At 38.2% G+C, this 144,179-nt stretch overlaps 1 protein-coding gene across 5 annotated transcripts; it reads left to right on the forward strand.

Moving 5' to 3' along the window:
* Positions 1–40,770: 40,770 nt before the first annotated feature.
* On the forward strand, positions 40,771–107,839 carry drm (odd-skipped family member drumstick). 5 transcript variants are annotated; one of them, XM_083115116.1, is made up of 4 exons: positions 40,771–40,847; positions 90,126–90,702; positions 101,684–101,740; positions 103,218–107,839. In XM_083115116.1, exons 2-3 carry the CDS (start codon positions 90,479–90,481, stop codon positions 101,706–101,708), a joined length of 249 nt encoding a protein of 82 aa, XP_082971242.1. In that variant the 5' UTR covers positions 40,771–40,847; positions 90,126–90,478; the 3' UTR covers positions 101,709–101,740; positions 103,218–107,839. The 5 variants fall into 5 exon arrangements, with proteins under 5 accessions (XP_082971242.1, XP_082971243.1, XP_082971239.1 ...); XM_083115117.1 differs by lacking the exon at positions 101,684–101,740 and adding an exon at positions 102,345–102,408; XM_083115113.1 differs by lacking the exon at positions 101,684–101,740.
* The last annotated feature ends 36,340 nt before the right edge of the window (positions 107,840–144,179 follow it).

The raw sequence follows: 144,179 nt of genomic DNA on the forward strand, positions 1-144,179 counted from the left end.
CACGAAGACGCGAGAAAAGATTTTCAATTACATCCTGATTCAACCTTGCAGTCAGTAAAAAATTCATATTGTGTTTCTGTTTCATATCCTGATAGAGCCCAAATAATGCGTTGATAGATTGTATCATTCCTTGCTGAAAAGGCAACAATTTTCCATGTCCTTTCACGCGAACACTTTCGATGACCTGCTTCATTTCATTTAACACCTTGGTTTGATGTCCAAGGTGCACTCCAAAAGCACTTTTTAATTTAACATCAAAATTCTCTTTAACATATGAATTCATTATGTCAAACCAGTTGTTAATTAATGCGAAAAATTCTGCACTTTGAACTTCATTTGGGAATAAATAACATATAGCACTGCTTGTCCTTCTAGAAAATAACTGAGCGGCATAGAATACTCTTTGTCTCTCGCGACCTGATACGCAAATGTGTGCATCCGTTATCGATAAAGGCAAATGAAGTTCACTTTCATTTTTATCTAACACTGACTGTATGACTTTTTTTGTTACGACATTCTGCGATGGCAAGACTAAACCTTTATCAATAAAATGGTTTCTTAGCAATTTAAGCATGTGTGGAGTATCTGCAAATACCCAAATGTTCCGTCCCTTATCATTCGGATTCACAAACGAAGGATGACTCGAAGCGACACCTAATTCTCGCCAAACCCTTATATTTCCACCTCCCAAGTCGGAAACACACGCAACAACTTCGTAGCCCGCATTTTGCACTGCTGATATTACTAAATATAAGATCTCCTTAGTCATTTGTGTGTCGAAGTTGCAGTATGCAGTTTGTTTCCATGGGGCGTACAACCCGTGAACCAGAATGACCTGTAAAAAAAAAAAAAAAAAAAAAAAAACTTTCTAAAATCTTGTCATTAAAATGTTGAGTTTCGAGCAATAATTACGGTATTAATACTTGATAATAATCTCATTATGAACTACTAATAAATTTAGTACTTCATCCTGATAACACAGTCTATCGAGATGTGTCTTTCCAAATTTTAATATGTATTTTTCATTCTTAATTATGCTATGTAACACTTTTTTAAGGACTTTAAAGTAGTTTACTTCTATTAGAAAAACTTCAGTCAAAAAATTAACGCTGAGTTTTGGTGAACACACCCTAGCAATTTTATTCATATTTTACCTTATATCTTTTCACATTTCCAACACAGTAAGAATACACACGCGCGCACACGCTAACGCAAGATAGAAAAAGATGAAGGTTGCAGCGGAAAAACTCCGCAGTCAATGGTGAATGATTTGGATTGATTTGGTGTTTTAAGTCCACTTTATGCACAGTAAGGCTAATCGGGACTGGACCTACAGTTTAAAGTGGGATCCTAACCACTATGTGCCTCCACCGGGAATCAAACCAGGGACCACTTGATTGAAAGGTGACGACTCCAGAACTGCGCCATCGGAAAGGCTCTCAATGATGAATGAATGAAAATGATTACTTGCTCATTCGTTATGCTAGAATTTGACTTCTCTTACGTTCTAACATTATATAAATAACTTGTTAATTCTACTTGTAAGTAAAGTAATAAATTATTTACCTGTGCATTCTTGAACGGTCCCATGACAGTGTCACTCTCAGCATCGTACGCAACTTTGGAGTATATATTCATTTCGTCGAAGCATAATACGCAGCACTTTTGGTGTGGTTGAAGTGATTCTCCATAACTCTTCATAACATCAATAACACTTTTCAGAAGGCCTGGTCTACACTTGAAACTTTTTGTCCAGTGACGCAAAGTGGAAATGCTTGGAAGAGGGATTTTCATATTTTTCCTCATGTAGGTGTAAGCTTTTCTTGACACATGCCTAAGTGCTAATGCACTTACAATATCACTTCTCGACCACAGTTTCGGTCTGCTTTTGTGGCTAAGAAGACATTCGATTTGGTTGGAGGAAAACACTGGTCGAAGAATTTCCCTTACTTTCTTAGACACATTGAAAGCAGATTGCTTTGATTTGTGAAGTTTTACTAACTGTTGCCTCAAACTTTTATTGCTAATTTGTAAATTCTTCACTTTATGTAATAAACGATTGCATTGTTTCTTTACTTTGTTTACTTTCTTAGCACTTTCATCATGTAGTGTCTGCAGTTTCTTTATTTGTTCTTCAGCACATTTTAATTTCTTTGTCAGCGTTTCGAACTCACTATCTTGTTGCAGATTGGATATATTTCCAGTACTCAAGTCTCTGAATTATGTGCCATGCAAATTCTTTTGCGAGGAGACAACTCTTCAAGTTTTTCCAATGCTCGCTTTCTAATCTGACGTTTATTGCACGTCCACTTCGATCAATTATGTCATTTGGCTGTTGCACACTACTACAATTCACCACACAACCAGGCAAATTTAAACTTGGTACAGCGTTTTTATTAAGTTGCGGTCTACAGGCAATGCTCAGCAGTTCTGCTTTTAAGTTCCGTTCGTAATCAGCATCGAGAAAATGCGATGAGCACACTGTCGCTGTTTTGGCGTTAACAGGATCTAACCTCTTACACTTTGAAACCCATATCTTGCACGTAATCGGATCCTTTGGGAACGAAAAGTAGCTTACACCTACAGTATTTCTTGCGTTGTTCGGGCACAAAGAAACAGCACAATTGCATGGCATCTTCCTTAAATGTTATTGTTGTTGCAAAAAAACAATAACACAAGCTACAGAAAAAGGAAAAACAAGGCACGTTCACACTCTCTCGCACAAATGCAGATCCTATAACAAGCGGAAAGGTCAGTGACAGTCACCCCTGTCCTGTGAGTGACGTCAGGGTTGGGACCGCCCACGACCCTCTTTTTTCAGCTTCGGGAGGGAAGACTGCGCTACTTTCTCAACTATATATATACTTACTTTGCTACCATGCGTCAAACCAGAATACGTCGTGACGTTCCTCCATAATTACTTCGGTTTTTACGAAACTCCTGCGAAGGCGTCGAAATGACAGAACGGTTCCTTTTCCTTCCGCGACGGAGCCTCTGGAAAAGGGGTCCCTGCCTCCTCCCACATCCGCCGACGTCGCCCGGCCCTAACTATTAGGTGGGGGATGACATCTGCGAGTTCAGGGCGCGGCCGCCAGATGTCTCCAGGGGCACGCCCTGCTATCAACGGGAGAAGGGGCATCACACCCTTTCCACGTACCAATATGTTTCCGAGAGCCATTGTTTCCCTCTCGTCACGAAGCTGCTGATGCGGGCGATTATAATGCCCGTGTGAACTTCGCTGCACTCGTGAACCATCAGTGGCGAAGCTGAAGAGGGGCAAGATGGGCCACACCCCCTCCAGAAAACCCGCTGCTTCCTGTATCCTTGTAGTTTCCAGAAACAAAATAATTTTAACCATTAATATAGGCCTACAGGGTGGAATACAGTGTCCGAAAGGTACAAGACCTTACTTGAAGCGAGCATCCTCCAGTGTTGCCACACGAAGGGAAATGTTCCTTTTGCAGGGAAAGGGAATTTCGATTAAAATACCACAGTTGCAGGGAAATTTTAAGGTCATCTGACTACATTATTACCGTTTATGTTAATTTCTAATTTCATATCCACATTTATTTGTTATTCATTTATTTTGCTATTCCTACTTGTTTCTGCTCCTTTAAGTTTATTGTACGTTGCTTTTATGCATCTTTGGGTAAATAGTAACGATGAGGATTAACGGTTAAATGGATTCCTGACCAGGATTCAAACCTGGGACATCTGGTCAGAAGTGATGAAACTGAAATGTGAATTTTTTAAAAAATATTTTTTATTCAAACTAACTAATAACGAATTCAACGGAATACTTAACTACGTACTACTACTGCTTCCACCACCACTAATAATGCTGCTACTATTACTATTACTACTAATAATAATAATTATTATTTATTTATTATATAATTTGCTTAGGTGAAGGGAAAAATTGATCCAAAAAGGGAAATTTTGCACCTTGGAAAGGCAAATTGTGCCCTCATATTGTGGCAACACTGGCATCCTCCGAGTACGGTCTTGGAGTGCGGTCTTCAAGTCGTGGACTGGAAGCGAAAGTCTTTCGAATTGCACTTCGACTGCAGCGCCAAATACGATCAGTAGATAAAAGTGAGTACTCGTTGTTTTTCCCACGGTTTAAACACTTATTTTTCACCATAGAAATCACATAGCATTTTCAAATGTCATTATTTCCACACATTAGAAAAACTTTAACCAACAATTTGTTGGCCCATAACGTATAGCCTATTTATAACCTGTGTTGCTGGCTTTCTATCTCCATGATTTTAAACAAATGAACAACGAGTGCGGAAATCACGTGACATAGTCAGCATCCATCTGTACTGCGAGATGTGCACTTGCGTACTTCTGTTCTTGGCGCTTTCGAACTGTACTGCGTGACGTCACTTCCGGCAAGTCCATACTTCAAGCCTGTAGGGAACCAGTATATTTGGGATGGGATAATGGTAATAAATAAGGATTTTTAAAGTAATAAATAATTAAACATTAATCGGACCTTGCCCCAATGGACTTCTTTTTTTTTTTTTTTGGGAGGTAGTGGAAAATAATAATATGAGAAAATGTCCAAAACAGTGGACGAGATGAAAGAATTCATAACAGATGCATTTTATTGAAATTGATTCAAACCGCAAAGTGTTCCGGATAGGCTGGATGCTTGTTGTAGCGTTCATGGAGGACATTATACAGAGATGAACTAATTAATTTCAATATCTGGGAAGAACCAGCAATGAAATGTACATAAAATCAATTTAAATGTTATGAATAATAATGAAACAAACATTATAAAATACTGGTCCCGGGTTCGATTCCCGGTGGAGGCACATAGTGGTTCGGATTCCACTTTAAACTGTAGGTCCAGTCCCGATTCCTTACTGTGCATAAAGTGGAATTAAAACACCAACTCAGTGAATCAATCATTATAGTATCATTATTTATTTCACTTCTTCCTAGCTATAGTTCGTTATAGGGTTCCCTCTCTACGCAATTTTTCATCTCCGCATCTCTTGTCTTTTCGAAACTACAGACTGCATCTCAGCGCCGTTTGCAGAATGTCAATGGCAAAATTCGCTGCAACACACTCCTTGAGGAATTCCACTTTCGTGTACCCATGCGCACAACACGCAACCCAAGCTTATTTTACACAAAAAAACCAGACTACACATTCAAAAAATATCTCTCTTTTACAGACTTTCCACACAATACAATGATCTCTCCTCAAGTAGATATATTTACCTCCGAGCTTGCCTTTCGGTCTTCTATTAGAAGAAATGTTTCTAAATAATATCAAGTACTGCAATCTTTTACTTATTTTTTGTTAATTTGCTATTAATTTTTGTGTTATATTGTTACTTTTAATTATTATTATTATTATTATTATTATTATTTGCTTTTTCACTGTTGACCATTTCAGTGTAAAATGGCCTCCTGTTCTGTATCTGGAATATTCTCAATAAATAAATAACGAATATACTATACTCTGTACTTATTTTTGGGCTACCCTGTATATTAAGCCCCTATCACACGGAACTGGATTTCTAGTAGGAATGCCCTAGTTGGCGCTGAACTAAATTTCTAGATAGCAATCATGGCCGCCTGGCTGACAGCTTGGCTGGTTTGGAGGAATAGGACATGTTCTAATGGCTACTTGCTTTCCTCGACTGGATTCTGTGGAACAGCCAATCAGAGCAAAGTTTCGCCATGTGAATATAATCTGTGAGTTTTCAAAGTAGCGTTTTTTGTCTGTGGTTTCCGAGTGCATACAGCACGAAAGGCATGTAGAGTGCTGTCTATGGTGACTGAGTGCACGGTGTTTACAATTTGGATCTGAAGTGACGCATGCGTCAATTGTGGGAAAATAATTATTACTTTGTTTCACTTCAGATCCAAGAAATGTAATATAAGCTTAGTTGAGCGCTCTCGTGTAAAATAAATACTTGTCCTATATGAAGAAATTAGAATGTAGAAATGCTCATTAATGTCGTCGCAGAGCAAGCTGTCCTTTTCCCCACAATTGACGCACGTGTTCAGGAGACGAGTCTGGATAACAAGTGTTCCCCTGTGCATAGCACCACGCCATGAAGGCGTATAGGGGGTGTGGGGGTAACGCCCCACACTTTCTTGATCCGGTCGTGTGTGAGGGTGATGTGATCAGCATCACGCCCCTGACCGCCTTTACCCCCCAGGGTTTCCCCCAGGTACCCATGTTATTCGACGCTGGGTGGGCGCCGGGGCCGCTTCCATCGTTAGAAAAGTTCCCGGATTTGAACCGGCCGAGGATCGAACCCGGGACCTTTAGCATGGTAGTCAGACACGTTACCGACTGAGCCACCGCGGCCATCCTGGATACTATTATTATTCTAAGACTGGCAACCCTGAACTGTCCCTTTCGTACCCGAGAGTCGTGTGGCAGTCATCCATCAGTCTGCTCATTCTCCGCCCACCCACATGTGAGGTGACATCAGCAAGTACCCAGGACAATTTTTGCTTTCGGTGTTTCCTTGGCACCCCTTTCAAGGCACCGCCATGTAGTGTTGCCACGTGCGGAGAAATTACATCTACATTTGTAGAAAATTAGCATCGATTCTATCTGTGAAATATGCCATGGAATATGCATTGACATCAAAATGCTTAAAATTTCTTCACTTTGCACGGTATACTGAGATCGTAGAAGAAATGTTACGAAAACTGCCCGGGGGGGGGGGGATGCTTTCGCCTTAGAATGCTACCAGCCTGCGTAAAATCTTGAAAGAAATCAGATTGCCAACTCCTCAGAAATTAAGTTGCTAATTTCTGAAGCACCATCTTATTGATATGAACAATTTTATGCATGTTTTTAAGAGAAGTTTCTGCTTTTCTGGGCTTCGGAAATAGGCTAGTTGGCTAGCATACAATACACGCTTCTGGCGTGCGTGTATAGAGTGGGATACACAAATGTTGCTTGGCAAATTCACAATGGCTATTTTCAGTGCACAGGTTGTCATCGGCTTTTTTTTTAGATTTGTTTCAATTCTTCAAGCTCTCGTTACGTATAACAAAAAAGAGAATAATCACGGTGATAGACAATTTTCCTGTAATACTTATGCATTCTATTCTACCTTCAATTCTCCTCCAGGACATATAATGTATAGGCTTATGTATAGTGGCGTATTAAAGGTATTGTTATCGAGTTTGATGTATGAGCATCAACCTTGCAATTCCACTCAGAAAACATGTGACTAAACTGTGAAGTTTGCTTCGATATACATATATATTTTCATGGACTCGTCTTGTGTTGAGTGGCCCACACCGGCTATGTTCAACTTTCTAGCCATCAGTGGCGGCTGGCCAAGTGCAACAAGTGCAGATGTTTTCACCTAATTTTCAAATTAATATTGACATTTTTCATTTGCTTGTTAAATTAAACTATTTCCCAGCAGAACGCACACGATAATACTCAAATAACACGCCGCTCGGCGCTACGCACGTATTGAGTTCGTCCCAACCCAAGAGCAAACACCGCTAGGTTGCGGAAAACTTAGCCGGTTGTCATGGCAACGGTGACGTCACCTAGCGTTGGCCTTGAACGGGTGTCGCCTTCTAGATGAAGCAGTTCTCTCGTCGGAGAAAACATCGCATCCAGTGCTTGTGGCAAAATCTTCGCGTTCTCGCGAGATCTTGTTCCGCGTGTGTGTTTCGCGTTTCCTATCGTGTGGTGTGTTCATGTGTTGAGCTGTGGTTTCTACAATGAACCCAGTAAATGACTTAGTGTGTAATTTGTTGCAGACACCATTTTCCAGATGGACGGATGAAGACAAAAAAGACGTTTTAAATTGGGGGGGGGGGGGCACTGGCACTTACTATTTGTTTTCATTGCCTATAAATATACTTCTTCACCTGTTATTTTAGGCACGAGCCACTACTGTTGACGTCACTTCCGGCAAGTCCATACTTCAAGCCTGTAGGGAACCAGTATATTTGGGATGGGATAATGGTAATAAATAAGGATTTTTAAAGTAATAAATAATTAAACATTAATCGGACCTTGCCCCAATGGACTTCTTTTTTTTTTTTTTTGGGAGGTAGTGGAAAATAATAATATGAGAAAATGTCCAAAACAGTGGACGAGATGAAAGAATTCATAACAGATGCATTTTATTGAAATTGATTCAAACCGCAAAGTGTTCCGGATAGGCTGGATGCTTGTTGTAGCGTTCATGGAGGACATTATACAGAGATGAACTAATTAATTTCAATATCTGGGAAGAACCAGCAATGAAATGTACATAAAATCAATTTAAATGTTATGAATAATAATGAAACAAACATTATAAAATACTGGTCCCGGGTTCGATTCCCGGTGGAGGCACATAGTGGTTCGGATTCCACTTTAAACTGTAGGTCCAGTCCCGATTCCTTACTGTGCATAAAGTGGAATTAAAACACCAACTCAGTGAATCAATCATTATAGTATCATTATTTATTTCACTTCTTCCTAGCTATAGTTCGTTATAGGGTTCCCTCTCTACGCAATTTTTCATCTCCGCATCTCTTGTCTTTTCGAAACTACAGACTGCATCTCAGCGCCGTTTGCAGAATGTCAATGGCAAAATTCGCTGCAACACACTCCTTGAGGAATTCCACTTTCGTGTACCCATGCGCACAACACGCAACCCAAGCTTATTTTACACAAAAAAACCAGACTACACATTCAAAAAATATCTCTCTTTTACAGACTTTCCACACAATACAATGATCTCTCCTCAAGTAGATATATTTACCTCCGAGCTTGCCTTTCGGTCTTCTATTAGAAGAAATGTTTCTAAATAATATCAAGTACTGCAATCTTTTACTTATTTTTTGTTAATTTGCTATTAATTTTTGTGTTATATTGTTACTTTTAATTATTATTATTATTATTATTATTATTATTTGCTTTTTCACTGTTGACCATTTCAGTGTAAAATGGCCTCCTGTTCTGTATCTGGAATATTCTCAATAAATAAATAACGAATATACTATACTCTGTACTTATTTTTGGGCTACCCTGTATATTAAGCCCCTATCACACGGAACTGGATTTCTAGTAGGAATGCCCTAGTTGGCGCTGAACTAAATTTCTAGATAGCAATCATGGCCGCCTGGCTGACAGCTTGGCTGGTTTGGAGGAATAGGACATGTTCTAATGGCTACTTGCTTTCCTCGACTGGATTCTGTGGAACAGCCAATCAGAGCAAAGTTTCGCCATGTGAATATAATCTGTGAGTTTTCAAAGTAGCGTTTTTTGTCTGTGGTTTCCGAGTGCATACAGCACGAAAGGCATGTAGAGTGCTGTCTATGGTGACTGAGTGCACGGTGTTTACAATTTGGATCTGAAGTGACGCATGCGTCAATTGTGGGAAAATAATTATTACTTTGTTTCACTTCAGATCCAAGAAATGTAATATAAGCTTAGTTGAGCGCTCTCGTGTAAAATAAATACTTGTCCTATATGAAGAAATTAGAATGTAGAAATGCTCATTAATGTCGTCGCAGAGCAAGCTGTCCTTTTCCCCACAATTGACGCACGTGTTCAGGAGACGAGTCTGGATAACAAGTGTTCCCCTGTGCATAGCACCACGCCATGAAGGCGTATAGGGGGTGTGGGGGTAACGCCCCACACTTTCTTGATCCGGTCGTGTGTGAGGGTGATGTGATCAGCATCACGCCCCTGACCGCCTTTACCCCCCAGGGTTTCCCCCAGGTACCCATGTTATTCGACGCTGGGTGGGCGCCGGGGCCGCTTCCATCGTTAGAAAAGTTCCCGGATTTGAACCGGCCGAGGATCGAACCCGGGACCTTTAGCATGGTAGTCAGACACGTTACCGACTGAGCCACCGCGGCCATCCTGGATACTATTATTATTCTAAGACTGGCAACCCTGAACTGTCCCTTTCGTACCCGAGAGTCGTGTGGCAGTCATCCATCAGTCTGCTCATTCTCCGCCCACCCACATGTGAGGTGACATCAGCAAGTACCCAGGACAATTTTTGCTTTCGGTGTTTCCTTGGCACCCCTTTCAAGGCACCGCCATGTAGTGTTGCCACGTGCGGAGAAATTACATCTACATTTGTAGAAAATTAGCATCGATTCTATCTGTGAAATATGCCATGGAATATGCATTGACATCAAAATGCTTAAAATTTCTTCACTTTGCACGGTATACTGAGATCGTAGAAGAAATGTTACGAAAACTGCCCGGGGGGGGGGGGATGCTTTCGCCTTAGAATGCTACCAGCCTGCGTAAAATCTTGAAAGAAATCAGATTGCCAACTCCTCAGAAATTAAGTTGCTAATTTCTGAAGCACCATCTTATTGATATGAACAATTTTATGCATGTTTTTAAGAGAAGTTTCTGCTTTTCTGGGCTTCGGAAATAGGCTAGTTGGCTAGCATACAATACACGCTTCTGGCGTGCGTGTATAGAGTGGGATACACAAATGTTGCTTGGCAAATTCACAATGGCTATTTTCAGTGCACAGGTTGTCATCGGCTTTTTTTTTAGATTTGTTTCAATTCTTCAAGCTCTCGTTACGTATAACAAAAAAGAGAATAATCACGGTGATAGACAATTTTCCTGTAATACTTATGCATTCTATTCTACCTTCAATTCTCCTCCAGGACATATAATGTATAGGCTTATGTATAGTGGCGTATTAAAGGTATTGTTATCGAGTTTGATGTATGAGCATCAACCTTGCAATTCCACTCAGAAAACATGTGACTAAACTGTGAAGTTTGCTTCGATATACATATATATTTTCATGGACTCGTCTTGTGTTGAGTGGCCCACACCGGCTATGTTCAACTTTCTAGCCATCAGTGGCGGCTGGCCAAGTGCAACAAGTGCAGATGTTTTCACCTAATTTTCAAATTAATATTGACATTTTTCATTTGCTTGTTAAATTAAACTATTTCCCAGCAGAACGCACACGATAATACTCAAATAACACGCCGCTCGGCGCTACGCACGTATTGAGTTCGTCCCAACCCAAGAGCAAACACCGCTAGGTTGCGGAAAACTTAGCCGGTTGTCATGGCAACGGTGACGTCACCTAGCGTTGGCCTTGAACGGGTGTCGCCTTCTAGATGAAGCAGTTCTCTCGTCGGAGAAAACATCGCATCCAGTGCTTGTGGCAAAATCTTCGCGTTCTCGCGAGATCTTGTTCCGCGTGTGTGTTTCGCGTTTCCTATCGTGTGGTGTGTTCATGTGTTGAGCTGTGGTTTCTACAATGAACCCAGTAAATGACTTAGTGTGTAATTTGTTGCAGACACCATTTTCCAGATGGACGGATGAAGACAAAAAAGACGTTTTAAATTGGGGGGGGGGGGCACTGGCACTTACTATTTGTTTTCATTGCCTATAAATATACTTCTTCACCTGTTATTTTAGGCACGAGCCACTACTGTTGACGTCACTTCCGGCAAGTCCATACTTCAAGCCTGTAGGGAACCAGTATATTTGGGATGGGATAATGGTAATAAATAAGGATTTTTAAAGTAATAAATAATTAAACATTAATCGGACCTTGCCCCAATGGACTTCTTTTTTTTTTTTTTTGGGAGGTAGTGGAAAATAATAATATGAGAAAATGTCCAAAACAGTGGACGAGATGAAAGAATTCATAACAGATGCATTTTATTGAAATTGATTCAAACCGCAAAGTGTTCCGGATAGGCTGGATGCTTGTTGTAGCGTTCATGGAGGACATTATACAGAGATGAACTAATTAATTTCAATATCTGGGAAGAACCAGCAATGAAATGTACATAAAATCAATTTAAATGTTATGAATAATAATGAAACAAACATTATAAAATACTGGTCCCGGGTTCGATTCCCGGTGGAGGCACATAGTGGTTCGGATTCCACTTTAAACTGTAGGTCCAGTCCCGATTCCTTACTGTGCATAAAGTGGAATTAAAACACCAACTCAGTGAATCAATCATTATAGTATCATTATTTATTTCACTTCTTCCTAGCTATAGTTCGTTATAGGGTTCCCTCTCTACGCAATTTTTCATCTCCGCATCTCTTGTCTTTTCGAAACTACAGACTGCATCTCAGCGCCGTTTGCAGAATGTCAATGGCAAAATTCGCTGCAACACACTCCTTGAGGAATTCCACTTTCGTGTACCCATGCGCACAACACGCAACCCAAGCTTATTTTACACAAAAAAACCAGACTACACATTCAAAAAATATCTCTCTTTTACAGACTTTCCACACAATACAATGATCTCTCCTCAAGTAGATATATTTACCTCCGAGCTTGCCTTTCGGTCTTCTATTAGAAGAAATGTTTCTAAATAATATCAAGTACTGCAATCTTTTACTTATTTTTTGTTAATTTGCTATTAATTTTTGTGTTATATTGTTACTTTTAATTATTATTATTATTATTATTATTATTATTTGCTTTTTCACTGTTGACCATTTCAGTGTAAAATGGCCTCCTGTTCTGTATCTGGAATATTCTCAATAAATAAATAACGAATATACTATACTCTGTACTTATTTTTGGGCTACCCTGTATATTAAGCCCCTATCACACGGAACTGGATTTCTAGTAGGAATGCCCTAGTTGGCGCTGAACTAAATTTCTAGATAGCAATCATGGCCGCCTGGCTGACAGCTTGGCTGGTTTGGAGGAATAGGACATGTTCTAATGGCTACTTGCTTTCCTCGACTGGATTCTGTGGAACAGCCAATCAGAGCAAAGTTTCGCCATGTGAATATAATCTGTGAGTTTTCAAAGTAGCGTTTTTTGTCTGTGGTTTCCGAGTGCATACAGCACGAAAGGCATGTAGAGTGCTGTCTATGGTGACTGAGTGCACGGTGTTTACAATTTGGATCTGAAGTGACGCATGCGTCAATTGTGGGAAAATAATTATTACTTTGTTTCACTTCAGATCCAAGAAATGTAATATAAGCTTAGTTGAGCGCTCTCGTGTAAAATAAATACTTGTCCTATATGAAGAAATTAGAATGTAGAAATGCTCATTAATGTCGTCGCAGAGCAAGCTGTCCTTTTCCCCACAATTGACGCACGTGTTCAGGAGACGAGTCTGGATAACAAGTGTTCCCCTGTGCATAGCACCACGCCATGAAGGCGTATAGGGGGTGTGGGGGTAACGCCCCACACTTTCTTGATCCGGTCGTGTGTGAGGGTGATGTGATCAGCATCACGCCCCTGACCGCCTTTACCCCCCAGGGTTTCCCCCAGGTACCCATGTTATTCGACGCTGGGTGGGCGCCGGGGCCGCTTCCATCGTTAGAAAAGTTCCCGGATTTGAACCGGCCGAGGATCGAACCCGGGACCTTTAGCATGGTAGTCAGACACGTTACCGACTGAGCCACCGCGGCCATCCTGGATACTATTATTATTCTAAGACTGGCAACCCTGAACTGTCCCTTTCGTACCCGAGAGTCGTGTGGCAGTCATCCATCAGTCTGCTCATTCTCCGCCCACCCACATGTGAGGTGACATCAGCAAGTACCCAGGACAATTTTTGCTTTCGGTGTTTCCTTGGCACCCCTTTCAAGGCACCGCCATGTAGTGTTGCCACGTGCGGAGAAATTACATCTACATTTGTAGAAAATTAGCATCGATTCTATCTGTGAAATATGCCATGGAATATGCATTGACATCAAAATGCTTAAAATTTCTTCACTTTGCACGGTATACTGAGATCGTAGAAGAAATGTTACGAAAACTGCCCGGGGGGGGGGGATGCTTTCGCCTTAGAATGCTACCAGCCTGCGTAAAATCTTGAAAGAAATCAGATTGCCAACTCCTCAGAAATTAAGTTGCTAATTTCTGAAGCACCATCTTATTGATATGAACAATTTTATGCATGTTTTTAAGAGAAGTTTCTGCTTTTCTGGGCTTCGGAAATAGGCTAGTTGGCTAGCATACAATACACGCTTCTGGCGTGCGTGTATAGAGTGGGATACACAAATGTTGCTTGGCAAATTCACAATGGCTATTTTCAGTGCACAGGTTGTCATCGGCTTTTTTTTTAGATTTGTTTCAATTCTTCAAGCTCTCGTTACGTAAAACAAAAAAGAGAATAATCACGGTGATAGACAATTTTCCTGTAATACTTATGCATTCTATTCTACCTTCAATTCTCCTCCAGGACATATAATGTATAGGCTTATGTATAGTGGCGTATTAAAGGTATTGTTATCGAGTTTGATGTATGAGCATCAACCTTGCAATTCCACTCAGAAAACATGTGACTAAACTGTGAAGTTTGCTTCGATATACATATATATTTTCATGGACTCGTCTTGTGTTGAGTGGCCCACACCGGCTATGTTCAACTTTCTAGCCATCAGTGGCGGCTGGCCAAGTGCAACAAGTGCAGATGTTTTCACCTAATTTTCAAATTAATATTGACATTTTTCATTTGCTTGTTAAATTAAACTATTTCCCAGCAGAACGCACACGATAATACTCAAATAACACGCCGCTCGGCGCTACGCACGTATTGAGTTCGTCCCAACCCAAGAGCAAACACCGCTAGGTTGCGGAAAACTTAGCCGGTTGTCATGGCAACGGTGACGTCACCTAGCGTTGGCCTTGAACGGGTGTCGCCTTCTAGATGAAGCAGTTCTCTCGTCGGAGAAAACATCGCATCCAGTGCTTGTGGCAAAATCTTCGCGTTCTCGCGAGATCTTGTTCCGCGTGTGTGTTTCGCGTTTCCTATCGTGTGGTGTGTTCATGTGTTGAGCTGTGGTTTCTACAATGAACCCAGTAAATGACTTAGTGTGTAATTTGTTGCAGACACCATTTTCCAGATGGACGGATGAAGACAAAAAAGACGTTTTAAATTGGGGGGGGGGGGGGGCACTGGCACTTACTATTTGTTTTCATTGCCTATAAATATACTTCTTCACCTGTTATTTTAGGCACGAGCCGCTACTGCGTTAGCCATTGGCACTGTTATATTTGCTTGCGCTGTCTTTCCTTCACTTCAGGTGGGGGATGTGTTTTGGAGATGAACTGAGGCTAATTCTCAAGTTTCCTTCTTCAATAGTTTCGCATTTAGCACTTTCACCATCGCTGTATACATCGGGCCGTGTCCGACAGGTGCAAGATCGTACTCGCAGTTCAGTCTCAAAGTCTTGGACTGGAAGCGGAAATCTTTCGAATTGCACTTCGACTGCAGCGCCGAACACGATAGGTAGATAAAACTTGTTTTTCACCTTAGAAATCACATAGCATTTTAAAAAGTTATTATACTTACATTTCCACATAGATCTTCAACCATAGTGTTGCTCACGAGACGAGACTTTGGCCTGTCTCGTCTCGTGGATATGCTGTGAAATGCTGTCTCGTCTCGAAAATATTCGTTTGTCTCGGGACACATGATCAATCTCGTCTCGTCTCGAATTTTTAAAAGCCTGTCTCGTCTCGTCCCGTGGGCAACACTATTCAACCAACATCTGGTTGACTTTCGACTTCCACGATTTAAAACAAATGAACATCGAGTGCAGAAGTGGTAGACTACAATCTATAGCGCCCGCTATGGACTCGATTTCGCGTTTACTTGGCGGTTTCGAACTACACTAGGTGACGTCACTTATGACAAGACCATACTTCATACTTTTTGGACGTTTCGGACAGAGCCATAGCTACTTATTGTTTGACTTGGCAGCACTGTTGACCGACATTTGTATAGCAATTTATGTTTCTGCGCGTTCCCAAACATAATCCACATTATTTTGAAAGCATTTTGTTATTGTTTATTGTTGCGGATCATGTGCAGGTCGACAATTATCTTGTAAGATTATTGCAATTCAGTTTTGTTCTGTTCAATTAACTTCATTATTGACTTTTTTTTTTAAATTGGCGGGAATTTCTAATACACCTTTTCAATGGCTGAATCAGAACTTTTATATGGCAATTCAGTGCTGACGAATCGTTCATTTCGATTTATGCAAAACTCTCTCCGGCCTTAGCACAGATCTCCAGATACCAGACAGGAAACCTGAGCCTTTTAACATGGGTAAACTTGAAGCAAAAAATTTCGAAGCCGGGGGATACTATCATGCCGGTGAACATATCTTCATATTTCTACTTGTAACAACTATGAGTCATTGTACCACACTACACTACAATTTTTAAGTTTACTAAGAAGGATTACTCCACAAGTGAGTACAGTGGGATCCATGAGTATTACCGTGCAAATTGTCCATCACAATTATTTATTTGACCCGATGAGAGCTTCATGAATTAAAAGAAAACTCAAAACAAGCTGTTGACAACTTCTGCACCTGCATACATAAAAAATCACATAGGATAGGATGTAAGGGAAAAATTAATGAAAATAGTCATGGACAATTTGCACTGTAATACTCATGGATCACACTGTACAAATAATTTATTCATAAAAATTATTATTATTTATTATTTGAAGTAGGGTGACAGTATTTTTACAGAGAATATCTTACTATTGAAACAGTTTCTTGCCCTACATGAATTAATTTGTTAAGCTATACAGTTCTGCTAAATGTTTATAAATGTATAAAACATAGAAAATTTTAAGTCTACCTATATAATTTGAACACACAAGGAATAAAAACACACAAAAAATAGAAATTAAGAAAGTGTATGTGAAAGAAGCAATGAGTTAAATGAGGCAGGGTGTCAGTATTCATAGATGAATGTCCTAATTTGTTGTTTAAATTTGGCCAAATTTCTCTTAATAAAACTTAATAAGCTCTAATGCGCATCTGCGCCATATTTCTATCCACAGTGCTATGCGCGGCAAGTAATAAATCGAACATATTTATTTATCTATTTATTATTTATTTGTCTCTTATTTATTTGTGGCGGAGATTAAGGCTCATGCCTTTTCTTACACTCAACCACATACAAAATTTCATAATATAAAACATATTCATAAATTGATTCATATATAAACATTGCAAATAACGATCACACATATACCTTTCATGTCAAACCAACAGCGGTAAAAATATGTAATTCAAAGAAATACATAAAACATATATATACATGTACACATACTCATACATAGGTTTATTTATATACATAACAGGTCACTACAAATATTTATTAAACATGTACTACTTTGACAAAAAAAAAATCACTCCATGAAACTTTCTCTTAATCTTCTTATGAAGATACCTATGGAACTTGATTTTCTCATTTCATGTGAAAGTGCATTCTAGTCCCTAACCACTGATACAGTAAAAGAGTTACTAAAAAATTCAGTTTTGTGAGTTTTAATTGTCAGAAGATTGGAACTTTGGGATCTTGTGTATGATAACTCTGGGTTTCCTAACGGAAACAATCTGTCGGTGAGATATAAAGGACTTCCTGTGTAAAGTATCTTATATAGCAACACTAGTTTTCTGTACCTCCGTCTTTCTTTCATTGTAATCCAGCCTAATTTATTATAATATTCAGTTAAGTGGTCATACTTCTTAAGGTTAAATATATATCTTATGCATGAGTTCTGAAGATTTTTTAATTCTCATTGCCAGCATTTCATTACAATTAGCATATATACTAACGCAATAGTCAAGATGTGAGAGGACCAAAGCTTGTACAAGTCGTTCTTTAATAACAGGCAGAATATTTTTTTTGATTTGTATAATAGATGTAAGGAGGCATAATGTGAAAATAACAAATAAATTCCAGTCTGTATCTATAGAAGTCTGTGGACCAGAGGACTGGACGTATAGAGCATGGCAACACTGACAGTAGGGAATTCGCATGCTTGGCAACGCTGCCGCCATGTCGCGAGGCGACGGACGGAGGTAGGAAACGAGCGTAGCATCGGAGGGTCCCAGTTTGTCACCCGATAATCGCGGGCGCAGGGCGCGGCCCCTTATCTCCCCTTGTAGGGCTCTTCATTATGTTGCCTGCCCGCCGCCACGGAAGGGACACAAATCACTGCGAGTGGACCACCCTCCGATGGAGACAGGGTGGGCAAGGAGTTGCTACAAGGATCAACTTCCAGTTTTCAAAAACATGATTTATCTACAATTATATTTCTCGGTACGTAGCCGAGTTTCTGACGCGCAATAATAATAACAATAATACTTGGACTTGAGTCGGCACCACCTTGAGCCGACCGGTAAGGACGTCGAATCGACCTTTCCTAATACAAATATGTATGACACATCGTTGGAAAGGGGATGAATCAAGGATTCCAGAAATGTAGGATTTAGGGTGAGGAAACAACAATTGGAAGTGGAAAAAAACATAGTTTTTAATTTGAGGAACCTCCATTAAGAAATAAATATAATGAGCCTAAGTTGCGTGAAGATGTAAGTTAAATGCCTAATTTGTCATATAAAGGTTGTTGGGTTTAGTTATCCCAGCATAAATAATACATTTACAGTGTATTTATGCTAAGAACCTAACAACGTCTCGAGAAACGCCACAACCCAAGGTTGTCCTCACGTTGTGCGATAAAGAAGACAAGTGAAGTCAGGGTCTCCCTTATCGCACAACGATCAGACAACCTTAGAACAATAAAATAACAAAAAAACATATATTTCCCAAACAAATTGAAGAAAAACAATTTAAAATAACGAAAATAATTTACAACTATTAAAAAATAGAAACTTCAATATCCAAAAATAAATGAAAAATCATAATTACGGATGAAAACATGAAATAAAGAAAGTTTTATCCTAGTGGAAATTAGCTTAAATATCCATTAAGAACAAAAATTCGACCTGGCAATACTGTGTGTTTACAACATGAATGTGGATACAGGAAAGAATCTATGATAAGTAATGTGAAATAAAGAAAGTTTTATCCTAGTGGAAATTAGCTTAAATATCCATTAAGAACAAAAATTCGACCTGGCAATACTGTGTGTTTACAACATGAATGTGGATACAGGAAAGAATCTATGATAAGTAATGTGAAATAAAGAAAGTTTTATCCTAGTGGAAATTAGCTTCTATATCCACGTTAAAAAACAAAATTCGACCTGGCAATACTGTGTGTTTACAACATGAATGTGGATAGAGTGCATCACACATAAATTTGCCGTTGCGTAGATACCAATTTTCGTTTCCTCTCTCTTAGTATCACGTGTTCTACCCTGCTCGAAAACCTTCGCTATTGTTGCCATATTGTCATTCCATTCCTGGACACACTCACGCAAACATCATTGAAAACAATTGAATAGCGCTCCAGCTCGCGGTTCACACCGTTCGGCAGGGACGGTAATGTGGCAATATAGCACGGCGTAGTGGTTGCTTCTTTTATGCAGTGCATGTTCATTGGCTAGCTAGTGACTATAGTGCGCGTCAAATCTCCTGCATATGGCGATAGCCAATAGCAGCGCACTGCAGCGGTGCCATGTCGAAATCTCACACGGAAAAGAGACAGCGTGGTTGAGCGAAACGCCTTGTCACGGAGAGCACGGAACATTAGATAATATAACATATAATAAACTTAATGGAAGAATAGAACATACCTGATTGTGCCAGAGGGACTGCATAATTGTTTCAATATTCTCAAAGTGGAAGTTGTACAGCCTTTGTAAGATATTTTGCCCCGTAAAGAGTACGTTATCCTTTTGGCAGTAGAAAATTCGCCACGATCGTAAATTTCAAAGACGGTTCTACGAACTACGTCTTTTTCAAAGTTATCTAAGTTTGTCGTTCTTTTTTGGTACGTTAATGTGCTTTCTAGGTGATTGAAACATTGGAGCAGGCCCCGATCCACATTGTTTTGCCCCCGAACATATCCGAGAAACGCTAGCTTGATTCACACCACACGCTTGAGCTGTTAGAGCCTGGCACTTCTTAAAGTCAATTTTACTGCTCTCTTCTTCACTCGAACATTTTTTTTTTAAAAAATTGTACACCTGAAAAATCACCCGTCGTGCCTGGCTTCGTACAACACTGTATTGTTCTCTCTTCTCTCGCTATCACTACCACTTGGTTTACTCAACGACATGCTGCACACACACACACACACACACACACACACACACACACTAAAAACGTGGGAAAAACGAACAGTGACGGTATCCTCTTCGTCAATTTCTCCTTCTACCATCACTGGGAACGAACCTGCCCTGTTCCCTTCGCTAATCGGAAAGTTTCGGAATGCAACAGGAACGAAGGGAGAACAAAAAACGATACAATGCAAATACGTTTATAATGACATTGCTTCTACAGAGGGAACGGTATAAGCTACAATCACGCTTGTTTTTCGTACATACTCGCAAATTCATTATCTTTCCATCTGTTGAACTACTGACACTTGAAATAATATATTTATATCCGAGCGCCAGGTACACGATTTAGTAGCGAGGTGAAACAGGTTCTGAACTAGGCAACGCCGCACGTCTGCGATTCGCTGGTGCTGTTCAGCAGTTCAAGGCCATATGCAGGAGATTTGACGCGCACTCTAGTGTTGCAAAATGTAATAATGAAGCACTATTTCTGTCACGGAAGGGAAAAGGCAGGTAAAATGACGGTGAGTTTTGTTGGATTGGAAGCACCATATTTTTATTTCATACTAAGTATTTTACCGGTTTGACGTTGTGTGCGTGTATTGTGTGTGTGCATGTGAAAGTGTGTGTTTGTTAACGAACGTTAAATTGCATAATGCCTCCAGTTCTGTCAAAGTTGAAATCAAAAACCTTGCATAGCCAAGCTCGGGAAATTCTAAGCTACGTGCACGAGTTCATGAAGGAGGAAGCCAGTGAAGGTGTTAGCATCCCAATACAACATTTTGGCAAGAGAGCAGCGGCTGCGACTGGAGTTCCTGAACGAACAATCAGGGCTATCATGAACGAAAGACAATCTCTTGAGATGTCAGAAGGCCCCTCCACATCATTCCACACTCCCGGGAAAGAACGACAAAGACCAGCGACCAAATCGTCAGTGGACGCTTTCGATGAAAACGTTATCCGTACGCGCATATACGACTACGCTGTGCGTGAAAATGAAGTGCCGACATTGAAAAAATTGCATATCAAATTACAGGCGGACATACATTTTGCGGGAAGTCAAGAGAGTTTGCGACGTTTGCTGCGAAAAATGGGATTTAGGTGGAGGAAGAGGAGGCTGTCATTTTTGCTGCTTAATGCGATGTATATTGTTTTCTATGTTAAAATTACCATGCTTGGATGGGTGACCAAGTTCATAGCAGGGCCGGCGGAAGGGGAGGGCGTACCGTGCCACCGGCCAGGGCGGCAAAATTTGAAGAGAAGAAAAAAATAAGCCTATTAAAAACTGTGGTCGAGCGAGATATTCTTTTGTGCTTAATAGTATTGAAATAGCATAAGAAGTCTCATTATTTATTTTATATTTTGATGTTTTACTTAGGAATATATTGATTTTCAATTTCCCGTTGCTGCGTAATGGAGGGGGGGGGGGTCGAAATGGAGCGGCATCTACCGCCACCGCCCAGGGAGGTAAAATGACTAGCGCCAGCCCTGGTTCATAGCAAAAGAAAAAGCCGCGCAGCTTATCGTCTAGTGGCAGTATATGTACTTGTTATTGTTGTGGAAGCCGGCATCCTTTGTAAATGTACAACAAAGGCAACCGACTGTCGCCGATCTCAGAGAGGAAATAATAATACTGCTTGAGGAGGAGTGTTGTGGTGGAATTGTAGCGGTTTAACACGTTGGCATGTTGTTATCTGCTTGTGCAGTTCCGTACCAGCGTAGACGGGTTTTGGGAGTGAACAGTTAGAACGCCACCAGTGCATTAATGCAATGAAAAATAATATTTTTTAATTTTGTTTGAAATTACTCAAATAAGGAATCGTATGAAGAAGTCTTCTTTGCAGCATTTTTGGTAATTTTACGTATGTGTTAGTTCATATTTTGCGAATTTTTAGTCCATATGTATGTAGCTACATACAAAGCCACTTGTTAGTACATATTAATCCTAGTCCTGGTATAATGCATGACGTTTAAAACTCAACGTTAGATAGACCTGAATTCTCTAATTTCCTTGTTGTACGTAACAGCTGTGCATCGGCGCACTACAGCGATTTTTCTATCTGCTCCATTAGCAACACTACTTCTTTAGTTCTGTCGCGCATCGCACGGCAGAAATATCTGTGCTGGACTCTACAGGAAAGAATCTATGATAAGTAATGTGAAATAAAGAAAGTTTTATCCTAGTGGAAATTAGCCTCTATATCCACGTTAAAGAACAAAATTCGACCTGGCAATACTGTGTGTTTACAACATGAATGTGGATACAGGAAATAATCTATGGTAAGTAATGTAAGAAAGTTTGTATTACGTAGAGAAGAGGAACATTCAATTGAAAAATGCACAGTGCCAAATCGAAGCTCGAATTAATACTATACGAGTGAACATATTTTATTTTTACGCCAAAGTTGTAAAACACAAGGGTCGATTGTGCAGTATAGCCAGCCGACCTCCGTGAGCATGGCTTTTCATTCTGAGTGTCCTTTCGCCAATTTAATCTAATCGTCACTTATTCTCATGATCGTGATACCTGAAAGTGGCAAAAAGCGACGCCAAGTGACAAAACTACAACGCGGTATCGGTAGGGTGTCGGAATGCCACACGGAAAACCCGGGTTCGATACCCGGGGTGTTTGATCGAAGATCGGAATTTTCCGTTCTTGTCCCTGCGGCTCTGGGGCTCACCCAGAATCAAAACAAACTAAGAACCATTTGAGTATTTTACGTTATTAAAATTTACCGTAAAGTTTGCAATATTGTACCGTTAAAATTAAACAGTCTGCTTGTTAATTTACTTGACGCAATCGTTTTTTTTTTTCAAAATTTTAATTTCAATATTTTATCATGCACAAATGATTACAAATTCCAGTTGCTTGCACCACAAATATCTATTTAAAAACTGAATAATTGAAATTACAGTAATTTGAATAACTATGTAATAGTGGTTAATAGCATACTGAAAACGGTCACGGTTGATTTTTACGGTGGTTTGATGTTAGCAGAAACTAACGGTCTTATGTAGACCAACATTTCACCAGTAAAGTTTTTAAGGTGAGGAATTCTGAGCACACGTGATTTTTCAGCATGATACTGGTTTTCCGAAAAGAGAGGAATAATAAAAAAACAACTTTGCTGGCAAGGATGTATTTAGAGGAGAGATGGGGGTCCGGACCCCCTCCCCCGAAAGTCTTACAAAGTCCTAAATTACATAAGCGAAATTCTTGTTTACTTTGGTGTAATATGAGGTTGATTTATTTCCGCAGATATTACGTGAAGGTATATAGGGTGTTACGAACCTTTCAGTCAGCTCAGGAATTTACCCTTCACTCATGTCGTTGTCAAAAGACTCTTGGGCGTGGAAAAAACTTACTATTTCACTTTTATAAATGGTTTGTATTTAGATAAATCCTCGTAAAAGCAATTTATAAACTTTAAACCACACATTACCATTATTCTCGACATTTTTTACCACTATTCTCCCGTTGGTATGGTATTTTATGCTTATTGATAAATCTATCAGTTTGTTAAATGTTGCCAGGTCCTGGCACATCAAGGTTAGTTTATTTTCTATCTGACACTAGTTGTCTATGACATCATAAATATTTGCAAACTTAAAAACACAATATTTTAACTACATAACAAAGAATTACAATGTAATGTCCAAGTCATTACATGGGATTACATTGTGAGTATATACATTTGCCTGCGAAAGTTTGTGCATACCACTACGCATAAAAACAATGATCAAAAACTTTAGTTTTCATCAGCTCAGCTGGACCTAACAACCTTTTTGGTATTCAATAAATAAATCCATTAGCCTACATCTTTCTTGACATTAATTTATTTGGTAGTACAGCTGCTTTTACATAAATATTAGTGTTCTTATCTGGATATGAGCTACATAATGAATACATGCAGTTTCATCTATTTATCATGTAATAGTAATAATTATGGCCCGGATAGTTATGCACTTAAAGTAAAATATGATGCAGATAAGAACTTTTGAAAAACACCTTACTTTTTTTTAATGTTTTCTTTGAGTTACCGCAAAAACTCTACATGTAAACAAATATATGTTGTTTTTTCAGCTTATATTATTTCCCATGTAATAAATGTAAAAATTGCAGTTCTCAATTCTTCCACACACTCTTGTTTACACGCTGTTTTATGCATAAAAGAAAATTTGAATTCTTTACACATAACGATTGCGCTTAATTGTAACAAAATATCTTAAAATTTCAAACTTGAAACTCCTGTTTTGGGCGAGAATACTTTTAAACTCAGAAAAAAACCTCAATCTACTTCACAATATACAATTGGACAATAAGGCAACAGTGTATGACATGTCAAACTCAAGATCATATGTAGACTGTCCATTGCATTGTTGTCCTTTCTCAAAAAGAGTAGTTGTTGATTGTTTAAGTGAGGACAACAAAGGAAGTCTTATCTCCTTGTTTTGTAAGACAAAGTTGAGAATAAACAGCAGTGACGGAAGGAAATAGGAAAGAGACGTAAAAATACATTTTATTAGTGGTTGCTGGCTTTATATATGATTCAGTGGTGTGAGGTGACCTTTTCCTTTGAGGAAGCAGATCCCGAAAATTTAAGAAAACCAAGAATTCCGTGCTTCTACATGGTACATTATACTAAAAAAATGAGCACTCTACTTAATACTGTTTCCTTAACGTCTGGGAAAGATGAATGTCCTGACGCAGTTGTTCATTTCTTCGAATTTCAGTTGGTCTGTTGTCAAACTTTTTTAATGCAACAGACGATCACGGATGATTGAAACAATTTTCAACATTTTCACACATTACAATATTCACAAATCCACTTTGGCACCACGTAGTTCTTCCCGTAGTAGATAGTAAACAATGCCAACACTAAAGTCTTTCAAGCAAACAAATAGAAATTCACCCGCCCGAAAAACAGAAACTTTTCACCTCGCAAAGCGCTTGAAAAAAGTGCGACCGCGGCCAGCGAGTTTTACCAACTCTATTTGGCGGATGTGGCCATGGATTTGTTAGCTGTCTTGATAGACCGAACGCCCTGAAACGTTTATCTTCACATAGAATATGTTCTCCATATTTCAGCAATCATATTGTTGTGTTTCTCCTGTGTTATGAAACTATATAGTTTATTTATTAATATAAATTTTAAACTAGATTGGTGGATATGCTACATCGCTGATACTATACACTACACTTGGACACTTAATCGTGCAGTTCGCAACACTGAGGACATCAATAGACCGAACCGATGGCACTCTGGCTTTCTTTCAGCCCTTACCGATTAGGAAAGAAAATTCCCCTCCACATAACGTACCCTCCCATTGGATCCTTCAAGGTCGCCTGTTGAGTTTTCGGGGCCTTGCTGGCGTTGCTGAAGCCAGGGTAATGCTACGCAGATGTTTTGTCAACACGCCACGAGAGGGCGTTGATGACCCTATATCGGAAAAAGACGAACGTAGGAGGCTTGAGGTTGATTCTGTTGAGGGAACACGGAAGAAATAATGAAAAACCAAAAGTTAAAGAAGTAATTTTGTAACAGTTATTCTGTGTGGCAGCCAGCACTGCTGGCGCATGATATGATTAATATATGCATGTTTATATTCAATACTAGTTTATCAATAAACGTTTAAAATATGCATTTTCACAATTTCACATGCAACATGCAAAATGCATAACTGTCCGGGCCATAGTAATAATAATAATAATAATAATAATAATAATAATAATAATAATAATAATTTGACCTATATTTAATAATAATATTATTACTAATACACACATTAATCTTATCAGCTTTAGTTCTAGATACGTACCTGCTACCTGGTTTCTGGCTCAGGTCAAAGGTCAATTCATTTTGCGCGGGAAACGCTCAGGCCGAGTGGCGGAAGGAGACAAGGGGGTTCCCGCTGCGAAAAGTCCTCCGCAACTTCCTCCGCGACGTCAAGCAGCCCTCCATAAATCGCAGGCAGAGTCACCTCCATCATAACTCCCGCGGACCAAGGGACATGTCGGTTCCTTCCACTCAAAGCGGCACGCCCTTCTGTGCGGAAGAACATATAAGGCTTCCTATTTCCTCAAGGAGACGTCAAGGGCTAGTAGGAATGCCCTAGTTGGCACTGGACTAGCTTCCTTGCTGAAATGATGGCTGCCAGGTTGGCTGCTAGACGACTACACCGTGTTCTAATTGCAACTGGCTCTCTCTGCTCGATTCTGTGGAACAGCCAATCAGAGCGAAAGTTTTCTCATGTGAAGATAATCTGAGAGTTCGGCAAGGAAAGGTTTTTGTCTGTGGTTTCCGAGTAATGGTTGGGTTTGTTCGCTGCTCGATGAAAGAAAAAGAACAGAAATGATGTTCATTTGTGTTTATTACTCCCTCTGTCCCATAATTATTGTCCGGTACACTTTTGTTTGTTGTCACAAAATACTTGTCCGATATTCAAACTGTGACACTTGTGTATACAGAAGAAGAAAATGAAACACGGGAATGAGTCATACAACGTTATTACTCAAGGATCAGTACAAATTGGCCGATCAAGTATCCAAAAGAACATAAATAAAAATTTACCATTTTGGCATACCGGACTATAATTATGGGACAGAGGGAGTAATATTTAGGAATTTATCCAAAGCGATGAAATTTGTACACGTTAATGAAAATCCTTATTACCAGTGTTTTAAATGTTTGCCATATATAGTTGAACAAAGTATTTCTTTATGAATGAATCCTGCGAATCTCATGTATGAATATACATACCCGAGTTCATTAAAAAGCTTTTTCAGTAGGCATTGGTTACAATGTTTTGCTTGGAGCCAATTTCTAGCCCATATCCTCTTAATTTTTAATGACAGCTATTCTCGTACAACGTTCTTCAAATCGTTCGTCCATCTTTTTAGCTGTCTGATCTGCCTACTGACTTGTTGGAACAAAGGTATAGAGGCCAACACATATATTTCTGCCGCGGTTCAGATCCCAATTTTCGTTTCGTCTCCCTCTCTCTTAGCATCATGTGTTCTACCCTGCTCGCCATTGTTGTCAATTGCCATTCCATTACTGGACACACTCGCGCAAACATAATTGAAAACAATTGAATAGCGCTCCAGCTCACGGCTCACACCGTTCGACAGGAACGTTAATGTGGCATATAGCATGACGTAATGGTTGCTTCTTTTATGCAGTGCATTTTCATTGGCTAGTTAGTAACTAGTGTGGCCAAATGTATTAATAAAACACTATTTCTATCACGGAAGGACAAAGACAAAGTGACTGTGAGTTTTGTTGGATTGGAAGCAGTATAATGTTATTTTAAGTACTTGACCGGTTTGACGTTGTGTGCGTGTATCACGTGTGTGTGTGTGTGAAAGTGCATGTGTTTGGTTAGTGAACGTTAAATTCCATAATGCCTCCAGTACTATTGGCCATATTTCATCACTTTAGAATTGCTCAAAAGAAATAAATTATGTGGATGCATGGTTCTCGTGTTGTGCTGGCAGAGATATGTGTTTTGGTCTATACCAACAAGTACGGTCAAGCATCGTGTGACGCGAAAACTAGCAGATGAGCAAGTACCACTCAACTAGTACCAAGCCCAACTGGAAAATCAAGAAGAAAATCTAGCCTCGTATGATTCAGGCAATATAGACTTTCTAAATAAGTTCGCGAGAAACGTACAACAATTAGAAAATTGGTGTATTTACACTGGAAATTTAGAAACTTGATGCTAGAATACCTGAAATTCCACATGATTTTATTTGGCGCTAAATGTAAATTAGTTATGCATTGATTGGCCATTGCTGTTGGGAACAAGCAATTTTACAGAAGACAGCTTTTCATGCTTATTCTCTTTACGGACATCATATACACGTTGGAAACTCACTCTTGGATCTTCTTTACACATGGCCAATACAATAGTATACTACAGTATTGGCCCAATTATTGGACTCATTGCAAAAATTAAGGCCATTTCCTTGTTTTGAAAGTGTTCTAACTAAATATATATTTGACAATTGTTATAACTTTTTATGGGATTAAACTGTTTCTCTGCTTCGATATAATCTTGTTTCCCGCAATCCTTTCTTTTGCTGTGGTCCGAGAATATGTGGCAACACGATTCTCTGCCTGGAACAATACGTACATTGTTTACCGTGTTATTTATGTTATTTGTTTGGTTATAACAAAGGAAATAATACTAATTTGGATTGTTGTAAGGGTGTTCTTTATTTGTATCTCCGGAACAACATAAATTTCATAAACCACGTGGTTTGAAGTTTAGTTATGACAGTGACTCACTTTTACAAGAAGAATTTAGGGTCATTCCATGTCAAATCATCCAGAATTTTGTGAAAATGTCACCCACCATCCCCGATTTTGATGAAATTCGGTATACTTATAGAACTTTTGATGCTGATTACAAAAATGACAACTTTTTTTAAATTGGTCAAAGGGTTCAGAAGTTACGCGCTTTTTAAGATCTCCATGTACGTCACTTGCGGCTCCACTTTGAATGACACGCATTAGGTTATAAACGATTGTATCTTCCCTCGGGTTTGTCGTAGAAACTTCAAGTTTGTTTTCTTTTGTTCAGAATAGTATAAGCTTTCATTTAAATAACGTTTCAGATGAATGCATCAATAAACATGTATTTTTATATATAGTTTTATGTACTTCTTTAGAAAAATAAATGACTAACTTCAAGAGCGAATTTCATGCAATGCCCCCCTTCAATTTCCCCCCAATTTTATATGTAGGTAGCTTAGAGTGTGTACTTATGCCTGGTGAAAAAATTGGGATGGGCGGTTCAGAGACAGTGTGATTAAAAAATCATTTGCATAAAATGACATTAAAAGTAAATCTTCTTAAAAATTAGCACAAAACCTGAAGTACAATATGTTTCAAGCTACAGTATTAAAAATTTATGTTCAGGAAATGCATGTTACTTTTCTCTTCATAAACTTTTGTCTTCTCGTTTAATATCTAAGAATCTAATAGTTAAAATATACAAAACAGTATTTTTTTCCTGTAGTATTATATGGGTGTGAAACTTGGTCCATTACGTTGAAAGAGGAACATAAATTGAGAGTATTTGAAAATAAGATCCTTAGTAAAATCTTTGGACCTAAAAGGGATGAGGAGACAGATGAGTGGAGAAGGTTACATAATTTAGAACTACATAATTTGTATTCATGTCCAGATATTATTAGAATAATTAAATCAAGAAGACTTAGGTGGGCAGGCCATGTGGCACGAATGGGAGAGGAAAGAAGAGTTTACAGGATTCTTGTTGGGAAACCTGATGGTAAGAGACCTATAGGAAGGCCAAGACGAAGATGGAGGGAAAACGTTGAGATGGACCTAAAGGAAATTGGTAGGGATGGAAAAGAGTATATAGATCTTGCTCAAGAAGGGACAGATGGAAGGCCTGTGTTGCTGCAACCATGAACCTTCGGGTTTAAGAAGGCTAGAGAGTTAGTTAGTTAGTTCCTGTAGTGGCGGCGATCTACACAAATATCAGCGGCTGTTGTTAAGAATTGTTTGTACTTTTGTTTATTCCGATGGCGTTTTGGATAATTGCCTACAGTTCAGTGTGAGTTGTTTCATGTTTTTAATTTTTTGTAGCATTATTGATAAAAAATAGTTTTATTTTCCGTCTAGTTGTTCTTCCTCTATTCTCAAAATCGCACTGGAACATTAATTTTAGTTGCTTTCAGTAGATCGTTGGATTGTGGCCGGGAAATTATTTACCGCGAGTTGTATCGAGCTGGTTGTCTTTTCGTTGCTATGATTTTGTATTTTTTGTAGTGTGATTTTATTTGCAAATAGTGGATCTTCAGGTTGCATAGCGATTGTCTTTTACCCAACGCAAACAAATTGAACACTCCTCTGATATCTGTGCATAGAGAAGCGAGAGCGAGAGAGAGAGAAAATGAATAAAGAAGAGTCTGGCAAAAAAATGGGAGGGAAAACAGAAAAAGATGATCAAGAAAAGTGGAATTAGACACGAATGAAGAAGCACTTAAGACTGAGAAAAGGTAGGTAGAAGCTATAGAAAGAAGATACAAAGAAAAAATAGGCAAAGAGTTACAAAAATGGAGGAAGAAGGAGAAGTAGACAAATTTTCCTTATTCCAAGGGCGGATTGGGGAGTTGTCAAGTCTCAAGTGAACCCTCTTTTACCCTTCCTGTGTCCACTCATGGAGGCGAAATTGCATAAGCTTCACGATTCGTTATGAAGTTCACTTTAGTCTAGTTTGTAGTTTAGGCATTTTATAGGATTGAATCTATAGAAGTAATTGTAAAGTAATATCTTTGAAAAGTATCTTATGGCCAAATATATAGAGCAAACAATGGCGAAAAGTCTACCACTCTATAAGTTGGCGCACTTCCAGTATACGGCGGATTTTCCAATATGGCCGTCACGTATTCCTTTAAACATGAGCTAACAATTTGACTTATATCTTCCTTGGTATCGTAAACGAAAATCTTTTCGTCTTCGATAAATTTTTATCAACAAAGTTGTATTCTTGTGAGATAGGAATCATTAGTAATGACAATCACTGATAAATAATCAACAAACAGCAATATAGTATTGCATTAGCATTCTTCACCAACTTGAGCACTTATACTGTAGTGTAAATGAAATATCATTAATGGGAAAAAATATGTAGTACTAATTTTCCGAGTTTCCGTGTACCATTGCAACGCAATTTTGCAAATGACTTGTTCAAACCATCCGCTTGGCGGCGCTAGTAAGTTCAGTATTATTATTTCACAGGCAAAGGACGTATCATACAAATCTGTATGAAACGATGCATTTTTAGCCGATAATTCTCAGGAATTTGAAATTATCATATTTAACTTAATCCCGTCTTAAACGCGTTAGTTTCATTTTTCATGTATATATTTGCATTTCCAACAAATGTTTAGTTTCTCAACATTGATAACACTGTTCTACACACATTTTGTTCCAGAAATGAAAGCTTCCATTCTTTACGTATCTGAGGATGCTGAACGCGGAAATGACATTAAAAAAGTTAGATTAGCTCTCGTTTTGGCATAACAGAAGGGGGGGAAGGGGCATATTCAAGCCACCCCTCGAGTATAGCCTATATGGCTACACTGCTAATCATTACTTGTTATATAACATGAATTATGCTTATCTTGAAAATAAGACACAATGTATTGCTTATGGGTAGCATGAATTATGCCCCTTCAAATTCAGAGCCCATCTTAGAAAATGAAATGCATGTTCGTGTTCAGGAGGTCAATTTCAGTAAGAAAGAGCTACTTTCCTTTCTGCGACAGAAAAGAAAGTGAAAATTTGTAGAACGGTGTAATAATAATCGCATTCATATTCTTAGGAAAAATATCAACCACGAGCTGGCAATACTGATTTCTTCCCCTCCCTCCGCCATGTCCCAGTCCTCGGGTTTCTTCAGAATGGACCAGAATTGAACACAAAAGGAGAAAGAAACACGCAGACAGGGAGCTGTGACATGGGCGCAGACAACAAAACGATTAAAATAACAGCGGGGGGTGGCGATCGCGTCGTCCAACAAATCCAAATTCCAGAAAGGAGAAGGGTTTATTAAAAACACTTCATGGCGAGGTGCGGAGGTCAGGAACCAGTTTTGACAGACATTCTTCCCTGAATTATCTCTGCAAAGAAACACTGACATGTTATAACCTCTAATCCTAATGGAAGGAAAAAGCCACCAGGATCTGAAAACCGCAGACGGAGGGAAGCCGCTAAACCACCTATAACTTAACCCCATTGTCCACGGAGCTGGATTTCGTGCTAGAACAACATTTTTGCTGCTCAATTGGTACTGATTTCTTAGTGGACTAAGCACACCCTTGCACAGTTTTGCATAAGGTACAGTGGGATCCATGAGTATTACCGTGCAAATTGTCCATGACTATTTTCATTAATTTTTCTCTGCATGCTGTGTGTTTTTAAGCGATGGATTTTTATGTATGTTGGTGCAGAAATTGTCAACAGCCTTTTTTTAGTTTTCTTTTAATTCAGGAAGCTCTTATTGGGTCAAACTTCCCTCTTAAAACATGGCAAATACATAAAATATATTATATATTACTGTCTTTATAAACTGAGATTGATTGTAATTTGATAAAAATCAATGTTATTTATTAAATTCCATTGAAATTATAATATTCCTATTGCAATTCATGCATGAAACATGATGAAGGTTTAAGTGCTGCTAAGTTACTTTCCCAAAAATAACTCTAACGTAGTTAATTTCAAAATTTAACTTTCCAAACACTGCTGTGCACTGTAGTTGTAATGAAGCAGAACTATTTCCGTTGACGTAAATGCGTTCTTCTTGTACAAATGGAAACTGTGTTGTGCCATGCTCGTGACTCCAAATAGAACAACAATGAACTGGGGAAGAAACCAGAAAAGATGGTTAATAAGGGACGACTGACAGAAACTCTTATCTTTTATACGTTTGTATTATCGTATAAATCCTGGGATTTCTTCCTTTGTTGGATTCTGAGAACTATAAAGCCACCTTTGGGGTTGGAAGAATGCACGTTTAGCTGTACCTCATAAAATCCTTCTGCACACATAATCGAAATTACCACTAACAGCTTTTGGAGCTCAAAAAGTAATTAAGCTAAAGCAACTCCATTTTGAAACGTAGCTCCGTTACAGTAAGTTACTTTTACGGGTTGCTGTAAATTCTATATTAAACCGAGAGAAGTGTTTGTTTGAAATATCCAAAGATTTGTTTATTTTAACCAGATATTTGTTTCAATAGGTGAAAAAATGTCTGTACAACATGCACATGTTCCATTTCCGATATCCTTATCTACATTAATATCTGAACCTCGTACTGCAGTTATTTGGATAAATTATAGTTTCGCTCGAAAATATAGGTTTACAGTCTAAACAGCCACGACCATCACGACAATTTAGATCCAAAAGACCTCGCAAAGTCGTCATATGAATGGACAACAGCACTCATTAAGTTAATAGTGAAATCTATTCTTCAACAGCTTGCAACATATAAAAGTAGTACCTGAACTCAGCAACTTGGCTAGAAATCGCAAAAATACGCGGTGTGAGCCAAAAAAGAAGAAGAAGAAGCTTTATAATTGAAAAAGAGAAAGAAAAAAAGAACGTGAAGTAATATATTTGCTCGTAACAAACTGTACATGTGGCAATAAGGAAGATATACACCATATCATATTTGAGTGTAATAGATACACACAAGAAAGAGAGACATTCTACAAAATTCTTATAAACTGTGCAATTCCTCTTCTTCAGCGTTTGGAAACTTTGATTTGTGAACCTAACCTTACAGTTGGATATATATTGTTATCCTTTTTTGGAAATGTGGCTTAACAATTTAGTAGAAAAAACTTTTATTGATAGTGTTTTTTTAATGATAATGTACTAAAAAATGTAAGTTTATGTACAGTACATACAGTAGATAGATATGGGAAAAACTGCTAAGTGGTAATCCCAAATAAAATTAAATAAATAAACAAATGAAGCATTCCACCAAATAACGCTGTATGGCACATTTCAGTGAATGCGAGAACAACGGATAAAACCTGTTGTATGTTACTGGACTAAAGTAGAAACATCATAAAACCTTATGCAAACACAGTAGCATACATGGGCAACATCCGACCTTATGACTGGTCAGCTTGTAGCCTGTAGAAGCAGGGCTGCAGCATGATTTCACTGGCAACTCAGAACATTCCCAAAAGTGCCGTACAGCGTTATTAGGTGGAATGCTTCAAATGTATGCATGAAGATTAAAATTTTCTTTAATAATTCTCTGAATGTTAGTGACAATGGTTCTGCAACAATGTTAATTGAACATTATCCAATGTCTATTTCTTTTTTGAAGCTACGTTTCCAAGAGAGCAATTCTCCTCTTGTCTTCAAGAGAACAAATTTAAAAACAGTTTAAGAAAGCAGTACAATAGACAATGTATAATGTCTAATTGACATTGAATGCTAATTTTTTCATTTTTTTAGCAAATGTTAATCGTGTTCATTTCTGTTGAACTGTGCAGATGAGTAACTAAAAGTAACTATTAATTCCGTTATTCCTTACTTAGTTCCTTGTCTTAAAAAGCATCCAGTTGCAATTACTGCTATTTTAAGGAATAACTCGTTACTTCTAAAAACTGCTGATTAGCACATATCGAATTACTATCGAACTGGAAGAGATTTTTGCTGCTTCTTGTTGTCGTCTTGGACCAAAGCAGCAAAATAGAAATATGCAAATTTCAAAAACATAAAAAATGACAATAATATCAAACCACGGAAACAAGAAATAGTGTAAAAAATTAAAATACTGACGCAAGGAATACAGCACATTTGCACAAGCATTGCTCGGCAAATTGTACAACAAATCCACTCCTCACCACAATACCAACGTTTGCCACAAGATCGTGAAACATATTTAATTTTAAAGTTAATACCTTAGACTGGAAGATTTTTACCAAAGTTGGAAAGTAATAGAAAGCAATGACATGATTGAAATATTCGCAAGTTATGGGAAGGAAATTACTCTATCGAGGTGTAACATAACCTTACAATAATCCATTTTTACTCATGCTGCTATAGACGTTGTCAACAGCTTGTTTGGTGTTTGAATGAAGTTCTTGGTTCCATGGGCAGAGTTTGAGCTTTAGCTTTGGGGGGCCAGACTCTGGGAGAAGCATATGATGTACCTGAGGGTTATTGAATATCCCCTAGTTTATAAGGGGTCCGGAGGCCTTCCCCTGAAATAAAAAAACAAACAAACTTAAAAACACTGAGTTTTACGCCTTTTAGATTTGAAAATATTAAATATCCTCGCTTAAGTAAACAAATATTAATTAGTATATTGGTTGTCAGTTTTAAAAGAAGCAAAACAGTACGATTATTGTATTTTCCATTTCTTTGATACAATACTCGTATTACTTTTAAAAAGTTACGGTACAATAGTAAGCTTTAGAAATTTTAGAAAAATTAAATTTAAAAGTTCTTTTGATGCCTCAGCAGTAACTGTTGACTCAACACAAGTAATTTTACGTTTTTCTTCCTTCAAACTGTACACATCAATCAAATCGTCTAAGACCCGCTATTGCGGCGCAATTACCGCACATGCCATATCATGCCAAACGTCAAGATTTGCGGTATGGCTTCATGACAAGAATGTAGTAACTGAACTTAATCATGTGTTATTTGTTAGTCTTTTTTTAAATTGGGTTCTCAATCCGTAAAAGAAAGAATAAAGATGAAAAATGGCAATGGCCAATTTGCGTAATTTATTTCACCAAAATTAAATAAAGTAAAAATGTAAAATTAAGCTTGGGAACACGATTAATACCTTCCAATTACAATCTATCTTTTAAAATCATTGTAATAAGTCAGTAAATATAATTTAAATAAAACTTAATTTATGTGAGTTTTCATAGTTATATTAGACCTGCCGAGAAGCCCAAAAAATAGGGAATGGGGAAAGGAAGAGAACGCCAGGGAGAGAGGAAAAGGAAAATGAAGAGAATATATTAGTGAGAGTTAAGAGAAATAACGACGCTATAGAAAGACAGACAGAGGAAGAAAAGTGAAATACAGAAGCGAAGGGAAGAGACGCGGCAGAGAGGCAGTGAAAGAAATAGGCAGTAGGAAAGAGTGCGAGAGAAACGAGAAAAAGAGAAAGAAGAAAATAAACAGTAGAGACGCGGAAAGAAAGAAACAGGGAAACTGGATGGAGAAGGAAAGAAAGAAGATGGAAGCAAGAGAGAGAGAGAGAGAGAGAGAGAGATTAGCTAGAAAGGGAAGAGACAGAGAAAGTAAAGAAACAAAAACGAAAGAGAAAGAATAAAGAAGAAACGAACGAAAATGGGAGGGAAAACTTAGACAAAGAAATGATCATGAAGAGTGGAAGTAAACACGACATATTAAGACTGAGAAAAGGTTGAAAGCTAGAAGTAGTTAACGTTAGGAAGTAATTGTACATCAATTTCTTTGAACGGTATCCAGGGGTGCCGACTTGTCACAATTATTGAAGGGGCTCTGATCACTGAAATAAATTAATGAATGATTCACTCTCTCCCTTTTTTAAGTTTTGGCCTCAGTGTTCGGAATCTCATAAAAGCTATGGGTGAGCGGGATCCCGAAAAGTCGGGAAATACCGAATGCTCATTTTAATATGTCGTTATTTCTCGCCGTTCTCTGCATTGTCAATTTCTCGAACTTATCGTAAATTGTTAGTTTTTATCCAGAAATACTTAAAGTGAAAATGACGTGTATAATTCGAGATTTTCAGAGCTTCGGGAAATTTCGAACATTTCCCGTCTCGATCCCGTCCCGTACACCCCTAATGAAAGCCCATGAATTCCTCAAAAATATCAAATTTTTTATTCACAGTTATTAATTGTCCACAGATGGATATGTCACAAGTTTCGTCAACCATAATAGAAATATATTCCCGACTTTTAATATCTGCTACCACGGAGCGCAAAACAGATCTCCCTAATATATCAATGATCTCGTTCTGAATGTCATGTTAGAGCCATTTGTAGCCCGAACGTCCCATTTAGTACCCTAGTTCATGCACATCGTCTTTTGAAACTCTTTTTAGTAAAAATTTTAACAATACTCATAATTACATACTTAGTATATAGTAATAAGTTGTGTGTTTTGCTGTCTCTGGTCATAGCCCCCCCCCCCCCCAAAGTTGATGGTTTAGCGGTCTCAGCCCCCAAATTGATGGTCTAGAACATTTCAAATGTGTATTTAAAGTTAAGTTCATGTGGCACAATTCAGAGTAAACTTTACAAGAGAAGCAAAATAATACATTAGATCCTCTTAAGGAAAATTATTTGGAGGGCTCTGCCCCCACATCGTTAATATTGGGGGCGCTATTGCCCGCCCAAGCCCCATGGAGTCGGCGCCTATGACGGTATCTTATAGCCAGTCTTGAGCAAACAGTGACGAAAAGTCTACGAGTTGGTGTACGTCCAGTATGGCGGATTTTCCAATATGGCCGCCATGTATTCTTAAATGGAAGATGAGCCAACATTGTGGCTCACATCTTCTTGGTATTGCATACGAAAATTACCTTTGTGGTGAGATAAGAATCACATTATTAATCAAAAGAAAGGTATGGAAGAAACAAACGATTTGGTGCTATTTTTAGGTCAGAATAGTGATCTCAGAAGTAGGCCAAAGTCCCCAAACATGAGTGCCCGTTATTAACATTGTATGCAGGTAAAAGTCACAATTTTGGTCTTTGGCTGGTTGTCGCAAACTGGACAATTTTCGTATTACTAATCTTCATTGTTACTCTATTTTCATCCATTCAATAAATCTTAATATTTCTGAGAAATGATGTCTGTGAAAGTGTTGACATATACTATTATCTGTGGTAATAATTACACCTGTACTGCTTTTAATTAAATTCTAATTCCAATTTTTCTGAGATGAAGCGAAAATTGGATTAAAAAGGGAAATTTTGCAACTTCAAGAGTGAATTGGTGCCTTCTGGTTGTGGCAACACTGCTGTGTAGTACGGGGCTAATTGTAAGAAATATATACAGTCATGGAATAGAAGTGCGACGTCTAGATCCTGAATACTCGCTTCGTTGCATGGTGTTATGTGTGTTGCCTAACACTACGGCGATAAACTAACTTCAACAGCATGTCTCTGATAGCAAGTTCTTTCCAGGTGTCGCACTCCTATTGCGAAAAACAAAAACGGGTTAAGAGATGTGACGTGTGATATTTCAGAAGACATATGAACAATACTTGAATTGCTGAGTTTTCATTCTACATTATGCACTGAGAATATATTGTTATTGTTGTTATGTAGCAAGTGTCTAGTTTCTAGAAATATCCTGAGGCAAAACATTTGGTACACAGCTATTTACTGCATCAAGTAGATTACTTTTATCTGCAGATCGTCTGACGTCTTGGTAAATTAAAAACTATATATTGCGCACTGGAAAATGTAGTTTATATCACAACTTCAAAATATAACCAATTTTATTATCGAATAGGGCTGCTGCATTGTGTATAGGAGCAAGAACATGTCAAGTCTCGTAATTGTGTGTATACCGGGTGGTCCATTTATAATGATAGTATGGAATATCGCATGCAGAATGCATCCAATCGAAAAATTGCACAGAATAAAAGTTTGATACTATTGAGGGGGTAAGTCAATGCCGCAAAAATTTCGTCGCCGCCACCCACCCCTTAGGGGGGTGGGGGGTAAATGTGAAATTTCAAATGGAACACCCCCATTCGTTTTACATATTTGGATTCCGTGTTGAAAAAGAAGTATTTTTTGTTCGAAAAATTTTCTAAAAAAATTGCAAACTTCGAACATTTATAAACATTTGGTAGCTTCAGATTCATTTTGTTCCTTTTATGTAATAACAGTTTTGGTTTCCGTTGAGAACATTGCATAAACGAATTTTATTCAAAAAATGTGTGCAAAGAATTCGGCAAAAAAAAAATTGTTTGCAATTTATGTTTTTGTGTAACAATAAATAATATTATTTTGTTCCAACTCTTTGGTTTCAAGGAACAATTTCATATGAACAACAAAATTAAGTATGTTACTACAAATTAGTTATCATTTGAGGTACACAAATAAATGTTTAAAGGAGCAAATGTTCAAAATGATGACCGTTCTCTTCAATGCATTTCAAAACACGGTGTCTGAAGCTCCACACTGTTCGTCCCAAAATTGCCACTGCACCAGCGAGTATCAACATGCTGGTTGTCCAGCTCACTACTCCATTCATGCTCGAGCCATGTTGGACACAAAGTTTCCTGGTCGATGGATATTACGTGGAGGACCCGTTTCTTGGCCAGCTCGTTCACCCGATCTCACGTCGCCTGATTTCTGCCTTTGGGGACTACTTAAAGAAAAGTGTTACCACGAAATTCCAACAACGCCAGAAAACATGCGGCAACGAATTATTGTTGCTTGTGCCTCTATCACTCCTGACGTTTTGGGAATAATGATGATAATCATAGCTATGTGATGTTCATCAAGTTAGGAAAGAACATTACAGTACGAACGTTTACAGGACGTCATAATAGATTGTGGAATATATAACAATGGCAACCATAGTAATGTACTCGAATTTCTATGACATAAAAACTTAAAAAGGAATATGAACGAACTTTTACCTTAAAAAGTGCAATGTATTAAGCATTTTACAAAATCATATTTTTTTTTGCAATAAGGTGTTCTTTACAAAATCTATTTAATCCATAAAAATATAAAATGTAAACTGAATTGATATATTTTGGGTGAGAAAGGATGAAATGGACAAAAAAGGACAAGATACCTTTAATTTTGGCCCAAATGTGAGCTATAGATAAAATATCGTAAAAAAAAAAGGCATTTATGAAACCAGCATCATCGCGTTCACGAAAGCTAGAAATACGTTGAAATTAACTTTGGCATGGTAAAATAGGTCAGGATGAAAGAAATATGACAAAAGTGTTAGACTGTGACTAGATTGCGTTTTGTTATTGAAACTGTTGATTAACAGAGTTGTAAGAGGATATAAAGGTGGAAGAAAATAAACAATATATAAAGAAAAAATGAAACAATTGGTCCATGTTTATTTTAACTTTCAGATTCTTTTCAAACGACGAAAATATTATCAGGAAGTCGAATGTCAAGTCGAGTTCTCGCTAGTGTCTGTATCGATACATTCAAATGTACCAGGTCTTGCGGGACCTTTTCTTTCTTTTTACGACATCTTGCTAAAAAGAAGTGAAATCAGCAACACTGACGCGATAACTTAACTTGGCGGACAACCTAAGTGTCCACTTTCCCTACTGCAATTTCGTCCATTCGAAATGGGTAGACCCTCTATCATTGACGTCCCACAAGCGATTCCGAAAGGAGCATCGATAAATATCCATCCTTGTCGTGTGTGTATAATATGGTAAGAGAGGAGCGGCTTTTAAAAGAACATTTTTAAAGGTTTTAAAGCGGTGGCTCGTTTGCGGTAACATTTATGCTCTCGTATTTCCCAGAACGCTGTTCAAGGGTTATTTTCGTCCGCCGAGCGATAGGTGGCGGTGGGGTCTAATTATTTGGGGACTGATGCGTGTAAAGCCAGATTGTGGCTGTCAGGGTTTTGAAGGCTGGGCGAGTGTAAGGTCAATGGAGGGTCGGGTGTGGGAAACTTATTCCGAGAGGAAGAAACAAAGAACGAAGCGCGCGGCCAGAATAGATAAGTTCTTTCACGAGCGGCGGGGTAGAAAGGGGGAAGAGGGGTTGTCGTGACTTCATTTCAGAGCTTGTGTGTGTGGTTTTCCGAGTCGTTGTGGGCGGTGGAAAATGTGACACACACAACACAAAGGCTTTAGATAGAGAGGTTGGAGGACATATTTCCTTTTTTCGCAAAGGCACAGACGATGTTGAGAACCTTTCCCCTCCTCCCCCCCGCGGGTTACCTCGCCAAAGGCAAACTTGTACAATATGGCCCACACCGGCATTTTCCCCGCGCAGGAATATAGACTTTGCGGGGGAGGAGTGGTCTCGTAGGTGTCCTTACGGTCGTTCCCACCCATCGTGGACGTGGGAAAATGAACCTTGTGAGCACAAGAGGACCACAAAGCCTACGGGGGAAGTTCTTACCATCTTTGGGAAGCCATACTGTTACACAACTACCAATTATAATTGACTTTGGCGGTCACGATTATTCAATCGCCAATCATTAGGCGGGTCGTAGGCGGGGCATATGCCCCCCGCTCGGTAGTGTAGTGGCTACTGTGTATTTCCCACGGTTCACGGGGGCCCCGCGGCTAAGAAGGCAGGGCTGCTTCCAACTTCGAACCTCCTCTCAGACTTCTACGACAAGCACTCAGGTAAGCACAACTGCTGCTAACACTCTCTATCGGTAGCTACTTTGTTTTCACGAACGATTTTTCATGCCAAATCGCTTCCATTACCATCTGTTTCTTGCTCGTAGTGGAAACACATTTATTTCTCTGTTGTCGCATGTAAGTTTCATTCTTTATGTGTATGTGTGTGTTGAATTAGAGCAACAAATGTGCTAGGCCCGATGTGCATTTTGTTTTCGTAACGGTAGCAGTAGTATTTTAGTTCCCGAAAGCTCCTGTTTGGCGCTACTGTACGTTGGGCAATATCGCACCAACCGTAGGGGTTCCCTATGAATGAAGAAGCGAGCAACCGCAGACCTAGGCATAATGTAGATGTTCTCCGTAACGGTAGCAGTCGTATTTTAGTTCCCACAGCTTCTGTTGGCGCTACTGTACGCCGGGCCATATCGCACCCACAGTGGGGTTCCCAGTGAACGATGAAGCGAACTTCCGTGTTGTGTTTCACTCTTCCCGTTCGAGTTATGTTGATTTTTGTGCTTTATTGCTCGCGTTAGTGCCGGGACGAGTAAATTACTTAATAAATGCCCAGTGACGTCATCAAAATCTTTATACCGGAGGGTCAATCTCTTTTTCGTTTTAGCAGCCGTGCAAATTGAATTGATCTGTGAGGGAGTACTAAAACAGTGTCATTACAGTTAAGGACAGATAATTTCCTCCTCGTAAAACAGATTTTAGTGACTAAAGAAGAGTTTTTTGTTCTATGGAATTGGTGTCTTGTACACGGAGGAGTCCAATTCTCGGATGTACAACTTGTTCATTAAGATATCAACTTGCGCGTGGTATGACAAAAGAAACATCACGTAAGTTAATTCTTGAACAGTTGATATTCTTATTTATCAATTTAATACAATACAACTAAGGAAAATTAATATAAAATATCGCAAGTTTATTTACATTCAAAGATAGAGTGTTCAATTTTTTTTGATACTTATACAAATATGTAAATATCAGTCAGTTGTTTTATCAAAACGTTGTGCCTATTTATAACGGTTAGATATTCGTAAGCTCATAGTGTGAGAATATTATGACAAAATTATGTGCAAGTGTGTGTTTGTCACATGTTCAGATGTACGCAAGCCCGACCCTGTGGCCGAGTGGTTAGCACATCGCGCTGCGACGCCAAGGGTCCCGGGTTCGAATCCCGGTCGGGCTTGGTTGTTTGTGAATGTCCATTCATCAATTTCATCATTTCATCACTCATCCCCATCTTCGCAAATTAGCCAAGAGGCACAAAACGCGAAGTAAAATAAACTAAATCAAATCAAATCAGATGTACGCAAAAAGTGTCCTTGTCCCTTTTGTATAATTTAAGAAACCTTTATGTGACCTTAATGCACAGTGGAACTATATTGAAACACTTACGCAATTTTAAATATATTTCATTATCATGAAGTGTTGTAAAGATAAGTTTCGGAAATTTGTTTCGACCGTGTTCCGGTAACGTCGCTTTTATTACAAATATAGTGAACAAAATATAACCAAATTAATTCTGTAAATGTGCAATGAAATATTGTTGCGAACTATAAACAGTTTCTCTGATGATTAGTTCTTGATTTTGATTTAGGGATCTGTACAATTTATTATTACATTTGGAAAGATACCGACGATTAGTTGTAAAGTTAATGGAGATTTTGTAATTATTATTTGGAATTCCGGTAAGCTTTATTGTGTATTGTAAAATGTTTATTTTCTACCGAGGAATGTACCGTGATAATTTTAAGACGGTTTCTAAACAAATGACGAAAGTATTACTGAGGTTCATATTTCAGTAGTTCGGAAGGATTTAAAGTTATCGAAAAAAATTGGATCCGTTGCGTAGATGCCCTCATAAGTACAATATTCAGGGCCTTTAGAGATAAAATTATCGATAATGCTATAAGGTAGACCTCAAGTAGCGGTGTCTCCATAAGCGTGTCGACTCTCTCACTAAAGACAAAGGGAAAAAAATTAAGCAATTAAACTTTTAACGTTTACTCCACGTATGCTGGCATTTGCAATGTTACCGCCCCCTTTGTCTACGCATGGTTAAGTTTTATTCGGAAATACACGGCCAAATTGGAGAAATTAACTTTCACTTCGAGGGAAAATTCACTACTCTTTGTTCACTAATATTAAAAATCTTCATATGAAGGCAGGGTATAAACAAAAATATGTTGTTGGTATTATTTGGTATAATAATTGCAGCTGTGCAGTAAGCAAGTCGCTTTTTGGGAAACGATATTTTTAAACGGAGGAGGGTTCAAATTTTGATTATGTTAGGCATGGATGGTTTAGTAATTAAAGGAAAATTTGAAAATTAAATGTGTACAGTGGGATCCATGAGTATTACCGTGTAAATTGTGCATGACTATTTTCATTAATTTTTCTCTTACGTCCTATGTGTTTTTAAGTAGAATGGATTTTTAAGTGTCCTGTGCAGAACTTGTCAACAGCTTGTTTTGAGTTTTCTTTTAATTCTTGAAGCTCTTATTGGGTCAAATAAAGTGCACGAACATGGTGATGGACAATTTGGAAGGTAATACTCATGGATCCCACTGAACAAGAACTAAAAATGGGGAGGTTGTATCCAGCTGTTAACGGTTTAGAAATTCGGCCAACGGATAGGAAATTTCTAATTTTTGTATTTGTTGGTTTTCAATTATAAGCTAAGAGATTAAATTATGTTTTACAAATTAAGAAATTAGAGCATGGATTATAAGTGATATTAGAAGTTTAATTTATGTTGCGAATATATTTACAAGATTTTGTTTTATTATATGCTTATTTTTTTCGCTGTTATTTCTTGAGAAGCGAGTTTATTATTTATTTGACTCCGATTGTGTAGATACAGTATCAAAATTCAGCGATATTGAACTTCAACTGTTTCTGTCGCTTATTCAGTGAATGGTTCAAAACAATGGAGCGGGCTATAGTTCTTTTAGAACAGTGGTTCTCAACCGCCGGGGCGCGGCGTCAATTATACCGGGTCGCGTGAGGTTCTATCGAAGCTTGCGACTTGCAGCCTGAGCTGGCAACGACCTGGAAAAATAGCCATTCGTTCGGGGTTCACCAGCGATAGAAGGAAAGCCTTTCTCGACAGTGCTGCTGAGAAATCAAAGGCGCCGAGAAGGAACGGCCACCCGTGAAGACTACAATCTTCAATTACAACCGTGAGCTTGTTCTCGAGTTAGGGCCGGAAGTGTGAAGCGACTTGCAGCCTGAGCTGGCAACCGCCTGGAAAGACGGCGTTGCTTCCCACCTCCAATTTAGTTTGCCCAGCAATTTTCATTAACAAATATATTGAAGTGAAAATATTCTGATTAATCGGAATTTTACGGTGTCCGAAATGGAACATTCCAATGAAAGTAAGCACTTACCAAGTTAATCATACTGGCCAGAGGAAGAGATTCCATTACATCCAGTGTTGCCAACTAATTTAAACCAAATTTTATATTTGTAAACAAGCCGAGACGTAATCGAACAAACACTCTCTATGATTATGCCTTAATTTATTTATTAATATTACATTTCAAGGGTACATATTAATGAACGCATAAAGTTTTAAAAACATAGAAAGATATTTACGAGTTAAATTATTGGGACCGGGGCATCGACTTTTGAAAAACGAATTTTCGGGGCCGCAGGGTCACGAAGGTTGAGAACCACAGCTGCAGAAATAATGTCTGAAATTTTCTTACGCTTTGACCCATTTAAAATAAGCATAAAATGGACCTAGTGAAAAAATCTGACGTTGTTACTCTATCACGTTACGTACGTGACGATGCAGTCCTATTTAATGTATCTCTTATCATACAAGAATGCGTATTGAGGCTAGAAGAGAATATATTTATCTGTAGCAGTGCCTCTCTAGGCCTAATCCCGTTCAGGCTGTGCAGTATTAATTTATGGAGGATATCGGTGATGGGATTGGTCCTCTGAGGGCGTGTTTCCCACACGTCACAGCAGGTGGACGGAAGAGCCAATTAGAGGAGCATACCCTTGAAATTTTCCCGCGCTCTTCTCCTATTGGAGGCATCAAATGACGCCGGCCTTTCGCATAATTTTAAACGGAGTGGTCGACAGACATATTGTTACGTGGTTCTGGGTTCGAGAGTCCAGATTAATTTTTCTCCATCAATTCTTAATTAACATTTTGTTTTCAAATCAAATAAAAATTGCTGTTATCTGATGTAAATCGAATGCACTAACCATGAAGAAAGAGTCCATTTTTGTTTTTTTACGTCTCGTTTTCTAACTCTTGGGTTAGTCGTAGCGACGAGGATGACGGACAAAATACATGATAACTTACCATGGACCAGGATTCCAACCAGGGACCTGTGGCTTCAAACAAAACCCAAAATATATCAAATGTGTCAATTGACACAGACATGTTACACATTACAGTGTATAAACTGCCAATGTGGTACTTCGGTTGCATCAAAATATACATCAAAGGCTACATTCATCAGCTGTTGTTCAGTACGATGCACTATAATGCATCAATGGATAAGACCAGGCCTGGTTTGATTTGATGCATTTAAAGTTTTATGTGTTCGCAGCAGAGGCGTCTCCTGAACGCATTTCTTGGATCTGAAGTGACGCATGCGTCAATTGTGGGAAAAGAATTATTACACACAGAACCCAAAACGTGTCAATTGACACATATTTTGATTTCAATAACACATTAACGTGCAGAAACTGCAAATGATGCACCTTTTAGTGCGATGCACTGAAATGCATCAATTTGGAAGATCAGACAAGATCATTTCGAAGATAACAAACTTTCACTTTTAATGCATCAATTGACACAGCTAAATGTGTAATTTTGTTATCTTCGAAATGATCTTGTCTGATCTTCCAAATTGATGCATTTCAGTGGATCACACTGAACTTCATCTCATAAAAATACCCTTTAATACATTCCTATGTGTATTTTGACACACTAAAAAGTGCATCATTTACAGTTTATGAACATTAACGTGTTATTGAAATCAAAATATATCTGTAAATTGACACGTTTTGGGTTCTGTGTGTACTTTCTTTCACTTCAGATCCAAGAAATGTAATATAAGCTTAGTTGAGTGCTCTCGTGTAAAATAAATACTTCTCCTATATGAAGAAATTAGGATGTAGAAATGCTCATTAATGTCGTCGCAGAGCAAGCTGTCCTTTTCTCCACAATTGACGCATGCGCAACCTGCGTTCAGGAGACGCCTCTAGTTCGCAGCTTGTTAGGCTATAACCACAATTAAGATTCAATATCAACAAGTGCTTAGGTTTTTTTGTAATATCTATTCTCAACATTTCGAACTCAAAAACGGTGCCAAAAGTGGGGGCTGGAGTGGGCAGTTGCCCGCCAGAGAGAGTGCTGGTCCACCTTCCTGAACGTTAAATCCCTTAATTAAAATTTATTTACATACAGTGTGAGCAGTTATCGTAAAATTTACACTATTCCACAGTTAAAATTAATTTAGAAAAAACAGGATGCAACCGTTTTCTTTAAATTTTACCTTGCATAAAGATACAGTAGATAATTATTATACATTACAGTACGTGAACCATAAATATATATCTACAACTGAATCAATAAAATGACATTAATTAGGGTAAGCTTGTAGTGAACGTAAATACTTTAAAAACGGTCATAATTATTTTTTTTACTAGTTTGGAAGCGAAAATTGACGACGTTACACTACCATTTATTCGGTTATCTTTATTATTGGCGCTTCTTATAACTTATTAAGTCACACAGTAAATTAATTTGAATTTAGGTAATTTTTTCGAATATTATACCAAAATCTCAAATCTTTATTTTATAAAAGTCTGATCACGATAAGTCTCGTTATTGGCTAGGTCTCGTGCGGAAGAGAGATTTATTTGGGGGGTGTCCGGTTCGCCTCCCCCCGAAATTGTTACTAAGTACTAAAATTAAATAATGAAAATATACTTGTTTAATCTAGGGATGTTTATTTCCTCCGAACTTATTGGAAGGCAAGGAATATATTGGGATCATACGGTTTTGAATGACAGTGCCAAAGAAGATTTATTCAAGATTTATTATTAATTATAACAATATGCATAAAATATTACCAGGAACTTTACTTTCCGTCAACTGGATCTAACATTCTTTTTTGATATTCAATAAATATTCAATTCTTTATCTATTTGATATTAATTTCCTTGCCAGGGCAGTTTTTTTTTTTTTTTACAAATTTTGCCCAACTTAGCGATACGTAGGGTATGTAATGAATACGTGCTGTTATATCCTTATACCGTCATTTTACCTAATCGTGTAATAAAAATATATTAATTAATTGGAATATTTTAATTAATACTAATATCAATTATAATTATTTTAATTTAAACATTATTATTATTTTGAGACACTTGGGCACGGACCCTTACCCCCGAAATATACTTTTAGATACGAGCCTTCCGCTTATTTATGTTATTTGCAGACTAACGAAGCTCTGGCGCCTGAACCCATGGCCTATATCATCATGGGACTGTGACGTGTGCTGTCCAAATGTGTTTGTGATTGTCCCTTCATCTACTTTGCCTTGTCATCATTCATCCTCACCTTCGCAATTAGCCAAAAGCGGCAGAAATAAAATAAATCACGTCAATCAATGAATCAATATTGTTCACTAAAACACAAAGATAGATAAATCATTATAGATAACACTGGTCGACATGAGATTCTATATCTCGGAAATGTCTGTTGTCTAATTTCAGCATGCTGATTCCAAAAATGAAATCAATTTTTACCCATCATGTCTAGTTCTTTCACAAGACAGCAATATTTTAACTGCCTTAATTTCACAATAAAATGTGTAGTTCCATTATTTCTCCAATAGGTGGCTCTGTTTATATCGTAGTAAAATATTGATTTTCCACAATATAAATCCTCGAATTTTGAACAATAAATTCATGTAGAATTGAATCCATTTAATCAACCTTCACATGAGATATTGGCATGAAAATTGCATGAACTTTGATTACGTAGTTTTATTTTCGAATTCCATTACAAAAATTTCCTTCAAAATGGTCCAATACCCAATGTTATGGAGGCTTGTTTGAACTTAGTGACGTGGAGAACAATCCTGACGTGATGGGAAGAAATTGATGTCATTTTCCCTATTAGAATTCAAAATATTTCCAGAATCACCTATTGGTTTGTAAACAACCGAAATATCCCTTATATAACTTTATTTTGTTGCGTTATGCAATAGGTGTAATGAAATGGCGAATATGAGAATTTTGATTTATGAAACTGAAAAATCCTGAGGTGATGGGAAAAAAATGGATGCTATTCGCGCGATCAGCATTCAAAATACTTTCAGAATCATGTATTGATTTGAAAATATTCTAACTTTTTTCTCAAAATGTCGACCAGTGTAATTATAGATAATGAAATAATCTGGAAATGAAATTTGTGGACAATATTTTGACTAGCAAAGTATCATATCCCAAGATTCTTATGAAATTAGAACTAAAAATGCCTGTTGGTGTTCGAAATTATAACAATATCTGTATTGCATTATACGCATAATCTAATTACTGAATATAATTCCACTAAGAATAACTGAATTATTTTGTTAGGATATTCTGTCCCTTAACATATGACTTTAATATCGGATTATTTCGTAGTACAGTTCATATTTTTATCTTTCTTGTGCATGCTAAACATCTTGTATTTTAACATTAAGTTCATGTCTTCCTTTACATTTGATTAATTTTCAACATTGGAAATACTGTTTTAAATTTAAATTACAGCTGCGTGCCCAATAAATATATTTTTAAAAACTCACAATTACATTAATTGGGGTAATTGACTAGGGAGCGGAAGTTGATGAAATGCCATCTTCTTTCTGACATCTCGGACACGATGCCCATTAAATATACACAATATTACACTTCGTCTAGAACCCAAAAAAGGTAATTTTAAAGTGCATTTATTTGCATTTTTTGCCAATTTTCAGGTTTTAGGTAATTTTCCCCGATTTTCGGCATTTTCCCGTCATTTTTCGCAATATTCAGTGTATTGTTTTGTCATATTTTGTCACTTCTTTCATTTTGGCAATATTCTTGGGTCTATTCACCAAGGTGAAATATATATATATCTCGCAGGATTGCAAGTTACGAGCAAAAGAAATGCTGAACTGGTGACAAGTCTTTGTTATGTCGGGGGAAACCACCAGGTGTCCGTCTGGGGCAAACTCAAATTTAAGATACATACAAATTGGCCGTTGTTTTACCTTACGTAATGAATCCTGTAACAACGCTGGATTTCGGTGTGGATTATTTTACTTCTATGAGTTTGCAATGCTTTCTGCATGCACGTGGTTTTGTTTACAGAAGGTCTCAGGGTTGGTGATTTGAACTTTAGGACAAAAATCAGTTCGTAGCGTCGGAACGAAGCGTCACGCAGGGAAAAAAAACTAAGAAAAGTTGTTTACCTTAATATTTCGAGACGATGATTACAAATCGAGACGAACTTGAGATTCTTCCCTGCAGCTATAGTGTCCAACCTCCTTGCACTCGTCAACCAAATTCGCTCAAAAGTAACAACAGTCGTCCGATGCTACCGCTCCCTGATTGGAAGCCCTGGGCATTTGTGAGACTCCCTTCATCAATTTCATCATAACATCGCTCATCCTCATCTTCGCAATTAGGCTAAAGTGGCACAAAGGTGAAGTAAAATAAACAAAATCAATCAATGAATAAAGCAAGCGTAGCCACCATGGGGAAAATGTGGGCCATAGCCAACCAGAATAATAGGAACTCTCTCAAAATTAACACTGGAGTGGTCGCGCGGATCACATTAGTAATCCACTCGTTTATATAGAGTTTTCTAATAAGAACGATATGATTTTACAATGAAATAAAATAAACACTATTTCAGATACAACCAAACTTTTCATATTATTTTGAAGCATTATCTTTTGATCATTTAAGTGTCCACCTCGACTTCGTGCACACGAGTGAATTCGATGAACCCAATTTTCGATGACTTTGTGCAATAACTCGGACCTAATGTCACGAATGCAGCGTTCGATGTTCAATCTTAATGCATCGTGGTCTGTTTGCATAGACTATAGATTTCAAATAACCCCACAAAAAGCGATCTAATGGAGTTAAATCACAACTTCTTGGAGGTCAACTAACAGTTGCATTTCTTGAAATTATCCTTTCACTAAACTGTTCTTGCAATACGTCGATAGTGGCATTAGCAGTGTGACATGCGGCACCGTCTTGTTAGAACCACATGTCCTCCAAATCAATTTAATCTAAATTTGGCCACAAAAAATCTGTTAACATCAATCGGTACAGCTCACCAGTCACTGTAACTGCATCTCCTACCTTATTTTGGAAAAAAAAAAATGGTCCGATGATGCCACCATGCCGTAAACCACACCATACAGTGACCTTTGGCGGATGCAAGGGCTTCTCGTGAATCTCTTGTGGATTGTTTTCACACCAAAAACGACAATTTTGTGTGTTAACATATCCACTTAATCAGAAATGAGGTTCATAATTTTTTGCCCAAAATTATGACCCGTTTCAAGTTCAATAGAACGTCTATTTTCATTTTTTTTATAATAACCAAACGTTCTTGAAGCGTGTATTTAGCGATGATGAATTGTCAAAGTATACTAAACACAAATGACAACTAGTGACAGTTATAATATTTGAAGCATAGTTGCCAGTTCATTTCAAAATCATATCATTTTTATTGGAAAACCCTTTACATGCATGCTAATGCCGTTTGGCAACACTGTTGACCTTTGCTCCCTGTGTACCATCCTGAAACAGTACAGGAACTCTGTTCGTTAAGCATTTATTTTAAGAATTTCCATTGTTGACTTGTTCTAGAGCTCACATTTCAGCGGAGCAAGACAGTGATCTGCGCCGCGCGAGCATTCACGTCAAGCAACCAATTACAATTTATTTGGACTATTTGCTATGGATTGACCCTTAAAATTCTATGTTAAGTGAACCAGAATAATTTAAAAAGGATATTTTCTCTATAAATCCAGATAAACTTTGGCATATAATGCGCAAAAACGATAATATTTGATGGTTCACAATAGTGATCTGCGCGACCAAAGACGTGTATTTTTTCCTCGCAGTGTTAATGTCCTATATGAGAGATTTTCAAATGTAAATGGGTATTTTAACAAGCTGGTGAAGTGTTTACGATGTGAACACACACAGAGAACTAAATGCATCATACCGATTGATGCACCAGAACGTGTCGATTGATGCACTAAAGTGTGTTCTGTGGCATCTGCGAAGAATCAGATTCACATTTGATGCATATTAGTGCTTTTTGTATGTCGTAAAAGAAACACGAAACTGCATCACCTGATGCAAGCGAGGATTTCTTTCAGTCGAGATGCATTATAATGTATCATTTGATGAGTTTTGATGCACCTTCCTGCATCTTTTTCAATGATGCACTCCAACGTTTCGTCTTAGCTACAGATTTTATTTAGCTCAGATGAAACGTCTAAGTGGATCATCGAGAAACATGCATGAAGGTGCATCAAAATGCATGAAATAATGCATTATAGTGCAAAGGTACATGGAACTGCTAGAAAAAATAGGAGTGTTCTTACACATTTGATGCATTTTGGTGCATTTTTGTATGTCGTGAAAGAAACACCAAAGTGCATCATTTGATTCAAGTGAGGATTTCTTGCAGTCGAGATACACTTTAATGCATCAGTTGATGCACCTTAATGGATCTTCCTGCATCTTTTTGGATGATGCAGGAAGGTGCATCAAAGCTCACCAGCTGATGAATTAAAGTGCATCTCTACTGAAAGAAATCCTCACTTGAATCAAATGATGCACTTTGGTGTTTCTTTCACGACATACAAAAATGCACCAAAATGCATAAAATGTGAATCTGATTCTTCGAAGAAGCTACAAAACACACTTTAGTGCATCAATCGATATGATGCTTTTAGTTCTCTGTGTCTAGTGACGCGAAACGGTTCCACCAATGAACACGTGAGAGGAACGGAATTGAGTGGAGGAACTGCTTCGCTCTGTCCACTCGGTTTCCTCCCCTTCTCTGCCGCTGTGCGTGGCCTTGCTAGGTTGGACATAGTGTAGCTTTGATTAAGGAAGCAGGTGGAAACCGCCACTGGTCAGCTCTAGCAGTGGAGCGCTCGATCTGGAAGTCGAAAGCATCCGTCGATAACACAAGAGCCGGGAACCGCCTCCCTGTAAGGGAGTCAGGTTACACCCCGCTCCCTGCAACATTAATAGCCCTCGTACCCTTGGCCTGCTTCTCGGGTTACGGGCGATCGAATGGCGCCACCTCACATCGGCGGCCAGGCCGTGAAATTAACACTTCTGGCATTTGTAGGGGGGATACGATGTGTCTATTCCACTGAAGGAATAACTCCCTGTTGATGGTTTATTTACCAGGTCATATAATTATAACAGCTGTTTTCAGCGTCCGAAATGAATATATTTTGATTTTATTATCTGGCACGCGGGTGTCCTGGGTTCGATTCTCGAAGGGCTTTATTTGGGATGAGATTTTCTTTGACAATGTCCGTGAGTAAAGCGGGTCTATGCCTCATCCGAACTAAATGCATCATATCGATTGATGCACCAAAATGCATCGATTGATGCACTAAATTGTGTTTTATGGCTTCTTCAAAGAATCAGATTCACATTTGATGCATTTGGGCGCATTTTTTGTATGTCGTGAAAGAAACATCAAAGTGCATAATTTGATTGAAGTGAGGTTTCCTTTCAGTCGAGATGCACTTCAATGCATCACTTGATGCGTTTTGATGCACCTTGATGCGTTTTGATTCACCTTCCTGCATCTTTTTTGATGATGCACTTAAACGTTTCGTCTGAGCTACATAAACTCTGTAGCTCAGACCAAACGTTTAAGTGCATCATCCAAAAAGATGCAGGAAGGTGCATCAACTGATGCATTAAAGTGTATCTCGTCTGAAAGAAATCCTCACTTGAATGAAATGATGCACTTTGGTCTTTCTTTCACGACATACAAAAAATGCACCCAAATGCATCAAATGTGAATCTGATTCTTTGAAGAAGCCATAAAACACACTTTAATGCATCATATTCTGGTGCATCAATCGATATGATGCATTTAGTTCTCTGTGTACAGCCTTTAGCCATGCAATGAACTTGCAGTAACCGACCTGTTTGGTGGAATATTTATCACAGAGCGTTACGGCATCACGCGTCACTGATTCCAATCCCTGCCTGGGCATGTCATTTCATCAATTTCATCATATCATCACTCATCCTCATTATCGCGATTAGCCAAAAGTGGCCGAAAAGAGACACAAAATAACAGAAATCAAATCAAAATGAAAGCGTCTGTCCAAGGGCGTCCGTTGAAGGGGGCAAGGGGAAGTGTTGCCACTTCTGGAAAATCAGTTCTTACTTAAAATTATAGATTTAGCACATAATTTAATTTCAGCCAGAGTGGTTAGCGTTAATTATTGCATAGGATTGATAAATTACAGGTCTGGTACAGATCGTTCCAAGTACACGATAATTTCAATGTGAAGCAGTGTTTTAGAGAATAAAAACGCCTTCCTTGTCGCAATCAGTCCACGCAGAAGCCGCCTCCCACTTCCAAACGAAGATAAACAGAAATGACAGACAAACTGTATAATATTGATTTTTTAAAGAATATTTTAGTAATTATTATTAAGACTGGGATTTTGATACATTTTCTTCTCCTTCTTTTTTAAAGCGGCTTCATAACAAAGATTGTTATTGCAAGAGAAGGAACGTTTATTTTAGTATTTTGTTTATTCTTTTTTTAAAAAAGCAACAACTTTGGTTCCAGGAAATCTGGTAAATCCCTCGTTCTGGACAGAGAGAGTTAGTGAAAACATGTGTCAAGTGAGTAGAAAATGTTCGTGGAAAAGGTAGAGGCAGTAGCCAAGAAATTCATTCTGGTTTTGGACAAAAACGAACGATTCAGTTTATGGTATGTTCAATACATGATGTATTCTATGGAGAGCTACAGGGGTTTTACAAGCTGGTGACACAATTTACTTCAAATATGCTCCTCTAGTATCGGCAGAGGTTGAAAGGAGCTTTTCAATGTTCGTCTTTTTTGAGACACAACTGGCAGTCACTTTGCTTTGGCAATCTCTATGGTGTTAGTAGTGTATTGCAATGTACTGGTGAAATTAACATGTAAATTTGTTGCAAAGGAGCAAGGGATTTTTTTGTTTTTAGGGCATTATTGCATTTTTATAGGGTATTTTATTCTGCATTAAAGTTCTATTATCAAGGTTAAATTATTTTTATCGTCTCCCTAAATTCTATGACGCAGCGCGCGTCATAACATCACCCTCTGGCCATCCTTGCTCAGAAACTGTTTATTCTCTGAATAGACTCGCTTGCCTTGTCAAATCGCTCAATCCAAAGATTCCATTCCGTACTCAGTCATCCAGAAACGTCGGACCATATTAGGCTTGATTATCCGTCCACCGTCTGCATGGATTATCATACGTCAGGATTTCCTGAACATCTTCTCTCTTCTATGAAGCTGCCTCATGATTCAATTCGCCCGCTTTGACCAATCGCCAATGGAGCTTACATGTCAGGTCAGCGCCATATTCCGTTTCTAGATTTGCCCAACTTCCTCTTCTGCTGCTCGATCTCCACAATTACTCATTGGGAAAGCCACGGAGGAAAAACAAAAGCGCAACGATCCTTGCAAATGAGACACGCCTGAATTTCCCCGCACCTGATCATAACCGCGTATCGCACTGAAGGGTTGCCAGTGAGTAGCAATTTATCGGTAAATGTATAATTGTGACGAATCTTAAGTAACTCATAGACATTTCTTTGTATTTTTTCCTTTATAAATTTACCATTAATCCTCTTCGTTGCCCATTAATCTACACTAAAAAAAATGCAATTGGCTATCACAATTAGTGCAACCAACCTGTGGCAGGCCTCCAGGTAACAAGACACTAAGAATGGTTCCCAACATATTTCCACATTAACACCAGAAGTATTTGTAACACTGTGCCATTTTACACCCAATTTTTACCGTGTAGAAGAATTGAAAAGTGACGTAAAATCGGCTAACATACAATCATGTCCTGATCATCCAATGATGCATCTTCTCTCAATAATACTTGGTCTAAAAACAATGAAAACATTCTTTAACAGATCAAGGATTTTATGTAAATGATTAGTTGATTACGTTTAGAATCCTTTCACACGGAACCACTGAGTTTGTGGATCGTTTCATTTGTGACTGAAATCTTCAACATGTTAAGAGATTCTTAAATTGCAAGGCGGGCGCATAAAGGTGAAACAATTAAAGAGAGTGAACGGTCATGATTGGAGATAAAACAAACAGAAACAGAATTCCACTATAATGTCACATAGCATGAAATCTAGCATTAATGAAATGCACTCACTTTACGACGTGTTCTGCACAAGGCTTCGCGAGTGAATTTTTCAAACCAGCCGCTTGGTGGCTCTGGTAACTTCCGTATTGACATTATAGAGGTAAGCGACGTATCCTATTACAGATGACTAAGGAAACGTTTTTCTGCATTATGATACATCGATTTATTCCATTCTATATAGCCTACGAGTATTTATTTGTATTTTGGTTATTTTCGTCACTTTTCTTCTCCTCTCAAAGTTAATTTTGACAACGAGTAAGAAACATTCATGCAGGAATCGGAAGTAAGAGACATCTGCCGTCAAGACAATAGATATGTTTAGTATAGGCACTGTAAATAGTACAGTGGGATCCATGCGTATTGCCGTGCAAATTGTCCATGACTATTTTAATTAATTTTTCTCTTACATCCTGTGTGTTTTTAAGCGATGTATTTTTATGTATGCTGGTGCAGAAGTTGTCAACATCTCGTTTTGAGTTTTCTCTTAATTCTTGAAGCTCTTACTGGGTCAAATGAAGTGCACGAACATGGTGATGGACAATTTGCACGGTAATACTCATGGATCCCACTGAACAAGCATTTTATATACGCTTCCCAAAACTTTCTGGAAGTGCTTGAGTACAAGAAATACCTATTACAAAAGTGTACTTGCTTACCTTAAAACAAAGTGTGAGAACAGCGTTCAAAACGTGTACATAAGCTCAAGTGTGTGTGTCTACTGGAGGTATGCCATTTCATTTCATTTCAGACAACACACTTTGAAACATTTTCTTTCTGTATAGTGAGATCCATGAGTATTATCGTGCAAATTGTCCATCACCATGTTCGTGCACTTTATTTGACCCAATAAGAGCTTCAATAATTAAAAGAAAACTCAAAACAAGCTGTTGACAACTTCTGCACCAGCACACAAAAAAATCCGTCGCTTAAAAACGCATAGGATGTAAGAGAAAAAATAATGAAAATAGTCATGGACAATTTGCCGAGCAATACTAGTGGGTTCCATCCACTGTACATCGCACTTTGAATTCACACTCGACCTTTACCCTGCACCTGTATTTGTCTCTACCTCTGTTGGAGATATTTTTTATCGCGAGTTGGCAACACTGCTGAGTCAACGAACTGACACACCTCCCCCGGGGTCACCCTGTTGACCTTTCCAGAGCAAACATGGGGCTCCACGGTTTGCACACTCCGACGCTTCAGGGTGGAGTTTGCGAAAAGGCAATTTTGAACTTCGACCTGCTGCGACGTAAAATGTTCCTCGGCCTTTTTGCACTTCTGGAAGCGTTTGGTGGGGACAACATTTCACTTCAGGTTTCCACCCCTCGTCTCTTTTCTCCTCTCACTGTTGCCAGGTTGGTGCGATTTTGCAGCGGGCTGAATTTGGACTTGTGTCACGAAGCGCATTAAAAAAAAAGTAGCATTAGTTTCGCAATGAAATATTACCGAGACCTAGCATGAATTATTTAAATCGAGACGTGACGAGACCACAGACTTGAAACATGTACAGTGGAATGCAAAAGCATAACCAAGCAAATTGTCCATCACGGTGTTTATGAACGGATAATACGAAATATTTCATTACTTGGAAGCACCTAGCGTGTAAGAGAAAAAATATGAAAATAGTCATGGACAATTTGCCGAGCAATACTTATGGATCCCACTGTACCTGATCCAAGTTTAGTTTACCTTGCGACTTTGTCAGACATACTAAGTGGACATGTTCCTGATTATATACATAAAAGTCATATTTTCTTTATATTAAATTTAGTTGTAGAGTCAATTCGTTAGAGGGTCCCGGGTTCGAATCCCGGTCGGGCTTGGTTGTTTGTGAATGTCCATTCATCAATTTCATCATTTCATCACTCATCCCCATCTTCGCAAATTAGCCAAGAGGCACAAAACGCGAAGTAAAATAAACTAAATCAAATCAAATCAATTCGTTAGTTCCAATTGTCAAATTGTGCTGCGTACAAGATCAGGATAAAATCCCAAAGTTTGTGCTGTAACACGTTCCATAGGAGGATGAGTGTTATGATGGGAATGATGAAGGCACACTTACCACTAACACACATGCGCAGGCTGGGATTCGAACCCGGAACCCCTGGCGCCCTGCTGGTTCTGAAAACAGTTACTGCAGGTCAACAGTTAACCTTGCTTTTGTTGCGCACTGTCTCTCGTTCCGGGTGTGTGATTTTAACGTCCTTATTTATCAGTGATTGTTTTGTCAACACCCTCCCTCTGTTTGGCTGAGTTTCTAACCTTCCTCTTTTACCCCACGATTTTGTTTTCAGTGTTACTAAAGTATTCGAGCCGCGAGGGAGGGTGTGTTCAAGCCCCTTGCTGTCCGAGTCCGATATGCAGTTCCATGCCCGATTAACGAAGAGAACCTTTCTATAATCTTATAGAATTTCAATTGTTTATAGTTTTATAGAATGCCAATTGTTGAAAGAAAAGATCTAATCGTAATAATTGAAGATTTGGCGTATTTTAAAAACCCGGTCTCTGAAACCGTTCACGACCATCGACGAAGGGTTTCTAGCGCGACCCGCGAAGGGTTAAGCAGTGACGGGATTTCTGAGCAGGAAATTTGAAAAAATAGCAGACGAATGAAAAAAGGGAGCTAAGCCTTCGAAAATATTGGCATATTTTAATATTCGCACATATTTTCTACATATTTATGTACATATTTCGCACGTTTTGGCTACACAAAAATCCTGGCCTTGCTCGTCGCGCCGGTGCTTGTGAATTTTTGCCAATTTCCAAAAAAGACGTGAGCTATCATCAACCGCAGTCATTATGACCTTGCGGAGGATCACTTAGACCCCACTTTCAGTTGACTCTGGGTTCCGCTGTTTGTGACGCGCCAGTTCATCGTAATTTCCACTGTTTGAGGTAAACCCAAGCCGTCGGGGAAAGGCTTTGTTTCAACGCTGTTGGCCGCTCGCTTAACCTCACCACCCCCTCCTCTGGGATGTTTGGCTTCACCGGAAGAAGAAGAGTCAATATTTGCCACAGATCACCTGACCAGGAGAATTGCGGATGTCAAAAGATCCACGCCCAGAAGGTCAGCACAGCACACGCCCTGCAACCTTTGGGTCTTGGCGGGGGGGGGGGGTACGTGAGCAAAAGCCATGGCAGCAGCCGTTTGTGGCGAGGACTCTTCGAAGTGCCATCTATAACTCGAATTCATGTCAATTGATGCATTAAAAGTGAAATCTTTGAAGTGATCTTGTCTGATCTTCCCAATTAATGCATTCTTAGTGCATCACACAACACCAACTCAACTGATAGAAGTACACTTTATGCATTTCTCACATTGACATACCAAAAAGTGCATCATTTGCAGTTTATGCACCTGAATGCATTATTGGTTCAACCTAAGTCAATTCACACGTTTTGGATTCTCTGCAGGCGCGTCGCCTGATGATGTTCGCATGAGCACGTGAACACTCATGCATGTGTTTTAAATTACCTGCATATTAAATGCACACACACACACACACACACACACACACACACACACACACACACACACACATATATATATTTATTTGAAAAAATACTTTGTTTACTTTTGTAGATAGTTGGTAACATTGACACCCACGGTGTTCAACGGAGGTCTTTGAGCACAATTGCTGTGTGTGTTGCATACAACTGACAGCTAAGGGGCTGTTGGCCACCAAACCCCGAAGATGTTCACTTCGGTGTGCGAACACTGATGCAAGCGGCAATACTTTTTTCATTCGGCACCAGAGTGCAGCATATACAAGGCATGTCTAGGGGGGACTCGAAAAGGTCTGCGCTACATAGTTGCAAACTTTAGCGAGAAGTCGCTAAACCTGGTTGATTTTAAGGAAATAAAAGAACATGTCTAGTGCGTGTTCTTTAGCCACTTATTCGGGCAAATGAGCAAGTGGTCTTTTTCAGAATAGATACTTTTAAATACTTTGGATCAGCCATTACTAATTATAAATAACGTAATTAAAAAGGTGTTAGTTGTATAAAAAAACTTGTATTACTTCAAATATAGCGTGACTTTTTTGGGGAAATTGTTGAAAATAAGGTGAACTGTTATCCTCAATTTTTCAATTGAAGATGAAGTTACAAGGGAGAGGTGTAAATCTGCATTCAGTATACAAATTTTATTGTGATTTGAAGCACAATAATGGTTCTTTTGACAATTGTTTTGTAATCATCCCCTAGCCAAGCTATATCCCGCTGTCCATTCAGAGCTCAGAACGATTGCGACAATATCCTGTTTCCGTGCTGGCCGCTTCGGGGAGCAACGTGATCGCTCAGCTAGGTTGCTGCTTGTTGCCCAAAATAGGGGGCAGCGAGTCCTGGGGCGCGTCAGCGAGCAACGTGATCGCTCAGCTACTTGAAGTGGATGCCAAAATGAGGAGCATAAAATACTGGGCAAAACTGATCACCAGGGGGGGGGGGGGGGGGAATTTGAAGAAACTCTGTACAATCACGGATAGGTGGGGGTAATGAGAGGCAATGGGTAGAAAAAATAAAGACGGAATTATACAGTATAGGGCTGGGATGGGTGTGCGAAGAGGGAATAGAGGGGGGAATTGATATGAAGATGGTAGGGGCCAGACTGGAAGATATTACCAAACAGAAAATTCTGGCAGAATGCGACGTAAAAATATCGTTAACATCAGCGAAAATAATGGATTCGGATCGAGATTGGGGAAGGAGGAACTACGTGGATTTATGTGGGGCAAAAGAAAGGTCAGGATTGGCCTGGTTCAGACTGGGGGATGGTCACAAGTTAAACTAAAACGGGAGGACGGGAGCGTAGAATGTCCGCTATGCGGCGAAGACATTCTCCTCTAGTGCAAAGAAACAGGGGAGGCAAGACAAAAATATATCAGGGAAATAAATGAAGCTAACATTGAGAATATAATGACAAGCGTTATTAGGAGGGAGAGAGCGGGGTGGGGGGGCGCAAATAAGGAATCTGGGAACTTTCCTACACTATACATAGGCAAAGAGAGCAAAGGAAGGGGGGGCTACTAAATAAATAAATAAATGTGAGAGAATGTAGGAATCACTCAGGTAACAGTGCAAGTGTAGTGAAAGAGTTGAAAAGAAATAATGTTTGTGAACTCCCAAGCAGTGTGAATGTGGAAGCAGACTGAGAGGAGGAAAAGTGTAGGAAAATTGTACTAACAATTTTTCATCCTTGTATGGTATATGTACAGCTGCAAAGGCTCATACTGGAAATAAATTCTATTCTATTCTACTTGACGGCCAAATAGACGTTGCTCCGCGAGCGCTGCTCACTTCTTCGCTGAGCGAACTTGAACCTTGCTCGCCAGAGGTGCCACAGGTTTCAGCCACAGAACATAGCGTTTTTGTGTTTCGATCTCGTGAGACAAAGAAGAAGAGGGGGAGAACCGGAAAACTGTATGATCGGTATGATGATGGCAGGGTGGCGTGGCGATCAATGAAGAAGAAATATTTATGATGAACGGCTTGCGTAATTACAATTACAGAGGAAGTTCATGTAACAGAAGGTGTTGCAATATTCCAGTTTTTGTAATTGTATAAAAATGAAAGTGTTGTTTATTCCAAAGATTAAATACGCCGCAGCCACATTCATCACAGATTATTCAAAGGCGCTGATATTTTGATCAATGAGCACACGGCGTCAAGTCAATGATCTGTCTGCTCAACGAGCGAGAATCTTGCTAAGCGAGCGTTCTCAGATACTTGACAGGCCCCTGTTCAGCTGTTTGGCCGCAAGTTTCTTCGTAAACGTGGCAACAGGGGGTCACTGTCAGAGAGGAGGGTACCGCGCTGGGGCGCCGAGTTGTCAAAATTATTGGGAGGGGGGGCCTCTGATCACTGAAATAAATTAATGAATGACTCATTCCCTCCCTTTTTTAAAGTTTGGCCTCAGTGTACGGAATCTCGTAAAAGCCCATGAATTCCTCAAAAAATATTAAAATTGTCATTTACTACAGTTCGAATGCAAAATGTCAATTGTTCACGGATGGATATGTCCCAAGTTTCGTCAACCATAATAGCAAAATATTCCCGACTTTTAATATCTGCTACCACGGAGCGCAAAACAGATCTCCCTAATATATCAATGATCTCGTTCTGAATGTCATGTGAGAGCCATTTGTAGCCCGAACGTCCCATCCACTATCTTAGTTCATGCACAGCGTCTTTTGAAACTATTTTAGTACAAATGTTAACAATACTCATAATTACATACCTAGTATAGCAATAAGTCATGTGTTTGCTGTCTCTGGTCATAGCCCCCCCCCAAAGTTGATGGTCTAGAACATTTCAAATGTGTATTTAAATTTAGGCTCATGTGGCACAATCCAGAGTAAACTTTACAAGAGAAGCAAAATAATACATTAGATCCTCTAAAGCAAAATTATTTGGGGGCTCTGCCTCCACATCGTTAACATTGGGGGGGGGGGCTCGAGCCCCCCCCCCCAAGCCCCACGCAGTACAGTGGTACAGCGCCGAAATTAGACTAAGCTTAGCTCGACTCTTAACAAGGCTAGTTTGTAGTCATAAGTTGGCATAAGCAAGGCCTCTTGATGTACAGTCACCGGCAATAGAAATGGGACACTTAGATCCTGAAATACTCGCTTCCCATGTTTATTGCTGGTGACTGTACATACGTTGATTCATTTGAGAATTCTGTTACCTAAGTTCTATCTAGGGGATACTATACAAAAGGCTGAGAATTAAGTATGCATGGATTGAAAACTTGCATGTTTTTATCGCTGAACATGGCTTTTTCTTTCAACAGATTCTAGGAAAAATGACCGAAAAATTGAGATCCCTATAGGGTATACATACACTTTCTGACAAATAATGTTTGACAGTTACACTGAAGTTGAGATGCATACGAAATTAATTCGCGAAAAGATGGCGTGAAGTGAGACGGTTGTTCGTTGTGGTAGCTCATAACGCGAGACTTCGATATTAATCTCGAAACTCGCCACCTTCAACAAATAACAACCGTGGCAGCCTGTTACAACGCCGCGCACGGTGTATTTCAACCTCTGCAAGAAATGGCACAAACACCCACCTGTCACTCACACTGAAAAAGGCACGCAGTTTTTTCCCCCTTGCTTCTGGTCCGTCCCCAAACCAGCTGCCCATATATTCACCTCGGCTTGTAAATGGAGCGATTATAGTTCTAGGATCTGTCAACAGGCGGCGCCTTCAGCGACTCCTACTTGTTTTACTGTTTTGCGGTTTCGGACTATTTCACGTCCAACGTTCCACAGCGGCGACGATAAAACCTATTAGTTCGTGGCCTTTTATAACCAGCGAAACAAGGTCCTTGGCTTTTTTTCTAATCTTCAGAGGTTAGAACCAACTGACCGAGGCACGCACTCGCTTGAAGTAGCTAATAAATTGAATGCCCCAAATGCACCGTTTGGTGAAAGAACGCAACGAGCTGTTTGCTTTGCTTTTTTATTTATCGTACAGCTCCTCGCGTCCAAGTTTCTGAAGCAGAGCTCAAGGACATAACAGAGAATCCGAACTTAGATTTACTGTGAAGACATATCGATTTAGGATATGCAGAAACTTGGCCAAAAGTTGTTTAATGAACGTGGAGAAGGCCAACCGTAACGATTGTTCACAGGCATGTAGTAGAATAGAATAGAATATTTTCCTTTCTTTTTGTGCGAGCCATAGGCTGTACGCACTACATAGTTTTGATTTTTCTACACTATTTTGTTACATTTAGTTTTCTTTTAAGCTGTCTCTTACTTTGTCCCCTATATACACATTCTTCCCCTCCCTCGACAGTTCTTCTTCCAGTCTTTCTTCCTCGCCCCACTTCTCTTTTCCTGTACTCTCACCAAAAACGCATAGATTTTACTTTACACACACTTACACTATGAAGATGGCTCGGCTGGAGCATGATCACTCATTTCGTTGCCTTCACTAATAGCTTTCCCCCGCCGTTCTCTTACTTTCCCCAGGTATTTCCCCACTTGCTGCCCCGCTTCCTTTATCTTTATTCTGTCGTCCAGCACTTCTATCACCTCCCTCCCTGTTAAGTTATTCATCCATTTGTCCCTTAGGTCACGTGTAGAAGGGCAGTTCAGTAGGATATGCTCGTCCGTCTCCTCCCCATCGCACAAAGACCATATCGTTTCCCCTGCTTCGTTTCTCTTTCTTAGTTGCTTCCATCTCCCTAATCTGAACCATGTCAGCGCGCCTCTTTCATTTTTTCCCACAACCTTGATATATTTCGCTTTCCCCCATTCTCTTACTCTTAGCTGTTCCCAGATTGAGGTCTTCGTTTGGCAGTCTGCTATTATTTCTTGTCTGTCTATGTCCAGTAACCTGTCTTTGATTTGATTTTCTGTTGAGATGCCCCCCCCCCTTTCCTCCCTCTTCCCATACCCAACCCATTCCGCTATTATATAAGAGATTTTTCACTCCCAGACCCAAGCTGTAAACGTTTTCCTCCCGTGTCTGTATTTCCAAACATTGTCACGCCCTCTTGTGATAATCGCATCCAATATTTAACAACCCTCATCCCCATGTAGTAACAGCAAACTCTATATTCTTGATGAGTTTGGTGACCTATCCAGATGTTCAAGTGGGATAGAGTTTGTTAATATTCTTAAGAAAATATAACATGAAATTGTAAAGGAAAATTATTTTATTTTTGTTCTAAATAGTCTATACAAGTTCAGTAAAATATGGGGAGAAAAGATATAACGATAATTTAAATGTAAAGTAATCATGTATGTTCCAAAAAGAAATCATGGACAAAAACGGCTTAAAAGCTGTTTATTTTCGCCTTTGATCGAATTCAATCCATAAATAACATTCCCACCAACAAGTAATGAATACCATTGAACCTCCTTTCAGCAGAATGGCAAGACATACCAGCGTTTGTAAATTGCGGCTGAAATCCTCGGCAATAACAAACAAAATATCGTGATTGTGGTGAACAGCTGTTCTTCAAAAGTTAATTTCTCTTTTCAACGTTATCTTTTCCATATCTCTTGTGATATTGCGATAGCGACAAGAGTGTCCGAAATACTTGAGCATTTGAAGGAAGAGTTCGTTGTTTGTTGCCTCAGCAGACAACATATTATGCTCTCCTTCACCTTCTAACAGAAATTGTCTGGCAAGTATACAGTGCGCAGTTTGCTTCAACAAAAGACAGTCGATTTACAGTTTTCCGCGCCTCTAACCAAAAATAAATATTCAACACAGTCTCTTTAGTAGACTGTGGTTTTTATCAGCATTTTTTGTTATCTCAGAATAAGCATAAACCCTGTATTTGGATCACCCTTTCTACATTTATCCTGTCTATGGATTTACCCTTGCACATAATTTACGTCACGAATGAAGAAATTGACATGCAGCACAGACAATTAGTAGTAGAGTGGAAAAGATAGTGTATTGCCCAAGCCGTTCATTTCACTTTCTGAGAAAAATCTCAAGAAGGAGGTAATGTGTATAATGAATAATCAGATTTGACGTCCAAGAGTGTGGAGTTTCTTTCAGATTTCTTGTTTGTATCCATTTTATTTTAGTAGGCTTTGAATCATAAGAACATGATGATGTTAACTTACCAGAATAGTACGCTCACCATCACACTAAAGTCTCCCTGTCTCCTAATTCGAGACTTCAATTGCCCAATGGTGAAAATACTATTTTCCACTCTGGCACTAGATGCCTGTGACTTGTATAGCTATTGAGTTTTTGCTGAATTCTGGATGATCAATTGAATCTTGCAATTTGAGGAAAATATACATAAAAGATTTTAAAATTTTACTCGAAAAAGAAAGAGTGGTAAGACTTACAATGTAGGTACGTTTTCTTATAGTTTTCCTAATGCGTATTGTGCTACCAGCAGTCTGTTTTTGTGAATGAATGATTTGCTATTGTGATGAATTGTTGCACTCAGAGAACTAAATGCATCATATTCATTGATGCACCAGAATGCATCGATTGATGGGGTTTTACGGCTTCTTCAAAGAATCAGATTCACATTTGATTCATTTGGGTGCATTTTTGTATGTCGTGAAAGAAACACCAAAGTGCATTATTTGATTCAAGTGAGGATTTATTTCAGTCGAGATTCACTTCAATGCATCAGTTGATGTTCCTTGATGCACCTTCCTGCATATTTTTGGATGTTGCATTCTGGTGCATCAAGGTGCATCAAAACGCATCAACTGATGCATTGAAGAGCTTCTCGACTGAAATAAGTCCTCACTTGAATCAAATAATGCACTTTGGTGTTTTTTTCACGACATACAAAAATGCACCCAAATGCTTCAAATGTGAATCTCATTCTTTGAATAAGCCATAAAACAGACTTTAGTGCATCAATCGATATGATGCATTTAGTTTTCTGTGTGTGTGGTTCATGGTAAGACCAAAGAAACGATTTTCAGAAAGAAACCACGATCAAAGTAGTAAATAATTTAAAACGAATGAATCGAATTTTCCAAATAGAACGCTAAAACCTAAAACGTTATTTTTTATTGTCATAAAAGGCGAACAGATACGTCAGGCGATGAAAATTGATTTTCTACCCTAATATGAACAGTGTTAGCGTAGCTCTGCGATGATGTATACTGCAACATTTTCATTTGTCAGCCACCCGAAATGTGCTTGAGAGAACTTGAAAAATTAATTATGTAATCATAACTTATCTCCAGAGACGTAGTCCGAATCTTCTGCGCCCGGTGCGAGAATAGATTTTCGTTAACCCTGCACCGAATTCAGCAGTCCCCCACACACAGAACCCAAAATGTGTCAATTGCCACATATATATTTTGATTTCAATAACACGTTAAAGTGCATAAACTACAAATGATGCACCTTTTAGTGTGTCAAAATACACATAGAAATGTATTACAGGGTATTTTTATTAGATGAAGTTTCCTGGGATGCACTGAAATGCATCAATTTGGAAGATCAGACAAGATCAATTCGAAGATAACGAACTTTCACTTTGAATGCATCAATTGACACAGCTAAATGTGTAATTTTGTTATCTTAGAAATGATCTTCTCTGATCTTCCAAATTGATGCATTTTAGTGCATCACACGGGACTTCATCTCATAAAAATACCCTTTAATACATTCCTATGTGTATCTTGACACACTAAAAGGTGCATCATTTGCAGTATATGCACGTTAACGTGTTATTGAAATCAAAATAGCTATATGTATCAATTGACACGTTTTGGGTTCTGTGTGCATACTCCCTCCCTGCATGGGACAAATATTATTCTCATATTTCTTCGCAAATAAATCGCTGACTCCTGTACGGCATCAATTCAAAAAATACAATCAATACTCAATTTCATGTACTCCTTTACGACAAGAAATAACTTATTAGTTTCTGTTCTATGAGACTTAACAGTGCGCAACTATTCAGTATATTGAGTACAATTATTGCAGCATACAGAGATAGAACAACGTGGCAAATATGATGAAAACCGCCTGTAAATGTAGGCCCATAGAACACCACGGCAAAATATTAATTGTATAACTGACATTAATCAATAGTGAGAAGATTTGAAGTTGAATAATAGTGGTTCATACTTTCCTAATCACTTCATCGAAATACCAAACATGTGTTTCCCGATTGTCAGAACACCACTACACATACTTCTTTAGCTGCGCCTCGCACATCACATCGTGAACAAATTATGTGGAAAAACTTATACTTAAAAAATATACTTTTTGAACTTGACGTGATTTACAAAAGTTGATACATTTCGAGCGAGAAGATTAAAAGACCCACAGGTTAAGTTTGCAGCAACTTTTCGCATGTAAAGACCCAAACTTACGCGCAGAATATAGTTCCACTGCAATACTGCCGATTTGCTCACTGTCTGTGATGTGAATAGCTCGGCGGTTGAGGCAAGACTGGCACGAGAAATGCTGAGCGCCGTTCTCAATACATAAAACCTGCTGCAAACGCAACCTGTCCCGGGGCATAGATATATTCCTTTGCAAACTGATAGAAATACTACAATAGGCCTATTAATACCGACATCTAATCGTCCAGCCTTTTCTTTTTCTATTTATTCATTCGCTAACTGTGACCATCAAAGTATATTGTCAAACTCAACACATTACGCTTCTCTCTTCTAATTCAGCTGAAATAAAAGCGAAGCAACATTATTGTCCAGTGGAGCAGGGTTTAAAAGTTGATTGAATTTCTTCTTACCAAACGTGGAACCCTTTCGTTGCGAGATGTATAGATTTTAGTTGCTCAGTACGCCAACAGGTGGCTCTCATTCGTGAGTGGTTCGTCTATCTTTCACGGCCTTTGAGTTTCGATTTCCCCTGCCCAATGCAAGCTGGATCTGCGTTGCGCGGTAGCAAATCGCTGCCGCCGTAGAGGCAATGTTGCATTAGCATGCGAGGGAGATTTTAGAGCGCCCGGAAACGCCGCTCCTAACACGCAAACGGCGGAGAACGTGGTTAAAAACATGCATGAGCAATAAAGAAGGAAGAGTCGCCGTCAATGTGGTGTTAATTTGAGAGCTTTCGGGCAGATGGTTTCCGTCGTAAGGGAGGGGGAAAGATTTGGCGGTATTCGGTAGCGAAAGGGGGCGGTACGCAATAGGCTTGGCAACATTGGAAGCTCCCGGGCACTGCTACCGGTTCTACACCAACGATTAAGATGCGATTCGGAGCACCAGTGGCTGGCTACCTGAAACTGCAGCGCTATTCTGATTGGTTCCCGCCAGCTGCAATCCTCCCCCAAGGGTTGCGGGTTGAAGCAGGCAGTGGCAGCTTCATTATGTCTGTCTGGTTCGTTGTAAAGAAGCTGCGTGCGTTTACTCTGCTCCTGGCCGACCTCCCCTGCACGTTTGCATGCACAAAGCCAGTTCTTGCAAACGACTACAGCATGAAGTAAATTTAAATGTATGCTACGAGACCAGATATGCCGGGTTCGAATCATGATAAAGACATTGTCCCTTTATCAATATCAACATTAGCCTATCAAGGTGGTTACTGTTTATCAACGTATTTTCATCCCAACCCGCTGGGAAGCGAACCTGGGTTAGGATGGGATCCCTAAAATTTCAGTGTTAGCTTTTTACAGAAAATAATTCTTTGGCATTTCTCTCGTTTCGAGCAACCGTTAGATACCATAAATCATGAAAAATTACATGTTACATTTCCCAATAGCATTCGAGAGAATCTTGATGTTACTTTACTTTCACCGCTGGCTAGAGACTTGCCATAGTATTGCTGCGGTGCAGGCCAAATTTCTACCACATAAATCTATAGATAGAACAGCGAATTCTAAACATAGATATGTAATTTTTCACAATTTGAAATAGCCTATCGTTAAAGTTTCTTCGAAACGAGAGAAATGTTTGGAAAAGTTTTCCTGAAAAAAAAAGACAAAAGGTCCAATGGCATCCTAAATTAGCGAGGCGAATTATTTTGCCAGAAAACATCGGCGCTTCGTATAGGCCTTGTAACCTTCAAATAGATAACTGTTGCATTTACACAGAACAATGCTAGTTTGGATTAACCAAAAGATATAGTTTCTGGCAACGGAACATAATGTTTAAATAAGCGACAATCAAATGATTGCACACCCGAACTAAATTATTTTAGTAATCGTACACATTTGTTCAGTGTTGCCAAAAGATTTGGTTAAAATTACCAGATTTATATACCAAAATTATTTTATGGTTATCAAAAATTGCAACTAAACCTGTGTTGATAATTGAAACAAATGTATTTTTTTTCTGTGCCAAAGCAACGTTCCAATGGCAAGTTAGGCCATCACCGTTGAGGTAGGCAACACACATAACGTACACTGAAGGGAAAACAATATTTGAGAATCTATGTTTTCCATTTTTATTGGACGTGACTTTTCTTCATAAATTCAGAACGTGAAATACTGTTTCCTATTCTCCGGCCACCGTACCAATCGGTGTCCATTCAGAGCGCAGAATGGTTATTTTGACAACATCCTGTTTCCCTGCTGGCTGCTTTGGGAAGGGGGGGATTTTAGGGTTGCCGCTTCTTGCCCAAGCAGTAGCCTATAACCGAGACGGCCTAGGCTCCGGCGCGGAGACCGCCTTTATGACAGCGACCCTCTGTTGCCGCGTTTACCTACGAAGGAACTCGCGGTCAAACAACCAATTAAGCCTACCGCTTGGGCAAGAAGCGGCAACCCTAAAAATCTCCCTCCCCAAAGCAGCCTGTAGGGAAACAGATTTTTTTCAAAATATCCGTTCTGCGCTGTGATTGGTCACCGTGAGATGCAACGGCAGGACTGTAGAACGAAGCACCGTTCGAATTGGAAGAAGAAATTCTGAAGCAAGTATAAAACGAAAACGAACTCGTTTCTCACTGTACAGCCAGTTACGGTTATTCTCCGTGACAGAGTATGACGGTCTTTGTCTCACCTATGGAGAAGTAGGCAAGTAACGGGTTATTTGCCAGGATGAAACATGCTTTGCTGCTTTGTTTTCAACTTATGAATGCATAGTTACTCTGTGGAAGTACTGCAGGGAACAATTGTGAAACTTGTGAAAACAGTTAAGTGTTTTTGTTTGTTTGACAAAGTAACGGGAATGAATTGCTTTTAGAAGTTATGGTAACTGTAACGCATTTCTTTTTTGAGTGACCTACCCACATCTGGGTGAGGTGCACACTGCCAAGCCCCTCTCTCGGGCGAACGTTCTCCCTTTGCACGTGGTGAAATAACCGCGAAAGAGATAAGCGCGAAAGGGCACAACAGCGAAACGTGCCGCAAAGATTAAACGCGAAAGAAACAAGAGCGAAACGGAATAAACGCGAAATATTTAAACGCGAAACAAATTAAACGCGAAGCGGATTAAGCACGAAACGGATTAAGGCAGAAAGGTTTAAACGCGAAACGGATTAAGCGCGAAAGGTTTAAACGCGAAACGGATTAAACGCGAAAGGTTTAAACGTGGAACGGATTAAGAGCGAAAGGTTTAAACGCGAAACGAATTAAGCGCGAAAGGTTTAAACGAGAAACGGATTAAGCGCGAAAGGTTTAAACGTGGAACGGATTAAGCGCGAAAGGTTTAAACGAGAAATGGATTAAGCGCGAAAGGTTTAAACGTGGAACAGATTAAGCGCAAAACGTTTAAACGTGAAACGGATTAAGCGCGAAAGGTTTAAACGTGAAACGGATTAAGCGCGAAAGGTTTAAACGTGGAACAGATTAATCGCGAAACGGATTAATCACGGAAGGTTTTAGCGTGAAACGGTTCAAGCGCGAAGGAAAAACCGCGACGTGTTTAAACGCGAAACGGTTTAAGCGCGAAAGGAAGAACAGCGAAACGGATTAACAGCGAAAATTTTACTTTCGCGCTTAAATCCCTTTCTCGGTTGTTCTGGCGACCCCTTTGGACCATTGAATATTGCAAGAGCATCTTTATCTAGGAATTACCTAGAAGAGAAGTAGGCTATAGGGCAAAAGTGGAGAGAAACGAAGTTCGACATCCCCTGGCAAGGATATTACAGTCCCGTGCTCCCCCTGCGGGATCCGCCTTTATGACAGTGACCCTCTGTTGCCGCGTTTACCTACGAAGAAACTCGCGGTCAAACAACCAATATAGGCAAGATCCGACAACGTTAAAAATCCCCCTCCCCAAAGCAGCCAGTAGGGAGACAGGATTTTGTCTGCGCTGTGATTGCACACCGGTTCCTAGTGCGGCCTGACCTTTGATTATATCTATTTACTCTACATGTAAAGGAAAATTCTACAAGACGTTACTGGGTCAATTTCTCTTTACAGAGTTTCTTTTTTCTTCCACTCTAAAAATCATGCTGCTCCTAAAATTGGTGTAAGACCCTAACTGGTGTACAATCAATAGAATGTGTGGTTTGCAACAAGGCACCAAAGATTCGAACAAGTGATCTCGGGTAACCAGCCAGGTAATGTCGATTTAACCTGGTTGGTAATCCGAGAACACTTGTTCGAATCACGTCGCCAAGAAATCTATAGTGAAGCCTCCGTTTCAGCCGGCGCGGAGACTGCATTTATGGCAGTGAGCCTCTGTTGCCGCGTTTACCTACGAAGGAACTTGCGGTGAAATAATCTATTATGTCTACAGCTTGGGCAGCCAGCAGGGAAACAGGATTTTGTCAAAATAACCGTTCTGTGCCGGTGTATGGACACCGGTTGACTGTACAATTCCTAAAGGCAGCAAAGATGGTGCTAAGCAACACCAATTCCGCGTAAACACCACAAGGAGTGTCCTGTCGCCACCACTCTTGTCGGCAACTCAGTTACATATTCTTTAGAGCATAAATTTCCCTTCAGTTGGCTACACTTCCTGTAGTAAACCACTGCGTGTGTGTATTTACCGCGCAAAGGTTGATCAGGAGGTGGGCGGGAGAGACAGACGCACCGTAGGGCATGTGGTCGATTCACACGGGAGAGAGAAAGTGTAGAAAGTGCTTTCACCTTTTAGAGTTTTCCCACACAAATCATGCACAAAGGTGGGCGGAAACTTTTCCGTTGGCGGGAATGCCTTTAATTGGCTGTGACGTCACGGGAACAAGATACTTTCTCTTTCTCTGCAAAATTTAAAGTCATAGAAGTCACAACTATGACAACAACCGTTTTCTTGGTCTTCTGAAGTCAACCACAAAAGGATTGAGTTTCTTGCACACAACAGTTTCGTGCAATTTGATTCTATTCTTCTATGCGAAGTTGGAAAAACTATATCCAATTTCACAAATCGAGAAAATACTTGTATGAATATTACGATGTATAAATTACCTGCTATTATCTTTCTAGTTGACTGTACACTCAATAAATTGTAGATACAGCAGTTAATAATTTGCTTACTGTTATATTTACTGCCAGCTGTGTAATTTATACAGTATAATATTAGTTCATCACGATAGTAACTTTTTTTAGTTTATTTATTTTTACATAGAAATGCAGGTTCATGAATTCTTATACAATGCGCCAATTTTTACGCATTACATTGTACAAGGTGAAAGAATTAAGTACCTAATATGCCTTTATAATGATTTACATATTTTTACGTTTTGTAAACATATTTTCAAAAACTTTCGCCTTCACAAACAAAAATGAAACGTATATTTATTGTACGATAGCAACAAAACATAAAACTTTTATCGTTCTACTTATTCGTATGATATCAGTTCAATTTTCACTGCTTTCTACAATTCTGTCCCAAAAAGTAAATCACCACGACATTGTGCAAGTCGTAAAATTCTGTCTCATCGTCAACCATGTGAAGATCATGATGAAAGAAAAAGGATCGTATTATTCTCGATCAGTCCCGAATGCTCACCTACGGAACGACGCTAGCGACGTTATGCGGCAGGTTTGAAGAGGAGAGGAGAGGAGAAATTCCAGAATGACAGCAGATGACGTAGCGAGCGCCTCGAGGAAGCTGTGTTGGCAAGGTTAATTGCTCATTTGAAGCGCGGTCCAGGAATCTTTCAATCGCCGCTACAAATTACTTAGGTCCCTGTAACCCTCACTGTTTTCCTCGTCGGAATATATGGATTCGGGATTCTAGGGAATGGCCCCCTGCTGTTTTAGGCCTTGATCGATTCTTGGCAGCAGTGTAGCCACATGCGTGCTTTCTATTTTCCACCAATTGATTTTTGGTGATTTTTTTCTGAGAGTGAATGATTTGGTAGATTGGTTTGCTACGACCTGCGCACAATTTAGCAGCAGTGCATTCAAATCTAGCTGCAACTACGTGTCTTCTTTCTACAGAATATTTAAAATAGGCCTAGCCACTCACCTCAATTAGTAGCAACTCCGGCAGTTTGTTTCTTTATACATTATATTGCAGAAGATACAATTCAACTTACAAGTGTATCAATATACGCTGTATAAAACAGACCTTATTACTACCTTCGTTGACGCTGTACATCGTGCAGTATGATGTGCACTTACACATCATATAACGCATAACTATCATCCCCCCAATGCACTACTAATGACTTATTACTTATCTTTAATCCCCAGTATGCATACTAATCAATTCAATGTATTATTTTATCATTGTATAATTTTTATATTATCTTTATTGTAATAATATGATCATTGTTTATTTTTCTATTTGTTATTATTATTATTATTGCATCTCTGACAAGGGTTGGTTGTAAGAACAGCTCATGAGGCCGAAACCCGTCTGTTTCAATAAAGACCATTCTATTCTATTCTATCCTATTATATCGAATCACATCGCCAATGTTTTCTGGGAAATATCCCATGTTATTGATGTCGATTTATCCCTACGATGATCAACCAACACGAAAGTATTGCTACTTGGGATCGAACCTAGGACCGCTGGCACTAAAGGCGAGAGCGTGCTAACAAATTCGTAAAACGGAAACACTGAGAATATTTTTAGAGGATAATGAGTTTTCCATGACTCCCGATAAATCTTCGCGGTACTTTTTAGAGCAACCACTTGGCAACACTGCTGTGATCCACAGAAAGCAAATGCTGTTAGCACCAGCAGCACCCCTGCACCACCTCGCGCCGGGAATGCAATTATTTCATCCAAAACGCCGCCCTCCCGTTGAGAGAAAATTTTTCTGGTATTCATCTGTCGGTTGCAGGGTTTATCTATCATCCATTCATCAACCGATTGTCCGAAGACATCTGCGCCGTTCAGTGCCTCCATCTGGACAGCAAAAGACCGAAACGAATTTCGTTCAATAATAGACAAGGAAGGATCTTCACAGGTCTCGGCAGATGTCAAACGTTCAGATTACCTGGAGATTTCGAGCCACGATTACGTGTGGAACTTTACTTTCTATAACAATTATGGCTTGGAAATGTATAACATTATTAAATGTGCAGCTTTTAGACAAAGATTTCTGCTACACAGTTCTAACATGTGTTCAAGTACAGTGGGATCCATGAGTATAATCGTTCAAATTGTCCATGACTATTTTCATTAATTTCTCTCTCACATCCTATGTGTTTTAAAGCGATGGATTTTTATGTATGCTGGTGCAGAAGATGTCAACGGCTTGTTTTGAGTTTTCTTTTAATTCTTGAAGCCCCTATTGGGTCAAATAAAGTGCACGAATATGTTGATGGGCAATTTGCACGATAATACTCATGGATCCGACTGTACAATTTTAAAATTCAGAATACGAAACACCCCCATTGCTACAATGACTGCAGCAATTACCGTAACATTGACAATCTGAAACTAGATGTCTGTGGTTTGACACTTTCGCACGGAATCTTTAGGGAACAAGGTTTAGCAATACCCTGTTGAAGCGTGTTAATTGGCCAGTTCTGTTGTTGACTTCACAGCAGAATTGTGTTAACTTCCCGTCATTTGAAATGATGGCACCCTCATGTTACGAAATCTACCGATTTATTAGACTAATTGATCATAATTAGAAGTTCCGGCGATGTCTGGACTCCTGTTGTTCAACAACGCTGTAAAACTTGCGACCAATTTGTTATCGCATTGTTAACTTACCTTTCTTGATGTGGGAAACTGGTAATAGCTGGTTTCCGCTATAAAAATGACAAATTAGATGGATTGGACGCGTATATTTCGCCTACTTATATGTTGCATAATTTACTGGAAATACTTATAGATTCTGGCAATACTGTCAAAGATAATAATTTGATGCTCTATACTTTACGTTGGACATATCCTGCACGTCCCCTGCTCAACATTTTTAGGTATGGGGGCTGTAAGGTTTTAAAATTATATTTCGTTTTAGTTCTATATTTAGACGTATTGACAACTTGTTGTAGATTGCACCATGTATGCTCGGAAAAGGAGAATCAGTTGACAAGGAGATGTAATTGTATTTCTCTATTTTATGTCGCTTTTCTGCCACTTTTGGCTAATCGCGACGATGAGGATGAACGGTGAATTGATTAAATTGTTGTACACTCACCATCGAATACCAAGGGCCATGCCGAACTCGAACTTGCGACCTTCGATTTAATCGAAGTAAAAATGTTTTCAAATATCCTTTTACTTTCATATACCTGCCCCACTGGATAGCCATGATAATTTCATGTTTAAAAATAACATATTTATAAATTAATGATACGTGTTAAGAATGATTATTAAAATAAAGAAATTGTCTAAATGGGAGTTAACAACTGCAGTTCGAAAAAGGTCGGGACAGCAATTTAAAAAATAGACTGTCCCGACAAAATCGGAACGGAACGTGTAGCCTTGCATCGACGGTTATAAAATTAAAATTAAGAAATATTGCACATTGTAGACTTCTGGAGTCTGCATCCCTCCATAACAAATCCATTCATTAACGCAAGAACGAAATTGAAATTCGAGCCGGGGAGCATGGCCCCCATGGCCCCTCCTACGACATTCTACACTGTTCAAGGTTTTGGATGTAGATGTATTGAAGACCTGCAGAAACAGGAAGATAATTCCGCTTATAACTTAAACACAAAGCTCCATCAGTTGCAGAAACATTATCGTCCAAATAATTGTAAAACTAATTCTTAAAGTGACCAATATGTTACGAACACCTTTAATAATGCAAGTGAAAAAGACGCCTGCATTTCATATTTTCTGTGAAGGGAACTTCACGGGGATTTTCCCATTTACCTGCATGAAAAGTCGCATTCGACAACACGCATATTCGTGCTTAAATGTAAGTCCCGAGTTTGCCTCCCATGTGTATTGCAAGCGAGCATGTTTTATGGATATATACAACCAGGTCACATATCGGCAAATGTCCCCTGTGAAATGTTACATCGGGAAAGTTGGGTTCGCGTGTCCAGAATTGCCAAATGTTTCGGGAACGACCGATCTGCGTGTGACACTTACGTAACTGCGTCACCTCTGCCACAAAGCCGCAGGCTCCGATATTTGAGTATTTCGTCATCGGCTTCCTGACGCCATCTTGCCATATTTGGTGCTTGCAACTCTTCGGTTAGGCTTATGCACCGATAAACTTGTTATGTCAACATGGATATTTCCCATGTGTAACCCCAATACGTGTCAATTGACACTTATAATTTGACTCCGATAACGCTTTAACGTGCATAAACAAATGTTGCACTTTTTGGTGTGTCAAAATACATACGGAAATGCATAAAATTACACTTTTATCAGTTGAGTTGGTGTTGTGTGATGCACTAAGAATGCATTGGGAAGCTCAGACAAGATCACTTCGAAGATAACAAGATTCATAATTCGACTGTGTCATATTGATGCATTAAAAGTGAATGATCTTGTGTGAGCTTCCCAATTAATGCATTCTTAGTGCATCACCGGAACACAAGCTGATGATTTTTGTGATTGATTTGGTGCTGTAAGTCCACTTTATGCACAGTAAGGCAAATCGGGACTGGACCTACAGTTTAAAGTGGAATCCGATCATTCGAACCTCTGTGCGCCTCCACCGGGTATCGAATCCGGGACAGCTCTGTTTTGGACGACAATTTCAGCAAAATTGTTAGCTATAGGGCTTGGAAGTTGAAGACCTATAAATTGCCAACAAAAGGCCTATAAAAAGACCTAAAAATATCTAAAAAAAGACATAAAAACGGAAAAAAGGACGTATAAATGTGATCCAAATTAATTAATAACTTCAGTTCTAATTACATATTTAATGAATATGCGCGGCACCTCCTTATCTGACTCTGAGATCTATTCAGGCGCGTGCTGTCTGATCTTATACACCGTGCTGAAAGCTTCAAAACAAGATAAAGTTGCCACTTACAGCGCGACCTTCCAGACAAGTTACGGTTAAAGGACCTTGTACCGTACCTGCTTCAGTCGTCCAAAAATGTTCTTCTCTCGTTTCAGGGATGGTTCAAATATATTTATTTTCTTTACTACAGAAAGGATGTTTAAGAGGTGATGAACTGATGATGATTCGAATTGAGAATGGGCAGTAAAAACGTAGTCGAAAGAAGGTGAAGTTGCAAAAAAAGCCGTTAAGACCTAAAAATAGGCTAAAAAAGGACCAATTAGCCAAAAAACGTCGAAAAAGGCAAGAAAGGACAAATAAAACCCACCCTTTTCTGGCCTACAATGACCCAAAATGAACATATATTATGTTGGGCCTCAGCTTTGAAAAAAAAAGCAACTTTCCTCAACTTACGAGCCCTAGCTATAACCTTTTCTGGATACCTTTAAAGATTATCAACAAAGTGATGTGGTTAGATCAGCGCGTCCATATTGGCTTTTGATCCACAAAGGTGTAGTATATCTTCAAGCCATCAAACATGATTTTTTGAAAACCTGCTTGAGTAATCTTGTACAAGGGCACGGGAACTGTTCTTGTGAAATAGCCCGTTTCGGTTTTTCTGACACTCGTCAAAACTAGACAAGCTTTTAATTTCTATAAAATTGTCTTTAATTTTCTGCCTTTTCTCTGACCGTGATATTGCTGGCCGGTTTGTAAAATCGATTGAAAGTCACGCAATCCTTTGTCTGGCCCCTCCCCCCCATCCCTTTCAAGATTTCCTGTTGCTAACCGCAACAGCAACTGCCACTTGCTGTGGTCTTGCTTCCCTGACATCGACCAAACAAATAGATGGTTAGATTTTGAACGCACAAGTTGTTACGTTCAATTGCCTTTGTTTCTGATCAAAATAAGTTCCACCACATCTCTCCTATTGACTATTATAGTCCCTACCTTTTTGTTCTAACGTTCCGAAACGTAATTTGGCTTCCTTTTCAACAACTTTCCCGTGGAATCTGTTCTGCTGTCTCTTCACTAATTCGAAATTAATGACTAACCGCAATGACAGGAGAGGTTAAGACCGTTTAGCAGAGCCATCTACCGCTTGGTTCGAAACGTAAATGGAAGAGTTGAGATTGAAACTTTTTATTTCTTGGCAGGAAACTATCTCACTTAAACTTCTTAGTGTAATTGCTATAGTTTAAATATAAAAAATAGTAGGTAAGTGTTTATATCGTTTCTTATTAGAAAATAGTAAAGTAAAAAAAATATTTTTACTTCAATTTCTATCGCATTGCGACAAACATGGCAAAAATTAACGGGCAGAACAACTGAGAATTTAACCATTATAATGCCTATAAAGGGGTCAAGATATCTGAACTTCGGAAAATAAGTGATCTACACTTCCACTCCTATTTCAATTACGGTGATGGATCTGTAACTCTTTAGACATTTCATCACATTTCAAGTCACAGGTAGTTCATTAGTTCACTGCTAGGTGGTGTAGCTAGTGACAAAGATGACGTCCGAGAATAAAAAGGAGTATTGGAGAATGTAATTAATTCAGAATGATCATGAAATAAATTTTCGTCAAAATAATGCGATTAAAGTTAGGCTTTCTTACAAAGCCCGAGTACTTTATAAAATTAGGATATTTAGAAATGTAGAAACTGTAGACGACGTCCAAATTTTTCTTTTCACATATTGGTAACTTTAAAATGCCAATTAAAAATTCATTCATTATTACATGTAACATATAATTAAAGCAAATTGTTAAAAAGGCCACTGCTCATTTTGTAGAAAATATATATATATATTCAGAGATCTATATATGCATTATTTCCCCATAAAATGAATATTAGGGATTTTTTAATTTTTTTTATTTTTATTTACAAATGAGATGATGCTTTGTATATACGTGATCTACAGTTGCCGTAACGTCTACTTATACCGGTTAGAAAAATTTGAACTCTCCCCCGATGAAGACGCAAGCGAAAATGGTAACTTACTAGAGAGAGGACCTGGCAACGCTCTTCCGTGAGTATACTTCAGAGGGCGCTGAAGTTGCGTGTTAAGAATCTGCCATTTCCGCGTATCGATGGCACGCAGTCAAAGGTATATATTAAGGGGTGCCTGGGATTTTGTTTTCTTCTCTTGATAACGGTGTAATCTTTTTTTTCAAAAAGGAAGAAAAAGCGACCGCCTGAAGCGCCTGTGTCTCAATTACGTCATTAGGGTGGCTGCAATAACTCCACTATCGAAGAGCGACCACCACACTAGCTTCGATCTATATCGATGAACGAAGGTCGAGTTTTAGTTTTGAACTGGCTCCATTGTTGAGCTCATTACAGACACTGACTTTATCAAAATGTACTTTGTTGTCGTAGCCAGGAGCGTATCTAGAAATATATTTAGGGGCTTGCGCACTTTGTTGTGCATTCGCCGGTGTCAGGGGGTGCTCGTTCGGCGGCGCAGATCGTATGCGCAGTTGTCCGTGGATGCATGACGTCACCATCGAAACACTCGGCAAGGAAAAGGCTGGTTCCTTATGCAAATATTGAGAAATTTGACAACGAATATCTTCTAAAATATAGTAGCAAGGGAAAAGTTACAACTTTTACTGTTAAGATTCATCCTTTCTAATCAATTTATCGCAAAGTTGATTCAAATGTGTAAAATGGTTTTCAAGAAATCGTGTTACGAAGGAACCCCTGTTTTGTTCTCTCCAGGCTTCCAATTTAAGGGAGTTTTAACTTAAGCGCGTTGGATTTCCTTTTGCTCTATGTTTTGAAATAAGATTATTTTGTTCTTGTCAACTGAAATCATGCCTCAATGCTATGGAAAGCTGTGAAAACTATTATCAGAAAACTAACGGAAGAAAACTAAAATATCACAGCTTGATTGATATAAGAAAATGAGAGATTGCCCATTTTTGTGAAAAAGGCATTGTGCGAGATCTAAAAGCAGAACTTTATAATATTGTATGTAAATGTAAGGGTGTAATAAACGTGACTGCTTCCCAGGCACGTATCCAAGGGGGGGCTTAGGGGGCTCAAGCCCCCCCGAAAGTTTTCGCTTTACACTAGATAAAATGAGATTTTTTGTTTATTGTGGTGTCAAATAAAGTAATGTGACGTTAATTTAAGGAGAGAAATAATTATCGAGGTAAGACGGAGAATATTCTATAACCCTGTTATTGGTAACAGCTCGTATCCAAGGTGGGAATCAGGGGGCTCAAGCCACCCCCCTTCAGAAAATTTTCAGTTTACGCTAGATAAAATTAGGTTTTTGGCTTCTTGAATAATATGGTGATAATTTGAGAGAGATAATTATCTAGGCAAAACGGAGAATGTTCTATAAGTCTGTTATTGTTAATAGCGCGTATCCAAGGTAGGGATCAGGTGGTTCGAGCCCCCCCCCCCCCCCCCGCTCCTCAAGGAAATTTTTCAGCTTACACTGATAAAATTATGTTTTTGACTTCTTGAATAATGTGACGATAATTTAAGGAGAGGAATAATTATCGAGACAAGACGGAGAATGTTCTATAACCCTGTTATTGTTTATAGCGCGTATCCAAGGTGGGGATCGTAACTCGTGGACTCCCCCCACCAGGAAAGTTTTCATTTTACACTAGATAAAATTAGGTTTTTGTCTTCTTGAATAATGTGACGATAATTTGAAGAAAGAAATACTTATCAAGGCAAGACGTAGAATGTTCTATAACCCTGTTGTTGATAATATTGCACGTAAACTTTTCTTACGCTTTCGGTGTTGTCGTAGCGAACTTGAACACTATGTAGAAGAGACTTGTCAGCATTTGGAAGCTGCACAACATAGGTAGCGCCGCAGGTAGGGCGATTCGGATTCATTGTAATTTTTTAATCTCTGGAAAGCGCGAGAGGGAACGTTCTTGAAAAAGAGAAGGAGTCGAACTACTGGCAATATTTACGAATCGTGATATCTGCGAAACGTTCTAGAATATAATGAGGATATTAATACGCGGCTTCAATTTCCCGGTTGATCTGTACAACAGAATAGGTGGAGACTTCAGAGGTAAGTGTGACAATTCGTACAGTCGATTAGTGATCAGTCAGTGTCCATTGGTTGCTTTATAAGATCTAGTGATTCGAAAATGAAATGAACTAAATACCGTAAAGTAACGAAGTCTACCACTAGTTCCAGTTCGGTCCCAAAGCTAAAAACATTGACGACAGCGGAACTTCTAGGGCCTCCTCGATGGCGCAGTGGTAGTGTCGTCGCCTTGTAATCAAGGGGTCCCGGGTTCGATACCCGGTGGAGGCACAAGTGGTTCGGATCCCACTTTAAACTGTAGGTCCAGTCCCGATTAGCCTTACTGTGCATAAAGTGGACTTAAAACAACAAATCAATCAATCAAAGACAGCGGAACTTCGAGTAGTGATACGAGTAGTTCGGGTGGAAAGACGAAGAGATCGAAGTTCTCTCTCTCTAAAGTGAATATTTCGGCAGTATCGGGCTGGGCATTGGAGCGATTTATTAAAAAAGAAATAAGCTGCACAGATCAACTGAAAATCAAAGTTTTGAGTGATGATTTCGTTGTGCCAGGACCAAATTTAGTGTATGCAATCCGAGAATTTCATGGCATAAAAAAATGCTTTTGTTTAAGGCTACTGGGTTCGACACCACTCAACAGACAATTTTGGACACTTGCGTGCGAGTGCTTAGGCATGAATATGAACAATTTGGTGGGTTTCGGCTTTTATAAGAGCTGCAAACATGGGAGGACAAGACGCATTAGTGGTGTTCAGGCTCGAATGAGAGAGAAATATTCGTGAACTGTCTGATTCCAGTTCCCTGCACACAGTTTGAATCTTGCGTTGTCGAGTGGATTGTGCATTCCGTGCATGTGTAACAGCTTCGTAAAAACACTTCTGGTACATAGATGTTTTGATGCCTGATGAGAAGAAATGGACAAACGTACATACTGAGATGGTTCCGGCACAAAATATTAATGCATGGAAACAGAGGAGTTGAGTGGTAGAAAATGTCCCGATTTCACGTTCTGATTAAAATGACAGCCTTAAACAGTGGCGACGATTTAGGAGATTGTTGCTCCCCATTCTTTTGCCTCCACACTATCACACTATGGTCTCTTAATGCTTGTCTCCTTGTCCATCCCCCCACATTTTGGAACCCAATTGCCACCACTGGCCTTAAACATACAATTGTGATACCACTTTAAAAAATGGTGTTCAGCCTCCCCCCGCAAGGAATTCCTGGAAACGTGCCTGCTGCTTCCCGTAAAATATCACTGCAGTCTCCACGTTCTTCTTCTTCTGTCTTTTCTTTGGCGCCGTCAATAGCTTCAACACGTTGTATTTTTTATATATATATTTGTCACATATTTAGTATTCAGCTCGTTCCGCCACCTGAACGCAGCAGCTACGGCTCAAGGGCAGTATAGTTACACCGGAAGAAGGCTCGGAAATGGCAGGCTTCAGAAGTTAACTCATCCAAATTAAATTAAACAGGTATGTGCTCTCTCTAAATTTAAATCATAGTTCACAAATAATTTGATTAAAAGTTTTAAAAGTATCTGTTTTATTTAATAGCATATTAATTGGTTCATTCTTCTCCAGCATAGCCATAGGCAGTGACCACACTACGGGGGGGGGGGGGGGCAGGAACGCCTCCCAATTCTCGTTCGACAATTTCTCTCTCTCTCTTATCTGCCCCCAGTAAAACGACAAAATAAATAAATGAATGAATGCTCTTTTAGCCAAAATGTGCATTTTTGTGTCGTATGTAACGGAATAATAAAAATGATTGCCCCGGGAAAATATGATTTACCCCTCCATCTTTACTATTGCGCCGTCACTAGCTATAACATATTTTGATTTCTATTGTTCCCACATATTTATTTTAATTTTAGTATTGTGAATCATATTCCACTGTGTTACTTCACGTAGCCACCCCCCCCCCCCCACACACACACGTACGACTTCAGTTGTAAGTTTTAGACTAAGCTTGTCAAATATCCACTTATATCTTTGTATTCTTGAGCCATTTAAAAAAATCATTTCGCCCCTTCTTCTGGACTATTTCATAGGAATATTTTCCCACTGGAAGCCCCTTTGCAGATCGAGATCCGGGGCTATAGCCTTCCCAAGCCAGCGTCCCTTCCAAATACTCTCTTGGCCTCATGAAAGACAAATATATGTATTTCTACGAAATATTAATTTGACTTGGCAGTTTCTCTTTTCGAACAGGAATAAGTTTTAAATTTTAATAGCTTATAAATTTACACTATCAATTTTGAGTAAAGGTTTTGCGTAACCCTAAAAGTACATTTAGAGACTGCAAGGTCAACTCTCGATATTTCAGGTATATTAATAATTTTCATCACAACGTCTTGTAATAATTATTTGTTACTTCAATAACCTCCTCGCAAATGTTTCTCGCATATTAAAACATAGATGCCATATGATTGTCATTTTCTGTTTATTTCCTTGTAATGCTGACCTCCGTGGTGAAGTGGTTAGCACAACGCTTTACGATGCCAAGGGCCCCCAGGTTCGAATCCCCGCCCGGGCATGGGTCTACTTTCCTTTCTTCAATTTCATCATATCATCACGCATCCTCATCTTTGCGATTAGCCATATGTGACAGATAGCGAAGTAAAATAAACTAAGTCTATTAATCAATTATTTTTTACTCTTTAATTCTTCTTTAGCATGCCACGTTTTTATTAAAATTATATTACGATTTGTAAAATGACGAAATTCTAAAGGAGAACACGCAACTTTCTTTGTAGCTCATCGGTCAGAAAGTTTCAGGAATATGGATTTTCAAAATACATTTTTTCACATGTACTTTGCCCCCTTTTAAAAGTAGCGCGTTTTCAATTATGTTACTAATCATTAAAAGGATGCCTCAATACCATCTTGGAGGATGACAATTATTATTTTCCCCCTCCTAAAAGTAATAATATACTTTCGCTCTCTGAATCTCCCATATAAATGCTAGGGGCCGTCTGCTTCAGCCGAGCTCACTGCTTCTCCGGTGACGTCACGCGTTCGTGCAAGATCGGCAATCTTCGGATGGCTTTACCTAATCTCTATATTCCTTGGCCGGTGTGACCTTCGGTCAATTTTTTCGGTCACTCCATGTTCCACTCTTTGATAAAGTCTGCATGTGTTATTGGAGAAAGAGAAACGAATAAGTACGGTTGGTTATTTGAAAAGTTTAGAACGCAACGTTATGTGTGTACGTGCTCTAACATTGTACAAATACTCAAAATATTATTGTCTATTTTCTTAATAATAACTGGGTAAATACTGTCCGTTTCAAAATAGCTAGATGTTTTACATTAACAATTTCAATAACAACACCAAATTTGAAAAGCAACATTTACTTCCTTACATTTTTAAACATAATTGAAAAATAATTGTTTTCCTTCATTCTTCGCAAATTCCTACCTTGCCTCTGTAATAAATTATGACGCTCCTACGAAAATTCAAGTATAACTCACCGTAGTTCTCGGGGTGAAAATAAAATTTATTTACGTTCCCTAGCAACGTCCGTTTCCATTGTCAACAACAAGCACTGCAAACTCTAAAGAATTGTTTGTTTTTATACCTCTAAACATTTAGTTAAAACAAGCACGATGTAGATATTGTATTGAGTATACCAATATCTAATTGTATCTGGACTAAATCATCTCCTTATGTAGATGGCACCCTTGTTTCATGCACCGTTTCAAAACCAGGAGTTGATTAATCTGTTTGTGATCTGTGAGAAATAATGTAGCTTGACAATGAAGACATGAATGAATGTGGGCAAAAAAAATGCCCGTGGTAACGGGTTGCTAAGAACGTGATTAATTTTCACGCCCTTTTGGGACGATTTTATAATCATGTGTTTTGTTCTTCTTCCTGCATGGGAAATGATCCGAGTCGATTCTTCTGACCCTTGTCGAAGCTAGACAAGATTTTAATTTCTATAAAATTGTCTTTAAAACCGTAAGACATGGTTTGAAAGCTATTTTCCGTGCAAAATTATTTTGTTCTTTTTTTTTTCCGGAGGAGAGCAGGGAAGTGAATATAAGCATAAAATTGTACGTTTATTTCACATACGAAATGTAATTTCAGTCACAGAAATTTTCGTTATTTATTATGTGAACGGCAAAGCTTCATCCGCACATTGCAATCATCGGGGTGGATGTTGAGGCATAGGAGTTCCATACATTCACGATGCCAGCCATTGTGGAGGTCCTGTGATCAGCACCACGCTACGGCCACCTTTAGCCCCCAGGCACCCATTTTGAGAACTCCCAACACACAGCTGCTTTATTCAGGGAAAGTTCCCACCTGAGATCAGGTAGATCCGGATTCGAACCCGGGTCTCCGCGTGGCAGTTTAACGCCTCATAGGACCAGCTCGGCTGCTGAATGATTATAAAAGACATTTAATTACAAGTCTGGTAATGGCCGTTGTAGGAACAGGATAACTTCAAACTGTAGCAGTCTTATGGGGCAAAATTCCTTGTTCGCCCCTCCCCCCTGAAAAAAATCCTGTGTATGTGTATTCATAGTACACATACCCTATTTTTTATAACATCTAAATATTTAAAATGTTTTTATTGTAATGTGTAGTTAGTGAATGATTTCAGTGATATGCAACGTTTGAAACTTATTCCAAAACACATCGTCTTATTTGAGTTCACATCCTTGAATAAAACTTGGTCGAGGGTTCTGCTTCCAAGGGCCGTTTTAGACGAAAGAATTTTTCTTAACATTTACGCCATGACCAAAATGTTGCCGTGTAAAGTGAAAAAACTTATGGCATTTCTCAAGGATATGATCTGTTCTATTTCCGTAGCATTTTTCGTAGCATAACCAATCAGAAGCGACCTCTAGGTCACGTGTGAAGATGTAATGGCGGCCGCGTGAGATGTAAACAATGTATCACTTCACACTTTTAAAAGCCGATAACTATTCAACCGAGACGAATAACATTTAATATAAAACGGTATTAGGTACAAAACAATGGCGCTGCTTAAATACATACTTTACAACGTTTACTGTACACGTATTCAAGAATATTTTAGTTGTTTCAATTGTAAACACCCTGCACTCAACATAGATGGTGTAACTCGACGTGCCTTCCGTGCTGTATATATTATACATTGTAATCACAAAAGCCTACCGAAATTTTACATGAAATGCTTCCGTGTACAGTACCATCTGCTATAAGATTTCTGGAAGCATTTACGTAGCATTCATAATGTTAAAGGAAATGCTTTTGTCTAGCGGGCCCATCGCACGTCACGTGAGAATTTCCGAACGCGAGAAAGTGTCAGCCGGGCTCACCTCTACGGGTTCCACTTTGCTAACAGGCAGTCGATCGCAGGTTGTTTTCGATTGTGCAAAAGTTTCGATCGGCAGGATCTTCAGGTAAAGCGAGTACTTGATTCAGTGGTGAGTGTGAGTTAAGGCAGTGAAAGGCAGGGGACCAGAAGATAATAGCAAGTGAATGAAGGTTGAAGAAAAGAAAGGCCGTCATAAAGTGCTAAAGCAAGAAGTAACTTCATTATTCCCTTTCAGATAGTTGCTTTTTATTGCCCCTGCTGTAAAGTTTCGAAGAGTGGGTAATCGAATTGTCTTTATCGTGTGTCGGTAAAACGCCTCAAAAGAGGGGCCAGAGAGAGGGCGCTGGTGCTGTTCTCCCACATCGCGATCTTCGGAAATGTGGATTCGACATTGAAACTGTTGAACGGATTTGTGTGAGATATTATGCTCGATATTCTGTGCTTACAAAACCGTGCTTTGACGATTTGGTGTGATGCAATTTTCTTTGCTTGTTTAGTGACGGTGACAAGGTGTTTAGAAACGAAAAGCAGGACACTGTTACTTTTGTACCCTTGTAAGTGGGCCTGTGTGGGGGAATTGCTAGCACAGCGCGCTACAACACCAGGATTCACGGGTTGGAATCCCGAATTGGGCAGGGGTCTTTTTGTGAGTGTCTCTTCGTCAATTTCATCATAACATCACTCATTCTCATCTTCCCGATTAACCAAAAAGTGGCGGAAAAGGAAAGCAAATTAAACCAAATCAAATATATCCTTTTAAGCTGCTTCCTTCCCCCAACCTTATTGTAATTTCGCACATTCCATACGTATCACACACTCAACTTTTATTATTTGTCAACTACTAATACACACATATAGGCATCTCTCTCTCTCTCTCTCTCTCTCTCTCTCTCTCTCTCTCTCTCTGTGAGAGTATGAGTGGTTAACCTAACAACCATGTCACAAGTATTACTGTGAAATCAAAGAAAATTCAATGGTAGCACTGTTAAGCTTTGATTCTTCAGACGACAAAGATTCACAATGTGAATATCCATACGCTAACAGTACACAAAGTTGTAATTTAAACAGACTTCTTTTAAAAAAATAGTTCCCTGGATGAATATCCATTGTGTGTACTCATTTATTGAGATAATATCGTCTTCCTCTTTTGTATTTAGTTCGGACTCTCATAAATTGGGTTGACCTATTTGAGATTATTGAGGGGGAGAGCAAAGAGTATTTTGTCACCCCCCCCCCCCTTTGACATGGGAAAGAAAAAGTGTGTCCCCAACCCTCAAATCGGCACCTATAATTACAAATACAGTGGTAAATTTGCATTCCAACGCTCCGTTGAGTAGCTGCGACATTGTGTAATTTCAAAATCGTTCTGGTGACATTGGACAACTGATCTGGTAACAGTGATGATTCTCTGCCTGCTGTGATTTGGCTACCGTGCTTCTAAACTATGGTCCCAACATTCCAGTCCGACATTGGGGCATTACTTTTCCACGGGTTTCCCACGGACACAGTATACTCATATGCGCATCACGCCATGTTTGGTTCTGTACCACATAGCCGTCGGGTCAAGTAAGCTAGCTCCTTGTCCCAAACTGTGCGTGTTTAGCTTTGGGGTCACCGGAGGCAATTGGTAATGCTAACTGTCACGAATATCTCGCTTGTCTTCTCTATTGTTTGTCAACAATAATCTGTATGTGTGACCGATCGGTTTCGCCCGTATTGGGCGCGCTGTTTCGCGGAAGTCTCGCCAGAGGGAGGATCGGAGGCGACAGTTCTCGTTTGTACCTCTTTGGATCTGCTGCAGAACGTAAGTTGTTTTTGCTGTACTTTGTAGGGTACATTTTGACGTCATTGTTGTGTTGCATGATGGGTGGACAGGACCTGGCACACTTGTATCTTGGAAGATTTTTTAAACAGACTTGTTTCGTATATTACCAACGTTAAAACAAACAAGAATATGGATATTTAATTTAGTATGTGCTGAACCAGATCGGGAATGTCAACGATTGACTTAGAACGGCGTAAAACTGGAAATCGACCGTCTTTTGTAGATACAAATTGCATACGAAATTGTAGAAGACAGCGCCGTCTGTTGAGGCAGCTGTGACGAATATTTCCGACATGTTTGTCATCTTCGCGACATAATTACACAAATGTAATATCTAGAATCCTATTTAGATATTGTAAATTAGAAATTCAGCACAATTACGCTAATTTGTTAGTGTCGAGGATTTCAGCCGCAATTTACACATGCTCTTCTGCCTACTTATTTCTGCTGGCCGGTGGCTCAATTTGCTTCAAGCGGGAAACTATTTCTGCCGCTCTACGATATTCTGATTAATTTAGTTCAGTTGCGTTCTTATCAGAATTCTCTCCGTAGTATTAAAAGGGTTCTTACTTATTGAAAAGCGCGAGAAATGTTCACACGAACAACTCGAATTCCGTCAAATCCATGTTTATGTACTTTTAGAGCATCAATTGCTCAGTTAAACGTATAAGTTTGAAATGATCTGATCTGTTCAGTTGATGCATTTTTAGTAAATTTAACGAAACAGCAGCTGGTAAAAGATCCGTTTATGCATTTCTCTCTGTATTTTAATTTATCAAAAGTTCATCACTAACAGTTAATGCACTTTAACACATAATGTGTTGCTGGAATGAAAAAATAGCAATATCTGTGTCAATTGACGCATTGTTGGTTCTGGTGCATGTTTTCAATTCCAACATGTAGTAACACCATACCCGAGTCTCGGGATTATATATTCTATGTTCAAGGCAGAACCGTAGCTGGAGGGGAGGGGGAGAAGGGGCAGCCGCTCCGGACACCGGAAACGAATAAACGTCATTGTGACTCGTAAATGTATTGGCTTCCTTATTCAATTATTATTATATTTGTATTACATAATTAGTATAATTTTCAATTAATATTATTGCCAGTTTGTTCGCTTCGTTCGCAATGTAACGGCTTCTAAGGATCATATCAGTGTTATACTTATTGCATAGGCGTAACTTGGCGGGAGTAAGGGGCACTTCCCCACCAATAAAAAATCAGGTTTATGTAAATTGTGCTTTTTGTTAACCTCTGTGAGGAGCAAGGTAACGAGTATTTTTTTATGGTTTTGCATATGTAACAGATATTTATCAAAATAGTCCTGTGTTCTATTTTTATGGGTTTGAAAACTTTTTGATTCTGCCCCCTCCAAAGTTAGATTCTAAGTTACGCCTGTGACTTCTTGCTTAAAAACATTACCGTTTATGATTTTGTCATGATGGTGTGACATATTAAAAGTGTGAACGGGCGTTTTAAAAAGCGAAAACTGTCGGTATCGAGAAATATATGCGTTTTGAAAATACATTACTACAGCTGCAGTAAGGGACTTAAAAATATTATCAGTATTGTTTAATTTAAGTTATAAAGGATGATTTCGTCGTGGTGTTCTGTTGCAGTTAAAGTAGACGTGCATCGTCAAAGAAACACCCATTCCTTAGCTGGGATTCGACAGACGGGTCTGTTTTGCCAGCAGGAAAATGTCAACCATGAATCCAACGCAATTCTCACGTATGTCGTGGCCGCTTGAAAGAGCGCACCGCCTTAATCCGTGGTGGTACACCCAACCACGCCAGCGCGACCTAATACGGAACCAGAAATAATTTCTGCCTCATTGTTTCGATCTCGGCGTACACACACACACGTACGCGCCACACAAAAGGGGATCGCGTTAAAGATCTGGGTCTGCCAGATTAAAGAAACAACAAAAAAACTGCATCTCTTCCTTTCACTCTACAGGTACGCTGACAAGAGGACCCACAAGTGCGCAGTCTCTGTTGCCATGGTGATCTAAGTGCCTCTCCAGATCTGCAGGGAAAGTGTCTCCTACGAAGAGATGAATCTGGGCTCGTGAAGACTAGGGTGACATATTGACTCCCCGCTGAGAAGACGCCCTCGCTATCAAGACAGACGTCACATTGCAACTAGTGTTATTTCAGTGCTAGATTCGCCAACACTGCTCCCGTTCTGCACGACCCCCAATATCTCCCCAACTTGCTTCGAGTTTAATCCTCGTCAGGATACCTCAACAGAAAAGAGTATCGTTTGTTTTTTTCGGAGCGCGGCGGAGGGACACAAAAAAACTATTCCAAATGTTTGCCATAATGCCCATAGAGACTGAGGAACGCAGTTCCGCAAGAGAATTTCGCAGGAAAATGAGGACCAAGTGCGAATTCATCTGCAAATACTGCCAAAGGCGCTTCACTAAGCCTTACAACCTCATGATCCACGAGAGAACGCACAAGGATGACGTCACTTTCACATGTGAGGTTTGCGGCAAGACCTTCAAGAGGCAGGATAACCTGAAGCAGCATCGGTAAGTGAGCCCACCTTTATTTACATTCCTTGTTTTTATGAAGAGATTTTTTGTATATATGTATATATAACACTAAATATCACTATTATTAATATCGCTATTGAGTCTTTTCAGAGTTACCTAACAAAAGCAACTTCCATTACTTTTACAGTTATCTACTATATTCTAGATAAGATATAACTGGAAAATTTATTTTAATTTTCATTAAATTATAAACGTCATATATTTAAATATGAAGATAGAGGTAAGAAAAATTAAACCCTTCTACTTGAATCAAAAAAACACTTTCTCCTAACTTTTGAATATAATTATAATGTTCATTTACTGTTGAAATGTGCAGAAAAATAACTGAAACTTACTGTAACTGGCGTACGCAGAGGGGGGACTGAAGGGGCTACAGCCCCCTCCGATTTTTTAAGAAAATCAACATTTTCAAATAAAAGCAGTGAAGAACTCGGGGGGGGGGGCTGCGGTAAAAGCCCCCATAAAATAACCTCGATTGCCATTTTAAAAGGGAAATTCTAAAAATACGAAATATCTTATTGTGTATGCAACCCCCTCCCCCCAGAAAGCATCTATGTACTATTCACCATTACAATTCCAGCCCCTCCTGAGAACATCCACAACGACAAGAACTGATTGAAGTAGCTTTTGTTCATTTTTTCAAGATAAAACGTGATTAACACATTGAGATCCTTATAATGTATTGCAATTTTTACCAATTAAAATCTGCCAGGGGGAAGTTTGTAGTTACATATTTCTGGTACAGTGGTGTTCAAAGATAATAGTAGGTATATTGACCATCATACCCTTCTACTTTTGTTTTAAATCTTTTGAGTTTAATAGAAATGGAATTGAATTGGAATTGCCATATGGCAATTTGCTGTATAGGAACATGTCTTTCGTAAACCACACAGTATGAATATAGTAATTAAAATTGTTCCTACTGTTTATTATTTGCGCGCATGACTGTACGAGTTAAATGAATATTTTAAGGAATATGAAAGCATTAGATTAACTCGAGTTTTTCCAACCATTATTCAGATAAGTGTCCTATTTCTCACATTTCTAATACCAGAATACTAACTAATTTTGCTTTCCTCCCTGGGGTTGGCAACAGCTTATTTTACAATGGATAGGAAAATTACGTCTTTGTTCATAACATACCGTTATAACCAAACACCTAAAAAAGTTATACTAAACAGTTTAAAGGAAATTTTAAGATAACCTATTCTTGGATATGAGGAGTTCTACAGCCTCATTTGTAAAGCGAAGAATAATGCTAATATATGAAAATATTGATACATTTGCAAAATAAACAGAGAAACATGGTTTGAAAGTTTAAGATATTATTTTAGGCGCGTTTGTTTTGAATAGTTGGATACGGTCGACGGGTTTGATGCATATATGAACAAAAATGCACGGTAGTCCGCTATGTTGAACGGTTGACTGACGATCTCATTGAGTCACAGCGAATGTTCTTTGTGAGTATGCTTCTAATCATCATTCCTCATCGCCGCTATCAACCTAAATAGGTAGAAAAGCGACGTAAATTAAGAATACAGAGAAGCTTATTTGAAAGGTTTTGTTTAAGAATCTAAAGAGCACGTTAAAAAAATATGGTGAATTGTTTGCACAGAATTCAAACCAATCTTCACATTGCTTTCGCTAGTGACTGTGACAGAAAACATACAATGCCACGAATTTATAGCAAATCTCTAGCCAACGATGAAAGCAAAGCAGGTTAAAATTAACTTGAATTCGGAACGAGTCTAAACTTGCTGCTACACTTTCTGTCAGTTAATATTTTCTACCATTTGTGCACGTCTATGGCGACAGTGTAAAGTAAGGAAAGAGGAAAGATTTCTTCTTTTCAAGAAAAGACCACTTGCACTTCTAACAACATAGCCCTAGGTGGGTCGTGGCGAGAAGTCGCTTTCGTCTAACGTACTTCGTTCGGAAAGTGTTCTGCGCGTGCATCGCTCGCATCAACCGCTGCGGAGCGCTCTGAACGATCACGAGCTTTAGAAAGCGCGTTCGAAAATTCTTCCGGGCATAAGATGCACATTTATTTCAATTCTGTCCAAATTAGCACGAGTAAGAAAAAAAGTGAACAGCGAGTTTTAGGTCATAAATTTCATCTCAATTTGCAGTTTTAAACGAATCTTTAAGCCGATTATTAAAGTTTAGTATTGAAGAAATCATTCATAAATCCGTTTCGGCTTCCACGTCTTGGCACTTTTCGTAACAAACAGTTCTTCTTCCACCTTGATATCTTTGTGCAGTTATGTTAGATAACTTAGCGTCCACGTACAGTTTTAGCCTCCAGGCAATAGTTATAAATAGTAAAAAGAAAGAAAGTAATATACACTAGGCTATGAATTGTGATAGTGACGGGATTCAATTTTTAGCAGGCATGAAAATCATTCACATTCAATCTCGATTATATCGTGCGATACAACCACTGATCTTTAATACGGTTTAAAAACCATTTCATTTAAAGCAATCACGAACGATTCCTTTCTGTTTCAATTTCGTGATTAACGAAAAGTGACAGACAAGCAATGCTAAATAACAAGGCTACATTCTGCATTAAATACATCTTACATAAATAATTTATGAAATTGTTTTTATTTCTTTTTAATGCCTCGTTTCAAATTCAATGTTTTCGTAATTTTTCTACATTGTCGTTATATTAGAATATAAGCCAAGAAAAACAAGATAGATAAATGCTTTTTAGCCCATTTTTGTACAGTCGAGAGTAAAAGTGGTCGACTTTCGATCTCGCCACCGGAGTTCCAGGGTTCGAATCCCTGCCTGGCATGAGTGTTCCTTGTTAGTGTCCCTTCATCAATTTAATCTAATCATTACTCATCGTCATCCTTGCGATTAGACAAAGTGGCGGGAAAGCAGCGTAAAATAACGAAATACAAGAACAACAATGTACATAATTTAATGTTAGTGCCCCTTCTGTCACCCAAATATTTTCTTTCTGGTGTCCTTGCCGATTTTTAACACATTTCTACAGGTTTTGATCTGCCACTAATATAAACTAAAGGAGAATAAATTATTTGAAAAGTGTATTCCGGCTCGCAAGTCCAAGCATTGAGTGTTGACTCCAGACGAGCGCAACTTGTATCTTCAACCATTTTCTCTAATCATCTAATCCTATGCCGTCTACCTACAATGAGGTAGAGGTTAAATATATTGTATGTCACTATGTATAAATATACACACAGAGAACTAAATACATCATATCGATTGATGCGCCATAATGCATCGATTGATGCACTAAACTGTGTTTTGTAGCTTCTTCAAAGAATCAGATTCACATTTGATGCATTTTGGTGCATTTTTGTATGTCGTGAAAGAAACACCAAAGTGCATCATTTGATTCAAGTGAGGATTTCTTTCAGTCGACATGCACTTTAATGCATCAGCTGATGCGTTTTGATGCACCTTGATGCGTTTTGATGCACCTTGATGCGTTTTGATGCACCATCATGCATCATCATCCAAAAATATGCAGGAAGGTGCATCAACTGATGCATTAAAGTGCATCTCGACTGAAAGAAATTGTCACTTGAATCAAAAGATGCACTTTGGTGTTTCTTTCACGACATACAAAACTGCACCAAAATGCATCAAATGTGAATCTGATTCTTTGAAGAAGCTACAAAACACATTTTAGTGCATCAATCGATGCATTATGGTGCATCAATCGATATGATGCATTTAGTTCTCTGTGTGTACACACACACACACAATTTGTCTGTAATATCGCACTGCAGCCATTGAAAATGCAGTATTTTCTATTAAGTGCAAATTTATGTAACTCGTCAATTCCAAACTGCACAAAATACACTTAATTTGGTTCCGTCACTGTCTCCACCGGTTTCGGAATTTTCGGAACTGTTTCAAAATACCCCAAAATAATTAGTATATTCCTGTATAGCTATTCTCTTTAGTTTGGACCAGTGTTACAAATTAGCCGACACTTTTGGGGACTAAACTACCGCTGGGTTCACTAATTTCTTACCCAAATCGTTTGTTACTTGGCCGCTATTGTAACCAAAGCCCGTACTTTTTGTAACTTATGCTTTCGGATGTTCATAAATATGTAGCAAGATATGCAAAATGGCTCAAATATGTATTATTATTTTTTTAAAAAAATACAACATTAGCTGATTCGTTTTCTTTAGTTTGAGTTCATTTAATGCACGGGAAAGCTAATAGGGACTGGACCCACAGTTTCAAGTGGGATCTGATCGACTATGTGCCACGGATATTGAACCAGAGACCCCTTGATTACAAGACGATGTAATACTTGTTGAATTTCATACTTCCATTCTAATTTGTTCTTGTACAACAAATTGTATACTTGCCACTGATTTAGTAGTGAATAAAATATTTTATATTTAACAAATATTTAGAACTTCATTGCACATTTTTGTAAATATGAAAAGAGGAGCATTTGAGACACCTTTATGACAAATTGGTTGACTAACTGACTTGGTGTTTGCACTAAATTGAAAATTATATAAAATTGTTTTATTCATAGTTTTTAATTACTACAAAAAGTATGAATTTGAACATAGACAGAGAGTTATCATCCGTTCTGTTCTTTATTATCGATAAACTTAAATAACTCCCTTCGTCTTGGCTGTCGCCTAATATAAAGTGGCACATTTTAAGCTGAAAGCTTTTTTCTAAAATACCTCTTTATTTGTTTTCTATCCGGTAAAATATGGCTTTTCGGTTTAAAGTGGATTTCAGGCTATTTATGGGAGGAATATGCGAGTTTTATAGTGCTTGTTTTTTCCCTAATTCAGTCATAAGTGCCTATTTCAAAGGTAACTGCGTTCTAAAGTTATTAAAATGAGAAAATAATGAAAAATTGGCTGATTGTATTCTGATTCTCTGTCTCATTTACCATGTCCATTAATTTATCGGTTTGTAAATTAAGATAGCACAGTCAAATTACGTCATGCGAAGTTGAAACATTTTTATCGACAAGAGGATAGGTTTACAAAGGAAAACTTACAAAAAATATCTGATAATTAACAGCAATGAACCTGGTAATTATTAAAATGTGTCATTTCCTGCATGTAGTGTTTTTGACGAAAGTAAATTGCTTTGATTATTTAATTTGCTGCATTGTGTTTTTGTAGAAATTTTGATTTGAAATGTCTGTTTTGTCATTTTGGTACCTGTTTTGAGAGTTTGTAATCGGTCCTCAGCCAAGCAAGCTCATGTAATTTTTATTGTAACATTAAAATTTACGAAAATATTAAGTTGTTATGCAGGTTTACTTTCAGTCGCACGTAATGTTCATGTACATGGCATTTCAAATAGTGTAAAACAAAAGTACATATAGTTTGATTTTGTTTATTTTATCTTTTGCGAAGTTTAGGATGAGTAATGATATGATCAAATTGATGAAGGACACTCACAAAGAATACCCAGACCGGGATTCGAACCCGGGACTCCCGGCGTCGTAACGTGCTGTGCTAACCACTCCGCCACGGAGATCTGCGAGAAGTACATGTAGTGGCTTAATATTTGAATGCAGAATTAAAATCTAGTTATACACAGCGTGTCCACAAAAACATTCCTTGATTATAAACTACCACAACATTTTAATTATGTATATATTACGAAATTTATACCGATACAATTCGAAAGAACAGCTCAAATAATTTTAGCGGATGTGTAATTGTTGGCGTTGACTACAACAATAGATGTTATAACAATAAAAGAATGAAAATAAGAAAAAAATAGCCAAAAGTAGCAGAAAAAAACATCAGTAAACATGAACAGTAACACAGTTTGCTTCTAACAACAATGACATTTACAATAACACATTAACAATCGAAATATCTTTTGGTGTGTTCTCTCTTGTCCTCCATTACGTTTCTTCTTATTATTTGAAGTTTCCTTGCAACACTCATTCATACAGCATTGTACAGTGGGATCCATGAGTATTAACGTGCAAATTGTCCATGACTATTTTCATTAATTTTTATCTCACATCCTAAAATGTGTTTCCTGGTACTTTTGGTTATTTTTTCCTTTTTTTTCATTCTATATTGTTATGCTATCTATTGTTGTAGTTAATGCCAACAATTACACATCCGCTAAAATCCTTTAAGCTGTTCTTTCGAATGATATCGGTATATATTTCGTAATATACATAATTAAAATGTTGTGGTCGTTTATAATCACGGAATGTTTTTGTGGACACGCTGTATAACAACAAACCACTCATAACGCCCAATGCGAAGCTCAAATAACCATTGTAAGAGTTAAACTATCGAAATAATGATTTCATATGTGAAATTAGCAGTATTGTTGAATTAATTTGAATTGATGAAAGACATTGGGTTCGTGTTTCTTATTTTATATGGTTTTTCTGCCTCTTTACGCTAATCACGACGATGAGGTCGAATAATAATGATTGAGAAATTGATGAGGAGCACTATAAAGCGGTTTTCAGTTGACGTTATCCTTCAAACAACAATATTTTAACAAAATGATCAACAATAAAATGAATTATACTGTCTTGTAAATACTTGTGCAGTTTTTACTCACGAGTTGATTTGTTCTTTTTGTAATACTCTTTGCCTATCTTCATGGGCGTCTCCAGAATTTTTTGCAGGGGAGGTCGGGCAAATGATAAAAGTTTAATAGCAGAAAAATAATAAGTATTATTACCACCGTTATAAATGTTATTATACAATAATAAATATTATAGACTAAACTAACAACAAAAAATTTATTCGAAACAATAATAATAATTATTATTATATAAATGTGGAGACTCGATCCACCACAATTATTTTCTATTATTTCTTTTACATTTTATGCAGTTCTGAAATGAATTTTGATATTAACCTTTGCCAAGAAAAGGCTTTAAATGTTAAAGGATTTTTTTTCATAAAGTGTGTTTAGTGATCTCTCACTTACAACTGTAATTCTTAGAGTTTTGAAAACTGTGGAACCATTTGTTCTTTGGATGAAATGGTAGAATATAACATTTTTCACTCAAATGTTTTCCATCCAATGCATTTTTACTTTGATTGTTCGAATACTAAATAAATGAACTATATTTCTGTTCTTAACAATAAGAGTAACAAACTTTCGGCTTTCTTGTATCTTTAAATGAACAATGTCAATTTCCAGGGGGTCCACTGACCCGTTCGACCCCCCTCTCGACGTCTTTAAAGCAAGAAAACAGCGGCGATGAGACTCACTGCACCGACCACCTCAACAGCCGTAAGGGCGATTTTTTTTTCAAATTCTCCTCTCCATTGGAAAAACCGATGTGATATTCCAAAATATGAAAAATTACATCAGCTTAGAATTGCTTCTAGAGCATTGACGTGAATTTTCGTGTAGTTTTCTTTCACTGTTGTCTAGATATTATCAATAGTTTAATAGACTTACATAATCGCGAAACTATTGATAATATCTAGACAACAGTGAAAGCAAACTACACGAAAATTCACGTCAATGGTCTAGAAGTAATTCTGAGCTGATGTAGTTTTTCATATTTTGGAATATCACAGCGGTTTTTCCAATTTGAAAATTTGAAAAAAATCGCCCTTACGGCTGCCAAAGGTGCAGTTGAGCCTTAAACAATATGTTCGCCCCGCAGAGATGGTTGTCTTTCTTCATATCCTGGACGTTCACTCCTTCCTTGTGTATACATATTTGTATTTGTAAATGAAACGTAACTGTTCCAGATAGGCTATTCATACCAGTTTCAGTACCTGTTACATATCGAAAAGTATCGATGCACAAACACTGTCAAAAAACCGAAGATACATAAACATATCGGAGATACAGAAAATACTCCGAAAGTGCAGGTGATACCGGGATATCGCAAATATCGATTCACTGGTTTTCGATATATTGACATTTCCGGTATTTTAAAATCGATATGTTCAGTAACCCTAACGAATCCCGGCCTCGGCATGAGTGTTCTTTGTGAATGTCCCTTCATCATTTTCATCTATCATCACTCATCATTTAGATTAGCCAAAAATGGCAGAACCAAGTCTATCAATCAGTCTTCAATCAAACTTCTTTGTTTCTATCGTATAATCTATAAATAGGAACATACGCCTTTATAAAATGCAAGCATACCTTTAATGATTTTTTCATCACTTAACATTACTGGAATTCATTTTGCTTCAAGAAAATAAATTGCATGTTAGAGATCCATTTTAGAAGAACAAGGTACGTGCATTACATGTTGATATTCCTAAGGACGAAAACACAATTAGAGAATTGTATGCACAATTTCTTACGAGTGTTTGTAGGAATATGGGACTGAAAAAATATTGACAATTTTACTGAGATGTATCAGTTAATCTCTCTTATGGCAGAAATTCGTAAATCTTTCGATGAATTGAAATATGGTCATCCCGATTTGTAAACTTTTTGCCATGCATTGACATTATGGTTTACTCATTATTAAATATTATATTTTGATAAAATATTAATATTTAGTTTGGTGTGTTTGGTTTAATGTTTTCCCTTATGCCCAAATTTTACATTTACATTTTTCCTATTCGGTGATGCGGGTGAATGATGAATAATGTCCAGTCCATGACTCAAATCCAGGATCTTAGGTGGCGATGTCACGAATCCAACTCATTACATTACGTCTATTTACAAAACTATTTGATAATTCATGTCGGTAACGCGTCTGACTACCATGCTCAAGGTCCCGGGTTCGATCCCCGGCCGGTTCAAATCCGGGAACTTTTCTAACGGTGCCTACCCAGCGTCGAATAACATGGGTACCTGGGGGAAACCCTGGGGGGGTAAAGGCGGTCAGGGGCGTGATGCTGATCACATCACCCCCACTCACGACCGGATCAAGAAAGTGTGGGGCGTTACCCCCACACCCCCTATACGCCTTCATGGCGTGGTGCTATGCACAGGGGAACACTTTACCTTTTTTTTATGTGAAACACTATTCCCGGTTTGGTACATGATAATCACGCTTTGTTTACTAACTCCTAATAATTAACATTTACCTTCATGGCTATAAATTTCCATACACACTTCACAGTACAACGAATTTAGAAATATTGTTATAGGCTTACTTTAATTTAAATTAGTGATTTATTTTATAATGATTTCCATCAGGAAGCTGTAATGTTTGTAAATATTGTGTACATATTGTGTAAATAAGTCCTCTTCATGTATATATTGTTTTACCAACATAACATATATAAAAAAGATAGGAATTTTTGGATTTCCATGAATACCACATACTAAAAGGTTTTCTGTTTGCAAGATACAAAAAGAAGAGAGAGAGAGAAATTGAAGCTAAACATAACAAAAAAAGTTAGAAATCTTTCACCTACTGAAAATCTGTTGTGAATTTCAACTCTCTTAAATAGTGTAGCCGTTCTTGAAACAAAAAATTCACGCTGACAATTGTAAATTTCAAAAAGAATAATTTGCCTCTTAACAGTATTCAGGAAAATCTTAATGTGGACTGATTTTTAAAATTATTACTGATTATAATAATGATATTAGATATTTATAATTCTCGTGTCGCTCCTAGCCTATTTTGTAATACAAGTAGAAGGAAGAAATGTAAACGTTGAAAATTTGTATTTTGGTAGAACGTTTTCTATAGTAATGTTATTTGTCTTTTTAAATATTTTTATTGACAGAATCAGCAATTAATATTTCAAGTATTGAGCTTCACTTGCTCTAACACAAAGTTCACTCTAGAACGAAAATATAAGACACGTTAAAACGCTTGTAACTAAATTATTAAGAGTTCATTAAGTGGTTCATAATGTAATCTAAAGTATTTCGAATTTGGGTGAATGTGCTTGATATTGAAAAAATGTATTGAAAAGTATTCAAAAGTCGTCTTCCTTGCTGAATTATTTTTAAAAAATGTTACAAATTTTAATTAATAGTTGAGAAAAAATTAAAATTTGAAGTTTTTCTTGTTAGAGATTTTATATTTTGGTTGGTATTGCTGCTACAACCATTTTCGTCGTCTTCTTTTAAGAGAACCCAACCAGCCTAACCTAACCACCACAGATTATTTACTACCCCAAAAAGCTACCAGCCAATGGGAATGCTTGAAAAGGTTGTAGCAGCAATCACTACCTTATATTTTACAGATTTTGCTTGCTACAGATTTTTTTTACTGAGCATGAAATGCTTAGAAGAACATTTTTTTTAAAGAAATGCACTTAGTATTTTAATTGCATGTCGCTTTTCTACCTCTTCAGGCCAATCGATACGATGACAATGAATGGTGAAAATAATTAAAGAAATGCACCATGAAATCAAACCCATTGTGACTTGATCCAACAATCTTCAGTGGCGAGATCAAGAGCAAAGAGTAAACGCACTCAGTCCCTGAGGCAATGTAAATGTTTGTACAAAAGCATATTTTGAAAAGCTATTTGTATAGTTCATATATGTATGTATTGAGTCTAAAAAAAACACTACACAAGGATAAATATTTGTTTTTATTTTTCTCAACTTGTTTACAGTTATACATTTAAAACTGGGAAAATCAGCATTGAAATTACTATAGCACAAACATTTTACTATTTTACATGATAATGGCTGAATCAGAACACTACAACATGAAAAATGTCCAAATCATATCCTTATCTTTTTTATGTAAGGGGACTGTGCTTTCTTCTTCCGTTCATTCAGTTACGGCTTTTCTTTCCAAACATTAGAAAAAGATCACCAGAATCCAGAATTTATTTCAATATCATGGTGTGACATTTGCTCATTTCTCGAGAAATCATGCTTTCAATGATTCGTATTGATTATTCACACGTATTATACAAATTATTTTTATAGTTCCAAACTTCGCTGGTGAATCAAACATAGTTTTAACTACCGTAATAATTTTTCTTCAAAATCTATCAAATTTTATCCTAATTTCATTTCTTTCTAATGAAGATCTACTATTATTTTACAGCTTCACTAATTGTTTGGAGAGTTAAGCCGCAACTATAAAAAATACTGTTACGTCCTGGTAAGCAATAATTTCAGGAATAATGCAATGAAACCACGAAATAATCTTGTCCCTTAAACTGCAATGTATAAGTAATTTACATAAGAAATTATCAATCTTTTCCTCAAATTCTTGACCTTATTATTCATTTTCTTTCAAGTATCTGAATATTGCTTATATGTATGTATGTGTGTATATATGTATATATATATATATATTGCTCTGTGTACATTTGAATTGTATGAAATTTGGTACAACCTTATAACGATCTCTTAATGTGCTTGAAGAGAGAATTGTGTTCTAAGGTTTACCATAAACGTTTGCCTTAGGGTCATGATTATATTGTGGTTTCATTGAGTTAGTAGGCCCCTTTACAGTTTATAAAATACATCTAACTGGCATCTTCTGTGTAGAGCATGAGCGGTGAAGTGTTTCTATGTAGTAGTTTTGGTTTTGTCTCACCGGTTTATATAATACACAGGAATGCTTTCAGTGCATCAGCTCGAATGGTTTTTGCATTAAATTTTTATGCTGAAGCATACTTGTGCGTCGCATATGGTTATAATTTGGTATTCTGAGTTTAGCAAGAAGACTACTATAGCATTAATTTTCTTTTTTTATATAGCTGTGGTTCGCGATGATCTCATTGTCCAGTTGATGAAAAAGCAACTCCATCTTCAGTTAGGCTAGTAAGGAAGTTATTCTTTTCTTCTTTTAAAAGCAGTAACTTGGAAATTTATCTTATGAAATCATTCTGCAATTTTGTCACGAATGCAGTTAGTACGTATTTCTTGCACGTCTAAGTTTATTTTTGTAGAGAACACTTATTTTTAAATCGTAGGCTTGTAAGTAGCATGAAATACGTTTGTAAAATATGCTTATTTGCTTCTTAATCGAAGAGTGTCGATGAACTTGCTCCTTGGACAAGCAATACATTTCGTGAAAGTATTAACATAACTACTATTTTTTGAAACCGTAGAATCATTTGTAGTCCTTTTTGATAAGACATCTTGATAAAATCTTTGTTCAGTATGTGAAGTCTTCGGAGATATCGTCACAGATAGTTTAAAGCCTCGTATGTTACATTGAAGTCAGTTGTAGTCCGCCCACTTAAAATAATTTGTCGTCGTGCATACATGTTTTAATGTATTGTGTGTGTTCGAGAAAGAAGAACCTTGCACTATATTTTGTGTTTAAAAGTTTTTGCCCTAGGGTTACTTGCTTTTGCGTTACACATGTGACACACAATTGCTCACCACTTTTTTTCATGAGAGAGAGGTTTTATAACATACTGGGTTTTCTGCTATCAAGACGAAACATTTTTCTGCATTTGAATATTTTCCCTTAAAAGAAAAGAATAAAAAAGTCTAACTATGGTTAATTTTTCAACACTACTAACAATCGTAGTTGCAAGCAGTAACACTTATTAACCGCTAACACTTTGAATTGAATTTATGTACAAAGATACTTCACGATTTTTTTTGGTTTCCTCTTGCAGATCCATACACCACACGGCAACCTGCAAAATAACTAATGGTTTTGCTAATGGATTGTAGATAGTGATTATGCCTCTGTCAACAGCTGAAGAAACATGTGCCTCAGTTATTCTACAGTGCACTATCAACCCATAGACTCCTTAATGAAACCAGTTTTCCAGAAAAAAAAAACTTTCAACAGTGTGCATGTTCCACTTCGTGTACAATCTACAAGACAGATTATCTAGTGAGCACCCAAATTATGACAGGAAACACAGTGCATATTCAGTGTGCAGTAGCAAGAAACTTCCACAAAATAGTGCAAGGACAATTATTTCATCCATATTCACAGCTTGTGCTTGGTACAGGAAGATGGATAGGACAAAGCAAAAATTATCAACGCCGTGAAGACTTAGTCTAACCTTCCTACGAATGGGTTCCAACTCAACTGCAGTGTACACAAACACTCAAATGCAGCATGTAAAAACAAACACTTTGCACAACTATGACATGCAATACAGACTGAATGCAATAACTCAGAGCAATGACTGAAATAGTATCAATATTTTGTTTTATAATGCAGATTTGTTGTTTGTGAAGCCTTGTGGTCATCTTTGCTTTTCGTTTATCTTCCTTCCTGTGCTAGTTGTAGCAACAGTGAGAACCAATGCCTAGTGTCAGATTAGTGAAACGTGTGTGCAGCTGATAGTTAATGAAAGCGCTATATTTCAATGATATTCTTTTGTTCCATACGCAAGCCATTAACAGTACTGCATTTTTCTTTGCACAAAATCAGTGCTTGAAGTATTGGGTGTATAACAGCCCAGTATCAGTATGCTTTTAAACACAATTCATTAACAATATTGTTCGACCATGCTTAAACATGGGAAAATTCCCTATCAATTGTATTTCATCATTCTCAGTTATTAGAAAGAATCCACTAACTGCGCTGTTTCATTATTCTCAGCATATAACAATCCGCTACCTGTAATGTTTCACCATTCTCATCATAAAACATTCCTCGAATAGCACTGTTTCTTCATTCTCGGCATAAAACAATTCACTTCCGGCAGCATTTCGCCATTCCCATCAGAAACAATTCGCTACCGGCAGAAATTCACCATTCCCATCATAAAAAAATCGTTACCGGCAGCAATTCACCATTCCCATCATAAAACAATTCATTACAGGCAGCAATTCACCATTCCCATAATAAACAATTCACTACCGGCAGCATTTCACCATTCCCATCATAAAACAATTCAATACCAGCAGCATTTCACCATTTACATCATAAAACATACCTCTTGTAGTACTGTTTCGTCATTTTCAGCATCAAACACTTCCACCACCGGTACTGTTTAGTCATTTCTATCACAAAACATTCCCCGAGTGGCACTGTTTCGTCATTCTCACCGGTATTGTTTCACCATTCCCATCATAAAACGTTAATCTTGTGACGCTGCTTCGCCAATCCACTTCCGGTAATGTTTCATCATTCCCATAATAAAACATTCCTCTTGTTATAGTGTCATTCTCAATTTAAAACTACTGCAGAAATACTTCTAGAATCATTGAGTAGTTGTCAGAATAAAAAAATCCACTACTAGAGCAAATCGCATAATTTACAACAAAAAACAATCCACTAGCAGGTTCGTGTTGTCATTTTTGACAGAAATGGAATGTTTCAAATTCTGTTATGGCACTTCTTGGAGGCAACTTGTACCTTCTGTTAATAGTTCTTTATTTCTAATTCAGCTTTTGAAGTTTTTATAGTTACAATACCTGTATCGTTCTCCCAGTTTGCTTCAATACACATCTGGTTGTTATTGGTACAGTTGTATCTGTGCGTAGAGCAAATGTCATGAGTGTGGCAGTCGGAATGGCAATTGTGGTAAAGCTGTAAGGGCCAAGAGAAATATAAATTCCTAGGTGAGGATAGATATAATATAATATATATTTGTGTATAATAATGAGTCTGTTGTTTAGTCTTAAAGAAATACGTATCAGCAATAACAAAGTTACCAACGCCAAATGCTTTTAGGTTATAGAAAATATAAGAAATAGATAACTAAATATACACCGTATAAACACATCGGGTTTTGGGATCGGCACTAGGCTATGCCAGCCTAAAGCTACTAGCTTGGTTTGGGAAAGGTACACTTGAAAATTTTGACTACAACTTATGAACACAGTTTATGAAGTGAATGAAATTTGACCTCAACATTGGGAAGAACATCATTTCATAAGACAGATGAGAATCCATACATACATGTAAGTGAAAAAGATTAAATGTATCGAAGTATAAAATATTATGATGGCTTCTCTATTACGAAAAGGTGTTCTACTTCGACATCAGGCTGAGTCTTGTAGAACGGCACCATACAAGAGGTTGAACTTCACTCACACAGATTGCACTCTTAGGTATCCTTGAAATCTCATACCTCAACTCTGGAGTTCTGTAAATTGCACTTTGTCCGGGACTCTTCTGTGGATCTGCATTTTGGCGTGTAGACTCCATCATACAGACATCACTAGCTTCAGGATCCCTGCCCTTGACCGGAGAGGGTCTTTCACGAAGTTGTAAATTTGCAAGTTCAGATGAAACAGACAAATTAGCTCTCTTTTCACAGACAGAATCAAGTATTGCTCTACTGACGAATCTTGCATCAGGTGATGGGCTTGGTTCTTCAATATTTTTTGGCAAGGCGTTTTCTGCAATAAAGCATTTCTTCCTCAATGCTCTTCTTGGTATCTCATTATCGGCAGAATTATAATTTTTGTTATTATTATTATTTTATTTGACCTACAAGTAATTTTTCCAAGGCCTCTTAACATAGGAAGTTGGGAGGGTTCCCAGCCTTTGCTTTTGATTGTGACCTGGAAAACGTTCACGTTGCTTGAAATGGTGCTTTCTGTTATTGCATCTTTTATCTTATTCTCACTTCGAAGATTTCTTCCACTGGTTGAAGGCAATTTAAACATGTCTACTGCTGAGGTAGCTTTTCCTTTACTGTTCTGCATCTTCATACCCAAAGGCTCAAAAGGAAAAATTTCCGGTGAAATGAGAACCTAACTTTTGAGAAGCGGCAGCAGGTGATATAGTGACTCGTGTGTTTTTCAACAGAGATGATGTACCTGAAGATTCAATGTGAACAGAATCATTTTTCTTTACTCCTCATCCTCCAGTGGGAAATTTAGGGGCAAGATCATGATGGACTGACTACACCAACTTTAAATACTGACTTGCGAATAGCTTTAGGCTGGCATAGCCTAGTGCCGATCCCAAAACCCGAGGTGTTTATACGATACTGTTTTTATGTTAACAAACCTTTGTTCATTATTGAAAGTGCCTTTGTGGTTTTGACTAAAATATTGTGCAAATATGATTTATCGTAAATTGGTATTGTGCTCTAGGTTGTTCGATTTATTGTAACACTGAAAAACTTAAATTTGCCATTTTTTGTGTGGTCATAATATATTTAAAAGAGTGATAATAGTATACGTCGATATTTTGTCTTGTACATACATATATATACATCTCGTATATATGCATAGTACCTGTGTAAGAAAAGTTGAACGAAGATGAAATCTTATATAATTGGCTAAAAGTCAAACAGTACGGATAATGAACCCTCTTTCATGTACATTAATTCTTTATTAACATTTTCATAATATTAATAATAGTGGAAACATATTTCATAGAAATTAGCAGACTGTTTAAGAGACTGAAAATTTGCATTGTTTACGATACAGAGGTATTGACAACTCACAATACGTAATATACAAGCCAATAATAATATTAACAAACATATTTGTATTTTAAGGTCAAGTTACGTTTTGACGAATCTTAGCACAGGCGTGTCTTCTTAGATCTTGCGAAATCAGTTTTTAATGCAAATGTTATCAGAAAATAGTTTGAGAGTAAATTAAAATATCAAAAACTGAAAAAAAAAAATAGATTATACGTGGTGATTCTCTAGTCGAAGACAAAAGCATTGTGTACAAAAGTTTGACCAAGATGCGACTGGATTGAGAATATAAACGCAACAGGCACAAATTTGAACGTTGTGGATTCATCTTTATGGAAAGACAACGAGAAAGATAGTTAGGTTTATTGTGAACCGAAACCATAACAATATATTTATAGAGAAGAGTGTATATTTACAAACGCTTGTGATTATATATTATAGTTTCAAAAGAGAAATTCAGTACCAATATACATGTTTTATTTACCTGCTTCACATTTTTATGAACATGTATGAAAGGAAAAAAAAGGTAAGAACGATGTGTGTAGATTTTGCTAACCTTATATCCGTGTAGAGTGCCATATATGATCACACATGTTTCTGAAAATGAGCGTTTCTTCCTTTCATTACAAATCAGCTTTTGATTGTTGGTAGGGTGGTAATTTTATATAACAAGCGATTAAAAAATAATGTAATATTGTTGAAGTCTATTAAAGAAATACCGATATAGTAATATTTTGTATGTATATTTTAGCAAACAAATTATCTTATTTGTTCATTTTTCATGTTGTCAGTAAAACAATAATTTTATTTATTTGTTGCAAAGCTTAGCCTTAGAGATTTTTATAGATTGTAATGTGTTCTGTATTTCTGCGCAGCAAAAGAAATATAGTGAATAAAAGTTCTTTAAAATACACTGCTTGGTTCTTTTTTTAAGTTGTCGAATTTTATTTCGAGTTGGGTGTAAACTGCAATGTAGTATTACTAGAAAAGGTTACGTTAGAGGAAAACAGAAATAGGCTATTATTTCACATATCAACCATCAAGGTAAAGTGTGGGATATTGCATCCATTAAGCATTCGTTTATGTTCGAGAAATCTCGGCAGTATTCGTGTCTAATGAGTCGGACTTGATAGAATTGTCCTTCTGTTTAGTCTTTCAAAAGATAGCTGACAGGGCCTGTGTCATGAGGAAAAATCATAGAATACTATTATTCAAACTATAGTATTATTTTGTCTTCAGATAATGCGATAATGAATAAACAATATTCCCTAAAAAATTAAAATTTGTATAGATCCACGATATACTACACATATGTTTTTCACAGAAGAAAATGTTTTTTTGGATGGAAATACGCACAAAAAATAAAACCTCAAAAAGTAGTAAAATTCTACTCAGTAATTCTCACGAGATTTGTTTAAATTTCTTAAATAATTTAGTCAAAATTAGCAAATTTAGTAAAAAGTTTCGTTTATTTTCATTTATTGCAGAAAGTTTAAGCAAGAGTTTTTTTTTGTTAAAAATAATAATAAAAAAATAAGACAATATTTATTTCATTTTCTGGAGGATATTGTTTTAATTTTAACGTTTCGTGTATTTAATATCCGACATTTATTTAATTGCTAATTATGATGTCACAACCACGCATATTCAACTTCGCCACATTGTTCTTTCCCTTTATTTGCGAGACAAAACTCATGAACATATTTTAAAAACTATAAGTTATTTTCTTTCGTAATTTTCCTCTTTTTTTAAAAATATAACACGAAGGTTGGAAATACATAACGTACCAGCGTTTATATATAGCACGTTGCCAAATTGAGATTTTAAATTATTACCCTATAAAGTATTTAAAACTGAACGAATGAGGGAATCTCCTGAGACTGAATTTACCTTTCAAAAAAACTGACATAAGTAAGTTTGTCTTGAAGCCTGAATATCATTTTCCAAACATTTTGTTTTTTCACTTAGACCACTAGGCTATAGGCCTATACATTTCCACTCTTCAAATATGAAACTGATTTTATGCATCACCATTTTCAGTTTCACTAACTTGGGGGCCATTTTGACAGAATTATCCTAACTTCTTTTTAGAGTCTGACTCTCTCCGGTTGCCACGGATTCTAATTTCACATTTTGTGTAAAATATCATCTAAATTACACATGTTTAGCTCAGTTGCATGTTCTGAAAATTTGGTTTACCGCAACAATTCTAATTTATTGTTATTATATATTAATTAGATATAATAGAAATGTGGGCATGGAAGTAAAATACAAACAGAAGTTTGACAACTTCAAAATTTCTATATGTATGAAAAAATTGGGAGAATACGCCTCTGATTTAGCTTAAACCAATTACCGGAATTCACACATTGTCTCGAGTTCCCGGAAAAAGAATCTGGGAATTCTTAGAAGCCATAACATTAGATATTATCAAGGGCGCCTGCTCGCAGGATTTTTCTCAGGGGGGGGGGAGAGTAATAGAAACGTTTTACTATTATTATTATTATTGCTATTATTATCATTATTAGTTACTGGTACATTACAAATCATAAAATTCAAACTGAATTGAAAATAATTTGGCGTTGTATACAAGTTTAGACTCGAGTTTACTATTTAGATAGAAAGTGGATTCGCCGTTCTTCCTTTCAATAAACATCTAGCCTCTCACTTTGTTCCTTTTGTACTTTTCGTAATGAACAGATAGACATAAATCAACCAGCGACCACTTAATCTGCAGTCGTTCATGGTACCTCTTATTTATGTTTTAACGTGCCGAAGGGTACTGTAAAATAATAATAATAATAATAATAGTTTATTTTAAGTGTTGAGCACAGTATGAAACCTAATACAGCACTAAGTCAAATGCAAAAGTACAAAGTTACACGAATAAAATACATAAGCTGTAGAATAACATAACATAACAAGTTAGCATATTTACACTTCAACTTACAGTTTTCAACGAGATCTATTATATCTCTGATACTAATAATTGTTTATTGTTATATAATATTGTGCAATTAACTGTGTATTGTTCTAATAATAATAATAATATTTAATGAAGTGATGATAACGATTAAACAACCAGGTATATCACTATGTCAAAATTGGTTATACAAAATTACAAAATTGAATACATAAGTATAAAATAAAACAGTGGATCCTACAATCTTATACATCAACATAAATTCAAATTGTAGGTTTCAACAAGATCAGCTACTAAACCTCTGGCCTTGTTTAGGCATGTGAGAATTGAGATATAGGGCTACCTATGGGAATATCTGGGAATTTTATAAGATATATTATTCAATAAATATTCACTGTCAACTTGGAAAGTTAAGATCTTCTCTACAAAATTTATCCTTTTCATTTTTCTTCTTTCTTCTAAGGTAAACATATTCAACTGTGTTAACCATTCAGAGTAATGTTGGTCATAGTAATTTTTTTAAACTTTGTGCATAATAACCTGATAAAAAGTTTTTGAACTGATTCAATTTTTTGAAGGTGACTGATTGCAGTCAGAAACCATAATTCATTTGCATATTCAAGAATAGGACGAACTATCGTTTTATACAGGTATATTAAGGTATCTTATTTTTTAAAAACTTTCCATGAGTAAAATATATAACCAAGCATCCTCTTTGCTCTTTTGCAAGTTTCTGAAATGTATTGAACAAGGAGTCTATTAATATTCCTAAGTCTTTATGACTGTCAGACACTTGGATTTTATTTTAATAAATATAATAATTGGAGACTATACCTAGGTATAATGAACTTTCTTAGTACATCTTAAAACTTTACACTTTCATTAATCTTGCACCAATGTGTCATTCTATCGAGATCAGCCTGAAGTTGAGCGACATCATTATTTGTTAAAATACTCTTAAAATTTTTTATATCATCTGCATATAGTAAACATGTGCTAGATTTAAAACATAATGTAACTTCATTGATAAAAGCAGCGAACAGAATTGGGCCAAGTGGCGACCCTTGAGGTACTCCACAAAGTATTTCTTTTTTAGAAGAAGTTGTTTCACCAATCTTAACAGAGAAACTTCTATTTACTAGAAAGTTGGAAAGCCATTTCAGAAATCGTGGTAATAATCCCATTTGGTCGAGTTTGTAAATTAATAGTTGATGGCTGACACTATCAAAGGCTTTAGCCAATTCAATAAATAAATGCCAATGATAATAATAATGATAATAATAATAATTGTTGCTGTAACTTACGGCCTGTAATTCACAGAAAACAATATTTTTTGTTATGAAATATCGCTACAATTTCAGCATTCGAATTACATTAACTCTTTCCAGAAATCTCAGGAGGGTGGCAAGTGCCCGTATAACCCCCCTGCGGACGTCCTTGGACATTATCTTCTTTCTTGAGTTTATATTGCATAACCATTCTGTATATTCTGCGCATAACCTATAAAATATGAAAACAATAATTAGTATGCTATTAACAAAGTAAATTCAGTTTTTGTTATAAAAAAAATATACACCCCACTGTCTAAAATTTATTATAGTCAGACCCGTAAGCTATTTTCCCATAAAATCACCATCATTGTTATAGATACTTATCATAGCGAGAAACAAGTTTTTGAAAACTCTAGTGGGAGAAGTCTGCGCATGTGCAATGGAATGACAGCGACATGAGCGGCTTGAATAGGAACTTGTACTGAAGCAAAGAATAAAATGGTGCATTTCTGTGTGCAAAAGTTTGTTTTCCGGTATGACATGCGTGTCTTAATAATTGGGGTGACCCATCTTCTGGTGTAAGGATTCTACCAACAAATCTGTGAAGATAAGTCTCTTAAAAAGCTTACTGGAACTTTCTTTTCGAATAGACTGATAAAAATGAGTTTATGAATTTTTCAAAAACATCTTTGGGGTACACAAGCACAAGTATGTATCTTTATTCCTAATTCTACTCTTCGTGGAATTTAACACTTTATCTTGTGATGAAGAGAACAAGTTTCATGGAAGATAAATATTTTTATGGCTCAGAGTCTGGCAACAGTGACTGTGGATTCCGCTGTTTAATTCTGGTCATTGTTTTGCGAGCAAGGCACGTTTGATATTGGGAGAGGGTGTAGAAACTTTAATACCAATTATAAAAAGAAGAAAAGTAGAGGAAATAGTATTTTACGGTCTAAACGTCCAAGAGTTGAAGAGATCAAGTGAAGATAACCTTAAAGCAAATGAAGGTTCTCTTGGGAAGGTGAAGCAGCGACTGTTGAAGACTGAATAACTCAGTACAGAACTATCAAACGTTCTGTAAATGATGTTTCAGCGACATCTGTTGACTGTATATCTTCTGGCAGGGTAGGTATGTTTATACTCTGTGTAATGAATGTAAGAATGGTTATTAATTCGTGCAAGGCCATTTTAATTGATTAAGATTAATTAATATGTCACGTGCCTATATGGGTAAAACAAATTGTAAATAGCTACAAAAGTGAGTAACAGATGGCAGCACTAGATCAAGCCTGGGATTCGTATTGCTTAATCGATTTAAATAAGATGAAGGGGAATGAAAACCAAATGTATATATTGTTAATAGATTATTGATGCTTGATTTATAATAACCTCACAACAATGGATTTAAAAAAGGAGAGTAAGAATGATTGATTACTGTAACAACCACATATGTTGCGATGAGAAGGTTAAAGAAGTCAGGATACGATTCCAGATATGTGTCTTTTACCTTTTGTTTGAAAAGGAGTTTCCATTAGAGTTTTTGGTTGTTTCCCCTGGTGGCGCCAAGTCCTAGGCTGCCCCAAAGCACGACGAGTTGCGCATCTTTATTACCGCACCGGCTTTAAGGGGCGCGTGAGAGGACGCGAACCTTAACTGCCCCTTTGGTTGCCATAATTAGTCGGTGGCGCGGTAGTTATAAAACAGCGACCCGAGGAGGGGGAAGTTAGATAGTTGTGCAGATGCCCAAGAAACGTGGAAAGCGGGCAGGCCACAAAACCCGTGAGTTTGAGTTCCAGATCCATTGGGACTGAAACACGACATTGCTAAAGAGATCAAATTTAAACTGATTCAATTAGATACTTCGGAGATGTCTAAGATTATATATAAGGATATCAAGAAGAGTGACCCTAAATATCCCAGGTGTGGACAGGGGCAACAATAATGAGAAGAATATCCATGCAAATAGCATAACAAGTTGTTAGCGGATGTAACAACAAGAAGAAATTTTCCTGTATTATAAGAATAAGAAGTTTTCCTGTATTAGAAGAAGAAGAAATATTCCTGTATTATAAGAAGCACGCACACACACACACACACACACACACACACACACACACACACACACACACACACACACACACACATATATATATATATATATATATATATATATATATATATATATATATATATAAGAAATAATATATGATAAGAAGTATTCCTACGTTATATGTATCAAGAAGAAGAAGTCTTCCTGGATTATAAGAAGGAGAAGTATTCCTGTACTAGAATAAGAAGAAGCCTTCCCGTATTAGGAGAAGAAGAATTGTCCTTGTATTAAAAGAAGAAGAAGAAGCCTTCCTGTATTAAAGGAAGAAGAAGCCTTCCTGTATTATAAGAAAAATAAGCTTTCCTGTATTATATGAAGAAGAAACCTTCCCGTATTAGGAGAAGAAGAAATTTTCTTGTATTATAAGAAGAAGAAGCTGTCCTGTATTAAAAGAAGAAGAAACCTTCCTGTATTATAAGAAGAAGAAGCTTTCCCGTATCATAAGAAGAAGTAGTTTTCCGGCATTCTTATTAGAAGAAATTCATCTGTGGACAAGAAGAAGAAGCCTTTGGGAAGATAGACATCGAAATATCTTCAAATATAATATATATGTAAATGCAAGAAGATATGTTCTTTTAACCATATGTATATACCGACAGCTTAAAAAGGGGATATGTGTATCAAACATGTGTAACCTGATGATACAGGAATATACGAAGTACTATTACTCTCAGTTGTGAGTTAAATGAGTAGTTTTTTTTCTTACCTTAACGTTGTTATTCAGTTTTAATTGCCCTGGGTATCTCATGCTCTGCCCCTGAACTAAGCTGGACGGTGCCACGAGAGTAAGCGTAGCAAATATTATAACATAGGCCTAACAAGAAATGCAATGAAAGTAATCCGCGATTTGAACTAACGATGTACTGAAACGCATAAATGCAAGAAAATAAATACAGTACCTTGTGTTTTGGACTCAAGGAAGGACAAAACATTCTAGTATCCGTTTTCCTTTTAACACTTAAAATTGATGCCATCTTTGTTTCTGTGTGGGAATATAGCTACTGTCGAAAGTAGTAAAATCCTGTCTTCCATACAGCACTTGAAGTGTAACATGTTAACTAGGGGATGTTTGGTCGTCCTATGGTTTCACATGGTGACAATGAGACACCTGGGAAGATTCTTTGTAAACAATTTCCTAGTTGGGGGGGGGGATACCATTCCCCGCATTCCGATCACTTCGAGCACTGCTTTCATATATAATTTATTAATGAACTATTGCGAAGGCAATAATTAACACATAATTAAACATAAATAGAGCTTCTTGGAAAAAAATGCCTTGCAGTTTCTACCAAATTTGGTAACATTTTCTAAATGAGTTAGTACTTCCAATCAAATGGGCTCGATTTGATCTGAATTACTAAAAGAAGTGTGAGGTGGTGAACGATAATTTGATTCTTTGAATTTGAATTTGAATTTGAATTTAAAATTTTGGGAGCGTCAGCACTTAGGCTAATTTGCTCCCGTCACATTATACGGGGTCCAGCCCCTTACCATTACAAATTACAACTCAAACGTTGCATAACTAAAAACTTTAAAACCTTAAAATGTTCTGACTTGTTAAAAGCTGAGGCTGTAAACGCGCACTCAGCACACACAAGGACATAAAACAGGACAACACACACAAAATTATACTGGCCATAGCGCCAGTCGCCAGAGCCTCGTTAGTCTCTTGTCCAGGGTGCACTACGTGGAAGTGAGGTTGACTTTTGGGTGCACTACGTGGAAGCAGCACCCCTTACACCCCGATAATTTGATTCTTGCTTGTTTGGTTACAATCAATATCTTCTTATTCCTATTAACATTTCTTTCTGTGTACAATTGAGTGGGCTGTTAAATGTTATTCGAAATATCTTAGGCGTCCTTCACACAGGTGCACTGAAGATAGACGCGTTACTCGGTGGAAAACGGAAGATAGGTTCGCTCCGTCCACAAAGGGTGAGTGGCGCCACTGGTCACCTATCGAAACTCTCGAACTACATTACTTGGCTTCGTGTGAAACATTTGCCTAGATCTTTTCAAGTGTAGAACGATTATAGAAATTCTCTCTTAATGCTGTTAAATTTAACGTTGTTTTATGCAATGCAATTGAATGTAGATTTTTATAATATAAACTGAAGGACATTCTGAGATATGCAACACCGATAGTTGCAATTACAGTGACAAAATATTCTAAGAGAATGCATGAGAAAAAGCAATTATAAAATATTGTAGAGATATGGAGACCATTAGACCGAGAAAACCTCGTCATGTTAATATTCACACTTGTTCATTTCCTGAACTTGTCCGACCAGCGAGTGATCTCAAGAATGCGCTAGCTTGTAACTTCCGTAAAACCAGGAACTGGAAAGGCAAACGCGTGGATCTAAACAGGATCTACCGCGTTTGAAAGGTTTAACAACCTTTCGACGCCTAGAATGATAAAAGCAAGCTCCTACCCGGAGCTCGCTCTCTTTTGATTCTGACACTCATCGACGCTACATGGAGAACTAGTCCGATTACTTTACAACACGTTACACTGCTAACTACGACGATGGAACACGGAGTTACCGCTGCCTAGCATGCTACAAGGCGCAAGGGATCGCTTGGCTTGGTGAACTGAGGGTCGCTGGATAGAACCTTGGAACTGTCACGATTCGGTCTGCGAGAAGCATTAGGACAAGACATCACACACATCTACCAGGTATGAACAAGCGTGAATAACCTTTTACACCAACTTTCCATATCTCTACCCTCCTACGGAGCAGGTTCAGCCATCAGATATTTAAGCTCTACCTAAATGTTTAAATGAAACTTCCCTGTGACCTCTCAGAGCCCAGGTAAAACGGGCTTACAACATGGTGGAGGTGCTTCAGGCCCTTTTTGCAATTAAGTACCTTCCTGTACGAATTGCTTTACATTAAATTATTCTCCCCACCCCTCCCTCCCACTTTGGGAGCATTTTTAAAGTAAATTTTTAGTAATTCCAACTCATACTCCCACAGTACGCTTAAGATGCGTCAGACCCAGTGACATTTTTGTGTATTACCCTATGGAAAACAACCCCTCTTTTTCTTTTATGCCGAGCCCCCCCCTTTTTTCAACAAAATCTAGTTCTTCTGCATAACATGTATTCAAGCATCATTCACACAGGAATGAGAACACTTGCTTATACTTATTTGACCAGCGATATATTAATGACATAAATAACTGTATACCCATACTTTCATTTGTTCTTTGGTCAGCACGACGAACCTTCGTTTATGAATACGTCACAGATAGCGTTGCACGAACACCTAGATTCCTCCCTCGACCAAATCATAGAGTTAGCAACTGCAATCACGGCAAATCCAATAAATTCACGACCTTTATCCCCAATTCCCTCCCCTCCACTAACACGGTTAAGGTCTGCTAATAGAAATTACCCTCAATTTGTCCTTGGACTACAAACACCCAACAAAAACCAACCCCAACCCTTAGCAAGTACCCCAGCTCCCGTTTCAACTTCCTCTAACACTGTTAATAGTTCTAGTAACGTAGCTGTACAAATTTCCACCACTAACATGGCCACCCCAATCCCAACTGCGTTGTACCCGGCACCATTTAGCGGAAATGACCCTAAGCACATTGACTCATTTTTCCTCAAGTTTCAAAACGTAGCACACGCCGCAGGATGGTCGGAAGCTAAGCGTAAAGAAATGTTACCTTTATTTTTGACTGACACCGCTTTAACTTATTTTCATGACATACAGAAACGACCCAATTTTGTAGACTTGACATACACCCATATCAAAGACGAGCTAAGTACGCTATTTAGGGGATCATACTTGTCAGCAGATCCTGTACAGATAATTCTCCAGAGAAAACAGGTGGTAACCGAGCCCATTCACACCTACGTTATTGCTAAAAAGGCATTAGTCCAGCAATACTTCCCGAACGCCACTGAAGAACAAACTCTCTCTTACATCATCACGGGACTGCGAGCCAAATACATTGGCTGTTTAACCAACAAACATTTTGCTAGAACAGAAGAATTAATTGCCCACCTACAGAATTTCGAACGCCAGCAGTCATTAATTAATTCCCGTATGTTGGAAGAGAAATTGGAAATTGATCAGGCCATTGCTCAGGCAAGCTTACCCCAGACATTCACTCCGTCACCACTTCACAGCTGTTCGCATGCACAGGTCTATTCCCCCCTCCCCAGTAGTGCACACAACCCAGCTCAGCACTTTGTACCGTACAACCAGTGTCCATCATCCTTTTTCCCACCATCGACTCATCAAGTCCAAAGTCTACAGTCCAATCCGGCTCTCGTAAATAACTCCCACACAGTGTATCAAGGAATGTATCATATACCGAGTTCTGATAGTGCCCGCTGCGCGGCGACACCAGCCGTACCCAGAGTAGAACACGCTCCAAGTGCTACCTCTGGTGACGAAATAAACAAACTTTCGTCACAACTCTCGACCTTAGCTCTGCACTCAACCGAACAGATGAACGCAGGGTCTCTCTTCAATCTTTGCTCAAATGTACTGGAATTTGCGAAAATGGCTAATCAAAACGCACATAACAGAGGTTTCAACAAGGGGAATAATACGTCCTCTTCCTACAGAAATAATAATAATTCTAGAGCTAATCACAGAGGTAACTTTCGATCGAACTCTCGAGGCCAATTCAGAGGTAATAGTAACAAGAGGTTTCAACGTCGAGATCAGGCTAATCGCGACGATGCAAATACCTCAGCCTGCAGGTTTTGCGGTCGTTATAATCACGAGAGCGACAATTGCTTTTACAAGCCACAACGAGACAGTGATTTAAACTAAAATCGTCTTCGACTTGCAGGAACGAAATCGAAGATAATAGCAGATTAGATAAAGTTCCTATAATTGAGAGGAATGGCCTATACTTTATTAATAGTAGCATACAAGGAAAACAGGTAGATTTACTTATTGACGTGGGTTCCCAAATCTCAATTTATCCTTCCCATCTTCTCCCTACTGAAAGAAAAACATACAAGGTACAATCCACAATCCAAGGTGTGTCCGGATCGAAACTGAGTGTGTCTGAAATTGTAGTTCTTCCAATCATAATTGGAAAGCGTAAATATTCGCACCCATTTAGAATAGTAGATTCAACTAACGTCCCTCCCCTTTTAGGAAATGACTTTTTACGAACGCAGAGGTGCGAAATGTCGCTAAAAGACAATACAATAACTATTTATCATTTAGGACGTACTCCTAATTATAGTATTTTAAGATCAAAGTACAAGACTCACCAGCTGTCGCATGACATATTTACCCAAATTGAGAATGTAAATGTGTATGAGGGAAAAGCTACCCTTTCAAACACAGTTCAGTTAAGTCCACGATCCAAGACTTATATCAATTTGAACATTACCACTACGACACCTAATACCCATAAGCCTGTCCTTTTTACACCATCAGCTTCCCTTATGAGCCAGCATCCAGTAGTCCTTCCCAATGCTGCAGTAAACCCGCAGTCACCTGTCATTCACATACACAACCCTACGGAAACCACAATCACTTTGGAAAGTGACACAATATTAGGCGAAATATCGACATGTGAAATTTTAACTGACGTTACTTCCGTTTGGGAACATAAAAGTGAAGATGTTGCATTTTCATACTCTTGTAATGAAAATACTACAGTAAAGCAGCAACTTAGTGAAAGTCAAAAGAAATTTGACCCCTCCCTCCTCACAGTTAACCCTGATATTCCCCGAGAAGAAAGAGAAAAAATCCTAAAGCTCGCATACACGTATGCAGATATTTTTCTCTGGCCAGGGGATAAATTGACTAAAACTAATGTTTTGGAGTATGATATCAAACTGACAGATGACACCCCAGTGTATGCCAAAACCTACCCTATTCCTTTTCATTACCGAGAACCCATGAAACAGGAAGTTCAGAAATTACTAGACCAAGGTGTTATAGAACGCTGTGAAGGGAGTCCCTATCGACACCCAGTCTTATTAGTTAAGAAACCCAATGGGACCTACCGTTTTATTTCTGATTTGCGCGCGCTTAATGAGGTAATAGCTCCGATTTCCTTACAATCCCCAGACATAAAAACCATCATGACAGAGATGGCTGGAAAGAAATATTACTCAATTTTAGATATGTCCTCTGCATTCTTTCAGGTATCATTAACAGAGCGTTCTAAGGACATTACCGCCTTTTCTATTAACAATCTGGGTAGTTTTAGGTATGCTAGGTTATGCCAGGGATTGAAAACATCGCCCGGTGTAATGAACCGCGTAAGCGAACTTGCCCTTAGCGGAATAGACAGTTCAGAACTTTCTGTTTACACTGATGATATTATTATTTACAGTTCAAATCTCCCCCACATGCTTAACATACTGGACAGAGTGTTTCAAAAGTTACGAACAGCATCCCTTAAGTTATCACCCTCTAAGTGTAGGCTAGCTTTTACCGAAGTTAAAGTCCTTGGTAACTTGGTATCTCAAAAGGGAGTTAAGATTTCAGAACACATTCTTAAAGCTATTTTGGAATATCCCACCCCTACCACCAAACGCAAGCTTCGTAGTTTTCTAGGACTTGTCAATTTCATTCGACGATTTGTGCAAGGTTTTGCAGGACCAACAGAATGTTTATTTAAGCTTCTTAAAAAGAATGTTAAGTTTCAATGGACTGATGAACACCAGAAGAGCTTCGAAACACTGAAAGAAATGATTACGTCCGCCCCTATCCTCCGCCCTTATGACCCTAAACGCCCCTCATATGTATACATTGATGCGAGCGGAATTGGCATTGGAGGAGCCTTGTTACAGCCTGATGAAGAAGGAAATTTACATCCATGTGCCTATTGTTCACGAGCCTTAACAGACACAGAGAAAAGAGCTGACACATTTTCACTCGAAATTGCAGGTGCATATTATGTTTTGAAAACTTTCAAATTTTTTCTTATGAATCAACATTTTGTGGTTCTCACAGACAATAAAGCCTTATCTTATCTTCGTTCAACTAAACACCATAGTTCTATTTTAGGAAGAAGAGCCCTTTATTTTCAGAATTTTGATTTCGAAATAAGGCATGTCAGCGCTAGTAAAAATGAACTTGCGGATGCACTCTCCCGTGCAAGTTTACCGCTTGACAAAACTAATCATGACAAGAAAAATGATGATGATGATGATGATGACTTATTCTTTCATCAAGTATTTCATGCACAAGCAGCAGATTTTGATATTAGTTCAGAACAACGTAAAGACCCCTATTTCAGAGACATTATTGATGTATTAGAAAACAAAGATAAAGCTAGTGACCCTAAACTAGAAAAGCTTTCGTATTCTTATGTACTCAAAAATGGAGTCTTATACAGGACTAATAAAATCAAAACTGGTAATCGAGATAGACTTTGTATTCCTCATGCATTAAGAAATCAAGTTTTCGACCTTATTCATGCACACAAAATGAATGGAAGTCACCAAGGTGCACAAAAGACATATAATTTAATGCTTATGCGTTACTTTTTCCCCAATATGAAGAAATTTGTGTACGATAAGGTTCGACATTGCATCCCTTGTCAGATTTCAAAGAAACCACAAGGTTCTAAACCGCATACACTGCAAACATTTCAACCAGCCCAAATACCTTTCCAACGAATTCATATTGACGTATGTGGTCCTTTAGTCTCTTCAAAAACGCACAAATACAAATATTTCCTATCGGTAGTAGATAGTTGTACAAGGTATGTAATTACAGCTCCTTTGGCTAATCACGATGCACAAAACATAGCAACAGCCCTAGTTGAGAAAGTCTTTTTAGTCCATGGCATCCCGGAAACGATCTATTTAGATCGTTCAACACCCAATTCAAGTTTACTCTTACGAGAATTAGCTAATATTACAGGCGTACAACTAAAATATGTAGATACTTGTGCCCATTTCACGAATGGATTAGTTGAAAGTTCATTTAGTTACTTGAAGAAAGCTATGAGAGTTTTTGTGTTGGAAAAGAAAGCTTCATGGTGTGACTATTTAGCTAGCGCAGCGTTCAGCCACAACGTTACAATCCATTCTGGATCCCTCCAGAGCCCGTATTTTACTTTGTTTGGCTACAACCCAAGGATCTTAGCTGACGCAGTCCTTCCTTCGAACCCCGACAATGTTTCCCAGACGAACGCACAGAGACTTGAACTCCTGACCTCCATACGTAAGACCGCACATGACAACTTGAATAAGCGTTACGAACAGCAGAAAAAGTACGTAGACAGCACTTCTAGGAAAATACAGTACTCACCAGGACAACATGTATGGATTCTAGATGCCACTCCGACTCCAGGTGTGTCAAAAGCCTTTGCGTCCTCTTATAAGTACAAAGGAACTATTCTTCGCAAAGTTAATGAGAATTCCTACGAAGTAACTTACATCGCCGGCAGGAATAAACAAAAGACTGACACTATTACTATTTCTAGACTCAAAGCCCGCTACGACTAGTGCCATGATAACCCCACTAACATTCATTAACACGCCACTCCGTTGTCACCTGCTTTAGCCTCCTCGCTCCTCGTTGCGTACATGCTAGCATTCCCTGATTCAGCATTTTCTCACGCTCATCGACCCCCCCCCCCCTCTTTCCACTTCCCGTCCTCGCACTTCATTTCTGCGTTAGAACGAACTCATTTTTATTTTTAATACAACATGATTATTTTTATTTTTAACAAGACCAGGATTATAGAATGCTATCTCAATCGTCGGAACATTTATAATACATCTCTTGCCTAATAATTAACTTTTTTTTACAGATATTTTAATGTTATTTTATAAATTGCGTTTAAACGCATAGTAATAGTCAGAACATATCACTTAGCTGATTTGACTAATAAGTACTTAGTGTGTTTATGATTCTAACTAGCAAATATTTTTTTTTTTCCCCATTTGCTGGTACATATACGCTCAAATGAAGAAAAAAGTACAAAGAAATAAAGAACGAATGAACTAAGATAGAACAAGATCAATGATTTAAAGAACAAATGAACTGCGTAGAACTTGCTTGAACAATTGGCTTTTTGCCCTTAGCAATTTTTTTTATTTACGCTTAGGTGTAACGCGAACTGCTTCTTTGAAAGCTGCAATGCACTAAATATGTTAATAAAGCATATAATAAAATAGGCAAATGTTCCCACTCTCTTCTTTAATATTATAGTTCCAATATTGATAGCATACAACATGGTATAGCTCATATCCCATGAAATTACAACCTACTCTATTTTTCAATGAACTATTACACAAACATATTACTTACTCTTTTTCACTTCTTTTTCAATTTTTTTTATTAGCAGCGAATCGAAGGCGCTTAAACCTTTGTCCACAAGACACGTAAAATTCTTGCAATTGCTTTTATAAACGACATTTACACATATTACAGAAGGAAATGTCTCGTAATCACTTAGTTCGTTCTATCATCGCTGAATTCTCCTTTCTTTTCTCATTTCATTCCGGCTAAGCCGAATATTCTAACTTCCCCCCCCCCCCCCGTTGCGCCCCGGCGAACTTTCCTTACAACATGGAATTATTCCACCTACTTCCCCCCTCGTTGCCCCGGCGAACTTTTCTTCAGGTAAACCTGTTAATCAAAAACAGGTCCCCTTAAAAACTCTACATCCTATAAGTAATAACGCCCCTTCGCCGTCATTCAAATCAGATATTACCTCCCCTCCCCCCCAAAATAATTCACCAGTTTTAACTGAAAGTCCCTTTTCAATCGATTTTATAACCCGTCATCATTTATTGTAACTCTGCTCCACTACCTTTTGCTTTTTCCTAATTTTTCCCTTTTTGCGCTTGTTTCATTTTCTCATCGCCACGGATGCTACCGGACCCATGACGACCACCGGCTTGTACCATCGAGCGACAGACCTAGGCTCATCGCAGAGACCGACGACGATTTTGTGGAGTCCCAGCCCCAACAAGGACCCGTTCCCGTCTGGACCCCATGGCTGATTTTTCCATCTCCTACGCCGCGACCCAGACGTGGAGCGCTTTACCCCGGACGTCTCTTGACCCACAGCGCCATCGCAAAGTTGACTTCCAGACTGCCTTCCCATGACGATCTACATCGACAAGGCCCCGCCCACTCCGTGCATCCTGCACTTGTTTACTGACGACACATGATACTTATTGTTATCTTACATCGGCTACAAGTGTTCCGGTGCTCAGCTACTTCAAGTACCGTAAGGCACACGCAATTAATACGAACATATGTCATTTACAGTGCCAAAGTTTGTGCCCATGGGTGCTACCCATATTGGATTAGAGATACGTCTCTTTCTTTTGTGTTTTTTAATTATCGTCAGCTGCACAGAATGTCCAGCCTATAGCGACATGCAGTTTACAGAGTTGCCATAGGTAACATACCTCAAGGCTCCGCCCAGCATCGTGTATGTTCCGCCGAGTGTACTTTGAACTCAGCAAACAGAAAATACAACCGCTTGCGGTTCCCGGCGTTTCTTCACACTGTGCTGACATGTGTTTTTTTTTTATTATTATTGTGCAGTCATCATTCAATCAAAACTAGTTCAGTGTCACACTTATGTAATTATTTTCTCCATGCCTCAGAACTTAGTTATTTGTGCTCGTACTTTTTGAGTTTATAAGAGGCTATGACCTACAATTTAATTTTTTTATTCTACGTGTTTTTATATATTTTTTTTCTCAACGGTGTTTAGTGCCACGTTCTTTCGATGATATGACTATTCTGGTGATTTCAATTTTTTTTTATGGTGATGCGATTCTTCTAGTGATTTACTGTATTGGTTTTCTACGAGTTTTGATATGTTAATAAATCATAATTTTTAAATATAACCTACTCCGGACGAGGTAGTCGACCATCATAGAGTGGCTCGATTATTTCAACAAGGGGAATGTAGAGATATGGAGACCATTAGACCGAGAAAACCTCGTCATGTTAATATTCACACTTGTTCATTTCCTGAACTTGTCCGACCAGCGAGTGATCTCAAGAATGCGCTAGCTTGTAACTTCCGTAAAACCAGGAACTGGAAAGGCAAACGCGTGGATCTAAACAGGATCTACCGCGTTTGAAAGGTTTAACAACCTTTCGACGCCTAGAATGATAAAAGCAAGCTCCTACCCGGAGCTCGCTCTCTTTTGATTCTGACACTCATCGACGCTACATGGAGAACTAGTCCGATTACTTTACAACACGTTACACTGCTAACTACGACGATGGAACACGGAGTTACCGCTGCCTAGCATGCTACAAGGCGCAAGGGATCGCTTGGCTTGGTGAACTGAGGGTCGCTGGATAGAACCTTGGAACTGTCACGATTCGGTCTGCGAGAAGCATTAGGACAAGACATCACACACATCTACCAGGTATGAACAAGCGTGAATAACCTTTTACACCAACTTTCCATATCTCTACCCTCCTACGGAGCAGGTTCAGCCATCAGATATTTAAGCTCTACCTAAATGTTTAAATGAAACTTCCCTGTGACCTCTCAGAGCCCAGGTAAAACGGGCTTACAACAATATATATAATTTATTTTGTTCAGTTTTCATTATTGGCAGCATACCTTCATAATGTGAGCCCATATTTGCAACGGAAAGGTTCTTTTCACATGGGGCCAACTTAATTTTGCACCGTGTGGTGCATTTTTGACTCATTTGTCGAGCGTCTGTGGATCATGAATGGCTAATCAAACTCGCCACTTGGTGGCTCTGGTGTCTGGCTTATGCCCATGAAACGCATCGCTCTGTGGCCTCATGCGAAGGAACCCTTGGAACGTGCAAAGACTGTAAAGGATGTAAAAATTGTTACTGTCGTTTTATGTACATTTTCTCGTGCACCTAATTTCCAAATCTACAGTTATTAGAGCCGAACTAAAATGTGTTCACCTCTTACGTCATAACGAGGTTATCCTCCACGAAACTACCACTCATTGTTCGAAGCTGTGCACACGCAAACATTCAGAACATATCAATTTCTGACCCAGCAGCAGGTACACAACAAGTAACATGTCAAATTCACCTTGTCAGAGCTATTACTGGGTAGCCGATGGTAGAAGGGTGTGTGGAAATCTTAAATTGAGTCAAGACATGCGAATTTTATCTCGTGCTCCACATAATGCATATTAGGACAATTTACAAATCTAAATTGTTTCTCGGCGACTGCTTGCTTCAAACGTAGACCAATTTCAGTGCTTTTCCGGTGCCACATGGTAAGAACACACTCATTTTAACCACATTTACTCGTATTTCTCGACGAGCTATGAGACACTAATTATAGCCTCTAGTGATATATTCATTCTTCCCTCATTTTGTGCAGTGTTTGTAAAAGATTTTGGTATTTGAAAGTAACGAATTACTTACAACGGAGAGACATTTTAGAAAGTAACTCAGTTACAGTTAGTGATACTTGAAAAGTAATTGTAAGTTATTTCTATAGTTACTTTCTGCTGGCAATTGTCTTGCAAACAAATTATACAATCATTAATTGTAATAATATAAATATGTGAAGACTTACATGTGTTTTATTTATGTTTCAGGTACAAAGTATGTCTTCGCATACGTATTTATATTATTATGAGGTGTCAGCTTTGCATGAATGATTTTAAATCGAAAAATGGTTAGTATACCAACCACGAGACTTTGCTGGCTATGTGGTAGCACCAGTTCCACTTACACCTGTTTCCAGTGGCGGCGCTTGGGTTCCAAAACCGGGAAGAGGGGGGCAAAGACAGTATATTCCCCTTTGTAGAAAAGATTTAACATAGTGCGGGGACAAAAGTGGCGAAAAGTGGAGGCAACTGCCCCCCTCGCTCCCCTAATCGCCGCCACGGCCTGTTTCTCTCCAATTCCAAGCTCAACAAGATCCACTCCCTCTACAATGATCCCATTTCTTCAGTACTGCGCAAGTACGGATCGTATTCGGTGAGTGAGTGACTCCTCTATGTCTACGGATGTGGGAACGACACCCCAGTCTCCTGATCTCAACCCCATTAAATATTTGTGGCAAGATTTGGATAAAAAGTCGAGAAAAACGCCAATCAAGTTGAAAACAGATTTATAAGGCGACTAGGGGTTGGTGGAATTTCACCACAGAATATTGTTTCGTATCGAAACTGTCGAAGAACGTCATCAAGCAATATGGGTAAGTCACAAAATAATTTATATGTTTTTATTTGCAGATTACACTGGGGAACAAAAAAAAAGATTTTATTTTGTTTAATAACAGTTTCAGCACACAAAACAGTAGTTATTGCCAATTGTATGATTGGTTCAGTTGAATTGACTCCAGTTATAAAAATAAACACACCATGGAAAATATAGGAGGTAAAATTACTCTACGCTTTTCTCGGTAATATCAAAATTTGATAATGTGCTGAAATTCCCATAATAAACTTATTTATTTATTTGTAAATTGTTGCTAGGCAACTTATGAAGCATTGCTAGGCAATATATGCGACACTCAACAAACCTTAAGGAAGAATACCAAAACATAAAAATGGTTTTAGAAAAAAATTGAATATGCTGAACATAAGAGGCTCGTGTGTGTGGATTTGAAGATGGTGATTTTTTTACTAGGACAGCAAAGTGGGTACACAAAGTATCCCTGTTTCCTATGTTTGTTGAATAGTCGTGCTAGAGAAAAGCATTGGACGATAAAAGTTTGACCCCCAAGGGAAAATATTAGTGGGAAAAGCTAATATCATTCATGAACCGCTGATAGATAGGGACAAAATCATCCTTCCGCCACTGCATATTAAACTTGGGTTGATAAAACAGTTTGTCAAGGCCTTAGATACAAGTGGTGATTGTTTCAAATATATATGCCACACTTTTCCAGGACTAAGTATTGAAAAATTGAAGGCAGGAATCTTTGACGGACGACCACAAATTCGTACACTTATAAATGATGCCAATTTTACAACTTACATGTCTTACATCGAATCTGAGGCCTGGCTGAGCTTTGTGTCCGTCGTCAAAAACTTTTTGGGGAATCACAGTGCAGAAAAGTACCCCGATATAGTTGGAAATATGTTGAAAAATTTTGAGAAATTGGGAGCCAATATGAGTGTGAAGATACATTTTCTACATTGACAGATTCCCTGAGAACGTTGCTGATTTTAGTGAAGAACGGGGAGAAAGGTTCCATCAGGATATAAGGATAATGGAAGAAAGGTATCAGGGACGGTGGGATCGCCACATGATAGCCGACTACTGTTGGAGCTTACAGAGGGATTGTCCTAAAAAGCAAGACAGCAGGAATTCGTATAGAAAACGTTTCACATAGTTTGTTACTTCATTGTGTACATATTTTCTTAATTATTTTGATCATAGGCCTATATAAATTTATTTTTATAACTTTTCTAACGTTGGAAGCGGCTCCGGCGCCCACCCAGCGTCGAATAACATGGGTTCCTGGGGGAAACCCTGGGGGTGGGTAAAGGCGGTCAGGGGCGTGATGCTGATCACATCACCCCCACTCACGACCGGATCAAGAAAGTGTGAGGCGTTACCCCCACACCCCCTATACGCCTTCATGGCGTGGTGCTATGCTCAGGGGAGCAAAAAAAAAAAAATGATTATAATCACAAAAAGAAATATTAAATTGTTGTTGGAAGTTCATTTATATGTAGACTATGTCTTATGTTTCCGCCATTTTGGTTTAGTTGCATTTATTTCATAAATTAGAGCCAATTCAGGAAATATATTATTATATCATTATTCAGCAGCATGAAATTGCCCTAAATTAGCTCTCAAACACTGTGCCACAATTTCACTGTTCCCCAGTGTTATTGTTCTTTTTTATTTAACTCAAGTGTCTGAATATTAGAGTGGCTGTGATGGTTAATTTTATTATATGACTTTAATTTGATTGTCTATATTACTGTTTCACATATTTATTGATTGATTGAGTTTCTGTTTAAGTCCACTTTATGTACAGATAGGCTAATCGGGACTAAACCTACAGTTTAAAGTGGGATCCGAACCACTATATGGCTCTACTCGGTATCGAATTCGGGATTACAATGTGACGACATTACTACTATACCCTGTCCCAGCTAACTATGGAGCAAGGGCGCGCGTAGCGTCAGAGAAGCGAGGGAAATTGGGTGGTCAGAGCGAAGCAGTACACTCTGCTCGAAGGCAGTCGCTTTCCCCCCTCCACGCAATCCCGTTCCCTCTCACGTGTTCATTGGTTGAGCCGTCTCCCGTCACTACTTGCGCCGAGACTTGATTTCGTTCACCTGCTCCACAGTTAGCTGGGACAGAGTATACGCCATCAGAGAGGGCCTTTGTTTCACATATGTTCATTATATTGAGGATATTTTCTCACCCAATGTTCAATGCTTAAGATGTGAAACATGCCTTAAAATGAAAATTTCATATCTAGCAAAAAAAGTTGCATGAACCTATAGTGTACAAAACGTATACATTATTTCGGCCCTATGTTGTTTGCACTGTTGCTTCAGTTTTGAATGCAACTTTCCAACTTCGAATAAATCGGCACAATATTTCTTGAGGTGCACAAAAGTTTGATATTGTGAAATCTGATCTTCGTTCTTCATCCACATCAAGTTGAAGTTCTAAAGAGGAAACCATGCTCTTTGCGTGGTGCAATAGACCCCCTTGAGTCATTCCACAAACCTTTCTTGGAAGTTGCTGGAAGCCCTAGGATTCCAGTGACGAGTACGGCACTTATCTTGGCTTAATCAGATTCCTTCCAGGTACTCCCCCCCCCCACCCCCATCGCGGATCGCCCGCTATCAAATGTCAAAGGGGTAGCGTCGAGTAAGATTGGGGAAGTGGAAATATCCACGGATGGCTGCTGTTGGCGACGATATTTTCGGATTCTGAATGATCGGCGCAGCGAGTCGACGCGACAGCGGCTGGTCTCGAGCTGAACGCATCGAAGTAAATCATCGCTGGGACGTGCGTGAGAATTAGTCTGTGCTATGCGTGATTTCATGGGAACGAATCTCTTCCCTGCTTTCTCTGGATGGAGGAAGTCCCATCGTTCACCGAGAACCATCACCTCGGGCGTGCGGAAAAAAGCCCAGCGTTGCCAGTAGCCACAAAGTTTCCGGACAATGAAGTAAATTTGTCAATAAGTGCAGGCGAAGGTTTTCTTCGTTCATTTAACAGTTTGAATGATCAACAGGCATTTATGTGCCCACATTCAGGATTCCGCTGCTTGAAAACAAGTGAGTGTTGCTCGTAAAATAACGAAAGAGTAAATACTATATCTGTTCTGATGCCATTTGTATTCAACGAAGTTGTTCAATGTTCTTGAATGAGCATAGACCGACTTTTTAGGTACAGTGGGCGGAGAATAGTTTAATCTTGACGATAAGAACTTGAAACCTTGGATGACGAGATTGAGTCAACCATTCAACTCTCCCGACAACCGAGATGGCTAGGATGAATGATGACGTGCTGAAATACACCAAATAAAGAACACAAATGCAACATGGATAATTTGCGTAGCCAGTTATGGGCTTACCGGGGGGCCGAGCCCCTTCATAATTTTTTGCTAAATTACAATGCAATTTTTACTGAAACTAAAACAACAATTTTAAAAATAGATTTTGGGGCGCTGAATTCTAAAATGACATCAAGTGTTGTGAACTGGCTTTTTCTTGAAACCCACAAACATGCGTATGTTTTAGATGTGGAAGCTTATTTTTCGCAACCATTTTACATTTACACCATGTAGCGAAATAATGCAAGTTTAACATTTTGCGTGTGTTCTCACAATTCTAGCCCATATTTTGCATATACTCTGTGCAAAAAAACTGCGAAAAATCATAATTTTTCTCCTATGTGTGTTTAATGTGCTCGATTCGATAGTAAAGTTTGTCATAAGTCTACATTATGCACACATATAGACTAATCGAGTCTTAACCTCCGGTTAAATGTGACATTTATATTATAAATACAGCTGCCACAAGATAAATAGTGATACACACACAAGTACTGTTTTAACTGACAATTTTCCAATTCACTTTATCGAGGACTAGGCTCCTCCCGCAAAAACGCCCTGGCTACGCCCCTGACATTCATATCTTGACTAGGATTGTAATCTAGGACCTCTAGCTTCGTATCGCCCTACACTATCCCTCCGCCATTGAGATAATTCACTTTCGTTTTGAAGCCATACCCTGTGAAAATTGCTTCGGCTTGACCTCGACCATTCATTACTATCTCCACCGTGATTATTCTAAAGCTCTTGTAAATCAACTTTAGATCAATAGATGGCGCTGATTGTCCTTATGGACTAAACTAAAGGCTGTAAAAATCCGGGAGCAGTGGGAACCAGAACCACAGATTATAGCACCGGTACATAAAGGAACGATAGTAATCTGTGATATAGCATTGTTCGAATTGTCCAACTCTATACATAACATTCGTGTTTGGAACATCAATATACAGTCACTTACATGCGAAGAGAGACGGGTAACGGAACACCGTTTAGATTATTTTGTAATGAAAATGAGTAACAATAATACGGTAAAAATGGAACATAAATTAAGAGTATTTGAAAATAAAATCCTTAGAAAAATATTTGGATGAGGAAGCAGGTGAGTGGAGAAGGATACATAATTTAGAACTACATAATATCTATTCCTGTCCAGATATTATTAGAATGGTTATATCAGGAAGACTTAGGTGGGCAGGCCATGTGGCACGAATGGGAGAGGAAAGAAGTGTTTACAGGATTCTTGTTGGGAAACCTGATGGTAAGAGACCTGTAGGAATAACGTTAAGATGGACCTAAAGGAAATTGGTAAGGATGGAAAAGAATGGATTGATCTTGCCCAGGATAGGGACAGGTGGAAGGCTTGTGTTGCTGCAGCCATAAACCTTCGGGTTTAAGAAGGCTAGAGATTAAGTTAGTTAAAAATGTGTGTGCCCGACCCTGTGGCCGAGTGGTTAGCACATCGCGCTGCGACGCCAAGGGTCCCGGGTTCGAATCCCGGTCGGGTATGGTTGTTTGTGAAAGTCCATTTTCATCCATTTCATCATTTCATCACTCATCCCCATCTTCGCAAATTAGCCAAGAGGCACAAAACGCGAAGTAAAATAAACTAAATCAATGAATCAATCAGTTAAAAATGTGGTAATTTTTTTGCTGTTTATAGCGCTGAGTATGTGTCGAAAATACGTCACATGAGAGAATTAGAATAACCTGTTACCACAGATTATATAATTCTTGCCCACCAAGCAGTGATTCAATTTTTCACAGTTGCCACAGAGTCGTGGCAGGACCTTGCTCTATCCTGTCACGCAAAAATCTCGAATAGAAAGCTGGCAACACTGACGAAACTTGTGAATCGCTGACCGCTTGCTAAAAGTGGGACGCCTCTGCCCACCGTCGTCTGATCCAAGGGTGGGAAAATCGTAACCTTGAGATTCTCAAGTTCACCACCCACGACACAGTCCACATCGACCTATTTTCTACATGCTTTCACTGGACAATGACCCCCTCCCCCACGGACAACTCGGTCATTACGGAAGGGGAGGGCGTAATAATTCCCCTCAGAAAACGACCCTTGTGTGTTTTTGTAACAACTTGTGCCTGTTATTCACTTCTTCTTGGTTGAGGAGGCGGGAAATTCCACAGAATAAATCACCATATTTTCTTCTTCTTGAAAGGGTTTTTACTCCCAGTACAGCCAAAGGACATTGGCCAATTTTGCTCATAGTCATGAGCACTCAGTCCCAGCGGTGCAACGTTGGTATTGCATATGCATGCTACTTGATACAGGTTTTCATTGAGTTCCTTCTCTTCTTTTCAGAGAGCCTCTGCAAATCAACCGTGTGGCGGCGCTAGTGATTTCCGTACGAGTATTAGCATTCGAGACGTTAGTGGCATGTCCTAATATAAATCTGTTGTTTCGTATAAAAAACTTTTATTGTATTCAACTGATTCCCTAAGGACAAGTTACCAATTTTGTTTCCACAATAATTGCTGCAAATCTCGAATGTTTGAACTGAAATTTTGATAGCGACAAGGCACCTCAGATAATAATTGGTCTAGTATTGTATATTGGCGAAATCGGTCAGATTTTTCATATGTTGTGAAATCCAAATTCCATCGATATTTTTAAAATCTTTGCCGACCAAATTTTCAGAGATTAAGAAACGAAACTTGCAGAAATTTTAAAACAGCACTTCATCTTTGACTATAAAAACTTGGTGACGTAATGCGTGCTGTGAAAATGGGACAAGTTACCGATCTTTGAGTACGCAGCCGTAATACTTAGAGCTCTCGACTTGAAATTTCATATTTACTAGATACCTCGGTCTAGTATTGCATTTGAGAGAAAATTGTCAATTTGTTTCAAAGTGGTGAATTTTATATCTAGTATAACGGAATTTTGAAAAATACACTTTATACGTTGGTGATATATACAGAGTGTCCCAAAATAGTGTTTACAGTCTTTGAACGTTAATAATGGGAACGCTAATAACACCAAGTACGAACTTTTTTGCGTGACACATACCTTAAGGTTATATATGTTCATTGGCAGCAATACATATCGACAAATCAACAAACAGCAGATATGGTTTCCACAGGAAGGGAAGCACAGGTAGTGTCAATCGCATGTTTCATGTCATCCAGCCAGTGTCCATTGCTTTGTGGAGTACTCTTCAGTTTCCCAGAGGTTGACATCTAACGGTGTTAAATTGGGAGATAAGGGTGGTTATTTGACACTTCTTACATTGCTCAAAAGAAAAATAGCTCATCTCTGCCACTTTGGGAACACAAATGCCATACCGCCTGGTGGGCTGTGATGGAACTAAAAGCAACAGAATGCCTACACACGCTCACACGCACTCAATGTAGATATTGCAGCTTAAAATACAAAAAAAAAAAAAAAAAACAGTTAAGTTATATTTAATTAGTTTGTCTGTCATTAATATTCAAAGAGTGTAAACACTATTTTGGGACACACAATAGTGTTTGGGTTTCAACTTAGAACTTCACATTGTAGAGAATGATAGAAGTTAGGAAAAAGATAAAGGATTTAAGAAGATATACTGTGAACAAGTCTAGTTGGAGAGAGATTGTCTTTTGTCTTTGTTGAATGTCTTTCATGTAGTTTTTTATAACATGAAGTTATAAGTTAAATAAATGTTGTTTGGTTCGTTAACGTTTTGCCTAATTGAAGATCATTACAGAGAATATAGGCAGAGGGATTGAACTTGAGATTACAATTTGCTTACTGTTGTCTTTACTGACATTCACTTAGTCATCATTTTCAATTAACATCCAGTTCACAAAAGCGTGATGTAAATCATGAGGAAATGTTTCTGATTGTCAAGGCTGTTCCTTTCCCATGTACAGAGAAAGGGTGAAAGGTTAAAACTACTTTCATTTCAAAATGACCATCCTGGGAGAAAATAACAAATAATGACATCAAGTTGGTGTGGAAACGGGAGTCGCGCATTTGGGAGACACGGCAGCCAGCGTCCGTTTCTTGTTCGCTGATGATTCCACTCGGATGACCTCTGGTGGCAAAAAAATCAACTAAACATAGTCTTTCCCTCGCTTTGGTGTAATCTGTGATGCCTGGCTGCAGGAAATGTCGCTGGTTTCTTTTACGGATTCTCGGTGACAGAATGGAAGAGCTGGTCGAGCCCGCACTAATACACGGGTTGGACGCGGGTTAAGAGGTCACGGGTTCGAGTCTGTGAGAAAAGTTTCCAGTTCTTTGGAATTGCTATTTTCTTCTTTTCGACTTTCATTGTAGGCCAGTTATCAAGAATATGGCAGTGTCCGAAAGATGCAAGACCCAAGAACGTATTTTCGGAGGGGGGAGGGCAGACCCTGACGAGAGACTTACTAAGCACTAAAACTAAATAATGAAAATATACTTGTTTTATCGAGGGTCATTTATTTCCGCTGAACTTATTGGAAGGCAAGGATTATATTGTAATCATAGGACTTTAGTGACAGTATCAACGAAGTTTTATGCAAAATGTATTAATACTTATAGGTCATAAAATATTACCAGGAACTTTACTTTTCGTCAACTGGATCTAACATGATTGGTATATGGTTGTCAAAGAGAACTAATTTTTTGGCAGTAAAGTGGTGTTCCAATGAGGACTTAAACCATACTACCGTGGTACAGTGGTATTGTGCTGTGAAGCAAGGCACTTTCTAATATAATTTTATGTGTGTTGTGTTTCATCAGTTAATTACTGACGATCCTAAAGATAGAGTTGCAATGTACTGAATGAGGACTGAGAAAAAAAATGATTTTCTCTTATGATGTGGCAACAATGGGCGATTTCTTTGTTAACTCCACCCTCCCACAATTTCCATCTTTAAAAGATATGTAGGTTTCTGGAAATGTAGCAAAATATAGCACAAACAGAAGAGGCCAATCTCTACAATGGAAAATTCTGATACCCCATTGGCTGTAACGTTTGAAGAGAAAGTGGCAAGCATCTTGCAAGAAAATGCAAACAATAAGTAATTTTCTGCAATTTTTATACCTCGTAGGAGGACGAGAATGGAAGTTCCACTCTACCCACCAACCACCCACGCGCCCCACCGAGTCCGCAGCTTAGTAATTCACCCAATCTGCCAAAAACCACCACACCCCTGCTTCCCCCTAAGATAGAAAATAAGAAACGTCACTTCCGCCCAGGTGACCCCTCCCAAGGGACATCAGGTCATCCTCCGAGGGCGTTGCAGACCCGGCTGAATCTTTTCCCGCCCGCACAACCAGCAGAAATATTGCATCACGTATACAGCCAGCCACTTAAGACTATAGTGACTCGCAAAAAGCCTGCGAAGTGTGTGAATCACCAAACGGTGCAGGTTTGTGTTTTAAGCAACACGAAAATTGACTTGTAACTTTCCCCTAGTTGCCTGACAATTAACCCCGCCTTCTAATATGTTTTCGTAATTGAACACCACACGGCGCGACTTTCACAAATTAACTTTACAGAACTATCCATCCCTTTCAAGCGATACCATCAAGGTGCGATTCCTATATAGGTGAGTCCGTCAGAGATATTGAACCAACCCTATTACATGACGCCATGTGAAAGGACTTGATTTTCTAAAGAATAATCGTATTATAATTTTGTACAATTATGTACTTTACCACGTTTTCCTAAACTTCACATTAAAATATGCTTAGAAATCTTTACATATAAAAGCACTCCAGGACAATATTAAAATGTGTACTGCCTGTGCACCTCCAACTTACGTTATATGAAAATTCCCAAACAAAAAATGTTCACCGGACCTCTACTTTGGTTTTAACAAGTCTGTCTGAAACATAGGCAAATAATACTAGACTGGAAACAAAGGTAATAAAATCAGTGTTCGACACCTTTGGCTAGAAATCGCTTAAAGGTGGTGTGAGCCAAGAAATATGTATGCCTTGAGCATGGTGGCTTTTCAAGCCACAAAATACCAGCCATTTTAAAACTGTAAGGAGTGTAACGTTCTGTTAAGCTATCAGGATTGCTTTAATGTATTATTCCAACACAATGGATCACAGACTCAATTCGGAATACGCAACACAGCTTCGAATCCCCTGGCTATGAGTAAGCTTGTGGCTTCAACAGTTTTATCGTTGTCTGGTATCGCTTACTTGTACAGTGGGATCCATTAGTATTATTGTGCAAATTGTCCATGACTATTTTCATTAATTTTTCTCTTACATCTTATGTGTTTTTAAGCAATGGATTTTTATGTATGCTGGTGCAGAAGTTGTCAACAGCTTGGTTTGAGTTTTCTTTTAATTCTTGAAGCTCCTATTGTGTGAAATAAAGTGAACGAACATGGTGATGGACAATTTGCACGGTAATACTCATGGATCCCACTGTACGATTGAACCTGGCAACATTGCGGGTAATTTTCCAATCTATTACAAAATAAAACCTCATTCGATTCAGTATTCAAACCTCTGAATTTGACATGAATATTTCCTATATTCTTCCACGATAAGTGATATAACAAGCTTAAGAAGGAATATGTTAAAGAAGAATGAGAATCATATCCAAGTGCATATCTTTGTTAGTGAATTGTTATGGCTTCGTTGTTGAAAGTCTTTATTTCTATCCTTCATTGGGGATACTGGCGTACGCACGGGGGAGCTGGTAGGTAAAATCACGTCCTACAGTTTGAGAAAATAAAAACTTGTAAACTTTTAAATGAAACCAGGAACTCGGAAGAAACCAAAGTGTTACCTTAAAATGACTTCCGATTATAATTTGTCGAACAACTTTTGGAAAATGCTAATTACGAAATATTTTGTTGTATATTCTGTCCCCCTAGAACGCAACTAAGTAATATATACCTTTAAAATTACAGCCCCCTCCATAAAACAACCTGCGTGTGCTAGTGATTAGGAAAGTTGAAATTTTCAAACCTTTTTCGTATCATTATATTTTTAAAGATAAATAAATCAACACCCTTGGTAAGGCGATTAAAGAAAATTATCTTTTTATAAATGTTTCTACTTTCGAATTATGAATATTGGAAAATATCAAGATACCAGCCAGTTTAAAACTGTAAGGAGTGTAACATTCTTTTAAGCCACCAAGATGATATTTAATGCACAGTGGGATCCATGAGTAACACTTTCCAGTGAACGCCTGCTCAACAAGAAACACTCAACTTTTCGCTTCCCAGAAGCCAAGATTGTGCCTCATCCAGCTTTCACTCTTCCATAGACTGCCCAGCCAATATAATCTGACAAGTCAAAGAGACATTTTTGAAAATCTGGCAAGTTCCTTAACCACATGTAATTTTATATTGTTTATTATTTTTGTGGTTATTTTCTGTTGTTAATACGTTCCAATGTAAAATGTCTAAAAATGGAATCTTCTGTTAAATAAATAAATAAACATTGTCATAGCTTCGTGAAGTTTACGAATTTAACGAGAAACATTGTTGAATAGTCGTTCGTGACAAACGTGGGGAAAAAAAGAGAGCTTTAGCCATGCCACAGACTACTTAAATGCTGTCTCATTCGAGTTTCAAATTATTTTCCCCCTCAAAATTTCCCTCATCACTGAAATATCCCTGTCAGGGTAGTTCAGAGTTCGCCGCAGCTAGTTCTGCCGTAAAACGAGGATTGGATCATTAACGTGTTTCTTATGCTACGTGCGAAATGAACTTTAACCTCTGTAAAGACAATTGCTGGCTTCACAGCCTGTTGCATGCTCAGCTACGATCGGCCGTCAAATGAGATTCTCGGCAGCTGAAACGACAGCGATTTTCCATAATGCTCTTTGACTTGCAGTTTCTTGCCTTCGTGTGCTTACGTCACAAAGTGATCTCAACCGTAGCCTGAGCGCGTTGTCGAAATGACGATTGCACATCACGTTTCCAGGTTGGTTTTCCACGTCAGGTTTTTGGTTTGCAAAATGTGGTGCGCTGATGTGATTGTACACAAGATATAATATGTAGACGCGAGATAATACTTCATCACTAGTTAAATAAGTTACATTGAGGGTTGACATGTTTAAAACAACAACACGATTTTGTTTGTTACAAGTGTTTAAAACGTTTAGAACGCAGTGTTTTAAACATGTTTCTTTAGACGTGTTTATACACATTTTGACACTTGATATTTGATATTCTGTGGTTATTTTCGTGGTTCCTAACTTTGTCTTTTCTTTCAATCCATGTTAAGTGGCTGAAAATGTGTATTCAGTTAACAAAGAAACATATCGTAATGAGTACCCGTGGACCACGTCTAACTACCTGGTTGTATTTTACAAGTGTTTAAAACATTTTTTTAAACTTGAATAGCTTATGGATGAAACAGTTTCCTTCCGCACTTAAAATAGTGCATAGTTTCTAATATCAGTATTTTGTTGCATTCACGATAAAATGTCGTACTCTGACCTCTCAGTGTTCTATTTCGGGAAACAAGATCAGACTTGAGTCCACTATTTAAATAGAAACTGGATTCGACTTCCATCCTTTCGATAAACATATATCAGTTTGTCTATGAAGAATTATTTTCCTTTTGGTACTTTCTCATGATACTTTTCTATTTTAGTTTCATGGCACCCCTCATGCAATTTCCATTATACTGTACAATTTGGTCATTCGAATTAAATGGAGATTTTGTCTAATTCAGACGGAGCAAGTGGCCCCTCTCGCCCCCTCTGCGGGCATCCCTGGCTATGACCAATACCTGCTTACACACTCTTTGTATAGATGCAACATCACCATTGGTATCATGGAGTGCAACATACAGTCCGGCCAAGGAAGACGAAACTACCTGGAAAGGACGATTCCAAACGCGAGAGGGGGAGCAGGGATGAGTAGTCGCTGAACTACCCTGTGGTATTTCGCTTGTGTGGGTTCGCTTGTTGTGTTAATTACCGCTTTCTGTGTTGTGTTTGTGATTTGTGATGGCTCTTGCAATTGGCAACAAACCGTTTCGAAGTGGAATGAGGAAAATTAGGACGTTTTGGCCCCTGTTGCACATTCTACAAAACACCCTCGTTTTGCTAGAAAATGTCACAAGCCATTCAGTTACTACATTTATACTTATAATACTATATACAACAATAGTATTATCATTAAATACTATCCTGATTAATGTTGTGTACATTTGTGCTAATTATAATATTTACTATGAAGATCAATTTAATTGAATGATCTAAAATAAAGATACTGGTTTACAAACAAGTTATCTACTAATGTGACGATATGAATACTTTCCCGATATGTTCTGTTTGCTGATATAATATATGACTGGCTTACATAACCCTTACATAATTCGTAAACATCTCTATGTATTTTGGCGGCAATGTTACTACGTTGAAACTTCATTGCTGTTTCTACAGCAGACGATTTTCAAGGAACCCGCTTCCTGTACAAAGCTCCGTCACCCCTATTTAGCCACTGAACGCGTCCGGTTGGCGCATGCGCACTTCCGTCCATGGTCTCGGCTAAGGCAGCCAGACAGTATCGGCGTCACACTCCCAAAATGTCACTATATTGGAATTATTATACTCTATTGTACGCCAGGAGACAAACATCAAGAGGGTAGAGATCGCCACGAATTCAGCGTCAGTCTTACACTCCAAGGGGTCGATAACAGATGATTACTATGTCGACTGCATACTTTGTTGTTATAAAAAAACTGTTTCACAAACTAGCCAACTTAGGCTACAGTATTTCTTTTGTCTGCACACAGAAAACTAAATGCATCATATAGATTGATGCACCAGAATGCATCGATTAATGCACTAAAGTGTGTTTTATGGCTTCTTCAAAGAATCAGATTCACATTTGATGCATTTGGGTGCATTTTTGTATGTCGTGAAAGAAACACTAAGGTGCATCATTTGATTCAGGTGAGGATTCCTTTCAGTCGAGATGCACTTCAATTCATCAGTTGATGTTCCTTGATGCACCTTCCTGCATCTTTTTGGATGATGCACTTAAACGTTTGGTCTGAGCTACAGAGTTTATGTGGTTCTTCAAAACGCATCAACTGATGCATTAAAATGCATGTCGATTGAAAGGAATCCTCTCTTGAATCAAATGATGCACTTTGGGTTTCTTTCACGACATACAAAAAGGCACCCAAATGCATCAAATGTGAATCTGATTCTTTGAAGAAGTCATAAAACACACTTTAGTGCATTAATAGATTCATTCTGGTGCATCAATCGATATGATGCATTTAGTTCTCTGAGTGTGAACTCCTGGGCATATATCCATAGAAGGGAACCACATAGCAGACGCATTAGCCAAGAACGCAGCTGAAGAATCAGGTCAGCGATCACGTCGAATTAAAACAGAATTGTTGGAAAGTTGGCAGAAACAATGGTCAAATACAGGGAAGAAAAATATTATTCAAATCAATCACTTATACCTAAAGAACTTTGATATCAAGATATAAATCTTTCAAGAAATTATTTAACAAGCCTTCTTAGATGTCGGCTAAATTAGACTCTAGCCCCTAAAAACTTTTTTTTTTTTTATTTATAAAATATTTATTGGTTGTGGACAAAATCCATGCACCAGTTAACAATTTATCAATTGGTATTATATACATGTATGCACATAATATTTACTCACAATTATTCCTTTCATAATAAATAGTTTCCAAATTTCATTACACTTTTACAGAATTATATTAGACTTATTAAGATATTTTGTAAGAATATAGATTACCGAGGATGAAGGTGAAGTCAGTAAACAAGGCAGTGTCAGTGGCGCTTGATGTCCACTCCTGTACAATTCCTGTAAAAATGATTCTCTGTAAGTTTCATAAAGTTTGCATTGAAATATAATGTTGTTCGGAGTTGCAGTATATTCATTGCACAAACAAACTGGTGAAGTCACTAAATTCTTCTTGTAAAGGTGAACTGCGGCGATAGTGTGATTTAACCTGCAGCGCATTATAGTTGTGAGGGAACTCCGGGAGAGTTGAATCTGTTTAAACCAACATTCTTTTGGAATTCTTTCTTGTATAGAATAGTAGGCCTTACCGCATTGAGTGCCAGTATTTGTCCACAAGTTTTGCCAGTCAGTAAATAGTATTTTTCTAGCGTGTGATTCCAAAACTACGGACGGAATCTTTATTGAAAGCGGCCGTTGGATTGTTTGATTCGCTGCATATTTTGCCAAAGTATCTGCTATATTATTCCCTTCTATTAAAGAATGTCCAGGTGTCCAAATAAAGTTGATATCATATCCCAATCTCGTTAATTTCAGTGTGAGTATTCTTATGTTAACAATGTACCATTCCGTATGACATGACCATGATGCAAACTGTAAAGAATTTAGCACAGAGGCTGAATCGGTTGCAATTAGAACTGAATTTAACTTCTTCTTTTGTACATAAAGCAATGCCTGTCGTATTGCAAAAGCTTCTGCAGTGTATATTGACAGATACGATGGCAAAGGAAAAATTTTGAATTCTGCAGAATTATCACAGTAAAATGCTGCTCCTGTTTTTCCAGACGTTGATTTTGAAGCATCTGTATATATGTGATATTCACATTGTAATTTTGAATGTATGTAGTCTTGATATATATTATTTGAAATTGTAGGGATTGTCTTCCTGAAAACTCTGCTTGGGTAGGCAGGAAAATGAATCCTCATGGGAGATATATTAAAGTAGTCTGTCATGAAGCATGGTGCATTAGGTAAACGAATAATATTAGCTTGAAATTTATTAATGTCCTTATAAGCATAATATAGTATAGGTAATCTGGATTTATATTTTGCTGTACGTCTGTTGAGCATCAAAGAGTCTAACAATTGCAGTTTTGGTATGATCGGAGATGTCGTGTTGGCAATTTTCTTAAGTAAAAATTTGCTCGCAAGATATTTAACTCTAAGTTTGTATGGTGGATCTCCCACTTCTACGAAAGTTGCTTGTTTTGGAGTTCCTTTCCAAAGGCCATAAATCCTGGATAAACTGCTATATTGGATAGAAGATAGCGTGTTAAAAGCCCAACTTAAATTATCATTGTACATAAAGGAACCATACTCTAGTCTTGAGTTTAGCATCTGTTTATGGATCTGATGTAATAATTTAGGATCAGCACCCCACTTTTTCTTAACTGTCAACATTTTTATTATGTTAAACACTTGAGATCCCTTACATTGTGCCAGTTCTACTTGTGACTTCCATTTAAGTTTTTCATCTAATATATGTCCCAAAAATTTATGACTTCTTTGTTGACTAATAGTTTTTCCGTTTATATTTATTGATATGCATGAATGAGATCTCTTCTTATTAAAAACTACCACCGAAGACTTATCTGGATTTACTTCAATTCCATTGATATCACACCATGATGATAATTCATCCAGAGATTTTTAATTTTTTGAGCCCCTTCTTGAATATTTTTACTACTAGTGTATATAACAATATCATCTGCATATTGTAATAGACGAGTGTGTTGAAGAATTTTTGAGCCTAAATCTGCCGTGTACATATTAAATAGCACGGGACTCAGCACTGCGCCTTGTGGTAGACCTTTATGTGTATAACGTGCGGTGGATAACTGTCCTCCATATCGAATGTACAACTTACGTGCCAATAATAATCCAAGAATACTTTTTATAAAATTACGTGGAACGTTCATTTTCTCCAATTTTTGTAACAGTATATTTGGAAGGACAGAATCATAGGCGCTACTTAGATCGAGAAAAACTACGATACAAAATTCCCGCCGTATGAAAGATAGCCATATATCTAAAATTAGTGTCGCTAATACATCTACTGTTCCAGTTCCTTTCCTAAATCCCATCTGATGTTTCGGTAATTTCTGATTATATTCGACCCACCATGTGAGTCTGTTCAGTATTAAATGTTCATATAATTTAGCAAGGCATGATGACATTGCAATAGGTCTATAGTTCGTATGTATTCCTGATTGTTTACCTGGTTTTAATATGGGTATTATCACCACTTCTTTCCACTGTGATGGAATTTCTCCACTATTCCATATTGAATTGTAAGTATTTAGTAAAATTTCATATCCATTCAAAGGCCAGTGTTGAATACATTCGTATGTAATACCATCTAAACCCGGAGACGTTTTCTTTCGTTTATGAACAACATATTCTAATTCATCCATAGTGAATAGCGATTCTAACGTGGATGTTTCTGGATATTTCATAGAGTTTAACAATTGACAAAGATTAGTTTCAACCGTATCTGGTGTCAACTTGCGGTGAAATTCTTTTATCCAGGCTGAATTGATATCTCCTCCAAAATAATGACAAGTATTATTATTGGACATACTTCTTATTATTTTCCAAGTCACTGAAATAGAAGAATCTTTAGTTAATGTAGAGCAAAATGACTTCCAAAAGTATGATTTTGATTTCTTTAGGAACCTCTGAGTTTTTGCTGCAATTTCTTTATATCTAATAAAATGATTGATGGTAGGATTCTCCTTATAATTTATGTATGCTTTTTGTCGTTCGTTTACCCATTTCTGGCAATCCGTTGTCCACCACGGAGTCACTTTTCTTCTAGATCCAAAATTAGATACTGTTGCATTTATTTGTTCTTGTCGAATGAGACACACCAATGTGTCATACGATACTTCTTGTTTCAACAATTCATTCTTTATTGCATTGTTTACATTTCCGGAGAATTTCTGCCATTCAACCCTTCTTGATATATATTCACTATTGTTTTGTTCAGAGCGCATAGTAAACCACGTTATATTTTTATTATGTTGAAAGGTTAACATAATTGGCATGTGATTACTGTTGTAACACTTCTCTAATACACTCCAATGGATTTTTGAAGCTATATCATTTGAGGTAATAGTTATGTCTGGAGCACTCGGCTGTTCATTAGGTCTTGAGATTATTGTAGGTGTTCCGTCGTTGAGTAATACAGCTGAGGAATCTTGCAAGTAATTATACAAATCTTTACCTGATCGATCAGTTAGAGAACAGCCCCACATAGGGTGGTGTGCATTAATGTCCCCTGCCAGCACAAATGAAGTGTTTGGTGGAAGCTGCCCAACGATATTCTGCCACACTGTAACAGGGAGGTGCACTGTTGGAGGGCAGTAAATTGATACATAAGACGTATCAGCAATCCGAACACCTGTAATTTGAATTTGACTGTTTATATTTTGAAACAAAATAATGTCATACTGTATATTTCTTTTAACACCTATAGCTGAACCACCGTATCCATCTAAACGATCATCTCTTATCCAATTGTAACCTTTAAACTTCAATGTTGAGTCAGTTTTCAACCACGTTTCTTGTATAAGAAGGACATCTGCAGAAAAATAAGATAAAATATGTTGTAAATTTTGTCTATTAGGAATTAAACTTCGTATATTCCATTGTAATATTTTCAAGACTTTGTCTGGCATGCTGGTTGTTGAAATAAGTATTGCAAAATACTTGTAGCAATGCAAGTCCAGTCCTGGTTAACGTTCAATGTCGAAG

Source organism: Lepisma saccharinum, chromosome 30 (assembly GCF_977018435.1).
Source record: "Lepisma saccharinum chromosome 30, izLepSacc3.1, whole genome shotgun sequence".
Classification (NCBI taxonomy): domain Eukaryota; kingdom Metazoa; phylum Arthropoda; class Insecta; order Zygentoma; family Lepismatidae; genus Lepisma; species Lepisma saccharinum.

Excerpts from the sequence above, each read along its gene's own strand:
- drm (XM_083115113.1), top strand. The coding sequence starts at position 90,479 with ATGTTTGCCATAATGCCCATAGAGACTGAGGAACGCAGTTCCGCAAGA. Across the intron at positions 90,703-103,217 it reads GATAACCTGAAGCAGCATCG|ATCCATACACCACACGGCAA; the intron begins GTAAGTGAGCCC and ends TTCCTCTTGCAG.